At 44.3% G+C, this 140036-nt stretch overlaps 1 protein-coding gene across 3 annotated transcripts; it reads right to left on the reverse strand.

The window, feature by feature from the left end:
- Positions 1-60727: 60727 nt before the first annotated feature.
- tradd (tnfrsf1a-associated via death domain) lies at positions 60728-120406 on the reverse strand. 3 transcript variants are annotated; one of them, XM_072279402.1, is made up of 5 exons: positions 120369-120406; positions 93486-93630; positions 87464-87732; positions 77024-77267; positions 60728-68153 (listed from the first exon to the last, which is right to left on the reverse strand). In XM_072279402.1, the coding sequence occupies exons 2-5, from the start codon at positions 93619-93621 to the stop codon at positions 67864-67866; spliced, it is 939 nt and encodes a 312-aa protein (XP_072135503.1). In that variant the 5' UTR covers positions 93622-93630; positions 120369-120406; the 3' UTR covers positions 60728-67863. The 3 variants fall into 3 exon arrangements, with proteins under 3 accessions (XP_072135503.1, XP_072135504.1, XP_072135505.1); XM_072279403.1 differs by lacking the exon at positions 120369-120406 and adding an exon at positions 105968-106078; XM_072279404.1 differs by lacking the exon at positions 120369-120406 and adding an exon at positions 98860-98920.
- Between the last annotated feature and the right edge of the window lie 19630 nt (positions 120407-140036).

The following is a 140036-nucleotide window of genomic DNA, read 5'->3' on the forward strand; positions in this document are numbered from 1 at the left end:
TAACCTATTCAACCTTTCTCTGTAACTGAGTTCCTCAAGTCCCGGCAACATCCTTGTAAACCTTCTCTGCACTCTTTCAACCTTATTTATATCCTTCCTGTAATTTGGTGACCAAAACTGAACACAATACTCCAGATTCAGCCTCACCAATGCCTTATACAACTTCATCATAACATTCTAGCTCTTATACTCAATACTTTGATTAATAAAGGCCAATGTACCAAAAGCTCTCTTTACGACCCTGTCTACCTGTGATGCCACTTTTAGGGAATTTTGTATCTGTATTCCCAGCTCCCTCTGTTCTACTGCACTCCTCAGTGCCTTACCATTAACCCTGTATGTTCTACCTTAGTTTGTCCTTCCAACGTGCAATACCTCACACTTGTCTGTATTAAACTTCATCTGCCATTTTTCAGCCCATTTTTCCAGCTGGTCCAAGTCCCTCTGCAGGCTCTGAAAAACCTTCCTCACTGTCTACTACACCTCCAATCTTTGTATCGTCAGCAAATTTGCTGATCCAATTTACCACATTATCATCTAGATCATTGATATAGATGACAAATAACAATGGACCCAGCACTGATCCCTGTGGCACACCACTAGTCACAGGCCTCCACTTGGAGAAGCAATTCTCTACTACCGCTCTTTGGCTTCTTCCATTGAGCCAATGTCTAATCCAATTTACCACCTCTCCATGTACACCTAGCGACTGAATTTTCCTAACTAACCTCCCATGCGGGACCTTGTCAAAGGCCTTACTGAAGTCCATGTAGACAATATCCACTACCTTCCCTTCATCCATTTTCCTGGTAACCTCCTCGAAAAACTCCAATAGATTGGTCAAACATGACCTAGCACACACAAAGCCATGTTGACTCTCCCTAATAAGTCCCTGTCTATCCAAATGCTTGTAGATTCTGTCTCTTAGTACTCCCTCCAATAACTTACCTACTACCGACATTAAATTTACTGGCCTATAATTTCCCGGATTACTTTTTGATCCTTTTTTAAACAATGGAACAACATGAGCCACTTTCCAATCCTCCGGCACCTCACCTGTAGACAGTGACATTTTAAATATTTCTGCCAGAGCCCCTGCAATTTCAACACTAGTCTCCTTCAAGGTCCGAGGGAATGCTCTGTCAGATCCCGGGGATTTATCCACTTTAATTTTCCTCAAAACAGCAAGCACCTCCTCCTTTTCAATCTGTACAGTTTCCATGATCTCACTATTTGTTTCCTTTAATTCCATAGACTTTATGCCAGTTTCCTTAGTAAATACAGATGCAAAAAACCTATTTAAGATCTCCTCCATTTCCTTCGGTTCCGCACATAGCCGACCACTCTGATCTTCAAGAGGACCAATATTATCCCTTACAATCCTTTTGCTCTTAATATACCAGTAAAAGCTCTTTGGATTATCCTTCACTTTGACTGCCAAGGCAACCTCATGTCTTCTTTTAGCCCTCCTGATTACTTTCTTAAGTATTTTCTTGCACTTCTTATACTCCTCAAGCACCTTATTTACTCCTCTCTCACTGCTCTGCATCTGTGATCTCTACTGCATTCCAACTCTTCGACCATGTGTACCAGCTAACTGGTATTCCTTCTTATACTGGCTCCCCCACTCCATTTCTTTCCAGTCCTGATGAAGGGTCTCAGCCCAAACAGTCGACTGCTTATTCCACTCCACACCTGATGAGTTCCTTCAGCATTTTGATTATTTTGCTGTGGTATCAGGATACCCAGAAGATTATAATAGGATTGGGCAGAATCAACATGAATTCCTGAAAGGAAAGTGAGACTTGACAAGTTTTTTTGGAGCTTTTGGAACTTGTATCCAGTAGGAAGAAGGTCTATTTGGGCTTGCAGATGGCCTTTGATAAAGTGACACAAAAGAGACTCATGGGACACACTAATTTCTTAATAGGCATAATAGAATTTCCTTCTTGAAAATAAGAGGCTGGTCTTTCAGGACAGGGATGGGGGAACATTTGAGGGGAGTGAATTTATGTAATTTTCAACCCAGTGCCCCATGGAGGTTCAGCCGCTGAGAACAATCAAGGCAAAGATCGAACAGCTTTTAAATACCAAGGTCAACGCAGAACCAGAATTCGGTTTATTATTGTTGACATATATTGTTTTGTGGCAGCAGTACAGAGCAATATGTTACATGTTGTTCCTTTCCGCGCTTTGTGGTGCATCGGGTGGCAGCCGTGCCATTTCTTTAACAGTTCTGTCTGCTTTTGTGATGCCGAGTCGCTAGCTCGACGCTCAACCCAGCACAGATGGAAAGCGTGCAAGGAACCAGCCGGATTTGAACCAGGGATCACTTGCCACGAAGTCCGGTGCAGATGCCACTACACCATGGGCCAGCTACAATACATTTTATAAATATATAAAGTAGTGCAAAAAGTAAGAGCAAAAATAGTGAGTAGTGCTTTTACTGGAGAGCAGAGCAGATACAAGAAGTGAAAGGGCCTACTCCTTCTATTTCTATTTAAGTAAGGTAAGAGATCGGCTATGACATTTGAACCACCTTCTGGATCACTTCAGCTGTGTCAGGCTGACACCTATGAGATAACTGAAGCCCAGTAATCCAGTGGAAGGTGCTGCTTCATGTGGAAAGCACTAAATTCATCCCTAGGATTTTAGCCGCAGAGGTTGTGGACAAGGGAGAACACTCCAATCATCTCTCCTGTTGGCTTCGCTCTCTGCCTTCCTTGCCAACCTGCAATGTGCCACTGCAATAGCATTGATTTCTCTTGTCATCTCTGCTGAAGCAGTTTCTCATTTCCTTGCAAACAAGTGGCCCGATTTTTGATCACCTGCCACCCTGCAAGTTTCTATCCATTCAATGTTCTATTCTTCCAGCATCAGTAACCAAGAGCAGAAACACAGATCTGTGGCTGATTATTCCTCCAGGTCTTACATCACTGCCAACTTTGAACTGTTATGTGTGGGAGATTACCGTGCAGCCCATTATATTGAAAATAAAGTGTCTTCCCAGGACCATATGCACCACAGACCATGATTGTTGATACATTATTGTATCTGGCATCTCCACTAGTCAGGAGTTAACTGCCTTCAATATTGTGCATTTTGTAGTGGCTCTGTGTTTGTTATTTGTCAGATAGAGGAGCACGATGAAACAAACTGCAGATACTGTACGGTTCCAGCATCCAGTTATGTGCAATAGTTAAAAATATAGCTGGGACACATATAGTAAAAGCTTGTGAATCTTCACACTCCGGAAGCTGTTGCTCCAGTGGGAGTACTTGGGCTGACATTAGGACAGGGTGAAAAGGAGTGCCCAGACCAACACTGAATGAGCCTTTTTGCTGACATTGGAACAACACTGAGGAAATGCTCAAACCAACAATAATGGAGTAACTGGCCAAAACTGGAACAGCCCCAACGGAGGGTCAAGATCATATCTGGGCCAACACTGGGACAGCCCCAACGGAGGGTCAAGATCATATCTGGGCCAAAACTGGGACAGCCCCAATGGAGGGTCAAGATCATATCTGGGCCAATACTGGGACAGCCCCAACGGAGGGTCAAGATCATATCTGGGTCAATACTGGGACAGCCCCAACGGAGGGTCAAGATCATATCTGGGCCAATACTGGGACAGCCCCAACGGAGGGTCAAGATCATATCTGGGCCAATACTGGGACAGCCCCAACGGAGGGTCAAGATCATATCTGGGAAAACACTGGGACAGCCCCAATGGAGGGTCAAGGTCATATCTGGGCCAACACTGGGACAGTTTTGAGGGAATATCTGAACCAGTCAGATTGGAACAATGCTGTGGGAGTAGCTGGAATGATATCGCTTTAACCTGCCAGATTTGATTAATTGGCACCCATTAAGGCTGGAATGCTGGACAGCAGAGCTTTTATAGCAAACTACTTTGTATATTTTCACAGAATCACAGAAAGGAGGTTATTCAGACAGTTCAGGCTATACCAATTCAGTATAAACACTATCCATCTGGTCACAGTGCACCGCCCCCTTCTCATAGCTAACTTCTTTGAGATACGCATCAACTTTCCTTCTGAATGCCACAGTTGGATCTGCCTCCATGACAACCCCTGGCATTGCATTCCAGACGACCACGTTAAAATTGCTTCTCCATCATTGTGTTTAGTTCATTTCTCAATCACCTTGGGGCACAGTAGCGTAGTGGTTAGCACGACGCTTTACAGCCCCAGTGATCATTAATTGGGGTCCTATTCCCACCGCTGACTGGAAGGAGTTTGTATGTTCTCCCCGTGACTGCATGTGTTTCCTCCAGATGCTCCAGTGTCCTCCCACATTCCAAAGACGTGTGGGATAAGGTTAGTTATTTGTGGACATGCTTTGTTGGTGCTACATGCAGGGTGACACTTGCAGGCTGCTCCCAGCACATCCTCGGACTTTGGTGGTCGTTGACGCAAACAACTCATTTCACTGAATGTTTCCATATGACAAAGAAAGCTCATCTTTACCTTCATTTTAAGTTCTCTAATTTTTCATATTTCCACTGATGTCTATCCACTTTCCTATATCTTTCACGATTTTAAATGCCTCCTTAAGATCTCTTTGCAACCTCTACTGTTCCAAGGAGAATAACCCAATTCCCCAGTCAACGTACATTACTAAAGTCCCTTATCCCTAGAACCCTTCTCCTCCACATTATTGCCAATACAATGTGTATATTTAAATCTTTCACTGTGCACATTTCAAGAGGTGGCCTTTTTGTAACTGTGGAGATATTTAGAATTTTATAGAATTTTGATACCGGTCTTGGTTTTACTATTTATATTGCAGTTTCACGTTTATGATAGTGCAGGTTGACCACCAATTTTCCCGAAACTCAAGGTTTGGCCCTTCTTTTAATTCGGATGAAATTAGGAGTATTCTGAATTTCATAGAAACATTGCAAGTGATGAAGATGGCAGCGATGATGATGAAACCAATGAAATGGAAAGATTTACTATTGATAAGTTAATTGAGTTGTTGGGTGATTTAATCAAAGGGTTAGAGGCACGTACCTTTGTGATGGAACAAGAGCTAATCAATTTTTACTTGATGCAAGAAAAATTGCACATGAAACAACTTCACCTGGATGAAATGTTTAAAAAGATAACCGAGAAGAAACACTCTTTGTAAGCACAGTAATTAATAAATTTAAATTTAAATTTTTGTTTAATTAATAATCATTTTTAAGCTTCTACAATTTATTTTTGCCATTATTATTGCGTGACCTCTTTTAACCCGGCAAAAACATTAATCTGGCAAGACTCAGGAACCAAGGGTGCCGGAAAATCAGTCGTCAACCTGTAGATTTATTAATATCGCTCAAAGGGTGTCATCAAGTTTGCCGATGACGCAACAGTGGTTGGCCTCATCGAGAATGATGACGAGACAGAGTACAGAGAGGAAGTGGAGCAGCAGGTGGATTGACGTGAGACCAACCTAAACCTGAATGGGGAGAAGACAGAGGAAATCATCGTGGACTTCGGGAAGGTGCAGACAAACCATCCCCTCTGCCAATACATGGCTCCTCCGTAGAGAGAGTTAAGTGCACCACATTCCAGGGAGTTCACAACACGATGACCTCACCTGGTCCCTTCATATCATCTCCTCAAACAAGAAGGCACAGAAACGTCTCCACTTCCTAAAAGGATTGAGGCAAGCAAGGCTCCTTGACCCCCCACCACCACCGCCCCCACAATTTTAGCTGCGTTTTACACAAGCACCATTGGGAGCATTCTGACAAGTTGCATCTCCATCTGGTATGGGTGCAGTCAAGCATTGGACCAGAAGTCCCTACAAAGCGCTGTGAGAACAGCTGAGAGGAGACATTTATCAGGAGCACTGCATACCCAGGGCCCTTAGTATAATTAAGGATCCCACCCATCCATCCAGCATCCTCTTTGACTTTCTACCATCAGGCAGGAGACTACGATGCATAAAAACAAGAACGGTCAGGATGAGAAACAGTTTCTTCCCCCAGGCCATTAGGCTTCTGAACTTCCTATCACATTGTATTCGAAATGTCACTGGTTAATCTGTTCCGTACCTTACGATATTTAATATTAACGCACTTTAGTTTGTTATTTATGTGTGATTCATCTGTAGATTTTATCCTTACCCTCATAAGTAGTTATCATGTGTATGCGTACTACTGTGCTTTACACCCTGGTTCAGAGAAGCATGTCTCGTTTCTATATACATTATATATGTTATATACGTGTATGTAGTTAAATGACAATAAACTTCTCTTAAGCAACAGACACAAAATGCTGGTGGAACGCAACAGGCCAGGCAGCATCTATAGGAGGAGGTACAGTCGACTTTTCAGGCCGAGACCCTTCCTGACGAATTTCCAGCATCTGCAGATTTCCTCGTGTTTGCATTTTTAAACTTCTCTTAACTTGACATTTGTTTTCTTCTGCATTGTCTTAAAACTGTTAACCTATAAACCTACTTAGCTTATTGTCTCTTAGCTCTAAACAGATAAATTCTGTCCTTGATCATTCTAGGACATCCTTTCTCTTTTGCACTGCATCATTTAATCAAAACCCCCATTGCCCCGCCTTCCCTCCCTTCCCTATAATTCATAAACATCTTTTCTACAGGAATGTTTGGAATCCATTCTAGCCCTTTCATCGTCGGGTCTTTCATTGTAATCTTACATAGTTTATTGTGTCTGCAAATCTCCGACCTTTTTGGTAGTGTAATTTCATCTCTGTAAGCCTTAGGCTTTCTTTACGTTCTGTCTGAAATCTTCCTTTTTTGTGTTCTGGTGCTATTTATTTCTTCCACTGCTTTTGGCACTATTTTCTGACTATTTTTCCTTGCCCAGTCCGTCGGACTCCTCCCACACTAATATCAAGCCTTTCTGCTCTGGAATCTATCCAGACTATACAGATCCCACCTCCCCTAGAACCTGTCCCAGTATCCCAAGGGATTAAATCCTTCCCATGCATTAATCTGTGTGAACTTCCCATTTCTGTTCTTTTAATCTACTTTCCACCTGCCTTTGTGGGTGGGTCCATTTATCATTGCTGGGCACAATCAGCCGGCAAGCAGGATGGAAGAAAATGAAGATTACTTCTCTGTGCATTTTTAATCTTGAAGGATTGAAATATGAGCAAATGTCGCTGCTCACAGGGACCAGTGTTTTCACTGGCAATCACAACAGCAAGTTACAGAGGCCTGTAGACTGCTGTACACCCTGAGCAGAAATGTGACGAGACTGATCTTCCCCACACAGATTTTTGTGCAGGTATATTGAATTGATGGACATGTAGAAATCCAGGTCACTCCACTCTTTGAAGAGAATATAGGACTTTCAATTGTTGAGAAAATTAACTCAAAGGAAATTGATTCCATCCTACTTTGGTGGAGATTTTTGAAGTTCCTAGTAAGTGATTTCTTTGTGCTTGCAATTCATGCTATTCTGGGTATGTTGCCCTCTCGGTCTATTTTGAGAATTCCTTTGAATGGTTTGGTGCTGTGGCTATTGTACACACATTCTCGCAAGCATGTTGCACTGTTACTGTAAGGAATTGGTAATTAATACCAAGCACACTGTGACTTTGTTCACTTATGTGTGTACTCTATGTATTCTATTTACATCCCTTCCAGACAGATTAACTATGATTAACAATCAGAATCAGGTTTAATATCTCTGGCATATGCCGAGAAATTTTGCTGTTTTGTGACAGCAGTACACTGTAATAAATAATAATAAAAAACCATAAATTATGATAAGTATATATAGAAACATAGAAAAACCTACAACACAATACAGACCCTTCGGCCCACAATGCTGTGCTGATCATGTACTTATTTTAGAAATTACCTATGGTTATCCATAGCCCTCTATTTTTCTAAGCTCCATGTACCTATCTAGGAGTCTCTTAAAAGACTCTATCGTATCCTCCTCCACCACCGTCGCCGGCAGCCCATTCCATGCACTCACCACTCTCTGTGTAAAAAAACTTACCCCTAACATCTCCTCTATACCTACTTCCCAGCACCTTAAAACTGTGTCTCATGTTAGTCATTTCAGTCCTGGGAAAAAGCCTCTGACTATCCACATGATCAATGCCTCTCATCATCTTATACACCTCTATCAGGTCACCTCTCATCCTCTGTTGCTCCAAGGAGAAAAGGCCAAGTTCACTCAACCTATATTATATTCTGCAATCATATTTGACCAACCAAAGTGAACCACCTCACACTTATCTGGGTTGAACTCCATCTGCCACTTCTCAGCCCAGTTTTGCATCCTATCAATGTCCCACTGTAAACTCTGACAGCCCTCCACACTATCCACAACACCCCCAACCTTTGTGTCATCAGCAAATTTACTAACCCATCCCTCCACCTCCTCATCCAGGTCATTTATAAAAATCACAAAGAACAGGGGTCCCAGAACAGCTCCCTGAGGCACACCACTGGTCACCAACCTTCATGCAGAACATGACCCATCTACAACCACTCTTTGCCTTCTGTTTGGTCACATCCTCACAAAATTCAATCAGACTCGTAAGGCATGACCTGCCTTTGAGAAAGCCATGCTGACTATTCCTAATCATATTATCCTTCTCCAAATGTTCATAAAACATGCCTCTCAGGATCTTCTCCATCAACTTAACAACTACTGAAGTAAGACTCACTGGTCTATAATTTCCTGGGCTATCTCTACTCCCTTTCTTGAATAAGGGAACAACATCTGCAACCCTCCAATCTTCCGGAACCTCTCCCATCCCCATTGATGCTGCAAAGATCATTGCCAGAGGCTCAGCAATCTCCTCCCTCGCCTCCCACAGTAGCCTGGGGTATATCTCATCTGGTCCCAGTGACTTATCCAACTTGTTGCTTTCCAAAAGCTCCAGCAAATCCTCTTTCTTAATGTCTATATGCTCAAGTTTTTCAGTCCGCTGTAAGTCAACCCTACAATCGCCAAGGTCCTTTTCTGTAGTGAATACTGAAGCAAAGTATTCATTAAGTACCTCTGCTACCTCCTTCAGTTCCATACACACTTTTCCACTGTCACACTTGATTGGTCCTATTCTCTCATGCCTCATCCTCTCTGCTCTTCACATACTTGTAGACTACCTTGGGGTTTTCCTTAATTCTGCTTGCCAAAGCCTTCTCATGACCCCTTCTGGCTCTTCTAAGTTCATTCTTAAGCTCTTTCCCGCTAGCCTTATAATTTTCTAGATCTCTATCATTACCTAATTTTTTGAACCTTTCGTAAGCTTTTCTTCTTGACTAGATTTTCAACTGCCTTTGTACACCACAGTTCCTGTACCCTACCATCCTTTCCCTGTCTCACTGCAGAACGCCACACAAGTATCCCCTGAACATTTGTCGCATTTCTGCCATATATTTCCCTGAGATCATCTGTTCCCATTTATGCTTCCAAGTTCCTGCCTGATAGCTTTATATTTCCCCTTACTCCAATTAAATGCTTTCCTAACTTGTCTGTTCCTATCCCTCTCTAATGCTATGGTAAAGGAGATAGAATTGTGATCACTATCTCCAAAATGCTCTCCCACTGAGAGACCTGATACCTGACCAGGTTCATTTCCCAATACCAGATCAAGTACAGCCTCTCCTCCTGTAGGCTTATCTACATACTGTACCAGGAAACCTTCCTGAACACACTTAACAATCTCCACCGCATCTAAACCCCTTGCTCTAGGGAGATGCCAATTAATATTGGGGAAATTAAAATCTCCCATCATGACAACCTTGTTATTACTGCAGCTTTCCAGAACCTGTCTCCCTATCCGCTCCTCGATGTCCCTGTTACTATTGGGTGGTCCATAAAAACACCCAGTACAGTTATTGACCCTTTCCTGTTTCTAATTTCCACCCACAGAGACTCTGTAGACAATCCCTCCATGACTTCCTCCTTTTCTGCAGCCCTGACACTATCTCTGATCAGCAGTGCCACACCCCACCTCTTTTGCTTCCCTCCCTGTTCTTTCCGAAACATCGAAAGCCTGGCACTCAAAGTAGCCATTCCTGCCCCTGAGCCATCCATGTCTCTGTAATGGCCACAACATCATAGCTCCAAGTACTGATCCACGCTCTAAGCTCATCTGCTTTGTTCATGATGCTTCTTGCATTAAAATAGACACATCTCAAACCATCAGTCTGAGCACATCCCTTCTCTATCACCTGCCTATCCTCCTCCTCGCACTGTCTCCAGCCTTTCTCTATTTGTGAGCCAACAGCCTCTTCCTCCATCTCTTCAGTTCAGTTCCCAACCCCCAGCAATTCTAGTTTAAACTCTCCTCAATAGCCTTAGCAAACCTCCCTGCCAGGATATTGGTCCCCCTCGGATTCAAGTGCAACCCATCCTTTTCGTACAGGTCATGCCTGCCTAAAAGAGGTCCCAATGATCCAGAAATCTGAATCCCTGCTCCAATCCCTCAGCCACACATTTATCTTCCACCTCACTCTATTCCTATACTCCCTGTCACGTGGCACAGACAGTAATCCCAAGATTATTACCTTTGAGGTCTTGCTTCTCAGCTTCTTTCTTAACTCCCTGTAGTTTGCTTTCAGGACCTCCTCCCTTTTCCTACCTATGTCATTGGTACCAATATGTTCTATGGCCTCTGGCTGTTCACCATCCCACTTCAGGATATTGTGGACGTGATCAGAAACATCCTGGACCCTGGCACCTGGGAGGCAAACTACCATCTGTGTTTCTTTTCTGCATCCACAGAATTGCCTGTCTGACCCCCTAACTATAGAGTCCCCTATCACTGCTGCCATCCTCTTCCTTTCCCTACCCTTCTGAGCCGCAGGGCCAGACTCTGTTGCTTCCCCCATGTAGGCTGTCCCCCCAACAGTACTCAAACAGGAGTACTTATTGTTAAGGGGGACAGCCACAGGGGTACTCTCTAGTATCTGACTCCTGCCCTTCCACCTCCTGACTGTTACCTACTTATCCATCTCCCGAGGCCCCAGTATGACTACCTGCCTATAGCTCCTCTCTGTCACCTCCTCACTCTCCCTGACCAGACGAAGGTCATCAAGTTACATCTCCATTTCCCTAACCCGGTCCCTAAGGAGCTGCAGCTCGACGCACCTGGCGCAGATGTGGCCGTCCGGGAGGCTGGGAGTTTCCCGGACATCCCACATCTGACACCCAGTACGGACCACTGGTCTCACTTCCTATTCCTATTCTTCACAAGTAACTTAACTCGCCTCGACCTGTTATTGCAGAAGCCCCGTTGAGCTAAGTCTCCCTCTGACTCCCTCTACTCTATCACCCACTCTATAAAACTGTCTTCTTTTTAAATTCCTCCCACCGGTCTAACTCGCTGACGTCCATGCATCTGTACAGTTATGCCTCGATCAATATATATTATAATTTGAAGTATATAAATTAAATTAAATAAGTATTGCAAAAGGAGAAGAAAGCAAAAAAAATACTGAAGCAGTTTTCATGGGTTCATTGTCCATTCAGAATTCTAATGACGGAGGGGAAGGAGTTGTTCTTAAAACAGTGAATGTGTTTCTTCAGGCTCTTAAACTTCCTCCTTGATGGTAGCAATGAGAAGAGGATATGTCCTGGGTGATGGGGGTCCTTAATGATGGATGCCACCTTTCTGAGGCACTGTTTTTTGAAGGTGTCCTAGATGCTGTGGAGGCCAGTGCCCATGATGGACCAGACTGAGTTTACAATTTTCTGCAGCTTTTTCCGATCCTGTGCAGTGGTCCCTCCATTCCAGATGGTGATGCAACCAGTTAGAACGCTCTCCACAGTACATCTGTAGAAATTTGCATGTGTCTTTGGTGACCTTCTAGGCCCATGACCACTACCATCTAGAAGGATGAGAACAGCAGATAGCCAGGAGCACCACCACTTGGAATCCGCCCTCCAAGTCACTCACCATCCTGACTTGGAAACATACCGCCGTTCCTTCATTGTCGCTGGGTCAAAATCTTGGAATTCCCTCCCTAACAACACTGTGGGTGTACCTACACCTCAGGGACTGCAGCGGTTCAAGAAGGCAGCTCATCACCACCTTCTCAAGGGCAACTAGGGATGGGCAATAAATGCCGGCTCAGCTGGCGTCGCCCACATCCCGTAAATAAATAAAAACATACTAATTCTCCTTAAACTCCTAATGAAGTATATATGCTATTGTGCCTTCTTTGTAGTTGCACCAATTTGCTGGGCCCAGGGTAGGTCCTCAGAGATAGTGACACCCAGAAAGTTGAAGTGCACACCCTTTCCACATCTGATCCCTCGATGACGACTGGTGTGTGTTTCCGTGACTTCCTCTTCCTGAAGTCCACAGTCATTTCTTTGGTCTTGCTGACGTTGAGGGCGACACCTCTCAACCAGCTGACCTATCTCGCTCCTGTAGACCTCTGCATCACCATCTGAAATTCTGCCAACAATAGTTGTGTCATGGCAAATTTATAGATTCTGCTTAAGCTGTGCCTAATCATGCAGTTGTGGGTGTAGAGAGAGTAGAGCAGTGGGCTAAACACACTAGGCACACCAGGAAGAGATGTTATTTCCGATCTGCACTGTGGACTCCCGGTGAGGAAGTCAAGGATCCAGTTACAGAGGGAGGTACAGGGGCTCACGTTTTGTACCTTTTAAATTAGAACTGGGGGTCTAGTTGTGTTAAATGCTGAGCTATAGTCGATAAATGGCAGCCTGATTTAAGTATTACTACTGTCCAGGTGACCAAGGCCGAGTGGAGAGCCAGCGAGATTGCATCCATTGTAGACCTATTGTGCCGATAGGCAAATTGCAATGGGTCCTTCTTTAGTCAGGAGCTGATTCTAGCACTTTGTTAAAGCACTTCATCACAGCAGATGTGAGTGCCACTGGGATATAGTCGTCATACAGCTCACCCTGCTATTCTTGAGCACTGGTATGCTTGAGGCCGTTTTGAAGCAGGTGGGAACTTCCGACTGCAGAATTTAAAGATGTCCTTGAACTCTCCTGCTAGTTAGTTGGCACAGGTCTTCAGAGTCTTGTCCGGTACACCATTAGGGCTTGACGCCTTGCAAGGGCTCACCCGCTTGACAGATGTTCTGACATTGGCCTCTGAGACGGAAATCACAGGATTGCCAGATGCTGCAGGGATTCACACAGGTGTAGTTCTATTCTCCTTTTCAAAGCGTGCATAAAACGCATTCAGCTCATTCTGTTTTGATGTTGGTCTCTAAGACAGAGATAACAGGGTGACCAGACACTGCCTTTCACTGCATGCACAAGAGGTGTTGGGCTCCTCTGGGAGTGAAACATCACAGCCATTCATGATGCTGGGTTTCGTTTTGTAAGAAGTAATGGCCTGCAAACCCTGTCAGAGCTGATGTGCATCCGATTCCATCTCTAATCTCAATTGGAATTGTTTTCTCACCCTTAAAATAGCCTTCCATAGGTCATACCTGGACTTCTTGTACAGTTCTGGATCACTGGTCTTGAATTCAGCAGATCTAGCCCTCAGCAGACAATGAACCTCTTTGTTCATCCATGGCTTTTGGTCTGGGCATGTCCGGTGGGTTCTCAGAAGCACACACTCATCCTCACAGATCTTGATGAAGTCAGTGACAACTGTGGCATATTCATTCATTTAGACTTGAATATGAATCTCTGAATATTGTCTAGTCCACTGATTCAAGCAGTCCTGTAAGTGCTCCTCCACCTAACTTACCAAACCTCCTTGGTGCTCACCACTGGTGCCGCAGTGTTTAGACTCTGCCCATACGCTGGGAGGAGAGGTACAGCCAGGTGATCGGACTTTCCAAAGTGCGTGTGTGAGATGACAAGGTAAGCGTTCTTGATGGTGGTATAACAGTGATCAAGTGTGTTGGCTCCTCTTGGTGATATGTTGGTCGTAACTGTTCAGAGACTTCTTCAAGCTGGTCTGATTGGAATCTTCTGCAATGACAGGGAAGGCATCAGGGTTTGCTGTTCTGTGCCTGCTAATCACAGTGCTCAGTTCCTCCAGTGCCTGCCGATGTTGACCGGAGGTGGAATGTGCACAGCTACTGGATGATGGCGGAAAAATCCCTCAAGAGATAGAATGCATGGTATTTGACCACCAGATGTTCTAGGTCGGGTGAACAGGACCGAGAAAGATCCACCAGGTTTGTGCACCACAATGAGTTAATCATAAAGCAAACTCCACCTCCTCTGCCTTTAAAAGACTGAGCTGTCCTGTTTTTGCAGAGAATGGTAAAGCTGTCTGGCTTCGGTGCCGTGTCTGAAATTGCCGGTGTGAGCCTTGTTTCTGTAAAGCAGATGAAATAGCAATCCCAATGTCTCTCTGGTACAGCAATCTTGCTCAAAAGTGTTCAATTTTATTTTCCAGAGACTGTACATTCGCCAGCAGGATAGTCCATATGACCATAAAATACAGGAGCAGAAATGGGCGACCCATCAAGTCTGCTCTGCCATTCCATCATGTCTGGTTTATTAACCCTCTCAACCCCATTCTCCTGCCTTCTCCCCGTATATGGGAGTGGAAGTCTAAGGCCTCTGCATTTCAATCATACCTGTAGACTGGCATGGCATCCCCACTTCTGTTCTCTAAGTCTTCCATCCAAGCTTCGTCAAGTTTGGGTATCAATAGATTTTTTAAACATCTTAAATTGATGTTGCTTACTGACGTACCCATGCCCATGACTCTGGATTTCAGCTCTAGTAGTCATGAACGGGAATATTTGATGATCCCCATCGGAGCTGCATGCAAAGAGTTGCCTCTTAATGGCATCATCTTACCAGCCGCCACCATGTTGCAAATGGCTGCATTTATGTCCCAGGACCCTCACCACGAGATTCAGTAAAAGTTCTTATCCTTCATCCGTCAAGCTTCCGATCCAATATGGATAACCTCACTCAAATACAGAACTGATTCTGTAACCTATGGACTCACTTTCAAGGACTCCAAACTCCTGTTCTCAGCAATATTTATTTTACTTGTTTGTTTTGTATTTGCTCTGTTGGTCCTACTTTTGGGTTGTTTTTCATTGATTTGATTGTATTTTTTGTTCTACTGTGAATGCCTGAAAGGAAGCAATCTCAGGGTTGGATATGGTGATGTATATATATACTTTGATAATAAATTTACTTTGAACTTTGAATTCTCATGGTCTCCACGCTATTACAAACTTTCCCAATATTCTCTCCATTCCTCCCCTTCTTCTCAGGTTCTGGTGGTCTTTCCACAGATGCTGCCTGACCTGCTGTGTGTTTCCAGCATTTTCAGATTTTGTTTGAGTCCAGGGAAGTTGGTTCAGAGGTAAAGGGTTGACTGAGGACAAACAACATTGGTCCTCTTTCACCCTTGGCTAGATGTTCTGCCAGCTATCGGGTTGGGATGCTTCCAAAGCGTCCCTGTGAACACTGAAGACCCACTCAGATGTGCGCTGACCCTATTTTCCTAAAGATCATCGACCTAAGCACTGCCTCCAAGCCATCTGACATGCTGAGTACTTGCAGTATCGTTTGTTTCTATTTCACAATCAAACATCTTCAAAACTTGTCTTCTTAATGAGCAACCTGGACTCCACAATTGGCCAGAAAATTAACGGATCAGGTTTACAAATTTTGTGGCTACCAGATCAAGTCAGGGGTTGAGGAAGTCTTTCTATCAACCTCACCAACCTCACAAGTTGAGGGCATGATGGAATACTCTACTGGAAGAACACAGCAACACTCTAAAAGCTCAACAACATAACATATGGTGAGTATTTGATAGCTCTGGGCCTGTACATGCTAGAGTTTAGATGAATGAGGAGGATCTTACCAAAACCTAATGAACATTGAAAGGCATAGATAGAGTGGACGTGGAGAGGATTTGTTCAATAGTGGGAGAATCCAGGATCAGAGAACACAGCCTCAGAGTAGAAGGACGTCTCTTTAGAACAGAGATGAGGAAGAATTTTTTTTTTAGTCAGAGTGTGGTGAATCTGTGGAATTCATTGTCACAGATGGCCTTGAAGGCCAGGTCATTGAGAATATTTCAAGAGGCGGTTGATACTTTCTTGATTAGTAAGGACATCAAAGGTTACGGGAAGAAGGCAGGAAAACAGAGTTCAGGGTGAAAATAATCAGCCATGACATTTGAAGTGCCAAATGACCCAATTGCACTCCTAGGTCTTAACATCTAAGACAAGCAACCCACACTTGACCTGCACCCCAGTCATTGTCCTAAACATACATTCCTTCCACCACTGGCATTCTGTAGCTGCACTCTGTTCCACTTACAAAATGTATGGCACTCAGCTGCCAGGGCTTCTTTAACAGCTCTTCCCAAATCCATAATCCCTACCACCAAGAAAAATCAAGGCTTCAGGCAGATGAAAACACCTGCAGTTTTGGGCCAATTTGCTCAGGATCCTGACATAGAATTACTGTATATCTCCATTCTTTATCATTGCCAAGTCTAAATCCTGGGCCACCTTATGGAAGTACTTTCACCAGAAGAGCTGTAACAGTTCAAGGAGCAGATTCACAACTACCTTCTCAAGGAAATTGAGAGCCAGTACCTTCTCAGTCCTGATGAAGGTTCTCAGCCCAAAACATCGACTCCTTACTCCTTTCCATAGATGCTACCTGACCTGCTGCGTTCTTCCTGCATTTTGCGTGCATTGCTTTGGATTTCCAACAGCTGCAGATTTTCTTGTGTTTGTACTTTCTCAACGGCAGTTATGGATGGGCAACCAATGCAGGACTTGCCACACCAGTATCAGGTTTATTATTACTGACGTATGTCAGGAAAATTGTTGCTTTATGCCAATGTTGGCACCCAAATATGTGGTGACAATTGCACATTTCACTGTATGCTTTGATGTGCATGTGATAAATAAATCTGAACTGGAACCTGAAATACAGTGTAAGACATAAAAATCACTATTGGTTACGAAAATATATGATAAGTAAATAGTGGCGAGGACAAAAGATGAGGTAGTATTTATGGGCTCAGGAGCTGTTCAGAAATCTGATGGTGGATGGGATGGGAACACTAAAACGTTGAGTGTGGGTCTTCAAGCTTGTAACAATGGGAGTGTCAGCAGAGGCCGGCACTGCTCTCTGCCTGGAAAGGACATGGTCCTTGTTCTGAAACAGATTCAAGGGGGAAAAGCAGTTTAGAAAGGTTTGTCCATGCTTCTCCACATCTCTTGCAAGCAGTCAGGCAAGATGGTCAACATGGGTGCCCTTTATCATCATCCTCATGTGAACTGTATACGTGTGCTTTTACCATCTATGGCACGACTGCCCCTTGTTTCTCTCGTGAACATGACAAAAGGCATGCCTCTATTCTATCCTGTTCAGTCTTGGCAGCTCCAGTATCTAAACGGGTGCTAGGTGGTAGTTTCTGGAATTGACACTTCTTGATAAGTGTCTTTGCCCCACTTTCTGGGAGAGCCAATAGCTTCTATCTGCCATCTCGTCCAGGAACACAAAACTGGTGGTTTCTGCCAGCTCGGTGTCAATCATGCAGACTGTGTAGACATGTCTGTACCAGACGAGCTAGTGCATAGTGCAAGGTCACTGCCATTGTTTACATGCCAATTAATTTCTCAGCTGAGTCCTGATCTCAGCTCAAAACATCAACTCTCTATTCCTCTCCATAGATGCTGAGTCCTTCCAGCACTTTGTGCGTGTTTCAAAAGAGTTCTGGCATCTGCAGAATCTCCTGTGTTGATGAGTTTCTTAGCTGACGCACCTCTTGAATCACCAACAGAGCCACAAAATGTACACATGTAAATATCTGTGAACAGACGCTTATTTACAACTTGATCGTCTGTGCATCTGGGAGCCTTTCGCTGAGCTGCGGATGAAAGTTGCTAATGAAATATCACTGACGGGGAAAATCGAGCTGCATAAAATGGGTCAAAATGCAAAGTGCTGTAATGACTGAGACCAGCTGATGATTGTCACTTGCCAGAGGCTTTTATGCATATTAATGGACAAATGATCACCATCTGACATTCGCATCAACAGAAGTGCAGACTAATTCCAGGCCTGGGAGTGACAAGTTTGCCCGTAGCACCCTGGAGAAAGGCAACTGTTGGAGCATGGAGATAAGTACCTGGGTATACCCTCCCATCTGATCTCCTACCTAGCCTGGGCAAAGCGTGAATCCCTGCTCTATTCAAGTCACAACCTGAGGCTCTTTCCGAGTAGCAGGGGTGGGAGATAATTAAACAGTGCCATTTTTTCATTAGAATACTATTGCTGCTTCACTAGGTGGCCTGGACCATGTGCTTGAGCTATTTGGCCTTCTGTTGCTTCACTTTCAGAACTTTTTATCATCCTTGCTGATTGCCCTTACACCCTCATTAAGTCCTCTTTAGAGCTTGTTAGATCTTTATTACTTAGGCGGTGCTCGTTAGTAGTGACGAAGCTGACATTTTCTGGCTCTGGCTGTACTACGTGCAAAGCTCCCACACTGGCAAAGTAGCTGCAATTATATCTGTAGCTGTGTTCCATTTTGTTGAAATTAGAGCTAATATGCACCAGTGTTGACTCTTCAATGTTTTGTACTTGCAGACATCTCAATCAGATAGGGAGTCTGTGCTTTCATCCTACATTAGAAAACATAATTCAATCATTGATCAGTGCCACTGCTATCAAATGCTACAGTACAAACTGTGTTGTTCCATTTATAATTTCCACAAGCAATTGCATAATGCTTGCAAAGCTGATGTCAAGTCTGTTGATGTTAAGGGAGTAGAAATATACGGCTGCAATGAGCTATTGGACGTTTTTGTGTGGGGTAGGTTTTGACATAATGAAACACAATTAATTACCCCTTTCAGAGAACATGCAGTGGTGATGTTTATCATGAGTGCCAGCCCAACTCCAGCTGTTAATGGGCAAGGATGCAAAGTCAAAGTTACACGAGATTTCAGTGTATAAATGGGTAGCTTTTTGCAATCCTTCCATTATCTTTGTCAGGCAGTTCCACACAATGCAAGATGACTTGCTTCCACTCTAGTTCTGAGGTTTAACAGAGTTGCAGACCAATAGCAAGGAGGCCCAAGATGATTGGCAACTGGGAACTCAAACTGCACACATACACTGTAGGCATACTGTAGATGAACTCTGACTGAATACTCACACAAACACAAATATGAACATATGGACAGAGACTGCTTGTAGCCATACTCCTCCTCATTTGCCCCTCATACCAACCCCATTGATCCTTTCCCTTTGGATATTCTCTGTTTCAGCAGTCCCCTTTTTCTCTCAATTCCACTGTGCTCTCTTCTCCCTTGTCCCCTGTCTATCCCTCTCTTCAGCTGTGTGTTCCCTCTGAGAGTAAGGCCATAAAACTGACTGCAGATGGCCTTTTGGGGAGTGTCAGGTAATTGACAATCACCCACCCCACTGCCAGCTTCAACCTCCTGTTCCTGAACTTCCCCTAGGATACCGGAGAGTCATAGGTGTTCTTGGGGCAGGTTGCTGGGTCCTAACCAATGGAGATGGATTAATCATGTGTGAATGGGAGAATCTCTCATGGCCCCTGGTGAGGGGTAGCAGGCTTTTGATCCTAAAGAGGTAAGGACGGAGGCATCATCAGTGCTCTTCCCTATGCTAGTACACACATGACACACTGGCATAAAAAACCTACCTCCCCCAGTCAGTACCACTGTAGTAATATGTATTGCCACTGTCAGCTAACAATACAAACAGAAATTAATTCAGGACCTATCCAGACTTGTTTCATTTAGTTTTAAGATTTGGTTAAGGACATCATTTAGCTGTCAGTAAATGTAGAGGAGGCTTGAGCCAAACACAGACGAGCAGAGATGATAGCTTTAATAATAAACCGCAAAATAACAAGCTATGAGGTGCCACGAAACAAAAGGGAACAGATACTGAACACAACTGGGCAACAAGGTACCCGAGGGCTAGGAGCAACTGGTTGATGCTGGCTGGTGATAGGTGAACAAGGACTGTGGCTGAGAGCTGGGTTGAAATAGGCCGCAGGTGATGAGTTGGAAGCACGTGGTAGGTGACTCCTGTCAGCTGGCTAGAGACTGGGAGGTGCATGCCCATACAGGCCTGACAAGACACCATTTTCTACAGCTGGCACTTTGACGCCCAAGGATGATCCAGATGGGTAGAGTGGAACTCCTCAATGAACCATGGATACAAAGTGAAACTAGACAACACCCAAGACCTTTCCTCTGGGCAATCCCCTTACCAATTGACCGGGTACTGCACACCCTGTCCATCAATCGGCAAACCATGTATAGTGGACCACCTTCCACCAGCTGAGGTTCCAGAGGTGCAGGCTGCCGGAGCCCAGAGGGTATTGGTTGGAGGAACTGGACTGGGCAGGCACCACAACGTACATCTACAATCACAGTGGGCCAGCAGACTATAGTGGATGAGCAGACAGCCCATTGTTTGTTGTGCAGCTGAATGGCTGCAGAAGGGTGAGCAGTGGGCCCACTGCAGCGCCTCACAGCACACGACCACTGGCACATACCCGTGGTTGTCAGGTCTGTCAGCCCGCACTGTAGGGCCTGCCGGATCGGGTTCTCAAGATCCCAGACGATTGGGGTGAGGATCTGCGAGGTTGGAACAATGGGCTGAGGGTCAATCTCCATTTCAGCTGGGTCAAACTGCCATAACAGGGCGTCCGCCTTAGTGTTCTTGCAGCCAGGTCAGTAGGAGATGGCGAAGTTGAATTGCTCAAAGAAGAGGGCCCAGCAAGCCTGACGTGGTTTGAGTTGGTGGGTCTATTGTATGGATATGAGGTTCTGGTGGTTAGTCTAGATTAGGAAAGGCTTAGTGTTTCCCATCGGACAATGTCTCCCTTCCTTCAAGGTCCATTTAATGGTGAGCAGCTCCCTGTCTCCTAATCCATAATGGCGCCGTGTAGAGTTGAAATTGCGTGAGAAGGCGGCTCAAGGGTGTCTCTTCCTGTCTGGTCCTTGCTGGGAGAGGGTGGCCCAGGTGCCCACATTAGATGAGTCCAGCTCTACCACAAAAGGTCCGGAGGGGTTTGGATGGGAAAGAATGGGAGCGGTGGTCAAGGGTTTCTTGAACTCCTTGGAAGTGTGGTCCATGGCAGCAGGCCAGGTTATCTGTGAGGGAGGTGAGAGGTGTGGTGATTTGGTTGTAGTTTCTGATGACATGGCGGTAACCATTGGAGGAGCCCAAGAAGCACTATAGCCGTTTGAGGGTGCAACTTTGGGGCCATTCAACGACAGCACGATCTTTCTCTGGGTCCATAGTTATGCATTGAGGTGAAACCCAGAAAGGAGATGACGGGAGTGTGGAACTGGCACTTTTCTAACTTGCAGCACAGTTGTTTATGAGGAAATGCTGACAGATTGAGCGAACCTGACAAGCTTGGTCTTGGGGATTCTTGAAGAAGATGAGGATGTCGTTGAACACATAATTGTGTAGCATATCTCAGAGGATCTTGTTAATGAAGGCTTGGAACATGGCTGAACCAAAATGTATCACCCTGTATTCATAGTGGCCAGTGGGTATCATGAACACTGTCTTCAACTCATCACCTGGTAGATATGGATGAGATTGTAAGCACTCTATAGATCTTGTTTGGTGAAGATTTAGGGTGCTCAGAGTGTTTAGAATGTGCTAACTGTCAAGGGGAGAGGGTAGCGGTTCCTAATGGTGATTTTGCTGAGTCCACGGTAGTCAATGCAGGGGTAAAGACCACTTTCTTACAAAGAAAAATCCTGCATGGTTCAACCACGATGGTTGAATGAAACCATGCGGTAGCTCTTTGTTGGGGTAGTCATTCATGGTTTGGGTCTCAGGAGGGGAGTTAGAGAGCAGATGACCTCGGGGAGGAGATCAATCATGCAGTCAACCACACCTTGAGGGGTGGAGCAGGGCAGAGGGAGTGCATCAGATTATGGTGCTGAAATGAGGGTAGGGGGAGCTCAGAAGATCGAAGGCCCCCAATCCCTACCTGGTTGTGCTGGTTCCCAAGTGCAATGGGCATCTGATACACTGCTGATTGTGAAAACCATTGAAAGGCATTTGTTAGTCTTGCAAGACCATGGATCTTTGCCTGGAAAGTCCTCACTCTCCAGGGCACAGGCCTGGGCAAGGTTGTATGGAAGACAAGCAGTTGCCTATGCTGCAAGTCTCCAATGTTGTCCAAGAGAAGGCCATTAGGACCCATACAGCTTGGCACCAGTGTCGTCGCAGAGCAATGTGTGATTAAGTGCCTTGCTCAAGGACACAACACATTCCCTCGGCTGGGGCTCGAACTCACAACCTTCAGGTCTCTAGTCCAATGCCTTAACCACTTGGCCACGTGCCCACACCATTATGAGAATCATATACAAGTCTCCAAATAGTAGCCAAGATATGGGGCTGAGATTGCAAAGGAAGCTGGAAAGAACATGTAATAAGGGTAATATCTCAATTGTAATGGAGACTTCAGTATGCAAAGGGATTGGGAAAATCAGGTTGGGGCTGGATCGCAAGAGAGAGAATTTATTGAATGTCTATGAGATTGCTTTTTGGAGCAGCTTGTGCTTGAGCCTGCTCGGGAAAAGGTTATGTTAGTTTGGATGTTGTGTAATAACCCACATCTTATTCGGGAGTTTAATGTAAAGGAACCCTTGGGAGACAGTGATCATAATATGATTGAATTCATACTGCAATTTGAGAGGGAGAAGCTTACATCACTGTATCAGCACTGCAATGGAATAAAGGGAATTACTGAGGCATGAGAGAGGAGCTTTCCCAGGTGGATTGGAGGAAGATACTGACAGCGCAGATATGGCAAAGTTTCTGAGAATAGTTCACAAGGCGCAGGATAGATACCTGTATGTGTCACAGAGGAAGAAGTTCTCAAATGGCAGGGGTAGGCAACCGTGGCTGACAAGGGAAGTTAAGAACTGCATAAAAACCAATGAAAGGGCAGAAAAGGTAGCAAAAGTTGGATGATTGGGAAGTTTTTAAAATCCAGCAAAGAGCAACTAAAAACACGATGAGAAGGGAAAAGATGAAATATGAGAGCAAAGTAGCTAATAATATAAAGTAAGGTATTAAAAGTTTTAGCAGTTATATAAAGAGTAAATGGCAGGTGATAGCTGATATTAAACCACTGGAAAATGATGCTGGCGAGGTAGTAACGGGGGGCAAAGAAATGGCAGATGAATTTAATGGGTACTTTTCATCGGTCTTCACCGTGGAAGACACTAACCGTGTGCCAGTGGTCAGTGAGTGTCAGAGAGCAGGAGTGAGTGCTATTGCGATTACAAAGGCAAAAGTGCAGGCAAACTCAAAGGTCTTAAGGTGATAAGTTACTTGGACCAGATAGACTACATCCCAGAGTCCTGAGGACAGTTGCCAAAGAGATTAGGGATGCATTGGCCATGACCTTTCACAAATCACTTGATCCTAGCATGGTCCCAGAGGACTGGAAGATTGCAAATGTCACTCCACTCTTTAAGAAGGGAGGAAGGCAAAAGAAAGGTGTTAGTCTAACCTCGGTGGTTGTGAAATGTTGGAGTATATTATTGAGGATGAGGTTTCAGGTACTTGGAGACTAATGATAAAATAAGTCAAAGTCAGCATGGTTTCTATAAGGGAAATTTTGCCTGGCAAATCTGTTAGACTTCTTCGATGAAGTAACAAGCAGGGTGGACGAAGGAGAGGCAGTGGATGTCATTTACTTGGATTTTCAGAAGGCATTGATAAGGTGCCACACATGTGTCACAGAGAGGGTTGGTAACGGACCCAAATGCAAGGCACAGACACTGAAGTACAAGGAACAGAACTTGACTAGAGTAGGGGCGTGACAGGATTCAGACCAGGAGCAGGGACGAGAACGCAGACTTGGGCTAGGGAAAGCTGGAAACCATGGACTAGGAGACAAGGCTTTGACTCCGAGCCCGAGACTGGACAAGGACCCAGAACTTGGGTCTTGCCTCGGGCTCAGACCCCAAAACCAGGCAAGGACATGTCATGGCTTCAGGACAGGACATGGCTGGTGTCTGGAGGCCTGAGCTTGGAGACAGGCTGGGGTCTTTGCTCTTGAGGCTTAAGACTGGTCTTGAGCTTGGCTGCAGGCTTGGGATCCTCTAGGCTTGGGTTCTTGGAGCTTGGCTTGGGATCCTCGAGGCTTGGGTTCTTGGAGCTTGGCTTGGGATCCTCAAGGCTTGGGTTCTTGGAACATCTCCTGGGCAGGACGCGGATCTCCTGGGCAGGACCCAACCGCAGGGTAACAGCAAATGGCCTGCTTACCCGACAGAGGCAAGAGACAGGAAGGGACAGAACCAACCGCAGGGTAACGGCAATCGGCCTGGCTTACCTGACGGAGGCAAGGGACAGGAAGGGACAGAACCAAATGCAGGGTAACAGCAATTACAGTCTGGCTTACCCAACAGAGGCAAGGACAGGAAAGGGACTCAATCCGGGGTGGCTCTGAGTCTCGGGGCAGCTAGCAACCTTGGCTGGCTACAGAAACAGCCAAATCCATACCATGATGACTGCTCCAACAAGTGGCAACAAGGCTCCATGAAGCAGTGGTCCTCCAACCAGGCCTAGAGATCAGAAATGGTTTCACTAGCCTTCTATCAGCAGGTTGCTCCAAGGGGGACTGACAAGACAAACCAGCAACCCACACTCAACCCCAAGGCTACTTATATTCCAAGCCCAAAGATGGGAATCAGGTGCCTAAGATTAACTCAACCAAATGAGGGACAGCTGGAAGACCCAGAGTCCTGCGTCCACGGACCAGACTGTGAATCGGAATGCAGACTTCACGGACTGGACCATGACAACATGAGGCTAATTAACAAGACAAAACTCTATGGCGTTACAGGAAAGATACTGGCATGGATAGATGAATAGCTGACAGGCAAGAGACAGCAAGTGAGAATAAAGGGGGCTTTTTCTGGTTGGCTGCCCATAACTAGTGGTGTTCCTCAGGGATCAGTATTGGAACCGCTACTTTTCACATTGTTTGTCAATAATTTGGATAATGGAATTGATGGCTTTGTGGTGAAGTTTGCGGATGATACGAAGATAGGTGGAGGGGTAGGTAGTGCTGAGGAAGTAATGAGATTGCAGCAGGACTTGGACAAATCGGAAGAATGGGCAAAAATGTGGCAGATGGAATACAGTGTTGGGAAATGTACAATAATGCATTTTGGTAAAAGGAACAATAGTGCAGACTATTATCTAAATGGGGAGAAGGTTCAAACATCAGAGGTGCAGGGGGATTTAGGAGTCCTCATGCAAGACTCCCAGAAGATTAATTTACAGGTTGAGTCTGTGGTAAAAAGCAAGCAAGGGCAAATATAAAAGCAAGGAGATAACGCTGAGCCTTTATAAAACACTAGTCAGGCTGCACTTGGAGTATTGGCAACAACTTTGGACCCCATATCTCAGAAAGGATGTGTTGTCATTGGAGAGAGTCCAGAGGAGATTCATGAGGATGATTCTGGAAACAAAAGGGTTAACATATAAGGAGCATTTGCCAGCTTTAGGCCTGTACCCACTGGAATTTAGAGGAATACAGGAGGGGTCTCATTGAAACCTACTGAATTTTGGAAGAACTAGATAGAGTGCCCATTTGTGCAGGCCTGACATTAGCTGCCCCTTCTCAATATTTTACAAAGATGGTTTTTGAGAAGTTTCTGTCTTATGGAGGACAGTAAAGCAAAAATATATCCTGCAATCTTCTCGTCCGTGGCTTGTTAGACAACCAAAGGATTGAGTTAAAGCCGGGAAGGGCTCTGTCAAATGGACTACTATTCTATAATTTTGCGATTCTGTGGTAACTCTACAATAATTTGTAAGCAAGTATTTTCCCTTTTAACATTTTAAAATTTACTATTAAATGTGTTTCCACCATCTTTTCAAACCATCCATTCCAGATCATTATTAAAAGCATAAAATTATTTCTCTCTCCTATTCTAGCTAGGTGACAATTCCTTATGGTGTTTGATATCTGTACAAAGTTCCTGTGTAACTTAATTCTCTTTTAAATGGAAGTACCAGGCAGCTTTCAAAACCCAATTCTCTAATCATTAGAAAGTGTAAAAACGGAAGATGGTCTGTGGAAATGCAATTTCTTGTGTGAGGTTAAACATTGTAAAAGTTAAAGTACTTCATGAGAAATACACTTATCAAAAGTGAAGAATTCAGGTACCAGGAGATGGAACCATGTCAGGACCAAGCACACCTTAGCATGGTTGAATTCAATGTTAGTTTCCTCTCCTGGACCACATCCCAAGTATTGGACCTGCGGTCATACTACCATAAGATTCCCAAAGCAGACACTTTATGCTAAGACCTGTTAAGGGAAGAGATTACCAGGTGGACTGTAGAAAATATTCAAAGATGTGCTCAAAGCCTCTCTGAAAGATAAATTATTCCACAGAATTGTAGCTGCTAATCACTCAAAGTGGAGATGGAGCATCTGGGAAAGTATTGAGAACCAGGAGTTCATGTACTGGGAACACACAGAAGCAGAAGGAACACAAACACATGTCACCCAGCCTGCCAGCCCCATCCTGCCCCCATTTGTGGTAGATCCTACAGTAACCATTTCAGAACCCGCAAAACCAGACAGGAAGCAAGTCATCCTTGGTCCTAACTTAGAAAAAGGCTGCGTTGAATGAAGAAAGCTCCGTACCGAAGTTCACCTGCATTGTTCAGTCAAAAACATACCTACCTTCAAACCCAACTACATTTAGAAAGAAGGTAACCAATGAGATTTGTGCCATGGATTTAAATCATTTATTTAAATCTCTGTTCTAGGAGTGAAAAGAAAGCATCAAACCCAGAAGGCAACCCTTCCTCTTCTGGGGTATACGGTTTCGTACACAAAAAAATAATGAAATAATTAACACAAGAAATTCATTAGGCACTGGAAATCCAGAGCAACAGCCAAAACTAAAATAGATAGGACACACACAAAATTCAGGAGGACTCTACGGGTCATAGAGCATCCATGGAAGGAATCAGTTGATGTTTTAGACCGTGGCACTTTATAGGGTCTGGAAAGGAAGGGAGAGAAAGCCAGAATAGAAAGACAGGGAAGTGGTAAGGAGTACATGCTGGCAGAGGATTGGTAAAATAAGCTGAGTGATAAGTTAGGTGGGTGGGAAAGGGGGGGAGATGCAGTGAGAAGCTGGGAGTATGTAGGTGGCAGTGAAGGGCTAAAGAGGAACGAATCTGGCAGTAGAGGAAAGTGGACCATGGAAGACAAGGAAGGAGGAGGGGCACCACAGGGAGGTGATGGGCAGGTAAGGAGAATGGAAGAGGTAAGAAGGGGACCAGAATGGGGAATTGAAAAAGAGAGAAGGGGTGGAAGAGAAATAATCAGTAGTTAGAGAAATCGATGTTCATGCTGCCTAGACAGAATAGGAGGTGTTGCTCCTCCATCTTGAGAGTGGCATCATTGTGACAGTAGAGGACATCATGGACCAACATGTTGGATTGGGAATAGGATGGAGGGGCTAATGCACAGGATAGGAAAAGCTGCAAAAAGTCGTAAACTCAGCCAGCTCCATCAGCATTAGCCTCCCCAGCATTGAGGACAACTTCAGAAGGCGATGGCTCAAAAGGGCTGAATCCATGATTAATGACCACCATCACCATGGACATGCCTTCTTCTCGTTGCTACCATCAAGAAGGAGGTACAGAAGCCTAAAGCACACACTCAGCATTTCAAGAACAGCTTCTTTCCCTCCACCATCAAATGTCTTAATAGACAGTAAATCTATGAACACTAATTCACTACTTTTTCCTCGATTTCTGCACTAATTAAATTAACTTTTTATTTATACACTTCTTATTGTAACATATAGTTTTTTATTATTATGCATTGCACATAAAAATAAATTTCACAACATATGCCAGTGATATTACTTTATACTTTATTGTCGCCAAACAATTGATCCTAGAACGTACAATCATCACAGCGATATTTGATTCTGCGCTTCCCACTCCCTGGATTACAAATATTAAATATTAAAAATAGTAAAAATTAGTAAATATTAAAAATTTAAATTATAAATCATAAATAGAAAATAAAAAAATGGAAAGTAAGGTAGTGCAAAAAAACCGAGAGGCAGGTCCGGATATTTGGAGGGTACGGCCCAGATCCGAGTCGGATCTGATCAGGAGTAAATCTGATTCTGATTCTGAAGTAGAATTAAAACAAGTGGCCAATGGGAAATCCCACCTAGCAACACACACAAAATGCTGGAGGAACTCAGCAGGCCCCGCAGCATCTAGGAAAAGACTACAGTCGACATTTTGGTCTGAGACCCTTCAGCAGGACCTGTTGTGGCAGACGGAGTAAATTTCCTCTGCACCCTCTCTAAAGCTTCCATATCCTGTCTATAATGAGGCAACCAGTACTGAACACAATGTTCCAAGTCTGGTCTAACCAGGGTTTTATAGAACTGCAACATTACCACATGTCTCTTGAACTCAGTCCCCTGACTAATGAAAGCCAACACACCATTATGCTTCTTAACAACCTTATCAACTTTCACGACAACTTTAAGAGATCCCAAGATCCCTTTGTTTATCCACACTGCTAAGAATCCTGATATTAACCGTGTATTCCGTCTTCAAATTTAACCTTCTAAAATGAGTTTCTTCACACTTTTCTGGGCTGAACTACATCTGCCACTTTTCAGCCCAGCTTTGTATCCTATCAATATCCAATTGCAACTAACAATAACCTTCCACACTATCCACAACTCCTACAACCTTCAGATCATCTGCAAACTTACTAACCCGCCCTTCCACTTCATCATCTAAATCATTCATTAAAATCACAAAAGAGCAGGGGTCCCAGAACAGATCCCGGTGGAACACCACTGGTCACCAACCTCCAGGCAGCGCACTCTCCATTTACTACCACCCTAAGCCTTCTAGAGGCAAGCCAATTTTTCCTGGATCCCATGCCTCCCAGATGAGCCTATCATGGGGAATTTCATCAAATGCCCTCCTAAAATCAATATACACCACATCCACTGCTCTACCTTCATCAATATGCTTTGTCACATCCTCAAATAATTAAATCCGGCCTGTGAGGCATGACCTGCCCATCAGAAAGCCATGTTGAGAATCAACATACTCCCTCTTGTAATGAAACACAAGAATTTAGCAAGCAGCTGCAGCAAGTGCAAGTGTATACAATATTTCTTGTTACAACTGTAGCAGGCATTGGTGAGCCCACCCCTGGAATACTGCGTCCTTATTTAAGACAAGAGGCACCAGCAATGGAGGTAGTCCAGAAGAGATCCACCAGTCTAATTCTTAGGATGAAAAGATTGTCCTAAAAGGAAGGCTAATATGGTTAGATTTGTTTTCTTTAGAGTTTAGAAGATGAGGGGTGATCTTATTGAAACATATAAGATCCTTTGAAGGGCATAAAAAAGTAGATGTTGGAATGTTTCTGCTGGTGGGAAAGGCTCGAATAAAGGGACATTGGGCGTCATTTGAAAGTGAGGTATGTAGGTAGTGTATTGTGGAGGCTGTGTCAGAGGAAGCAGGGACTCGGCGGGGGAGGAGAACAGTACTGGGTTCTTTCACTGCTGGACAGGGAGGGGCTGTGTTCAGAGAGGAAACCCCTCAGTTGTTGTAGTAGTGTACCACTCCAGGAGGCCACATGTATGGCGACAGTCTCATTGGCTTCAAGGAATGTCATAGAACACTGCATAATGCATTGATGATGAATGTAAGAATGAATGGCACTACATGGGTTATACTTATTGCGAATAAAGTTTATTTTGATATGTTAAAAATCTAAACACTTGGACAAAAGATCATGGAATTGAGGGTGTCTGGGACTGGCACAGGAACTGAGGTTGGACTTACTCCGAACACGCCAGATCATCAGTAAGACCCAAAGGCTTCTTGTTGCATAGGATGGACCGAACTGCTGATTCGGAGAAGACTAAAGTTGGGGGTCTGTGTTTCATGATGAACTCTTTGTAGTTCTCGGTGTGACAAGAATACACATAGATTAAGATGTAGCTGGCCTGGGCTGGCACCAGTGGAATCAGCAGTTGGTCTGCCACCTGTCTTCAGGAGAGAGAGAGATAAGGAAAAATTTGGAGATGTTAATGAAGGAAGGAGAGCTGTCAAGATCGGCTCCCCCTTTGAACCCTGAACTGTTTGAAGTGATGGACAGGCGATACCCCAGCAGGGGGATAAAAAAGGGACAGGTTCGCTAAGGCAGGACACACACGACACCCGAGATAACAAGACCCTGGAAGCGGTGCATCTCTCACAAGTCGGTGGGAAGTACTGGGCCATAGACGCACAGGGTGGAAAGGCACGATCGGCGGGAACCTGGTGTGTGTCCACCCTTGCCTGGGTGCCAGGTTCACCGCAGGGAATCGATCGTATCTGGAAACGGAGGGGTCACGGTCGGTGACCTCAGTTGACATCACAAAGGACTCGCCCGAAAGCTGACTGCGAAGGTCTGTGTGGAAGCCTTGAATATTCATTCGTTTTGCTCTCTCTCTCCTTCCCCCCCACCGTCCATCGCCACGGCAGCAATTACTGCGAACTGAACTGAACTAAATTGAACTGAACTTTGCGTCACTTTGAAACTGGTCATTTACCCCTAGACAATGATAGAGCTTGATTGATCCTGTTATCTTAATTCTGTGTACATGTATGTTTATCATTGTTGAACTTTGCATTCATTATCCTTTTGATTAGAGTAGTGTGGTGCTTGTTTCTTTAATAAAACTTTCTTAGTTCTAGTAATCCAGACTCCAACTGAGTGATCCATTTCTGCTGGTTTGGCAACCCAGTTACAGGGTAAGTAACATAAGTGAGGTTCTCGTCTGCGATTTTGAACGCTAAATTTGGGACGGAGTAAATTGATTGGGTCAAAATTCCCGAAAGAAAGAAAAGAGAAACAGCAGAAATGGAGGCTGAGGAAATTATAAAGGCGCCGACCTTGGAGACATTAGAGGATGCTAGGAAAACGGAATTGGTAGCTGTGGCCAAACGGTTGAATCTTGCTAAGGGGAAGTCGACAATGAGGAGAGAGGAGATACACAGAGCTATCGTAGAGCACTATGTATCTAAAGGTGTGTTTCCCCAAGGCGAGCTGGAGGTGGTGTCTATTGAAAAACCTGCTGGAGACGCGGTACAGGTGCAGCTTGAAAAACTGAGACTCGAGCACGAGTTCCGGGTAAGGCAGTTCGAGCAAGAAGAGAAAGAGAGGGACAGACAGTTGGAGCGAGAAGAGAAGGAGAGAGAGTTAGAAAGGCAGGAGAGAGAGAGGCAGTTGGAGCGAGAAGAGAGGCAGTTGGAGAAACAGAGGGAAAGGGAATTCGAGCTGGAGAAGTTAAGAATAAGGGCAGAGCAGGGGCCTGTGCCGAACCAAGGTGGAGGGTTCCGGGCAACCCAAGAGGTTAGGCTGGTTCCCCCATTTGACGATACCGACGTGGATCGGTACTTTCTCCATTTCGAAAAAGTTGCTACAAGTCAGGACTGGCCGAGGAATAAGTGGGCTGTTTTGCTTCAGAGTGTACTGAAAGGGAAAGCCCAACAAGCTTACTCAGCTTTGTCTGCGGAAGATGCCCAGAGGTATGAGGTGGTGAAAGAGGCCATCCTCAGGATTTATGAGTTGGTCCCGGCGGCATACCGGCAGAGTTCCGGAATGCGAGGAAGCAGTGGGACCGCACGTATTTAGAGTTTGCCCGTGAGATGCAGACATATTGTGAGCGTTGGGTCACCTTGAAGGGGGTAGAGGGGGATTATGACAGACTGCTACAGCTGATCCTGATTGAGCAGTTTAAAGGTTGTGTCCCTGAGGGTATGAGACCCTACCTAGATGAGAAAGAGGCAGCCACGTTAGCCGCAACTGCTAAGTTAGCGGATGAGTATGCGTTGACGCATAAAATGAAGTTTGCGCCAGGTAAAGGCTACCAGAAGGGTAGTCAGGACGGCGGGGAGAGTCCGCCAGAAAAGTCAGAAAGTAAGCCGGGGACTAGTGAGAAGGATAAGGTAGACTGGGAGCAGTCTGGTAGGAAGTCTCCTGGGGTTGTCTGTTATAATTGCGGGAAAGTTGGACACTTTGCGTCCAGGTGCTTTGCCCCAAAGAAGGAGACGGGAAAAGGAAAAACGGCGATTTTGACTGGCTGTATCGAGCTGGTAAACGAACCACTAGGAGAGGACAGGTCTGCCAAAGTTCAGGAAGGGCGCGAGAGGTTTATCTCGGCCGGATTGGTGTCGGTGAAGGAGGGGTTAAAACCAGTTCCAGTGCGGATCTGGAGAGACATGGGAGCGTGTCAGTCACTGATACTGAAGAGTGTATTAGAGTTTAGCTCAGAGACCCAGACTGGGGAGGTCAAGGTCAAAGGTATTGGGGAAGGGACAGAGTCAGTCCCTTTGCACCAGATACACTTACAAAGCAACCTGGTCTCTGGACTAGTCACGATGGGGGTGAGGTCCGAATTACCGATGAAAGGCGTGGAAGTCTTGCTCGGTAATGACCTCGCCGGGGGAATCGTGTTCCCAGCCGTGAGATTGACAGGTCAGCCTGCCAGCATTGAGGCCCCGCCCATGGACTCACAGGTTCATCACGGGACTGCAGTAGTAAATTTAGCTGAGAAGTTTCTGCCAGCCTTGTACGAGAAAGGGGTAGAAAGTGAAAAGAAGGAGTGTAGTGAGACAAGAGGTAGTGAGGGAGCTGAGACAGACTTAGCATTAGCCAGGAAAGAATTTGTGCAGGTGCAGGAGCAAGACGAGGGGCTGATGGTTTTGGCAGAGACAGCTCTCTCTGACACAGAATTAACAAGGGAACTAGTAGGCTATTGTGTGGAGGAGGAAGTGCTAAGGAAGGATGTTATTGATTATGGCCGACGCGAACTGAGACGGTCACAGGCTTTTGATATGCTAATAAACCTAGTCGGTGTTAGCGCGGAAATCAATGAAGCTAGGGTCCCCCTGATAAGAGAAAAAAAACATTTTGAAAAGATGAGTATGGTATCGACCAGATGGGAGAAGGCTATTGTTTTGGCCAGGTCTGCTGATAAGGTCTCTCCCTTAATCCCCGAACAAGCGACTCTTTAGGAGAAGTAATTAAACGACTCACACACGTGTGTTTGATTGTCCTGAGGCGATGCAAAGAACTGGGATGTTGGGTGGTGCTTGTTATACTAGGTCAAACTAGCGAGCATCAATCCTATAGAATGAGTAATTCAGTGACTAAAGGGCTGACGAACACAGAGGTGTGTATTGGCGATGTAATACGGCTGTCTGAAGCCAGTTTGATAGTGAACCTTGAAAAAAATGAGTTCGGCCACACGAAGGTCACTTACCTGGGAATTGTGGTGACACAGGGGCAGCTGGCAGCGATGCAAGCTACAGTGCAGGCTATCGCTGACATCCCAACCCCGACAGACAAGAGGGCCCTCAGAAGGCTCTTGGAGATGGTGGGGTACCGTAGGAAGTTTTGCAATAACTCTGCGGTTACTACCCCTCCCCCTCCTACTAAGCCCTTGCGAGAGAAAACTAAGTCGGAATGGGACAACCCTTGTTATTGTGGTCCGGGACGAAACCCAATGAGAGGTTACATTGATCGCAATTCATCAGTGTTTTTGGCCACTATGAAGTTTGCTAAGTTGGAGCCTGGTCTAAGGGATTATTAATAACATATAAAAGGAACAGAAAATGTGATGGCTGACTGTCTGCCAGGTGTTGACAACTTCAAATTCTATGTATTAGCCAAATAGCTGATAAAGATGTATATTTGTGTGTATCAAATAATGTATTCATGTTTGTAATTTTTACCCCCGGTAAAAATCCTTAAAGGGGGGAAGTGTGACAAGAATACACATAGATTAAGATGTAGCTGGCCTGGGCTGGCACCAGTGGAATCAGCAGTTGGTCCGCCACCTGTCTTCAGGAGAGAGAGATAAGGAAAACAATGGAGCAGCATTTGGAGATGTTAATGAAGGGAAAGGAGAGCTGTCAAGATTGGCTCCCCCTTTGAACCCTGAACTGTTTGAAGTGATGGACAGGCGATACCCCAGCAGGGGGATAAAAAGGGACCGGTTTGCTAAGGCAGGACACACACGACACCCGAGATAACAAGACCCTGGAAGCGGTGCGTCTCTCACAAGTTGGTGGGAAGTACCGGGCCATAGACGCACAGGGTGGAAAGGCACGATTGGCGGGAACCTGGTGTGTGTCCACCCTTGCCTGGGTGCCAGGTTCACCGCAGAGAAACGATCGTATCTGGAAACGGAGGGGTCACGGTCGGTGACCTCAGATGACATCACAAAGGACTCGCCCGAAAGCTGACTGCGAAGGTCTGTGTGGAAGCCTTGAATATTCATTCGTTTTGCTCTCTCTCTCCTTCCCCCCCACTGTCCATCGCCACGGCGGCGATTACTGCGAACTGAACTGAACTAAATTGAACTGAACTTTGCGTCACTTTGAAGCTGGTCATTTACCCCTAGACAATGATAGAGCTTGATTGATCCTGTTATCTTAATTCTGTGTACATGTGTGTTTATCATTGCTGAACTGTTGGATTCATTATCCTTTTGATTAGAGTACTGTGTTGCTTGTTTCTTTAATAAAACTTTCTTAGTTCTAGTAATCCAGACTCCAATTGAGTGATCCATTTCTGCTGGTTTGGCAACCAATTTACGGGGTACGTAACATCGGGCATGATGGTTTCGTCACACTTGTTCCACCGACCTGGAACATATAATGATTCCAACTCTTCTACTTACCAAAAGATTTCTCCTCCATAATTCGAACTGCAGTTTACATACAGCAAAAAGCTGGCATTAATTAGTCACCTGAGATATTGAATACTGTTACAACCAAATAAGAAACAGACCTCCCCGATGTATTTCAAATCATAGTCAGGGACTTTAATCAGCCTTGTTTGAAGAAATCTCTGCCCAGTTATCATCAGCATATAACCTGCAGCACCAGTGGTCCCAACACACTTGATCCACTGCTACACTCCTTAAGGAATGCATACCGTTCCATGCCTGGAGTGCATTTCAGGAAATTTGATCACTTAGCTGTCCTACCTGCACACAGGCAGAGGCTAAAGAGCAAGGCTCCAGAAATAAGGACAACAAAGAGATGGTTGTGGGAAGCAGAGACTTTGCTGATCAGCTGGCTGGGGTGTCCACCAATATCTTTAACCACTGCCTTTGGCAATCTGAGGTACACACTTGCTCTAACAGGCTTCAATTATACTGGTGCGTGAGAAGAATGTGGTATCCTGCCTCAACGGCTATCATCCTGTGATGACGTGCTTCGAGAGGTTGATGATGAAACATACCAATTCCTGCCTGAGAAGCAACTTGGATCCTCTCCAGTTTGCCTACCATTACAACAGGTCCACAGAAGATGCCAATTTGTTAGCTCTTCATTTAACCCTGGGACATCTGGACAGCAAAGATGTATACATCAGGATGCTCTTTATCGACTACAGCTTGGCATTCAATATCATGATCCCCTCAAAACTAATCAATAAGCTTCGAGACCTTGATCTCAATACTTCCTTGTGCAACCGGAGTTTTTCACTTACAGACCCCAGTCAGTTTGGATTGGTAACAACATCTTCTCCACAGTCTCTTTCAAAACTGGTGCACCATAAGGCTGTGCTCTATTTGCTTTATACTTCTGACTGTGAGGCTAAGTGCAGTTCCAATGCCACACTCAATTTTGCTGACCACACTACTGTCATTGGGTGAATCAAAGGTAGTGATGAGTCAGCATATAGGAGGGAGCTTGAAAATCTGGCTCAGTAGTGCCACAACGATGGCCTGTCACTCAATGTCAGCAAGACCATGGAGCTGATAATTGACCTCAGGGGGAGGAAACTGGAGCTCCGTGACCTAGTCCTCTTTGGGGTATCAGAAGTGGAGAGGGTCAACAATGCCATATTCAATTTCAAGAACTCTGCTTCTCGTGCTTTCAATATGTATTGCTTATTTATTTACTTATTTGTTTGTTTTTCTTTGTATTTGCATAGTTAGTGTCTTTTGCACATTGGTTGTTTGTCCGTCCTGTTGGGTGCGGTCTGTGTATGCCTTCAAGCAAACATATATGACATACGGTGATATATGTGTACCTTGATAATAAAGTTACGTAAAACTTTGAACTTTGGAGGTAGATCAGCTATGATTGAATAGTGGGGCTGGTTTGATCAGCCAGCTGGTCCATCAAATCCTCTATTATTTGGGCATTCCACAAAATGAATTTCAATGAATTAAGATTTAAAAATTGCTTACAATATTTCCCCAATCACCTCAGAACAGGGTGGGCTCTTCCAACATGTCCAGTCCACCCACTGTTGTTGCTGATAGAATCTGAAGCTAAGCGCAATACTGAGCGGAGTGCACAAGGAATGGCCTGACAACCTCACTAAGTAGACATAGTGCTAGATGGCTGTCTGGCATGCAGAGTTTGCAACTTTGCCTGCAGTTTCAGGTTGCGCCTTACAACCTCTCTGATTGAGAGGAAGGTTCCAGGAAGGTGAGATGGCTACCCAACACAGAACCAGTGAGTATTCTGTTTCTGCCTGGCGATCAAGGTGAAACCTGGGGTTAAATGACAAACGGAGAGGTGCAGTGGCAGCATTTTTCACGGCCCTGTAAAGAATGGAGTTACAGAGACCATCCGGCTCAGGTTGCCGGGTGAACTTGGTTTGAGGTGACAACCAGCCTGCTGTGCAAAGCTGAGTATCAGCTGGCTTTATCTGATCTGATTCGTTGAGTGCTTGGCCACATTTCATTGAATGAGCTCCCCCTGTTGGTTTTTCAGGAAGGACATATTCTCTCAAATCAGAAAGGTATCTGCTATTCAAGTGTAAAATCTTTTGCCAAATGGATTGAGGCAAAATAGCAGAACATACAGCAAAATTAATATCTAAGGTACAAAATTCTGTTAATTGATGATGTAATAAACACTTAGACATTTCTTTATATCAGAAGATGCTAAAGGAAATGGGCAATGTATTTTAGATAGCAGTTTGTTTTCCATGACTGCCAATGATCAGAGCTTTCTTTGGAATGTTTGGGAAACAAGCAGGTCTTGAACACACAACTTGAAATTACCTTAATTTTTCCAAGTGCACTGTAGTCATTAAGCTAAAACAAAAACTGCTGGAAACGCTAAGCAGGACTGGCTGCAGCGGTGGAGATAAGGTTTCAGGTTGATGGCCCATCATCTTAACTCAGAAAAATCAAGAGGAAAACATACTTTAAATTGCAGAAAAGGGGAGGGTGGGGAGGAAAAAGGGAATGTCTGTGATAGAGGGCTGACCAAGACTGAATGACTCCAACAGTGGTTTTGAATAGTGAATTCTTGCTGAACGCATTGATATGAATTAAGATGTAATGAGAACTAGATGAAAGATATCAGAGAGGAGAGAAAGAGAGAGAAAAAAAAGCTGGAACTGTGGGGTACCAAGCCATGCAGTTGACAAACATCCGAGACAAAGTAGTGTTAGATTGATAGGTAATGTTAGCTCAGTGTTAATGAGCTGAGTTAATGGTCAGTTCCGTTCTATCAAAACTGACCAGTTCTGACACAGACTGAGATGGCTGGTGATCTTAAATGATTGACTATAGCGTTCAATGCCGAGGGCTGTAACGTGGATACACAGAAGATCAGATACAGTTGCTCAGGCATTGGAACAGTGTAAGAACCAAAGGACGGGAGCAGATGGAAAATTAAAGTGAAACACAACTGAAAAATAAGTCTGCTATTAAATTTTACTCTTCTTTTTGCTTGGATAGTCCATGGTGGCAGGGTGGAGATATGCCTCTACTAAAGGAGGTTTAAGGTGCACCTTCCCTCTTCTAGCCTGCAGGTCACCCTTGGGCAAGGTGTGGCACCTGCGTAGTGCCCAGATCTGGGTCATGTGAGGCCATGGGAGCAGTGGTGGATGGTTGTAGGAATAGTTGCATATCACATCTCCTGATTATGTGATCACTGATGCCAGGCAGACAATCTCTGAAGGGTATTGGTAATGACTGGGGTCACCCATCTTGTTAAGACACTGGTCAAAAGAAGGCAATGGCAAACCAAGAACGATCATGGTCATAATCCATGATCGCCTACATCATACTACACGGCACATGGTGATGGTGATGATGATTATGGTATTGATGGTGATGAAGATGATGATGATAATTATGGTGACGATGATACTGATGATGATGGTGATGAGAGCATAGTGTTTGTCCATGACTATTGGATCTAGTGGCCATTTAAAGCATGTGAAAAGCAAAGGTGGAAATTCTCTTGAGAAACTTGGTTGTATTGCCCAACACTCTGAAGCTCTTGAAGGGACAACAAGTGTAAGTGAAAACACCAGAAATATTTTGTCCGCATCAATCAACCCAAGGACCCACTTTCAAATCTATTATATCCATCATGATGTATCAGAGGAGAACTGCCTTTGTTTCTTCTGCTTGACAAAAGATAAAACAGAATGGTATCATCTGATCCCTTTCACCGAAGTTTAAGTTTATCAGTATTAATTTAGGAATTATTAACTTAATGTCTTATTTGTATTATTCTTTTCCAGCATTTATTTTAATGATCACACAGGGTTGATAACTGCCATCAACATAAAAGACTGGAGATATTGTAAGAAAATATGGAAAATATCAAAACAAACCTTTACCTATCTTAGTAGAAGTTACATGGTATCAAATGGGGGAAAGAAGGAGAAGAAAATGGCTTTTAAGGAAGTATTCAATATTTGAGTTCCTACAAAATCACTTTCTTTCATGCAAAATATTGGCAATTAATATTATCTTGATGAGGAAGCATTAGTTCCATCTTGGGTTTTTTTGCCTGATTAACAGGCCCCACAAGATATTCAGCTGATTAACTACAAGGTTCCTCATCTACAGCATGCATGGTGATGTTCAGAACATTAGCAAACCCTCTTCATAACTGCAATACCCAGAGGGCAAGGATCAGTCCCTATTGGATGCCCGGCTTCAAACAAGTTTCAGGGAGCAGAACTTCCGGCTCTTTGGTAGCACACGAGTGGAGCTGGAATACACACTTCTTCCAGTCATGTCACATTTCCCTCTAATGGGTTCCCACAACGTTTCTGGATCTGCTGATTCTCCAGGTTATGTGTACTGCAGCTTACGTGCCAGAACCTGATGAAGTTGGCAGAGGGGACTGGGGACTGAACCATCAATGTGGGGGCAAGGTTCCTCGTTCAACCCATTGTTGCCACTTGTAGAAGAAGCTGGTATATATTTTACAAAAGCCTATGCAGTCTATTCGTAGAGAACAGAAGGAACACAATATTCTAACCAACTAGCCTTAAGAACACGTGTTGTGACCGTGGATCAAATGCTCCAATTAACACTCGAGCTCTATGGCCTATTACAAGATGATAAAGGGCAAAGATTGACTGGACAGCCCGAAACTTCTTCCCAGGGCGGAAATAGCCAATACAAGGGGGCATAACTTTAAGGTGATTGGAGGAAAGTAAAGGTGGGATGTCAGAGGTAAATTCTTTAGACAGAGAGTATTGGGCGCACGCAGAGAGTCAGGGGTGGTGGTAGACGCAGAAATATTAGGACGTTTTTTTTAGAAACACTGAGGTAGGCACATGGAGAATAGAAAAATGGAGGGCTTTTTAGGAGGGAAAGGTTAGACCAAAGGTTCCCATAGAACATAGAAACATAGAAAACCTACAGCACAATACAGGCCCTTCAGCCCACAAAGTTGTGCTGAACATGTGCCTACCTTAGAAATTACTAGGGTTACCCATAGCCCTTTATTTTTCTAAGCTCCATGTACCTATCTTAAAAGATCCTATCTCTAAGAGATCCTATCCTAAGTCTCTTAAAAGACCCTACCGTATCCGCCTCCACCACCATTGCCGGCAGCCCATTCCACTCTCTGCATAAAAAACTTACCCCTGATATTTCCTCTGCACCTACTCCCCAGCACCTTAAAATGGTACCCTCTTGTGGCAGCCATTTCAGCCCTGGGAAAAAGCCTCTGACTATCCACACGATCAATGCCTCTCATCATCATATACACCTCTACCAGGTCACCTCTCATCCTCTGTTGCTCCAAGGAGAAAAGGCCGATTTCACTCAACCTTTTTTATATCGTGGAACTGTGGACCCCTGGGCTAGACTGATCCTAGAGTAGGTTAAAAGGTCAGCACAGCAGCATGGGCCACGGGGCTTGTATTGTGTTGTAATGTTCCATGTTCTATTTGGAGTATGAGTTTACCCTCCTGAAGAGAGAGTAGAGACAAAGAAAAGAAAGTGAACATATAAGAGAGAAGTTAAATGCAAACAACAGGAATTCTGCAGATGCTGGAAATTCAAGCAACACACATCAAAGTTGCTGGTGAATGCAGCAGGCCAGGCAGCATCTGTAGGAAGAGGTACAGTCGACGTTTCAGGCCGAGACCCTTCGTCAGGACTAACTGAAGGAAGAGTGAGTAAGGGATTTGAAAGTTGGAGGGGGAGGGGCAGATCCAAAATGATAGGAGAAGACAGGAGGGGGAGGGATAGAGCCAAGAGCTGGACAGGTGATAGGCAAAAGGGGATACGAGAGGATCATGGGACAGGAGGTCCGGGAAGAAAGACAAGGGGGGGCGGGACCCAGAGGATGGGCAAGAGGTATATTCAGAGGGACAGAGGGAGAAAAAGGAGAGTGAGAGAAAGAATATGTGCATAAAAATAAGTAACAGATGGGGTACGAGGGGGAGGTGGAGCCTAGCGGAAGTTAGAGAAGTCGATGTTCATGCCATCAGGTTGGAGGCTACCCAGACGGAATATAAGGTGTTGTTCCTCCAACCTGAGTGTGGCTTCATCTTTACAGTAGAGGAGGCCGTGGATAGACATATCAGAATGGGAATGGGATGTGGAATTAAAATGTGTGGCCACTGAGAGATCCTGCTTTCTCTGGCGGACAGAGCGTAGATGTTCAGCAAAGCGGTCTCCCAGTCTGCGTCGGATCTCGCCAATATATAGAAGGCCACATCGGGAGCACTGGACGCAGTATATCACCCCAGTCGGCTCACAGGTGAAGTGTCGCCTCACCTGGAAGAACTGTCTGGGGCCCTGAATGGTGGTAAGGGAGGAAGTGTAAGGGCATGTGTAGCACTTGTTCCGCTTACACGGATAAGTGCCAGGAGGGAGATCAGTGGGGAGGGATGGGGGGGGACGAATGGACAAGGGAGTTGTGTAGGGAGCGATCCCTGCGGAATTCGGGGGGGGGAGGGAAAGATGTGCTTAGTGGTGGGATCCTGTTGGAGGTGGCGGAATATAAGAAAGAAGAGTAATTTAATGCAACTTTTACAGTGCACTCAGAATGTAGTATGAGCTCTTTGTTCAGAGGATGAAAGTAGTGTTTGGTAACCAGTTTATTATTTTCACTTGTACTGAGGTGCAGTGAAAAACTTCTGTTCTGCATGCCATCCACACGCGATTATTTCGTTACATCAGCACATCGAGGTAGTACAAGATAACAGCAGTAACACTGCGGGATGAAGCATTACAGTTACAGAGAAAGTGCAATGTAGGCACAAGGTAGATTGTGAAGTTGAAAATCCACCTTACCGTAAAAGAGGTCTGTCCAATGGTCTTATAACAGTGAGATAGATGCTGTCCTTGAAATTGCTGCTACATGCTTTCAGTCTTTTTCATCTCTGTCTGATGGGAAGAGGGAGAAAAGAGGACGTCTGGAGTGAGAACGATCTTTGATGATACCAGGTTCTTCACTGAGGCAGCAAGAAGAGTCCATGGAGGGGAAGCTGGATTTCATGATAAGCTGAGCTGTGTCCACAACTCCGGTAGTTTCCGCAGTTTAAACTGCCTGATCATAGAAACATATAATTGTTGGAACCCAGGCTATTTTGAGAAATATTATTCAACCACCACTTTGTGTAGTGTTACTCAATGTTCACCTTCTCATATTCAGTTTTAATTAATGTTCACCATCTTGTGCTGAGAATTATCCATTGCCGGCCCTCTTGCATGGAGCTTTAGTCAGTCCCCACTCTCGTGTAAAACGTTTGTTACTCGTCACCCACCCAGAGGCGTTGTGACAGCACACCTTCAATCCGGTTTAGGAAGTCACATTGCAAATTGGTGACCTTTAAACTCAAAACCTCTTCAGAATTCCACAAACCTTCTGATGAGTGCGCATTACGATGGTGAGTACAACTATGGACATCTGCCTGGATCTCCAGTGAATGCACGTGTCAAAAACCTGGATTCACTGACATCTTTAATGACCTTTGAAATTAAAGTCTGGTTTTTGTTGGCTGTAAGCATAAGTGTGAATGGCATGCAGACAAGTCTTTCACTGTATCTTGGTACATGTGACAGTCATAAACCAATTTCTGATTATAACTAATCTTATTTATCCCCTAATAGCACCAAAGTTTTGTACCCATCTGTAATAAAAAGCAGCATTAAAATTAGGAACATAGGAACAGCAGTAGAACATCTTGACCCTTGAGACGTAGTTCCATACAATTAGATCAATTCTATTTAACTGCTTTTACTCCCTATCCCCTGATGCTCTTGCATATATAAAAAATCTAAGTATTTGTCTAACTATCTCAGTCTTGAACATTTCAATTGACCCAGTATCTACAGCCTTTTGGGGGAAGAGTTCCATATTTCCATTATTCTTTGTGAGGAAGAATCTTTTCATTTCACTGTAGAGAAATCTAGCTCTCATTTTCAGATTTGTGAACTTTTTTCTCTTCCAGGACCTTAAAAAATGTAGCAGTTTTTTAATCTCTGCAAATGCTAACACTGTCCTTGTCCACTCAGTGGCCACTTTATTAGGTACCCCTTGTACCTGATTAGGCCTGTATTATATTTTGTAATTCCAGAACATAAAAGTAATTCAAAGGAAAACAAGAGAGCCAAAGGATAAGAGTCTTAGTTAGTTTTTTACTTTAAGCGAGTTGCACACTTACCACATGGTAGTGTCATGACGTATGCAATTCACATATTTTGATATATACGTAACTTGTAATAAATTATTTAAACAATAAGGAATGCTTAATCAACAACATATTTAAAATATTACACAAATACTACTGAAATATTAAATACACAACAGCCTGGAGGACTGTCCGTGTGGTTGGGTGGGTGGGTGAGGGGAGTGAGGGAGGGAGGAATAGGCTGGTTTACAGTTGTTATTTCATTGCTTGTTGCATTCTGCATTGTGGGCACCCTATGCCGGTGCCAGAATGTGTGGCAACATTTGCAGGCTGCCCCTAGCACATCTCTAGATGTGTTGGTTGTTAAACCAAATGACACATTTCACTGTATGTTTCAATGTTCATGTGATAAATAAATCTGAATCTGAATCTGTGCTGAAAAATTAATAAATAATCAAAACACTTGGAGAGGCTAAAGGAAATAACATTACTGCCTCTGCTTTCAGACAAAGCAGAAAATATTGAATAAATTATTCTTTCTCTTAACAACTTATTTTTAGTTTGTAATTTCTTCTTTCTCCTATTTTGTTTTGTATTTGTAAGTGGTCATCAGAGTGTCTTCTATAGAAATCTTTAATTTTTGCTTGTTAGAAGATTCTTGGTCTCATGTCTGTTAGTATTTATAAATAAATCACATCCTTCGTTTTCTCAAACTGTCAGTGTCAGAAGCAGCCATTAACCACACCTGACCTGGTTTAGCACAATGGAGTTTCACCCAGTTCCAGCCTGACTTCATTCTCCATTGAGAATGTTCCCATTTGTAACAATACTGAAGCTGCCTGGTTGCTGCTCTCTTTGTACAGATATTAGCGGAATAGCCTTTATTTTCCTAGGGCTTCACCCACATTGCCCCTCCCCGTACAACCCTGTTAATCAGAAAGAGAGACTGCCTCACAGTGCCAGCTGTCCAGCCTCGGGTCCTGTCTGTGCAGAGTTTGAATATTCTCCCACGGTGACTGTACGGCATTTTTCCCGGGGCTCTGCTTTACTCCCACATTCCAAGGAAGTGCTGGTTGGTAGATTGTGTGGCCACTGTAAATTACGCCTTGAGTAGCAGATGAGAAGAGAATCAGGGAGTGGTTGAAGGGCATCGAGAGAGAAATAGGTTACCAATAAATACAGGAGGGAATGGGATTCCTTTGAAAGCTGACAGAGTCAATGGGACGAATGGCTTTCTTCAAATGGAAGAAAACACGAGAAACAAATATTTCTGGATCTTCTCATCATGCAATAATATGCCATCCATTTTCATTAATTTCCACCTACCTATAAATTACAAATACCTGCAAATGCTTTATAACAAGTACTTTCACTTTTCCCTTATTGACTGACTCCTCTGAATAGGACATACCATTGCATACAGTGTATTGGCATTTCTCTTTACAGCCCCAGAAGCTTACTAACACCTTTGGAAAGATTTATCATTGTTCACTGTGATAATTCCTACCAATGAAAAGAAAAATCTGCCCACCTAGCAGAACAACTTCTGCTCTTATGAGCCAAATTTAGAGTTTTGCCTATCATAGGCCTTCAGTCTGTCAGAAAACAGACCATCAAGTCCCTAAATAGTCACCACTTTATAAAGTTCCAACTTTGATTACAAACTGACCCAGATCTTGTTCAATGACAATTGTTCTGAGATCTGACATCTCCCTGTTTAAATGGAAGGTGGTCCAGGTCTAATGAAATGACTGAAATATGTGGGTTGCTCGATATTCTAATGTCGGGGCAAAACTCCTGCAGGCAAGGTAAGTTCGTTCTCTTCTAGATACTTCAGTTTATTTTAAAGTTCTTAATTATTTGTGCTTTTAGAATCTTTGTAAGGATTTTACATTTTTCTACATTTTGTCTTTCTGAAATTATTTATTATTTTACTAGTTTTTTGATGTCTATGAGAGTTAGGTATTTAAAATTATCAGTTTTGAAAGCCAGCAAAGCTGGGGTTGGGGGTTTCCTAGCTGTCAAAAGTTGTAGTATCAACTTGAGAATGGGGCACCCTGAGAGCACCATTGGAGCCAGCTGCTGCTCAGACCACACACTGAAGTGTGGGACCCTTCAGCTTATTAGGGCAGGACCTCTGCATCTGAATGGGAAAGGTATGGACACAGAGGAAGAGTAGGCTGTGGTTTCAAGTCGTGGGTCCTGGCTAACTTTCCATTGACGTGTATCCAAACCTAGAGGTGCTGGATATGGATAGGGGTAATTTATGCAAGAAATAGGAAAAATCCATTAAGCTTAGGCCCCTGTTTTCAGCTGTATATGGTTGACATCCATTTCACATTTAAGCATAAAAGATACAATGTGGAAAACTGTAAGGAAATACTGTCAGTGATTGGCTTGAATAGCGAGTAAACGCAAAATGGTGGGTTCTGAAGATTAGGGACTGGGGCTGTGATGAGAAGATAGAGACCCAATGGCTGAGAGATCAGAGGCATTAGAAGTGTTTGGGACAACAAAGTGAGACAGATGTTGGAATGTTCAGCAAGAAGGAGGAATTCAGCAGGTTAGTCAGCATCTGCAGAGGGAAGTGGTCAGTCTGTGCTAGTGGAGAAGTTGAAAGTGGGAATTGGATTGGGGTGCATAGACCACAAACTGTATGTGAGGGGATGTTCACAATGTACTGTCACTCTGTGCTGGAAAAGCTCAGAAGAATGCTGTTGTGACGGACAAATTTTTCGGAACTGCTGCTTTGTACGAAAACTCTCACAAGGTAATTAAGAACATCATGGTGATTGGAGAGATGTTTTAAGAATTGCCAATGTTTTAGTAAATGATTGGCAAGATAACAAAAAATAAAATGTAATCAAGGACTTAAACCTAAAAATCTTAGCTAAGCAGCCAAAATTAGCCAATACACCTTTGCGATATAGGTGCCCAAACAACTTCATTACCTTTGTAATATGTTTATGTCTCTCCTTGGCCATTTGAACTCCACGTGCACTAGTTCATGCTATTGGAGAAACACTGTAGCTATTATGGAGATAAATAGAATGGGCTGACCAAGTGATAGGAGAAAAGTTTTATGTTTTCCATACTCTAAGAGCAAAGCTAAAATTCCCAACAAAATCTATGGTAAACTATCCCCTTCAAAGAACAAGCCAACTGTGGCTAATATCCTTCATGTTGCTGGGGAAGAATAAACAGACTGCAGATTCTCTAAATGCTTTATTTATTGCTTTATTTAACACATTTCAAGAAAAATTGGGTGGAAGCGTTTTCCAATTTTCCATGTATTGGTTCAAATCCACTAATTCTGCCTTGGTCAATGGAAGTTTCCCTTCCCAATTTGCTTGAAGGATTCTACATGAAATGCATTCAGATAGTATGCATATGCACAGTTTCACCGAACAGGATTTACTCACAGTTCATACCAGTAGATGCACTGTGCCAAACCCTAGTGATAACACACCTGAAGTAGACAAGCAGTCTGCTCCACTGGTACGCTCACCCAATACCCTACACATTAACACCCTTCACCACTGGTGCAGTGGTTGCAGCACAGAATCTCTGCAAATTACACTACAAACTCTTTCTAAGGCTACTCCAACAACATCTCCCAAACCAGTGACCTCTAGCACCAACACCTAGTTGGTCAGCACATTCTTGATGGGCTGAATAGCCTGTTTCTGTGCTTTTATCCCTCTATGACTCTATAAGAAGGTCAAGGGAAACAGTTGCATGGGAACACACCACCACCTGCAGGTCCCCCTCCAAGCTGAACACATCTGATTTGTGGTGATGACTTGGTGAAAGATCTCAGCCCGAAACATTGACTGTTAATTCCCTTCCATCGATGCTGCCTGACCTGCTGAGTTCCTCTAGCATTGTATGTGTGTGTGTGTGTGTGTGTGTGTGTCTGTGTGTGTGTGTTACTCTGGATTTCCAGTATCTGCAAAATCTCTTATGCTTATAACTTGGAAAGGTATCACCATTCCTTTAACACTGGGTCAAAGGCCTGCAACTTCTGAACCAGCACTGGTTTCATCAAAAGGATGGCAGTCCTTTACGAAAACAGCTCACAGATGCACAGAAGGTCATGCCCTCTTCCCAATACTACAATTAAGCAAGAGGTACAGGAGCCTTAAGTCCCACATCACCAGGTTCAGGAAGGGTTACCACACTACAATACAGAAGATCACGAGGGAATTTTAAAGAGTTATACAAAATTATGAGAAGTATAGATAGGGTAAATACAAGCAGGCTTTTTCCACTGAGGTTGGGTGGGATTACAACTAGAGGTCATGGGTTAAGGGTGAAAGGTGAAATATTTAAGGGGTGCCTAAGGAGGAACTTCTTCACTTGGACAGTGGCGAGAGTGTGGCATGAGCTGCCAGCACAGGTGGTGCATGGGGGCTCAATTTCAACATTTGAGAGAAATTTAGATAGGTACGTGGATGGGAGGGATATGGAGGGCGATAGTCCAGGTGCAGTTGTTGGGATTAGGCAATTTAAATAGTTCGGCACAGAGTAGATTGGTCAAATAGCCAGATGCTGTGCTGTACTTTTCTATGATTCTATGACTACAACCATCAGGCTCCTGAACCAGCATGAATAACTTCACTCACATCAACTCTGAACTGATTCCAGAACATACAGTCTCACTTTCAAGGACTCTACAACTTACATTCTCAGTATTTCTTTAACTTGCACAACTTGTCAGCTTTTGCACCTTAGTTGTTTGTCACTCTTTGTTTATGTGCAGATTTTCATAGGTTGTACTGTATTTCTTAATTTTCCTGCAAAATGCCTCTGTGGAAGTTGCAGCAAGGCAAGGGTTAACACAATGTCCAGGCAAGGACAGATTGCAGTTATAGTCCAGGATATCTTCAAGCATCATTAAGGACCCCCATCACCCAGGTCATGCCCTGTTCTCATTGCTACCATCAGGGAGGAGGTACAGAAGCCTGTTGGAGATCGGGATCAGCCTGCAGGAGACAGCTGTCAGAGCAATAAGTTCACATGAGCAGGGGGTGAAAGCCAAAAGGGAGTTGGCAAGGGGATGCTGACAGAGGAAAGAGCCGAGGGAGGTTGGAGAGAATGAGGACGAGCAAAGGCAGGGATCACTGGAGGCAACCCACACAAAATGCTGGAAGAACTCAGCAGGTCAGGTGGCATCTAAGGAAATGAATAAACAGTCGATGTTTTGGGCTAGGACCCTACTTCAGGACAGAGAAGGAAGGGGGAAGATGCCAGAATAAAAAGGTGGGGCGAGGGGAAGGAGACTAGCTGGAAGATAACCGGTGAAGCCAGGTGGGTGGGAAAGGTCAAAAGCCAGAGAAGAAGGAATCTGATCGTGAGGAGAGTGTGCCATAGGAGAAAGGGAAGGAGGAGATGACCCAGTGGAAAGTAATAGACAGGTGAGGTGTGAGAGTGAAAGTGAGGAACAGAGGAAGGAGGGGAGGGGTTGGGAAAATTGCTTATCAGAACGGGAAACTGATGTTCATGCCATCAGGTTGGAGGCTACCCAGACAGAATTTAAGGTGTTGCTCCTCCACCCTGAGGGTGGCCTCATCTTGGCACAAGAGGAGGCCATGGATGGACATGTTGGAACAGGAATGGGGGTGGGAATTAAAATGTTTGGCCACCGCTTGTGGCAGAGGGAGTGGAGGTGCTTGACAAAGCGGTCCCCAGATTTACGACAGGTCTCACGGATGTAGCAGAGGCTGCATCAGGAGCACCGGACACGATAGGCATCCCCAGCAGATTTGCGGTGAAGTGTTGCCTCAGCTGGAAAGATTGTCCGGGGCCCTGAATGGAGATCACTGGGGGTGCCGAGCAACAGCGGCGGTGATCGTCCTGTGGCTCTACTTCAGATATTGCCAGCTGCATCCAGCTAAACAGGGATTTCGATTGTTCCTTTGAATGTAATCAAGTGTTTGCTGACATCCAGCATTGCCAAGTCAATCCTTCAGGGAGAGCCACCTGGGACTTATTATAATGATATGAGGAGTGAAATACAGATGCAAAACATGACAATATCCTTCAAGTTAAAACAGTGCCAAAAAAAGTTTACATTCAATAAGCAAGTGCAAGCGTGCATATGTGCCCATTACTGGTTATATATAAGACTATAAGACATAGGGATAGTATTCGGCCATTCAGCCCATTGAGTCTGCTGCTCCTTTCCATTTGGCTGATTTATTACCCCTCTTAATAATCTAGTACCTATCAAATTCTGCTTTAAAAATACCCAACGATTATATATACACCCATATAAAGCCGTGTCTGCTTTGGTTTTTGAAAATCAAAAAAAAAAGTGCTTAAATTCAGAAAGAGAAACAGGAGATGCTGGAAATACTCAGCAGGTCAGGCAGCATCTGTGGAAGGAGAAACCATTAATGTTTCAGAGATTGCTGGGCAGAGTTCTGATGGACTGAAACATTAACTCTGTTTGTCTTTCCACAATGCCTCCTGATGCATTGAGTGTTCCCAGTATTTTCTGTGTTTTAATATTATTATTAATAATAATATATTTATAGAACATTTTTCATACAAATGATGTAGTTGAAAGTGCTTTACAATAGGATAAAATACGAACATCAAAATGAAAGCAAAATGATGTTAGTTAAAAGCAAGGTTAAATAAATAGGTTTGGAGCTGGCACATAAAAGTGACAACTCAGTCTGCATCATTTATAGTTTTACGTTTTGAGTTCCACAGTTTAGGAGTGTAGGAGATGCTGACCTTCTAACCTTCCTTTGAGAGAGATTGTTTAAATTTAAGAAACTGAGACCTCAAGCAGGATCATAAAATGAAAGTGATTCTGTGATGTACTCCGGTCCCAGAATATTACCCTTCTGCTTTCTTGTGCGACTATGTGCTTGTAAGTGTTTGTAACAAACATGTTTTCTGTAGCCAAAAGGAAGATCCTTGTTGTGTCATATACACAAGAGATTCTGCAGATGCTGGAAATCCAGAGAAACACATACAATATGCCAGAGAAACTCAGCAGGTCAGGCTGCATCTATGAAGCGGAATAAACAACTGACGTTTCTGACCGAGGCCCTTCATCGGGACTGTGCCATGCTATGAGGACCTTCAAATCCTTCTTTGTAGGGCCATACAATGAAAGGATAACAGACGGCAGCCCCTCCAGAAATAGCTACATCAAAAAATGTAGATAATATCATAGAACTTAGAACGTAGTACAATGTAGTACGTCAATTGAGAAGGTTTGCACCTTTTCAAGTACTTTTTCTCAACATGATCATACCCTTGATCTTTATTTCTGATTCTGGAGATTCAGACACTCTGAAATGAGATATTTTTGCTATTTTAAGTACAGCAAATTAGAATCAGAATCAGGTTTATTATCACCGGCATGTGTCGTGAAATTTGTTAACTTAGAAGCAGCAGTTCAATGCAACACATATTAATATAGAAAGAAAAAAATAAATAAACAAATCAATTACAGTATATGTATATTAAATAGATAAAAAATAGTACAAACACAGAAATAATATATATCAAAAAAGTGAGGTAGTGTTCATGGGTTCAATGTCCACTTAGGAATCGGATGGCAGAGGGGAAGAAGCTATTCCTGAATCGCTGAGTGTGTGTCTTCAGGCTTCTGTACCTCTTTCCTGATGGTAACAGTGAGAAAAGGGCATGCCCAGGGTGTTGAGTTCCTTAATAATGGATGCCGCCTTTCGAAAGCTCCACCCCTTGAAGATGTCTTGGATACTACAAAGGCTAGTACCCAAGATGGAGCTGTCTAATTTTACAACTTTCTGCAGCTTCTTTCGATCCTGTGCAGTAGCAACTACCGCCCCCCCACCCCCACCCCCATACCAGACAGTGATGCCACCTGTCAGAATGCTATCCACGGTATATCTATAGAAGTTTTTGAGTGTTTTAGGTGATAAACCAAATCTCCTCTAACTCCTAATGAAATGTAGCTGCTGTCTTGCCTTTGTAGCTGCATCAATATGTTGGGACTGGGTTAGATCCTCTGAGATATTGACAACCAAGAATGTTACGTGCCCTGAAGCACAAAATATTTCCAGATAATCAGTTACATTCCAAATATCGTTGATGGTTGGAAATTACTGTGCAGATTAGCTTCACTTTCTCAGTCAGTGGATCACAGCTAGGACTGGGCAATATGCTCCTCTTATACAGAATACAAGTATAGGCAGGGTTAAACTGGAGGAGGACAGAGAGCAGCTCAGCTTCATTGACCTCTCAACTGCTCACACTTTCATGCACAGACATTGCCAACTTAGGGGAGGAACTGGACAGTCGTTCGCTGTTATGAAATTATATCCCAAGCATTCAAATCTTTCAGAAAGGTTGATGAAACATTTCAAAGGTTGGCCGGTGGCAGTCGTCAAGCAGAGTTCTTTCATTTAACCTGATTAGTATTAGAAGGTGGTGAATCCGTGGAATTCATTGCCATGGGAAGCTTTGGAGTCCAAGCTATTTTTGCGTATATTTAAAGCTGAGGATGATGGGTTCTTGAATAGTAAAGGAGTCAAAGGTTGTGGGGAGAAGGCAGGAGAGTGATAATAAATCAGGTTCGGTCAAATAGTGGACCAGAATCGATGGGCTGATTGGCATAATTCTCCTTCTGTGTCTTATAGGGCAGTTGTAATTCCACACTTAACCACAACATTACACGGGTTATGTATCTTTTCAATACCAATTTAGATTTAAAGTTTCACCCCTACAGGCTCAGTTTAAATAATCAAGTGACTTCATGGACCAAGACTTGTTGCAAAACACTGCTTTATTTTTCTTGAATAAACTTGTAAAGCACTCTGACATTTTCTTCACCCCGCTTGCCACAACCAATCACTCACACAATCATTGCCGCACAAGGCATTTGTTCCAGCACGATTCAAAAACACAACTCCTATTTCAAACTATTTCCATTACTCAATAACTAGAAGTTGCAAAGATAGATTTACAGTCTTTCCTTTTTTAACAAGCTTCCTTTGTATTATTCATTCTTTTTCCTGCCTAGTGCTGGGCCCTAGACTAGCCGTATGCACACAGACTCCACTTTGGCTTCCGTTGTGATCCTTTCCTTCTTGCTACTTCCCTCTAGCTGTTCCTCAACCCTGGTCAGATCACATGATCTTGATTTCTCTCATTCTCTTTGCATTGAGGTCACCAGATGCATTTCCGTCTTGATCATTCCCTCCTTTGTCTTGCTCTCCTGACCCTTGTGTGCTACTCTTTAATCTTTCTACTTCTATTAATTTATTTTGGGTCTCAACTTAAGCATTCCCTGACCCAACACCTTCACCATAAGGACTACCTACAGTGGATCAAAATGGCAACTCAGCCTATAGAACAACTAGGGGAGGGGTTGAACACACTTCCCTCCTTTCCATTTCTGACGAAGGATACTCCACCTGGCTCTGTTTCAAGGAGAAGACCCTTCATCGAAATTGGGAAGGAGATGCAGCCTGACCTGTTGACTGCTTCCAGCATTTTTTTGTGTTTATTTTAGATTTTCTTAGCATCTGCAGTTATTTACTGAAGTTTGGTACTTAGAGATGGACAGACATTGTGAAAGGAACCCACACGCTATAAAGGGTGAATGAAGCATTGATCCTTCGACTCAACGTTATGGCTTTTGCTTCAACCATGTATTCCTGGATGCAAATGTTTATTTTGAAAATGAAGAACCTAAGTAAAATTTTTACGAACTTTCCATGCCTCCCATGCAGTCTCCTCTACTGCGGAGGAGCACAACAGGGGTGAAGGTGAAACAAAAGAATTGGTGGAAACACTCAGTGGTCAGTCAGCATCTGTGGAGAGAGAAAAACAGCTAATACTCTCCCACCACAACTCCTAAGTATGCGACAGGGAAAGAGAAATAAAACATGTGAAATTCAGTGAGTAGAGAAGCTGGGGGGAGTGGAAGGGAAAATTCTGATGGGGTGAAACGTTTTTGCCATCCCTAGGATGTTAGATGAACAGCTTCCTGGACATATCAGTTCAGTCCACAGGGGCATACACAAGGTTCCATATTAATCCTCAATCCGACATCAAATACACAGGGCGGAACAAGTATAGCGCTTTGTACCAGGGATAGAAGAAAGCTGCTCCATAGCTCAGATCAGCCCTTCCGCACACTAGCCATTGATCCTTGTGGCCTGTCTACGTTTCCTCTGTGTTGCTTTGTGTTGCTACGAGTTCCTGCTGCTTCATTTGCTTGTGTACAGCAATGAATGATCAACCAGAGAATGAGGAGCATGGACCCAAACGGCCTGCCTCACTGGTGGCTTACGTATTCTGTGAACCTTTCAGTTCTTCTGTGCCATGTCTATTTGGAAATAGGATCAATGACTCTGAATGGTGGGAGCTGCTGCGAGGAGCAGGACAAGGTCAGGTAGGGAGCAGCAGAGGGACAGAACAGGTGACAATGGCAGATCCAGGACAACAAGGAATGTAACAAGGTTGTTCAACAGAAACAGCAGAGCTAGGAATTCCAGGAGGAGGTGGCTCAATTGTTTCCTAAGGACAGAGTTTAAAACAACTTCTTGTAAGACATGGGAGACATGTTGCAGCAGATGATGGAGCTGCTATCTAACAGGACCTATAAGAACATAACAACAAATGAAATAGGAGCAGGAGTAGGCCATCTGGCCCATCGAGCCTGCCCCGCAATTCAATAAGATCATGGCAGATCTGTCCATGAGCTCAGCTCCATCTACCTGCCTTTTCCCCATAACCCTTAATTCCCCTACTATGTAAAAATCTATCTAAACACAAAATATTCTGCAGGTGCTCCTTCCTACCATCCCCCCACCTTCTTTATGGGGCCTTTGCCCCTTCCCTCTTCAGTCCTGATGAAGGGTTCCGGCCCGAAACGTTGACTGATCGTTTCCACAGATGCTGCCTGACCTGCTGAGTTCCTCCAGCTTGTTGTGAGTGTTGCTATAAATCTATCTAACTGTATCTTAAATATACTTAGTGAAGAATCCTCAACTGCTTTCCTGGGCAGAGAATTCCACAGATTCACCACTCTCTGGGAAAAACAGTTTCTCTTCATCTCCATCCTAAATCTTCTCCCCTGAATCTTGAGACAATGTTCCCTAGTTCTAGGCTCACCTACCGATGGAAACAACTTTCCTACTTCTATCTTATCTATCCCTTTCAAAATTTTGTATGTTTCTATAAGATCCCCTCTCATTCTATATTCCAGAGAGTATAGTCTCAGGCGACTCAATCTCTCCTCATAGGTTAACACCTTCATCTCTAGAATCAACCTGGTGAACCTCATCTGCACCGCCTCTAAAGCCAGAATATCCTTCCTCAAGTAAGGAGACCAGAACTGCACACAGTATTCCAGGTGTGGCCTCACCAGTACCCTGTACAGTTGCAGCACGACCTCCCCACTCTTCAATTCAATCTCTCTAGCAATGAAGGCCAACATTCTGTTTGCCTTCTTAATAACCTGTTGTACCTGCAAGCCAACTTTTTGTGATTCATGAACAAGCACTCCTAGGTCCCTCTGCACAACAGCATGCTGCAATCTTTCACGATTTAAATAATAATCTGCTCTTCTATTATTCCTTCCAAAGTGAATGATCTCGCATTTACCAATGTTGTACTCCATCTGCCAGACCTTGGCCCACTCACTTAACCTATCTATATCCTTCTGCAGACTCTCCACATCCTCTGTACAATTTGCTTTTCCACTCAGTTTAGCTCAGTCCCCTCTTCTAAATCATCAATGTAAAAGGTAAACAGCTGTGGGCCCAGCACCAACCCCTGCGGCACCCTACTCACCACCGACTGCCAACCGGAAAAACACAAAACACTCATTTATACCAACTCTCTGCCTCCTACTGGTTAGCCAATCCACTATCCATGCCAATACACTTCCTCCAACTTCATGCATCCGTATCTTATTTCTAAGTCTCTTGTGTGGCACCTCATTGAACGCCTTCTGGAGATCCAAGTATATGACATCCACCTGTTCCCCTCTATCCACTGCACTCATTACATCCTCAAAGAACTCCAGTAAGTTTACCTAACAGGACCCTGCCCTTTCTGAATCCATGCTGAGTCTGTCTAATGGAACCACTCCTTTCTAAGTGTTTCGCTATTTCTTCCTTAATGACAGCTTCAAGCATTTTCCCGACTGCAGATGTTAAGCTAGTTGGCCTATAGTTGCCCGTCTTTTGCCTACATCCTTTTTGAGACCTGAGAGATCAGGACTCAATTCTGACAGTCCATACAAAATTGCACATTTCCCACGTTGTCCGTGGGTTTCCACGGGCTGCTTCCATTTTCTCCCACATTCTAAAGGCTATTGTGAATTGTCCCTAGTGTTGAATCAGAGGGGAGTTAACAGGAATGTGGGGAGAGTAAAATTGTGATTAACATCATTTTAATGCATGTGGGGTGCGCAATGGTTGGCATAGGGCCTGTTCCTGTGCTACAAGACTCTAAATTGTAGTTTGAGGCAGTGTAATTCTATTGTACGAGACTAAGAAACTACAGCATATCTTCAATGGCCCTCACCAACTTTTACAGATGCATCCTATGCAGGTGTACGACAATTTGATGTGCCACGTGCTCTGCCCAAGACCAAAAGAAATTGCAGAGTTGTAAACACAATCCGAACTATCTTGAAAACAGCTTCTCCTCCACTGACTCCGTCTACTCTTGCCACGGGCTTGAGAAAGCAGTCAATACAATCAAGGACTTTTCACACCCCCATTATTCCCTATTCCATCTGATATAAAAGCTTAAGAACACATACCACTAAGCTAAGGTCAACTTCTGTCGCACTGTTATAGGATTCAGGAGCAGAGCTCATCAGGGCTCTTGCACTGCACTCACTTTGTAACTGTAACACTATATTCTGAATTTTCCCCCTTTGGCACTCCCTCGGTGTACTTCGATATGGAGTGATCTCTCTGAATGGCAAGCAAACAAAAGCCTTTCACCGTATCCCAATACATGTGACAATAACAGATGAATTATGAATCACTCCATTCATTCTCAATGGGTCTTATTTTCTTAAAGTAAAGACAAAATATTGGATACTCAACAGATCAGGCAGCAGAGAAAAAAAATTGCCATTATCATTGATCACTTTCATCATTTTCATTAGAACTGACCGGCACTGTCACGAACTGAAAATGCTGGCTATCTGAAATCGTGAATGCAAAATTGTGTCCCGAAGGTACTGATGTGCCCAAGCCGAAAATGAGATGCTGGCCTTCAAACTTACATTAGGCTTTCCTGGAACACTAATGGAAGCGAAAGTCAGAGACAGAGAATTAAGATAACAGGCAAGTAAGAGCTCAGCTCACCCTTGTGGACTAAAGAAATGTTTTGCAAAGTGGTTATTCAATTTACAAAAGCTTTCTCTAAAGTATAGGAAACCACAGTATGAAGAGCTAATCGTGAAAGAATTGCTTGTTCATTCTTTCCAGATGTCAGACTGACTGTAATTCCTAAGAGACACAAGACACTTCATTCAGTCTTGGTCAAAATGAAGGGTCAAAATGAATGAAGGGTCTTGGTCAAAACGTTGTCTGTTTATTCCCCTCCTCAGATGCTCCCTGACCTGCAGAGTTCCTCCAGAATATTGTGTGTGTTGTTTAAACCCTATGAGATTTGATTCTGATTTAATCTCTGAATGACAGAAAGAGTCAGGGGAATAAAACGGAAAGTGAGAGGTGAGGGTTGCAAGCCTCAGAATAACAGCACATTGACTGAATGAAGGTCATGGTCTAAAACAATAGTGCAGCTAACCTCAATGAACACAGGATAAAATACTGATCTCATGCTGAATATCTGAGAAGCTGAATCAAAATAGGTTTACTACTTCTCCCACTTCCACATTTCCCACTTGAAATTTGTTTCCATCTCTAGCTTTTCATACTGCCACCATGTTCATGTATATGTGCTAAATTTATTATTGCTAATAAAGGAAGGATCTAGTGCTTTCCCAGAGCACATGACAAATAAACTCTGCTCGGGCTTCCGGCTGGGTTATTTTTTACTGCTATTTAGTTTCTCCAGTCTCTCTTTCTTGCTCCTGCTCCTTCCCTATGCCATTGTTATTTTCTTATCAATAAATACGTGACATTTCAAATGAGATTTAACCTTTATTTTGCGACAGATGACACAATAGCCATTGCTCTACATACTGTCCTTACATATCTGGAGAAGAGGGATGCTTATGTGAGAATGCTGTTCTTGGACTACAGTTCATCATTCAACACCATAATTCCATCCAGGCTTGACAGGAAGCTCAGAGACCTTGGCCTTCACCCTGCCTTGTGCAGCTGGATCCTGGACCGATCACCAGCAGGTTGAAAGAGTGTGCTCCCTCACCTCCACCCCTCTGACTCTGAACACAGGAGCCTTCAGGGCTGTGTACTAAGCCCCCTCCTTTACTCCCTGTATACCCATGACTGTATCGCCACCCACAGCTCCAATCTGTTAATTAAATTTGCCGATGACGCTACATTGATTGGCTTAATCTTAAACAATAACAAATTATCCTACAGTGAAGAAGTCAGCTCTCTGACACAGTGGTGTCAAGAAAACAACCTCTCCCTCAATGTTGCAAAAACAAAGGAGCTGGTTGTGGACTACAGGAGGAATGGAGACAGGCTAACACAACAGCGCCTCTTTCACTTCAGACAGTTGAGGAAGTTTGGTATGGGCCCACAAATCCCAAGAACCTTCTACAGGGGCACAATTGAGAGCATCCTGACAGGCTGCATCATTGCCTGGTATGGGAACTGTACCTCCTGTAATCGCAGGACTCTGCAGAGAGTGGTGTGGACAGGCCAGCGCATCTGTAGTTGTAAACTTCCCATGATTCAGGACATCTACAAAGACAGGTGTCAGAAAAAGGCCCGAAGAATCACTGGGGACCTGAGTCACCCCAACCACAATCTATTCCAGCAGCTACCATCTGGGAAATGGTACTGCAGCATAAAAGCCAGAACTAACAGGCTCTGGGACAGCTTCTTCCACCAGGCCATCAGACTGATTAACTCAGGCTGACTTGAGTGTATTTCTATGTTACATTGACTGTTCTATTTATTATAAATTACTATGATTGCACATTGCACATTTAGATGGAGGCATAACGTAAAGATTTTTATTCCTCCTGTATGTGAAGGATGTAAGAAATAAAGTCAATTCAGTTCAAGTCAATTTATCCATGGATTCTCATCCACAATGAGATTACTTCTGGATCCTCACAATCCTCACTGCATCTTTTATCTAATTGTTTTATTGGTCATTTTTTCCTTCCATGAAACCAAACTGGTTATTTTGATCTGACTAAAATTTGCTTTTATCATTAGGTATCTTTGTTCTTGAGTTTTCACTTTATGTGTAAGAACTCTGTTTAATTATATATTGTGGTCACCATTTCCAAAATATTCTCCAAGTTTTTTTTGTGCCTGTTTCACTTTATTACCCAGAAACAGGCTAAACATTTGTGTGGCTGGATTGGGATAAACAAGGTGGTGCCATCATTTCCGCTCAACAGAAAGACAGAGGCATGCTAAAGGGCCATTTCTGAAGGTCTATCCTGGGCCCAACATATTGATGCAATTACAATGAAGCTATGCCAGCAGCTATATTTCACCAAGAGTCTGGGGAGATCTGTTAGGTCACCAAAAACTCCAACAAATTTCTACAGATATACCTTGGAGAGCATTTTAACTAGCCGCATCACTGTATGGTATGGAAGGGTCAATGCACAGGATCAGAAAAAGCTGTAGAGCATTATAAACACAGCCAGATCCATCATGAACACCAGCCTCCCCAGCATGGAGGACATCTTCAAAAGGCAATGCCTCAAAAAGGCAGCATCCATCATTAAGAACCTGCACCACCCAGGACATGCCCTCTTCTCATCGCTACCATCAGGAGGAGCCTGAAGACAAATACTCAATGTTTTAGGAACTGCTCCTATCCGTCCACCAGGAGATTTTTGAATGGACTATGAACACTACCTCACTATTTTTGTCTTATTTGCACTACACACACACACACACACACACAGAGTATAAATATCAATATTTATTTATTTATTGATCGATTGCCATACAGTGTGAAGTAGGTCCTTCCGGCATTTCGAGCCATGCCTAATCACTGTGGGAGGAAACTGGAGCATCCGGGAGAAACCCATGCAGTCGCGGGGAGAATGTACAAATTCCTCACAGGCAGCAACAGGAATTGAACTCAGATTGCTGGCACTGTAAACCACTATGCCTAGTGGATTCTGGTTAATTGGGGCACATCGGGACAACTACATTTTGGCCCATGAAGGGGCTTCTCCAATTAGCCGGTTTCACTGAAATAGTTTAAAAGGTAAAAAAAAGATAAACCACTGTTTAACTAAGTAACAAAGTATTTAAATGAAATACAGAACAAATTAAAACACAGTCAATACTACTACAGTACTATAAAACTGTTTAGTTACTAATTGTTATCGACGGAGGAATTTATCCAGTGTACCTGCCCACTGCTGTGTTCTTTTGATTGACTGTAAATGAACAAAATCAGTGCAGACACCTAGTGTAGGTAATGGACTGCCTTCATACAATGCTATTGACGAATGCATCCTCCAAATCTTCATTTTTCATTGTAACATTCAAGACACTTGTCAATACCTTCAGATTCTTCATAGTTTTTAACTTGTTGAAGTTGTGAAATTTTTTAAATTTTCACTCCTGGCGTCTGAACGCTTGAAACTGCAGTGAGCACAACAATTCCGAAAGGCCTTACTGCTTATTTCTCGCCAACTATCAGTGAGAAAACTCACTGCTTTTCAACAAACGCACACACAACTGGTGCTATTTAAAAACTCTTCAATCTAAGCACGGCTTACAGTGAATTTTGATTAACTGAATCTGAATTGTTGCACTGCCAATTTCTTAGCAACTATCAGTGATAAAAATCACTGCTTTTTGAACACAAGTACATTTAACTGGCACTATTTAAAAACTGTTCACTCGATGCCACGTGCTGTGTCTAATGACTACATAAGTGCACATGAATGATGCAAGTTAGAAACTGTTCAGCAACAGCCTCCTTTCCCAACTAAGAGGTACAGTGTCCTAAATAAAGAAAGGGAATCTCGGATATTTTCTCCATTAGTCTTTGTTCTTCAAGAGTTGTCCCAAGTAAGTAGCTGTCTTGATTAACCAGAATCCACTATGTGTGTGAGTATATTATATGTGTCATGACACGTCAGTGATAATAACCTGCTTTGGACTCTGAGATTAGTTGACCAACTTCCTAAAATATTCTATAGACTGAGATGGTTTAACATATGGTGCAAAAGAACTCAAAATCCTTAGTGGTTTTTTTGTGTGCCTTATCCAAGTGTACAAATTTAATATTGTTTTTACAAATCAGGGATAAATGAACACTTTATTTCTGTACGGAAAATGTGCAAAGATCAACATTTATTCTGTATCTATAATTGTTTCTGAACTTAGGTGGCTTCTGTAGGTCTGGAGCAACATAAAAACCTGACTGGGTAAGGATAATAGATTTCATGAGGCTCATAAATTGCAATGATCTAGTAACCTCAGTCGTTAGTATTAGTGTGTTATTCCAGAATTATTTGAATTTAAATTTACCAGTGTGCTAGTGGGATTTGAACTTCAGTTTAACAAACTGGGTCTCCGGCTGTGAAAGGCTGCAATTATACCTTCTTATTAGATGGGAGAAATGGAGCTGCAGATTGAGCAAAGTCCAGGCGCCATACAATACCAATAAGACGATGTGTACCACAGTTCAATTTAATAAAACAAATTTTATTTCCTTGTGTGAACTCTTGCATCACAGATAAAGCATTCATCTTCCCCCTTTTAGGTAGGGTTTACAAATAGATGAGCCTGTTTATTACATTCCCTCAATGCTGTCTCACAGTTTCTCCAGGTAAAAGTATTTTGTGCAATCTCTACTTTTCAGTTGTAGTTTTGGTGGCATTGCAGTGGTCATGCTGCGGCAGCCGAAGGCTCAGTGGCTGCACGCCTGCATCCAAGGCCAAGTCGAAATCTGGGTCTGCGGAGACAGGAGGCTGAAGAATACGGGCTCTCTTGGGGTTAGAAGGCAGTGTATGTGCTCAAGTGGGCAGGAGGAACAGGGGCTTGCTTTGCTATTGTTGTTTTCTGTGTTGTTCTGTTGAGAATTGTGGCCACGCTCTGTTGGTGTCAGACTATGTGACGATACTTGTGGCTGCCCCCAGCACAGGGCGTGTTTGTTGTTAATGCAAACAGCACATTTCACTTTTGGTCTAATTTACACGTGAACTTGAATCTTAAAATGACCATGATGAACCTAGAGCCCAATAGTGTCCAAACACTTTTTGGTAGACAATTACAATTATTACAAAGAGATAAGAAACATAAAACACATAGGTGGAAACAAGTCAGTTCACAGGTTGATCACAACAGACAAGTGGGATTTCACATCAACTCTGGCAGACCATGTTTTAACTGTATAACACAGTTTCTACCAGCACCTTGTGTGTTGCTCCAGATTCTGGCATCTGCAGCCTTGAGTCTCCAAACTGGGCATTGATCTTGTATTTACAGCATCCAGATTTAAAAACAGCTCATATAAGTAAGACCTCACCTACACAAGCCTCTTGTGAAATGAGTACTGGCAGCAACAGTTAAGCTCCCTGTATAAAGTCACCTACCTAGCACCAGGTGGACAAGCAGAGACAGAAAACTCTGCAGGAATAAGTCACATTTGTTTTAATTTAATTTAGGGATATACAGCATGGTAACAGAGCATCACGGCCCAACGAGCCCTCACCACCCAATTGCACCCATGGACCGATTAACCTACTGACCCCTATGTCTTTGGAAAGCGCAGCACCCAGAGGAAACCCAAGTGTTAATGGGGAGAACATAAAAACTCCTTACAGTCATGGGAGTTGAACCCCGGCCTTTGGCGCTGTGAAGCGACGTGCTAACCTCCACGCTATCGTGCCACTTGTTGTCAAGGGCGTAGCTTTAGTCAATGTCATGGCACTGCAATTGCAAAGCTTATGTTTTTTACTTTTAGTGAATGCCTGGAGTGTAAGTCATTGGGTATATTTAAAGCAGAGGTTGATAGGCTTTTGACTAGTAATGTGTCAAAGGCTACGGGGAGAACAGGATGTGGAGCAGACTTGATGGGCTAATTCTGCTCCTATGTCTCATGGTCTTTCACTGTAAAGACAGAAAGGTTCTTGCAACCGCTGCACTCACAATCCCCAGCTCTAGCAGAATCCCCATGTAGCTCTGACTTGGCCTTTGCGGGGAAATAACAAGGCTGGAAACTGAAAGCTGATGCTGTAGCCAAAGGATGTTTGAGAAGGACTGGAGGATACCAGTAATCTGTTGGACGCACCAGGGTTGTCCGACTGCCCTCTCAGGGAGGTCCAGCCGTGCTTTCAGCCAAACTGGACACCTCTGACAAGGTGACACTAAGGGAATAGAAGGAGAGGGCAAGAGCACCTGCCAAAGCTTAGAGACACCAGGAGCTTTCAACAAAGGAAACTGTCTTGATGGCTACCAATGGCTACCCAATGGCTCTAGGTGGATGCCATTCCAGAAGCTCGCAAACCAAGCTGGATTGTCCTAATCCACAAAGCAGAGAGTCATGAGCTACTGCATTGTATGAGCACCTGGTAACCAACCCGCTTCAGCCCCAGGCTCAAAATACTCTTCACCACATTCGTGGTGAGGACCCCAAGGAATCAGTGTTCACTAGAATATACTGCAATCCTGCAGCAGAACATCACAAGGGGCCCAAAAGAACCTTCAGCATCTCTACTTTTTATAAGTTCATGTAGATTTAGCATGTGGCCTAAAACTTTGACAAACTTCTGAAGATGAACAGTGGAGAGTATCCTATCTGGTTGCATCACGGCCTGGTATGGAAACACCAAGGTGTTTGGAAAAGGAATGGAAAAGTCTCCCCGAAAATGGTGGATACAGCCCAGTCCATCATAGGAAAAGCCTTCCCTTCCATTGAGTGCATTTACAAGGAGCACTGCCACAAGAAAGCAGCATCCAGCATCAAGGACCCCAACCATTCAGGTCTTATTCTCTTCTCACTACTACAATCAGGCAGGAGGTACAGGAGCCTTAGGTCCCATACCACCAGGTTCAGGAAACAGTTATTACCCTACAACCATGAGGCTTCTGAACTTACAGAATGCTGGAGGAACTCAGCAGGCCAGGCAGCATCTACGGAAAAGAGTAAACCGTCGACGTTTAGGGCCAAGACCCTTCATCAGGATGGATCCCGGCCCGTAACATCGACTGTTTACTCTTTTCCATAGATGCTGCCTGGCCTGCTGAGTTTCTCCAGCATTTAGTGTGCATTGCTTGGATTTCCAGTATCTGCAGTTTCCTTAATACATATTTAATTGCACAATTTGTCTTTTGCCAGTCCTTAATTATGTATAATTTTTCACAAATTCTATTGCATTTCTTTATTTTCTTGTAAATACCAACAAGAAAATTAATCTCAAGGTAGAATATGGTGATGTATACATGCTTTGATAATAAATTTACTTTGACGTTGACTTTGAAAACGGGCAAGCAATTGTGTTTGCAGGTCTGCCTGTGAATTTAATTTGGGGAGAGAGACAAATTGCTCTTATACGCACTGATAAGAAGGGAGTGTTTCCCAGATTTACCTTCTGGTAAAAGACTTACACATGAGCCGAAGTACAGTGGTCAAGGTAGGGAAGGATACGCTCTGTCTAAATAAATAAGCCTCCAAAATAAGGGGCTCCCCTGACGCCAATCCTCAGTCAACAGCACTTGCACTTGAGAGCTAGGAGGAGAGTTTGGTGAACATCAGTGATGAAGTTCTAGCTTTGGTAGACAATACAGCTACCCCAAGTGAGTTTTACTCCAGGATGGCCAAGAATATCCCATTTGCACTGGCTTCAGTGAATGCAAAGACTAAGGGTTCCACTTGGTCAGTAAGGTAAAGACATTTATCTTCAACAATTGAGAAAACTGAAACAGATCAGTAAATTGATTGCATTAAGTTGAACAAGTGGTGTGGAAAACTGGCGTAAGAGGTAAACTGAAACTTCTATGAAAGACTGAGCTGCTCAACACTCACATGATGCCCAGAATGTGCTGCCACATCCTTACAGAAACCTCAAAAAACTGTCTTAGAGAACTGAGACTTATCAAGAAAACAAAGGAAATCATTGGTAAACAGCACAAAACAACAATGGAATCCTGCAGACTGGGAACCTGGATGGAGGGCTGGTCTTCCTAGCTGGAAGTTCAACATTGTTCTGCTGCAAATCAGGAGAAGAATTGCCTACAGCAATCCAAGGGCCAGGTCCCTTTGAGGTGGCAGACAAGGTCTGGTGCAGAATCCGAGGAATCGAGGCCATTTCAGCAGGATGAAGAGACTCCGGTACACAAGAGGCTGACACCACCCTTGCCGAGCGATGGAGGCCGCCTGGTAAATCGGAGTGGGGGGGGGGGGTTGTAGAAATGGGTGGACTTATCGAGTCCAGTATCAGTGTTCAGAGAAGACACACTATCTAACTCATAGGTCACTTGCAAAAACCAGAAGACGCACAAATCCAATGCCCTCCTGCTTAGGTATGACCAGGTGCACCACAGGCTATGGCAGAGCACAACAAACCCAGGCCTGCAGCTGATGAAAGAGCCACTATGGAAGATTAGCATAGACTTCAGCCCAGTGCCTAGCATTAAAAAACATGACTTTAGAGATTCACAAAGGCCAAGGGCTCAGAGGAAGGAATCTGGTGGGAGAGAAGAGTGGAAAAAGAGAAGGGGGAGATCCAGGAGGTGGTGATAGGCAGGTGAGAAAAGGTAAGGGGTCAGTGTGGGGGATAGAAGGAGAAGGGAGGGGGAGGGAAATTATTTTTAACTGGAAGGAGAAATCAATATTCGTACTATCAGATTGGAGACTACCCAGACGGAATATAATGTGTTGCTCCTCCACCCAGCATCTTCTCTCTTCTTTTCCAGCCTTGAAGAAGGACCTCAGCCTGAAAGGTCGACTGTTTATTCATTACCATAGATGCTACCTGACCTGCTGAGCCCCTTCAGCACTTTGTGCGTGTTCCTTTGGATTTCCAGCCTCTGCAGACGAGCTCGTATTTAGGATTAACAGGAGAGTTACTGCAAGTTTTTGTGGATAAGTGGCAGTGCCAGCACCTTCCGCTGCTCGATCTTCATTACAGTTCACCGCAATCACTTGTCCACCTGTAATATTATTGGTCAACTTGCTCCTTCCACAACTCAGTAACTTTTCTCTCTTCCCTTCGCTTTAGGATGCGGGCTCCTGCATTTGGAAGCCTTTCCATTTCAGTGGGATATAGTACCACTCTGTAGAAGGCAACAGCAGCCAAGGTGAGCATGGCAAGATCCCGCAGAACAAAAATGTGACAACTGTTGGGTTCATCTGTTTTCGGAAAAGGCAGCCACTGGTAGGTATTGCCGAGACACCAGAAGGACTCCACTCCACTTTAGGGAGCGCTGTGGGCTCTTTTGCGTTTAGCCGAGGCCCAACAGCGCTACCACAAACACAGCACTTGCGACAGATGAATGCTGAGTGCTCTGTTGTGACACTGGCGAGCTGTCCCCAGCTTGCCCCTGGGTGTGTTGGTTGTTAACGGGAACAACATATTTCACTCTGGTCTGTGTAAAGGGCTCTGCCTCTGTACACTTTTCCTGCAGTGCCACTGTGTTGCAACTAAGCCACCAAAGTTTCAGTGTTTGAGCTAACCTCTGCAGTAAAGGGTGAAAGGAAATTAAAACAGCTACCTTCAGGAAATTAAAACAGCTATCATGCAATGCAACAGCAGACTGCCTTGGCACCTAGGGATTACAGTAGGGATAGCATCAGCACATTCTCTAGGATTCGCTTTCCTCTGTACAGCTGCATTCGCTCTCCCAGCAAGCCATTAAAGTCTGTCACGAGCCTTGTGGCCCATCAGGGCCGGTACTTATGCCGGTTTCCATGGCGTGAAGCAACTGAGAGTACGAGACTGGGTTTTACTGGAGCATTGTGTGGTTAAGTGCCTTGCTCAAGGACACACACGCTGCCCCACCCAAGGCTTGAACCCACAACCTTCGGGTGGCTAGTCCAACACCCTAACCACTTGGCCAAGCGCCATACCCAGCAAACCATATCACTCATTAAAAGAGCTGTAACCCCTGGGGTTCTCACACAACAGCACACGGCAGCTGCAACTGCTGTCAGGGTCACTAACACCAATTACAGGGTGCTCGTCACCGTGCTTCACTGAAGGCCAAGAGTTCTTCGAGATTCACTAGGTCCTTATTTTCCAGAAATTCTCCATCACTGCCTCTATGACAAGGTCATTTAGGAATTCTTTCACCATGCCGATGAACTATGGTGCTTGTTACATCAAATTCCATTCTTACTCCAGGTATTTTATTCATCGAGTCATAGAGCACTACAGCACAGAAACAGGCCCTTTGGCCCATCTAGTCTGTGCTAAACGACCTGCACTGGGACCATAGCCATCCTTACCCCTCCCATCCAAACTTCTCTTCAATGTTGAAATCAAACTCACATCCACCACTTCCGCTGGCAGATTGCTCCACACTCACCGTCCTCTGAGTGAAGATCCCCCTGAAGTTTCCCTTAAACATTTCACCTTTCACCCTCAAACTATGACCTCCAGTTCTAGTCTCACCCAAATTTAGTGGAAAAAGCCGGCTTGCATGTCCCTATGCCCCTCATAATTTTGTACACCTCTATCAAATCTCCTCTTATTCTCCTGCACTCCAGGGAATATACAGGAAAACATAAATATCGAGCCCATCATTTTTTAAATGTTTTTAGGCAAGTTCTAAACTTCAAGGATGCAGCCAGGTCACAGTAGCAGAAGGAATGACATTTTTCAGCACGTTTAGATTTTTATTTTTATTATATTAATTCCCAACTCTCCCATTTCACCGGTAACCCTGGGCAACCTTGAGCCTGTTTAAGGGCAAGAAAGTGGGATAACTGTGATCAACCAAGATTTAAGATTTTTCCAACATGGATTCTACCTTTCACGGATCACTCAGTCGTTCATGTCTCTGCGTTCTGATGCCAGGGATTGCAAGAACTGTGGAATGGAATTCGTTTCACTTCAGGCCTACAGCATTGGTATCTGTCATTCCCAGGAAAGCCCCGAGCAGATGGATGCAAGGGATGCCTGCCAGTGCTGCCCCACCTTCCCAAAACACCCCCTCCCAACATGCCAGCCCTCGACTACAAAATCTGATCCATTTACTGTATATTTTGTGCTGTCCAAGTGCCATCAGTCTAATTAGGCTAATTAATGCTGTATGTAGGGCAGCATTGTGCTGTAGGCCAAGGTCTACCAGGAATTAGATTGGGACTGCTCCTGTTGGTGGCTCACGGCCGGGCAACAGAAGAGATCTTCCCTTCACGATGAGCAACTTTAAAAAAATCAAATGCAGATCAGAATTTGTTCACAGGGAAACAAAAAGCACAAAAATATACACTGCAAGATTGCAGCCTTTCTCTGTAACTGGCATAAAAGATATATTTAGAAACATCTACCTAATTGAAATATATTTGCTCCTCCCCCTAAATTCAGCAACACATGCATACCTTGGCTTGCAAAATCAATGAAGAAAATACTGTAATAGTAATTAAAATACCTCACATTTTTGAAAGTGAGAACTAGATTCAGTGATTGTTCTAAAACTTTGAACATGAAAGGAAGCAGGCTGCTTCCAATACAACACACCTCGGTTATAGATGACATTAGAACAGACGTTACACAGAATGATTAACTTTGATGCAAGGAATAAAACCTTCTGCAGAGCCACAGCCAAGTTTCAGTTTTATGCCTCAGCATTGAAAATTGTATCGTGCACACTTCCAATTAATTATTGTTCAACAACTGATCAGCAATCCCAACCAGTTCACTTTCCTCCAAAGCTCTGATCAGTCGACTCATTGTCGCCTTCTTCCCTTCGCACTGAATGAACTTGAGCAGCATTTGGTACGCCTGTTCATATAATCCTTCCCGCTCGTACTCAAAGGCAATGTTGTCGATGGTGGGATCCCGAAGACCTCGGCAAGTTTTCTGTAAGACGCGCCCAACCTGCTTCCAGTTCCTGCCCACCGACTTGGCAAAGTTACCGTGATCCTGCCCGCTCAATACACGATCACCTGGCATGAAAAGATTCAAAAAAAATTTCCTTAAAAGCCATACTGCTGAACAAAACAGAAAAGAAAGTTTATCAGCAAGGATCCTGTGTGGGCAAAGCTTGCCAGAAGCAAGGGGAGTTACCCTGGCTGATCCCACTTCCCCACTCTCTATGCACTGCTTGTGAGTTGCAGTCCACAATAAAAACTCCATTTCAGGCCCCACCATCTTCTGGCAAATTTCTCCCTGCCTGCCCAATTTCATATAATCTTCGTACCAACTATGTTAAATGGAAGGTGAAGGCCAAAAAGTCACACAGTACAGAAAGAATCCATTCAGTTCACCAACTCCATGAAGCACTCATTTCAAAGTTCAAAGTAAATTTATTATCAAAGTACATATATGTCACCATATACAACCCTAAGATTCATTTCCTTGTGGACATACTCAATAAATCCAAAATGGAATAATAACCACAATAGAATCAATGAAAGACTGCACCTATTTGGGCATTCAACCAGTGTGCAAAAGTCAACAAACTGTAAATACAAAAAGAATGAAATAACAATAAATAAATAAATAAGCAATAAATATTGCGAACGTGAGATGCTGAGCCCTCGAACGTGAATCCATGGGTTACTGCTCCCTGCATGCTAGGAGAAATTTACAGTGGCCAAGGGTGGAATGGTAGAGTAACAGCTGGTGCAACTGCTTTACTGCGCCACCGATCACCGATTGGGGTTCGATTCCTGCCGAGGTTGAGAAGAATTTTGTAAGTTCTTCCCATGAAAGTGAACAGAATTCCTAATTGATGCTAAAATGGTGGGTTTGAAGGAAATACCGTTTCCACTGGAGGGAAAGTAAACTACACATCTGTCTGGGAACCTGGGGCAAGATGCTTTTAGTGGGTGTTAATTTAAAATATGCGCAGAGGGAGGGAGGGAAAAGATGTTGCTGATGATTTTGGAGGTGGTGCTGGTGGCGGGGTGGGAGTGAACTACAGCGGTTTGGTCTGGTTGGATCACATGCACGCTGAATGCTGCTAATCCAAGTAATTCTATTTGAAGAACAGACTAAGAAACTAATTCACTAGGCTGTGATTTTGAGAACTCTGGTTTCAATCTCAACCACAACCCAAAAATGAGAAGTGCATTTCAAAAGATCTCAGCTTCTGAGCTTTGCTGTAATTATATTTGCTGAGGATGTTCTATGAGTCTGTGGTGGCCAGTGCTATCATGTTTGCTGTTGTGTGCTGGGGCAGCAGGCTGAGGGTGGCAGACACCAACAGAATCAACAAAATCATTCGTAAGGCCAGTGATGTTGTGGGGATGGATCTGGACTCTCTCACAGTGGTGTCTGAAAAGAGGATGCTGTCCAAGTTGCCTGCCATCTTGGTCAATGTCTCCCATCCACTACATAATGTACTGGGTGGGCACAGGAGTACATTCAGCCAGAGACTCATTCCACCGAGATGCAGCACAGAGTGTCATAGGAAGTCATTCCTACGGTTGGGCACAGGAGTACATTCAGCCAGAGACTCATTCCACCGAGATGTAACACAGAGCGTCATAGGAAGTCATTCCTGCCTGTGGCCATCAAACTTCACAACTCCTCCCTTGGAGGGTCAGACACCCTGAGCCAATAGGCTGGTCCTGGACTTATTTCATAATTTTACTGGCATAAATTACATATTACTATTTAACTATTTATGGTTTTATTACTATTTATTATTTATGGTGCAACTGTAATAAAAAAACAATTTCCCCCAGGATCAATAAAGTATGACTATGACTATGACTATTTTTGATGGGAGGCATGGGGAAGGGCAGGAGGGAGATTGAAAATTTAGCTGAGTTGTGGAATAACTACAACCTCTCACTCCATGTCAGTAAGACCAAAGATCTGAAAGTAGACTTCAGGAGAGGGAAGCCAGAGGTCTATGAGCCAGCAATCATCGGAGGAAATGAGGTGGAGAGGGTCAGTAACTTTAAATTCCTGGGTTTTATTATCTGAGGACCTATCCTGGATCCAACATATAAATATTATTGCAAAGAAAACACGACGGTGCCCCTCCTTCCTCAGGAATCTGCGGAGATTCTGCACACCATCAAAAACCTTGGCAAACTTCTATAGATGTGTGGGGAAAGTGTGCTGACTGGTTTCATTATGACCTGGTATGGGGACAGCAATGCCTTTGAGTGGAGTCGACCCAGTACATCAGGGGTAAAACCCTCCCAATCACTGAGCACACGTACATGAAACGCTGCTGAAGAAAAACAGCATCCATCATCAAAGACCCTCACCATCAGGCCGTGCTCTTTTCTCGCTCCTGTCATCAGGTAGAAGGTACAGGTGCCTCAAGACTCACACCACCAGGTTCAAGAGCAGTCACTACCCCTCAGCCATCAGGCTCTTGAATAAAAGGACTCTGTTATATTCAGACATCCCACCCTGCAAAAACTCATTTCAGGGAGGTAGCACCATCAATTTGCGGGAGACTTCCGGGAGAGGTGGGATGTCTACAATAGAGTAGCTCCTTAGCAGCCAGCCAGCTAGTTTAAATAACGTTAGCTATGCTAATGAACAAATGACACCTGTTAAACTCAATCACCTCAACATGTCTTTTACAGACTTAACCCACCATGGGCAATAGAAAAGTCACTGTTGCAACCAGTGCAGCGAGCAACACTGTCATTACTTTGACCCCTATCAGGCAGGAGTACGCATTAGTGTAGTCTGGGGTGACGTACGTTTTATATTTTTTTTGGAACACTCTGCCACGGCACGCTCTGGCTCGCGCTCTCTCTCTCGTGGTCACTTGCGCGCTCTCAAGCGCTCTCGCTTGCTTTCTCTCTCGCTCGCTTGCTTGCTCTCGCTCTCTCTCGCGCACTCTCTGTCTCATGGCCGCTCTCGCGCTCTCTCTTGCTTTCTCTCACTCGCTCTCAAAAAAATTGATTTCCGTGATATTGTATATAATTTGCGGGTGTCAGGGAGCCACTATTAATATGCGGGAGACTCCCGGAACTTCCGGGAGAGGTGGGATGTCTGTATATTGTTGTTTCATGCTCATTATTTATTGCTATTTATTTATTATCTGCATTTGTACAGTTTACGGATCCTGCTTACAGTTACTGTTACATAGATTTGCTAAGTATGCCCACAAAAAAAGAATCTCAGGGTTGATTGTCTATTGTGACATGTATGTACTCTGATAATAAATTTTACTTCGACTTTGGAAGAAAGGGGAAAGAGAAAGAACACAATAATTACATCCACAAGCATACCATACTATTTGCTTATTACATACAGATATGTACGCAAAAAGTATTTTAACTCTCCCTTATTTCATGATTTTGCTCTCATCTCTGATTCTCTTTTAACCGATTACTGTAGTATATACCCAGACCCAAAAACAACCAGTAATGACCACCTTAATGGCAACATTAGCCAGAGATCTGGTAAGTCAGTTATCTGGGGCACAGTGTTGTTTCCGTGGGGCAATTTAAAAGAATTTGACCTCAGTGGCCCACCAGACATTCAGTCTGGCTTCAAGCACCAACATAGCTAGAGAACAGGAGAAAGTTCTACGGAGTGAATATAGGGAGTTAGGTAGAAGGTTATAGGAACGATGTCAAGGGCTGTAATCTCTGGATTCTTCATGGTGCCACATGCTAGTCAGGGTAGGATAGAAGGTCAGTGTAGATGACTGCTTGTTTGAGAAGGTGGTGCAGGGATTCAGACTCTGGGGCCATGGGGATCTCTTCGGGGGCAGAGGAGGAAGGGAATGATATCCTGGCGGGGAGATTTCTTCGAGCAACTCGGAAGGATTTCAGTTATCTGACAGCAGGGATGGGATTCAAAACATTCGTGTGGCAGACAGGAAAGGCAAAAGATAGTAGTTAAAGCAAGCAAGTTCAGTAGGTAGGGCAGGCAGGGCAAGATGGGGAATGAAAGTCTGATAAACTAACCTTGTTTATTCTACTGCAAGAAGCCTGGCAGGCGGAGCAGGCGAATGCGGGGCACGTAAAGTTGCATGGGGCTGGGACATTACACAAACGTGGTTCAGGGACCGGCAGAGTTCAAGGACAGCCTGGTCATGTTGAAGTGAGGAGCAAGGCTGAAAAGAATGGAAAAGGTTACTGAGGGTTTTGGTCAGGAACAGGAGGAGGCACAGGAAAAGGTCAGTCCTCTTTCTGTTTACGCTGTCAATTCTCTTTAACACCATAAAAACTTCATTCAAATCCTCTTCATTTCAGGAAAATGAGCCTGATTATTGTTATCTCTAACCATTCATAGTTTAATTTTGGTAGATCTGCAGAGTCGTAGAGTACTGCAATACAGGGCAAGCCTTTCGGTCCATCTAGTCCCTGATCTTCCGTCTAGTCCCTGTACCCGGACCACATCACTTCAAACCCCTCCCTTCCATGTGCCCTCTAAACTTCCTTTAAATTAAATTAAATCCACAGCGCAGAATTAAGAAGTTTTTCTATAGATTTCCTACAAATATTTCACCTTACACCCTAAACATATGACTTCTGGTCTAGTCTCACCCAACCCGTAGGGAAAAAAATCTGTACAAAATCACGCCATCTATACCCCTCATAATTTTGTATACCTTTATAAGATCTCCCCTTATTCTTGTACGCTCCAGGGAATAAAGTCCTAACCAATCCAACCTTTTCCTATAACCCAGTCCAAGCAACATCCTTAAAATTTTATGGACAACTGTGATGAAACAAACACCGATATAAGGGATATAGGAGCACATTTACGAGAGAACTCAGGACGACAAAAAGAGGACATAAAATAGGTCTGGCAAATAAGGTAAAGGGGAATCCCAAGAGTCTGCATAATATTTCATGGCATCCGGGGACAAGGACCGAAGGCCCGAGGGTGGCCTGTCCTGGTTTTGGAGGCCTGTACGTAAGACACACGGGCAGAATTAGGCCTTTCAGACCATCCAGTCTTCTCTGCCATTCCATCATGGCTGATCCTGGATCCTATTCAACCCCATACACCGGCCTTCTCACCATATCCTTTGATGCCCTGACTGATCAGGAAACGATCGATTTTCACTTTAAATATACCCACGGACTTGGCCTCCACCGCAGCCTGTGGCAGAGCATTCCACAGATTCACTACTCTCTGGCTAAAAATATCCTCCTTACCCCTGTTCTAAAGGGTCGCCAATCAATTTTGAGGTCCGTGCCCTCTAGTTCTGGATACCCCTACCATGTGGAAACATCCTCTCCACATCCACCTTATCTAGTTCTTACAACATTTGATAGGTTTCAGTGAGATCCCCCCGCATTCTTCTAAATTCCAGTGAGTACAGGCCCAAAGCTGCTAAACGCTCCTCATATGTTAACCTCTTCATTCCCGGAATCATCCTTGTGAACCTCCTCTGGACTCTCTCCAGTGACAACACATACTTTCTGAGATATGGGGCCGAAATCTGTTGCAATACTCCAAGTGCAGCCTGACCAGTGTCTTTTAAAGCCTCACCATTAACTTTTTGCTTTTATATTCTAGTCCCCTTGAAATAAATGCCAACATTGCATTTGTCTTCTTTACCACAGACTCAACCTGTAAATCAACCGTCTAGGAGTCTTGCACGAGGACTCCCAAGTCCCTCTGCACCCTTGATGTTTGAACTTTCTCCCCATTTAGATAATACTCCGCAATATTGTTCCTTTTACCAAAGTGCATTTTCATACATTGCCCAACACTGTTTTTCATCTGCCACTTCTTTGCCCATTCTTCCAATTTGTCTAAGTTTTGCTGCAATTGCATTGCCTGCTCAGCACTACCTACCACTCCACTGCAAACTTGCCACAAAGCCATCAATTCCACAATGGGTGGTGACGAGGGTGGGTAAGGGTGTTGTTTTGCAGTTGTTGTCTTGCTTTCTTTTGTGTCGTTGTTACTGCTTGTGTTGTTCTGCAGAACATCGTGGGCATCCTATAGTGTCGCCAGAATGTGTGGAGACACTTGCGGCAGCCTCCAGCACATTGTCGGTTGTCAACACAAAGGACAGATTTCACTGTATTTCTCTATGTACACCCATGTGGTAAATCAACCCCAATCTGAAGTACATAAAGAGCAAAAGGGTAACTTGGAAGAGCGTAGATCCACTTCATGTGGTTGTCTGTGCTTGGAGCCACAAGAGGCGGGAGAGATATTAAATGAATATATCTAGTCTGTGTTTACTGTGACGATCACGGAAGGTGGCAAGTTCAGGAAAGAGAACTGTGATGCCTTGAAATATAGCCACATTATAAAAGAGAAGGTGCTGGCTATCTTAAAGTTCATAAAAGTAGATTAAAAATCCAGACCATGTGTATCATAGTCATTATAAGAGGGAAGTGAAGAAAATACTGGGGCCACAGCAGTGATTATTGGATCTTCTTTGCCAAGGCTGAGGTACTGGAAGACTACAGAGTGGCTAATGTTATTTAAAGAAGGCTGCAGAGGGCAACTTAGGGAACATATGGTCAGTGGGAGATTTACTGGACAGACAGGGCATACTTGTGTTTGGAAAGGTAAGGTCTGATTAGGGATCGTAAGCATGGGTGGTACCTCGCTGAATTGGATTGTTTGTTTTGAGAAGGTGACTTAGAGGATCGATGAGGACATGGACTTTGACAAGGTCCTGCACGGTCAGCTGATCCAGGAGGATCGAGCACACGGGATCCACAACAAATTAGTCAACCAGATACAAAATTGAGGGTCGGAGGGTGGTAGTGGAGGGCTCTTTATCATTTTGAGAGCCTGTGACCAGCAGTGTATCACAGGGATAGGTGTTAGGTCCTCTGCTGTTTGTCATCTATATTAATGATTTCAATGAGAATATAGTTGGCATGGTCGGTAAGTTTGCAGGGGACACCAAAATAGGTGACAGAGTGGACAATGAAGTTAACTACAATTACAACAACATCCAGACCAGGGGCTCCCAACCTTTTTTGTGCCATGGACCCCCTACCATTAACTGAGAGGTCTGTAGTCTCCAGGTTGGGAACTCCTGATCTAGACTAACTTGGGAAGTGGGCCAAAGAAGGCAGATGGAACTTAACGCTGTCAAATTGGAAGTGCTTTATTTTGGGAAGTTGAACCAGGACAAGTCTTACACAGTAAATGGCAAGGTGCTGAAGAATATTGCAGAACAGAGAGACCCAGAGGTACAAGTACATACTTCCCTGAAGGTGGTGATATAGGTAGGCAGGGTCATGTAGAAGCACACAAAGGAAACCCATGAGGTCAGAGGGAGAGTGTACAGACAGCAGCAGGAACTGAACGTGGGTTACTGGCACTGCAGAGAATTAGAATCAGAATCAGGTTTATCATCTCCAGCATGTGACGTGAAATTTGTTAATTTAGCAGCAGCAGTTCAATACAATACATAATCTAGCAGAGAGAGAAAATAATAATAATAATAAATAAAATAAAGCATAATAATAAACAAGTAAGTAAATCAAATACGTATATTGAATATTTTTTAAAATGTGCAAAAACAGAAATACTGTGCATTAAAAAAAGTGAGGGAGTGTCCAAAGCTTCAATGTCCATTTAGGAATCAGATGGCAGAGGGAAAGAAGCTGGTCCTGTGCTAATTGCTACACTACCTTGTCACCCTCCCACCTCCCCAGATGAAGAAAGTGGTTTGAAGGAAACTTGGATAGGGACATGGTGGAAAAGGTTTAGAGGAATATAGCCCAAACTCAGGCACATGGGACTAGCTCAGGTAGGCAACTTGGTCAGCATGGACAAGATGGGCCGAAGAACCCGTCTTTGCTTTCTATAACTCTTTGATCTCACGCTACACGTGAACCGTCTCTAGCAAGCACAATAACATCAGCATCAATTCAGAAAGAAGACCACATCCTGTTGATACAGCACCTACCAGGTCACTGACAAAACTGCTGAGATGTGAGAAACAGGCATACCAGATCACCTCAAGATCTGACGATAGCATTCTTCGAAATTAATTTAGCTGTTAATTAAATTGTGGTAGCAACAGTCAGAGACACTATATTGAAATGTGGTAATTACATAGCAAGGCACTTAAAAATAAAAGATGCAATTAAATACCCAAAGCTCATCAGCAGCTCCTTCTAAATTTGCTTTTTGTCCACAAAATGTGGTGGAAAGAGCCCAGTCCGTCGCAGACAGAGCCCAGTCCGTCACAAACAAAAGCTTCCCTACCACTGAGCACACCTACAGACAGAATCAGCAGCCACAAGAAAGCAGCGTCCAATCTCAAAGATCCCTTCCAACCAGGCAATGCTCTCTTCTCGCTGCTGCCATCAGCCAGGAGTACAGGAGCCTTAGGTCCCACACCAAGTTGAGGACCAGGTATTACTTTTAACCATCAGGCTCCCGATCCAGCATGGGTAACTTCACTTACCTCAGCACCGAACTGATTCCATAACCTATGGACTCAATTTCAAGGACTCTACAACTCATGTTCTCAGCATTTATTTGTTTATTTTGCACAGTTTGTCTTTTGCACTTCAGGTGTTTATGCACAGTTTCTTCATTGATTCTGTGGAATGTCTTTGCTTTACTGAGAATGCCGACTAGAAAATAAATCTCAAGGTAGTATATGGTGACATATATGTACTTTGATAATAAATCTACTCTGAACTTTGATTTACTTTCCACAGGGACCGCAGTTACGACATGATAACTGAAGATGCCAATGCCCTCCAAAATACATCAGATCAGTTCAGGGCGATAAAAGGATCCACGGCACTTCAAACTGAACAAGAGTCCTGACACAGTGGGATGGGGAGAGCAACCAGCCAAACCAAAACACCTCAAAAATCACAAGGAGGCCAACAAAATTGTAACAATGGAAACTCGGTACCCACCAATAACTGGAGCCAATACTCACCAAAGAAAACCCCTTGGAATTCAAACATGTTTGCTGAGGGCAATGAGTTCCCATTTATCTGGTTGGCTGTCGGAGATGAAACTGAAGGCGGAGAGGATGGAGACAGAGATTCGGGTACTGAGTATATTCCCGAAGCTTTCTCATGCTGTACATTCGAATCTTGACAGATGGGTCCACATTCAAGCACCATCTGCCTGATGTCTGCTTCCAGTCTGCTAACATCATCATCTCGGAGATGGTTGGGCTGAAATAGGGAAAGAAACCTTAATCATTTGAAAAGCCAGGTCAGTTACACAGAGAAGATTGAGAAATCAGGCTAAAAGGCTTAATGACAGAGACCTGAATGGTGGTAAGGGAGGAAGTGTAAGGGCATGTGTAGCACTTGTTCCGCTTACAAGGATAAGTGCCAGGAGGGAGATCGGTGGGGAGGGATGGGGGGACGAATGGACAAGGGAGTCGCGTAGGGAGCGACCTGAATGGTGGTAAGAGAGGAAGTCCTGTGCTCCCGATGTGGCCTTCTATATATTGGCGAGACCCAACGCAGACTGGGAGATCGTTTTGCTGAACACCTACGCTCTGTCTGCCACAGAAAGCAGGATCTCCCAGTGGCCACACATTTTAATTCCACATCCCATTCCGATATGTCTATCCACGGCCTCCTCTACTGTAAAGATGAAGCCACACTCAGGCTGGAGGAACAATACCTCATATTCCGTCTGGGTAGCCTCCAACCTGATGGCATGAACATTGAGTTCTCAAACTTCCCCTAATGCCCAACCTCCCCCTCGTACCCCATCCGTTATTTATTTATATACACACATTCTTTCTCTCTCTCTCCTTTTTCTCCCTCTGTCCCTCTGACTATACCCCTTGCCCATCCTCTGGGTTTTTCCCCCCTCTCCCTTTTCCTTCTCCCTAGGCCTCCTGTCCCATGATCCTCTCATATCCCCTTTGCCAATCACCTGTCCAGCTCTTGGCTCCATCCCTCCCTCTCCTGTCTTCTCCTATCATTTTGGATCTCCCCTCCCCCTCCCACTCCCACTTTCAAATCTCTTACTAGCTCTTCCTTCAGTTAGTCCTGACGAAGGGTCTCGGCCCGAAACGTCAATTGTACCTCTAGAGATGCTGCCTGGCCTGCTGTGTTCACCAGCAACATGTGTGTTGCTAAAAGGCTTAATGTTACCTTGCAACAGCCCAAGGAGAAGAATACTGTTCGTCAGTGTTATAGGCACAGAACATAGCTCACAAGTAACATCAAAAAGGAAGTTTTCTTTATTTACAACTACAGGTTTCTCTCGCCATCCGAAGGTAGAGCATTCCATGAAACGGTTCGTAAGCCGGAATGTCGTAAAGCGAAGAAGCAATTGCCATTTATTTATATGGGAAAGTTTTGTGAGCTTTCGCAGACCCAAAAATAACCTACCAAATCATGCCAAATAACACATAAAACCTAAATTAACAGTAACATATAGTAAAAGCACGAATGATATGATAAATACACAGCCTATATAAAGTAGAAATACTTTTCCACAACCATTGCCTGCACTGTTCCCATAGCGAAAATCTCACGCAAATACTTTAAGCTATGAAGCTGCCAAATCATACCAAATAACACGTAAAAATACACAGCCTATATAAAGTAGAAATAATGTATGTACAGTGTAGTATCACTTACGGGAATCGGGAGGACAGTGTAGAGCACACTGATGATGGTGTGTTAGACTGAGTCGTCAGAGTTTGGGTGGTGCAGTGGTCCCCACCCTCTGGGCAGTGAACTGATACCGATCCACGAAGCATGCAGGGGTACAGCGGTAGGCGGGAGGCACACAGCACATCTTTAAGAAAAAAGCCGAAATAAACATGCTAATTAATTAGGTGCCATCCGGCACGTAATTGTCGGCCCAGATCAGAGGTGATTGCCGATTGCGTTGCCCCTGATCTGGGCCGACAATTACGTGTCGGGCGGCACCTAATTAATTAGCATGTTTATTTTGGCTTTTTTCTTAAAGATGTGCTGTGTGCCTCCCGGCTACCGCTGCATTCTCCGCAAATCAGTATCTGTCCGCGGCCTGGGGTTGGGGTGGTGGGACACTGGGGTGTCATCTCGTCGTCTGTTTCCATTAGAGCAGGCAGCTCATCTTCTCCTATGACTGCCCGCCTCGATGTCGAAGGTCGAGGTTCGCCGTCTGCTGTGGCTGATGTGGAAAGCTTGCTTGACTGCTGAGCCTCGCGCATTTGTCTATCATACAGTTCTTTGTAAGGACTCAAACCATCCTGCAAATTTCCCCTAAACCTACGTACCCTTTCAAAATTAAAGTCGTACTTTATCATTGCAGTGAAACTCTCACGCAGTTGCTTCACGTTCAGTTCGCTACTGCATTCGGTTTTGATTGTTATCCTTTCCTCTTCCCATTGCATTAGCTCTTCATCTATCAGTTCTTGGTCATGGGATGCCAAAACCTCTTCAACATGATCTTCGTCAGCTTCCACAAGCCAAACTCACATTGTCCTCACTTCGTTCACCACGATCGAAACGCTTAATTATGTCTAGTTTTACGCTAAGTGTAACACCCTTACGAGCTCTTTCAGGCTTTTCCAATACCTTAGAACTCATCTTGCTAACGGCTGCTCACAGGCACGTGTTTAAGCAATGCCGGCTAGAATGTCGTTCTGAATCCGGGGGAGAGCGGCTGCTCGGGGCGCACGCTGCCTTTTATCGCGCACTGCTTTTCTCGCATGCTGTTTTTTTTCCTAACAGTGAAAACACCTTCTGTTAGCGAAAACAGGGAACTAATGTAGGTCTTTCGTAACAGTGAGGTTTCGTAAAGCGAATGTTCGAAAAGCGGGCGACACCTGTATATGAATTATACTCTGCACAATTTCTGATGAAATGAAATAGAAAAGGAATTTACTGTTCTTTTCACATCTTTAGACAAACTCCAAGCCCTTTTTTGTTTTAATTTTATTTATAGGATTTCGACATTGAAACCAGTATTTATTGTCCATCCCTCATTGTGCTCTACGAAGTCATGGTGAGCTTTTTCAAACCACCAGTAATCCTACAGTGCCAGCTGGAGGAGCCAGCAGAGGTGAGGTGGCATCCACACCAGACTTCGAGGTGTGGGTTCGAATACACGCTTGCTATGTGTGCTGGGTTGAGCGTCGAGCTAGCAACTTGGCCCTGTAAAACACAGATAAATTCTGAAGAAACAGCAAGGTTGCCGCCTGATGCGCCACAAGGCGCGGAGAGGAACAACAGTGCAGATGAGCAACGAGCTTGCCTGATCTAGAACTCCGACATTTTAAACCTTCCTTTGGCCTCCTTTGTTATGAAGGAAACAACCCAGACCTCTTCCCAACCAAAGTGCTCCAGACCCGGCAATCCTCTATGGTTGCATTCCACTGGATGGCGCAGCACCATCGTGGTTAGCCTAAAGCACCAGTAAACCAGGTTCAATTCCCGCCGCCGTCTGTAAGAGGTTTATACATTCTTCCCGTGACCGTGTGGATTTCCTGCAGGTGCTCCGACACCTCCCACATCCCAAAGACGCACAGGTCAGCAGGTTAATGGGTCACATGGGTGTAAGTGGGCAGTCAGGGCTCGTTGGGTGAGAAGGGCCTGTTACCGAGCCGTATCTCTCTAAATTAAATCCACATCCTACCTGCAATGTGCTGATCGGAACAGCCCGTGGCACATTAAAGGAGGGCTAACTAGTTTTTTGCTTAAAGGAAAAGTTCAAGCAGAACCTCAAACATTCTGCTCTGGCTAGTTAGCATCAGAGAGTCGTAGAAAAGTACAGCACAGAACCAGGCCCTTCGGCTGAAGGTTTTCCCACCGCCAATACCCATGCACAAGTTCGTGATATAAAACATGTCCTCATTTTCCACAAAGGAGAGAAGCACGGACTTCCCGTGGATAAACAAAAAAATGCTGTTATCAGTCAGAGCCCTCTCCTATGAGCCCAATGTACCCCGAACACAAATATGCCCTAAAAGCATCAACATGCATTAATGAGCAGGTTAAACATTTATATACCTAAAAAGGAAATAAAAAATGTTAAAAAACTACTTCCACTGAAATTTGCAAGCTCTGATAGAGACGAACAGCACAATGTGGGGCTGGGTAAAGGACGCCCATTCGATTAATAAAGTGCAGGGAAGAAGCTACCTGCTACCAGGGGTTTGCAAATTGATCAGCATATTTATGCAGACAATGATTGTCTCCTCCATGTTTACACGTACAGGATGAGGCACAGGACCAACTTCACAGGCATGTGCATCCGAGGACAGCCAAAATCAGCAGATATCAAGGGCTAAATACACTTCAAAAAGGGAGCAAGGACAAAGACCCTTGAAAGCTTGCTGACGGTAGTCTCCCAGCCACAGCACCCTGCTTGGACAATTTAACAGAATACTGGAAAGACATGGTGCCGGGATCGGAGGCGAGAGCTAATTTTGCTCACTCTCCTGTGATATTCACTCCCCTCTCCATGGCGCAAAAAAAATCTCAAGGTTATATAATTTATACATACTTTGATAATAAAAGTACTCTGAAATCTCAGCTGTCAATTTGGCACCCACTCTCGAATCACACGTGGATTTTGCTTTTCTGATTTGTCTGAAAATGTATCAAACACTGTTCCTTTATCAATTACCTTCCGTACATTTTCTTTGGTTATGAGCCCTTCTGCCACACTCAGAACATCTTCTCTATTTCTCCTTCAGTCATGAGGTAAGGTGACTATTCAATCACCTCTTGATCCTATTTGGTCCAAGAGGCACCAGCACAACCTCTCCAGTCTGGTTACTTTGGTATCATTCTAGAAAATCCCTATCACACCTTCTCCAAGCTTGGGCAATTCTGCCTAGAAGCCTAATATTCAAAAATCATCCTCTGCCCAGCTGATAACTAGCTAACGTTTATCGTGGTTTAGCATTAGACTTTGTCATTTATTCCCTGGAGGGAGGAGCCCACCAGCCTTTTCCACGGACATCACAATTTCTTGTGCACCTGACTGTTATTGCATTTCTGATTTTTTGGCTCATTGGCACTATGTAATATCACACCCTGTATGCACAAGTTTTTTTTTAACACAAGTCAAAAACTGATCCTAATACCAGCTCTTGAAGATCAACAGAATATATCCCTGCAGTCTGGAAGTTGTATCACATCCCTTCATGACCAACTTCCTTTCCATGGTGCCAAGGAATGAGAAGACCATGGAACAATAAATTCTGGCGTAACACAGGGAACATAGCCCATTTGCACAAGACCAGGATCTACAAACACCAATGCAATGGTGACCAGCCTCCTTCCCCTTCCCTTCCCTTCATACCATGGTCCACTGTCCTCTCCTATCAGATTCCTTCTTCTTCAGCTCAGTACCTCTTCTACCTATCACCTCCTAGCTTCTCACCTCATCCCCACTCCCCCATGCATAAGGCCATAAGACACAAGAGGAGAATTAGTCCATTCAGCCCATTGAATATGTTCCACCATTCAATCATGGCAGATTTATTATCCACCCCAATCCCATTCTCCAGCCTGCTCCATGTAACCTTTGACACCCTCACTAATCAAAAACTTATCAAACTGTTTTAAATATACCCAGTGACCTGGTCTCCACACAGCTGACTGTGGCAAAGAATTTCATAGATTCACCACCCTCTTGCTAAAGAAATTCCTCCTTTTCACTGTTCTAAAGGAATGTCCTTCTGTTCGGAAGCTGTGCTCTCTAGTGCTGGACTTGCCCACTGTAGGAAGCATCCTCTCTACATCCACACTATCAGGGCCTTTCAGTATTCGTTAAGCTTCAGTGAGATCTCCCCTCATTCTTCTCAACTCCAGGTACATAGCCATCAAATGGTCCTCACGTGTTAACCCTTTCATTCTCAGAATAATTCTCATGAACCTCCTCTGGACCCGAATAATCTCTTCTCGGCTTCCAGCCAGGTACAGGTATCGATTTTAACCAACGTTTTGCAATAAACCACCATCTTCATCAGGGATGATGCCCGGGCATGTCTAGTCTGGTGGTATTTATACCCCTGTAGTCTGTCCCTCCTGATGGGTTAGTCTTTGTCCAATCAGGTTTCCGCTCTCCCACCTTGTTTAAAGTCAAATTCCAGTTCTTACTTAGAAAGGGACCTTAATCTTGGTTGAAATTCTTTTCCTCGAGTCTTCTTTCAATGGTTTCCTTTACCAGGCGGTCCCAAAGCCACTGGCACAGCACCGTCGTTTTGTGCCATCAAAGTCAATCCTACGGCCATTGCAAATGCAGTATTCTGCTACCATCGATTTCTCCGGATAACCCAAATGGATACATCTCCTGTGCTCTTTGATATGGGTTTCCACTGTGTGTCCCGTCTGGCTGATATACGCTGCTCCGCATTCATAGAAACATAGAAAATAGGTGCAGGAGTAGGCCATTCGGCCCTTCGAGCCTGCACCGCCATTCAGTATGATCATGGCTGATCATCCAACTCAGAATCCTGCACCAGCCTTCCCTCCATACCCCCTGATCCCTTTAGCCACATGGGCCATAACTAACTCCCTCTTAAGTATAGCCAATGAACTGGCCTCAACTGTTTCCTGTGGCAGAGAATTCCACAGATTCACCACTCTCTGTGTGAAGAAGTTTTTCCTAATCTCGGTCCTAAAAGGCTTCCCCTTTATCCTCAAACTGTGACCCCTCGTTCTGGACTTCCCCAACATCGGGAACAATCTTCCTGCATCTAGCCTGTCCAATCCCTGTAGAATTATATACGTTTCAATCAGATCCCCCCTCAATCTTCTAAATTCCAACGAGTATAAGCCTAGTTCATCCAGTCTTTCATCATATGAAAGTCCTGCCATCCCAGGAATCAATCTGGTGAACCTTCTTTGTACTCCCTCTATGGCAAGGATATCTTTCCTCAGATTAGGGGACCAAAACTGCACACAATACTCCAGGTGTGGTCTCACCAAGGCCTTGTACAACTGCAGTAGTACCTCCCTGCTCCTGTACTCGAATCCTCTTGCTATGACTGCCAGCATACCATTCACCTTTTTCACCGCCTGCTGTACCTGCATGCCCACTTTCAATGACTGGTGTATAATGACACCCAGGTCTCGTTGCACCTCCCCTTTTTCTAATCGGCCACCATTCAGATAATAATCTGTTTTCCTATTTTTGCAACCAAAGTGGATAACTTCACATTTATCCACATTAAATTGCATCTGCCATGAATTTGCCCACTCACCTAACCTATTCAAGTCACCCTGCATCCTCTTAGCATCCTCCTCACAGCTAACACTGCCGCCCAGCTTCGTGTCATCCGCAAACTTGGAGATGCTGCATTTAATTCCCTCATCCAAGTCATTAATATATATTGTAAACAACTGGGGTCCCAGCACTGAGCCTTGCGGTACCCCACTAGTCACTGCCTGCCATTCTGAAAAGGTCCCGTTTATTCCCACTTTTTGCTTCCTGTCTGCCAACCAACTCTCTATCCACATCAATACCTTACCCCCAATACCGTGTGCTTTAAGTTTGCACACTAATCTTCTGTGTGGGACCTTGTCAAAAGTCTTTTGAAAATTCAAATATACCACATCCACTGGTTCTCCCCTATTCACTCTACTAGTTACATCCTCAAAAAATTCTATGAGATTCGTCAGACATGATTTTCCTTTCACAAATCTATGCTGACTTTGTCTGATGATATCACCGCTTTCCAAATGTGCTGTTATCACATCTTTGATAACTGACTCTAGCAGTTTCCCCACCACCGATGTTAGGCTAACCAGTCTATAATTCCCTGGTTTCTCTCTCCCTCCTTTTTTAAAAAGCGGGGTTACATTGGCCACCCTCCAATCCTCAGGAACTAGACCAGAATCTAACGAGTTTTGAAAAATTATCACTAATGCATCCACTATTTCTTGGGCTACTTACTTAAGCACTCTGGGATGCAGACCATCTGGCCCTAGGGATTTATCCGCCTTTAATCCCTTCAATTTACCTAACACCACTTCCCTACTAACATGTATTTCCCTCAGTTCCTCCATCTCACTAGACCCTCTGTCCCCTACTATTTCTGGAAGATTATTTATGTCCTCCTTAGTGAAGACAGAACCAAAGTAATTATTCAATTGGTCTGCCATGTCCTTGCTCCCCATAATCAATTCACCCGTTTCTGTCTGTAGGGGACCTACATTTGTCTTAACCAATCTTTTTCTTTTCACATATCTATAAAAGCTTTTACAGTCAGTTTTTATGTTCCCTGCCAGTTTTCTCTCATAATCTTTTTCCCCCTTCCTAATTAAGCCCTTTGTCCTCCTCTGCTGAACTCTGAATTTCTCCCAGTACTCAGGTGAGCCACTTTTTCTGTCTAATTTGTATTCTTCTTCTTTGGAATTGATATTATCCCTAATTTCCCTTGTCAGCCACGGGTCATTGTTGTCATTCACAGGGAATCCTGTAAACACCAGCCGACCTGAGTCCCAGGTCATCTTTGACCCTCATGAGCTGTGATTCCTCTGTGCCCTCTCCAATACCAGCCCAGCCTTTCTCAGATAATGGGCCAAAAATTGCTCGTGATACTCCGTGTGGTCTAACCAATACCTTATGAAGCCTCAGCATTACATCCTTGCATTTATATTCTAGTCCTCTCAAATTGAATGCTAACATTGCATTTGCCTTCCTTACCACTGACTCAACCCGCTAGTTGACCTTTAGGGAATCCTGCATGAGGACTCCCAAGATCCTTTGCACCTCAGATTTCTGAACTTTCTCCCCATTTAGGAAGTAGTCTATGCCTTTATTCCATTTACCAAAGTACACTATATTCCATCTGCCACTTCTTAGCCCATTCTCCTATTTATCTAAATCCTTCTGCAGCCGCCCCGTTTCCTCCCTGCCCCTCCACTTATCGTCATATCGTCCAGAAACCGGGCCACAAAACCATCCAAATCATCGACATATAATGTGAAAAGAAGCAGTCCCAACACCAACACCTGCGGAGCACCACTATTCGTCAGCAGCCAACCAGAAAAGGCCCCCTTTATTCCCACTCTTTGCCTCCTGCCAGTCGGACAATCTTTTATCCATGCTAGTATCTTTCCTGTAATCCCATGGGCTCTTATCTTGTTTAGCATCCTCAGTTGTGCTACTTTGTCAAAGGACTTCTGAAAATCCAGATGAACAACGTCTACGGGCTCTCCTTTGTCTATTCTGCCTGTTATTTCCTCAAATAACTCCAACAGATTTTTCAGTTAAGGAAACTATGCTGACTATGGCCTATTTTATCATGTGCCTCCAAGTACCATAAAACTGAATAATGGACTCACCTACCCACCTTGCCCCTCATCTGGTTTCACCTATCACCTGCAAGCTTGTACTCCTTCCCCTCTCCCATTTTCTTATTCTGGCTTCTTCCCCCTTCCTTTCCAATCCTGATGAAGGGTTTTGGCCCAAAATGTTGACTGTTTATTCCTTTCCATAGACGCTAACTGATCTGCTGAATTCCTCCAGCACTTTGTGGGTGTAATTTTGCAAAATTATTTAAGATCTGGTCGCAAAGTGACACTGCTTGTACTCCATTCCCTCCCCCATCTTGTTATTCTGCCTTCTTCCTCCTTCCGGCCATCATTTATTCCTCTCCCTAGATGCTGTCTGATCTGCCGAGTTCCTCCAGTATGTAACAACGTTTGTAACAATGACCAATTTTTCCTCAGTAATTATCGTTGAGGCAAACAGGTGAAGACGGATCTCTGAAGTGGTGCCCTGGGATCTGCTCCTTCCTGCCGGGGTGATTTAATATCTCAACTAAAACAAAAAGTCTCTCCAGCCGTGTCACCTTCCAACCAGATTTTGAATCACTTGCAGAATTAGAGAGAAGAAGAAAATTTTTCTGAGGGTTAATAAAGATCCGGCTTTTAAAGATCTAGGTTGAAGATCTGGGTTTTAAGGAGATGTTGGCGAGTCAAACAAGATTCCACAGATACATCATGGAAACAAAGTGGTTAACGCATCGCTTTCCAGCAGGCAGCTGTACGGTTAGGGTTTCATTACCACTGCGGTCTATCAGGAATTTGTACGTTCTTCCCCTGACCGGGTGCGTTTTCTCCGGTTTCTTCACGTGCACGGTTAAGGGTGCTGAGTTGTAGATATGCTCTGCTGCCACCAGAAGCAAGCCAACACTTGCAGGCTGCCTTGCACAATCCCCACTGATTTCATTTGATGCAAACCAACGCATCCCACTCCATATTTGATACACATGCGACGACTAAAAGCTAATTGTTAATCTTTCAAAAGACAGACCTGTTCAGAAAGGACGAGCTTACACACAATTAGGATAAAGCTAGGGCGTGGGGCTAACTTGAACAGCTTTCTCAAAGAGCCTGCAGAGAATCAAATGAACCTCCTCGGGTGCTGTAAAGTGCTATGATTCTCTACCTACCTCATTTGCCTTGATGTGTTTTATGCAGGAATCTGGCTTATTCAGGATATCATCTAATGTCACCGGACCGGCCTTCAGCTCCATTGTGAAGGCCGTGCTGGGGATAGACTGCGTTTGAAAATGATGCACTAGAGCGTTTTTGAGACTGCCTCTTTCGTAACTGTGCAGAAACTTCCTGCATTTTACTTCCTCTGTGAATTTCAGCTGAAGTCCAAAAGCACTTCTGTAAACTTTCAGGATTTCATAACCTCCACTACCGCCAGTGGCATCTGCAAAGAGAATTGCAAAAGATAACTCTTTACACAAACTGCACATAGATTTGGTTTGCCTCCTAAAGTTGCATGCAAAGGGCTTGGAATTTGTAGCTGGACACACGATAAACTACAACTTCCAAGCTCTTTGAAATGAACAGATGCAATCCCATTTGCCATTTCTCAGTCAGTTCCCTCCATTTTGTTCTCCTTTGGGCTTCTAAAGGAAGTATTAATTTTTATTAGGTGAAACATTAATTGTAAGTCTCAACACCCTCTTGACCAAATCTAAAGTTTCTTTCCTTCACATTCTAAAAAAATTGGCACTAAGGTTTGTACCCGAGTAATTTTTGATTAGAAACTTAATTCCTGTACCTTAATTTTTTAAAATCTCCCATGCGGTATCTTATCCAAAGTATGTATATGTCATCTTATACTACATTGAGATTTATTTTCTTGCTGGTATTTACAGGAAAATTAATTACAGTAGAATTTATGAATAACTATTCATAAATAGTCTGACACACAACCAAATAAATAAATAAATAAATAATACCAAGATGATGAATGTTGAGTCCTTCAATGTGAGTCTGTAGGTTGTGGAAGAGTTCCAATTTCAAAGTAAACTTTATTATCAGAGTACATACATGTCACTACGTACAACCCTGAGATTCTTTTTCTTTGCAAATGGATTTATGCATGAACTGTAAACTGTAAACAAACTCTGTAAATGCAGATATAAATAAATAGCAATAAATAACAATACATTTTTTCTGGCAGACAGAGTGAAGGTGCTCGGCGAAGTGGTCTTCCAATCTACGTCTGGTCTCACCGATATACAGAAGGCCACACCGGGAACACCGGACACAGTAAACTGACCCCAACAGACTCACAGGTGAAGTGTCGCCTCACCTGAAAGGACTGTTTGGGGCCCTGAATGGTTGTGAGGGAGGAGGTGTAGGGGCAGGTGTAGCACTTGTTACACCTGCAAGAACTGCCAGGAGGGAGATCAGTGGGGAGGGACGAATGGACAAGGAAGTCGTGTAGGGAGTGATCCCTGCACTAAACAGAATGTGGGCGGAGAGGGAACGATGTGCTTGGTGGTGGGATCCCGATGGAGATGGTGGAGGTCTCAGAGAATTAGGTGCTGGGCGCGGAACTGGTGGGGTGGTAGGTGAGGACAAGAGGAACCCTATCCTTGATAGGGTGGTGGGAGGATGGGGTGAGAGCAGACGTGCGTGACATGGAAGAGATGTGGTTGAGAGCAGCATTGATGGTGGAGGACGGGAAGCCCCTTTCTTTGAAGAAGGAGGATATCTCCTTTGTTCTAGAATGAAAAGCCTCAGCCTGAGAGCAGATGCAGGGGAGATGGAGGAATTGAGAGAAGAGGACGGTTATTTTACAAGTAACAGGGTGGGAAGAGGTATAGTCCAGGTAGCTGTGGGTTTATTCCTTCAGCATTTTGTGTGTGTTGCTTAGATTTCCAGCATCTGCAGATTTTCTCTTGTTTGATCTCTGGAGCTTTGCTTTTTAGGCTGTGTCTGTATGCAGGTAGTAGGAGTACAGCCAAGTGATCTGACATGCTAAGATGCGGTCTTGGGAAGGAACGATACACACTCCTTATCGTACTGTAGCAGCGGTCTAGTGTGATGGGACCTCTGGTGCATGGTTACATGCAGGTGATTATCTTCAAACAGACCTGGTTAAAGTCGTCGACTATAATTTGAAATGAGTTGGGATGGGCTGTTTCTTGTTTACAGACAACATCATGCAGTTTCACGAGTGCTTGCTTATAATCACCCGCTGGTTCAGTGTTGCGGTGAGCGAAGTTATCCACGCCATCTCAGAAGCCTGATGGTTATAGGGTAATAACTGTTCCTGAACATGGTGACATGGGACTTGCGGCCCCTGTTCCTCCTATCCGATGGTAACAGCGAGAAGAGAACATGGCCGGGATGGTGGGGTCCTTGATGACGGGTGCTGCTCTCCTGTGGCAGTGCTCCTTGTAAATGTGCTCAGTGATGGGCAAGGGCTTTGCCTGTGACAGACTGGGCTCTATCCACTTCCTGCAGACTTTTCCATTCCTGGGCGAGGGCCTTCTAAATTATATCATTGCTGCTACTTTTTAATAGCACACCACAAGAAACAGGATTAGACCATCTGCCTTCTCATGCCTGCTCCACCACGTAACTAAACTTTTACCTCATCCCCATCGATGCACTGAGCCCTTATTCCTTAAATATCCAACCATGCATCATCTGACCTGAACACACTCAGTGACTGAGCCTCCATCAGTTGTTCTTTCTCCACTGATGCTGTCTGACCTTCTGACTATCTGCAGCAATTTGGTTTTGTTTTCCTCAACAAAAACAAAGGCATTTTCCTGCAATTCTTCCAGCTTGTCTCCCACCAATTGCAGTCAGCAGCTCCCTACCTGTATTCATTTCCTGTTTGGTCACATCCATTTCTGCAGAAAACTTTAAGAATCTCTCTTCCTCCCCAAATTTCTCCAGTCAAGATGGCGCCTGCATACAATGCTCCTTCGGTCGACATCTTCTGGATAAACCACAAAACTACTTATTTTGCTTCTTTTACATCTGCTTTTCATCCTCAATGTGTTTCTGGAACTGCTGAGGCCTGCGATTTCCAGTTAGGAGACCAACTGAGCATCCAGCGCTTTGCTGTCTCCGAGAAGATTCCAGGAAGCAGCGAGTGCAAACTCTGAGGCATAGAAGCTGCGAGATGGAGCATGAGCTGTTGTTTGACTCCATTTCGCCAACTGAACCTTCCACTGTTCATCGATTAAAACAACGAGGATGAGTGAAGCCTCGAGGCGAATGCGGAGGGGGAAATGTTGATGACCTTCTGATCACTGTGGGAAGGGGATGTCTGTGTTGCCTAATGCTGTGCCCAAAGTCTCTCTCTATTGATAATGCTGGTGAATGTTACCGAGGTTTCTGTGTATGAAGTTTGGACTATGGACTTTTTTTCAGTCTCATGGTTTATATAGTCTGTGTTTTCATCATTCTTTCTCATTGTTTGTTTGTGCAGGGGAGAGGAATTTGGGGATTGAGGATCTTGTGGCATTTTGTGGGGGGAGGGGGGATCTGAGAGTCGATGTTCTTGCATTCTTGTTAACATTTTGTGTGGGGGAGGGGGATTTGGAGATGAATGAATGAATGAATGAAATTTAATTTGGTCAGTACAAACATAACAAAAAGCATCATTTTCAACGATGATTTCATAGGACAAAATTACAACAAAAATGTTTTTGATATTTTGTTGCATTTCTTGTGGGGGGGGATACGAGTTTAGAGGCCAATGTCCTTGTTGCGTTTTGTTCGGGGGGGGTTGTTGATTGTTTTAGCATTTTTTTTATGTGGGGTTGGTGGGTTTGCTATTTCTCTTTGAACTGACTTCCACAGTGCTTCTTTGTTTCGTGGCCATCTGGAGAAGACGAATCTCAGAGTTGTATACTGCATAATAAATGAACCTTTGAACTATACTTCCTCTCCCTGCTATTCTTACAAGTGATGACATTGAGGTAGTTGACAGGGATAAATGCGATTGACTGTAAAATAAAAAATCTTCCAATAAGGTTGTCACGTTGTGAACATGAGGCTATAGCCAGAGCGAATGGATGGCCAATATGGAAGCCACTGACCATGTGCACAATTCGATACAGACTAGCTCAGTGACAACATGATGCTTAAAAGGTTCTTCACATGATTAGAGAGAGCAGAAATTTTTAAAGATTAATAAAGAATCTTGGTCACTGGACAAAGTATTTTACAACTTGCAAAGAGTAATCTGACCAAGAGCTCATAAGAGGTACTAGATTGTGTGATTATAGCTTGCTTCCCCTGAAGAGGGAGGGCTGATCAAGATTCACACTTTCAATTTATGCAAAACCAAACTCGAAATCCGGTGTGGTTTTTATCCTGGGAGAACAGTGAACTGCTGGTACAAGTTGCCTGTACGTGCTGAACCCAGGTGCCGATTTACTCCAACAGAGGCCAGGCCAGCATCTATTTCCAGCTAGAATCAAGATCAGCTTGTATAGAAGATGCACAATGTCATCTACGACAGGAACCATCTCTTACAGAAGGCCTGATTGCCTGAAGTAACTTTCCAGGCTTTATCTCCACATGGACAGTTTTTTTTACGTCATTTCTCCCAAAGGCCAACAAGCCGTTTTGGTGGTGTGGGAGTCTGCACAGTGAAGCACAGGATGCTTTTAATGGGGCAGGCTGGACCTTCTCCTCAATACAATTACTCACATCTTGTCAATCGCTAACACGTGTGATTTTGAAGAAAATTCCCGCTGCAATGAATATATCCACCTTTTAAAGAAAGTAAGACCTGTAAACTATCTCCCAACAACCTCTTTTCTCAAAATCTAAAAGCTGATTTGGAACACCAAACTTTAGACCACAGATCCTAAGACCATAAGACATAGAAGCAGAAATAGGCCATTTGGCCCATCAAGTATGTTCCACCATCCAATCATGGCTGACTGATTGTCCATCTTGACCTCACTCTCTGGCCTTCTTCCCATAACCTTTGACACCCTGACTATTCAAGAACCTATCAGCCTCTGCTTTAAATATACCCAACAACTTAGCCTCCACAGCCTTCTGTGGCAATAAATTCCACAAATTCACCATCCTCTGGCTAAAGAAATTCCTCCTTATCTCTGTTCTAAAGGGAAGTCCTTCTATTCTGAGGCTGTGCCCTCTCATTCTAGACTCACCCGCAGTAGGAAATATCCTCTCCACATCCACTTTATCTAGGTCTTTTAATATTTGACAGGTTTCAATGAGATCCCCACATCATTATTCTAAACTCCAGCGACTAGAGGCCCAGAGACAGCCGTCCAATGCTAAAACCTATTAACTGTAATATTCATTCACCTCCCCCCTCACCTCCATTCAGGCCCCAAACAGTCCATCCAGGTGAGGCAACACTTCACCTGTTGCTGACATCTACTGTTCTGCCAAGCACCTCAGCTCCAGCTGAAAAAAATGGAATTTCCCAGTGGTCAAAGATCTTAATTCCTATCCTCATTCCTGTTCTGACATGTCGGGCCATGGCCTCCTCTTCTGCCAAGATGAGGCCACACTCAGGTAGGAGGAGCAACATCTCAAATTCCATCTAGGGAGCCTCCAACCTGATGGCATGATTTTTCCTTCCAGTAATTTCTTTCCCTTCCCCATTCCCTCTTCTTCTACTCCCCAGTCTGGCCTCTTATCTCTTCCCCTCACCTGCCTTTCACATCCCACTGGTGCCCTTTCTTCCATGGTCCACTGTCATCTCCTATCAAATTCCTTCTTCTCCCGCCCTTTGGCTTTTCCAATTGTCATCTCCTAGCTTCTCCCTACATTCTTCCCCTCCCCTCCCCTTCTTATTCTGGCATCTTCTCCCATTCCTTTCCAGTCCTGATGAAGGGCATTGGCCTGAAATGTCGACTATTGATTCATTTCCATACATGCTGCCTGACCTGCTAAGTTCAGCCAGTACTTTTTGAGTTGAACTGTAATATTCTGATACTTTGTCTGCTTTAATAAATTACAATCAAAATGTTCCTTCGAGATGTATTAAAAACATGGACTGAAATAACTCTTGCTCTGTTTATTTCAGATATACAATTGGCTCTCAATAGCAAACACCTCACTACTGGAAAAAAAACTTAGATCACCTTGCAATGCATTTACATTAATCGGTATAAAAATCAAGGGTTCGAGTACAGGCACAAGAAAGCTGTAAATTACCTGCAAGAGATAGCTTCAGCGCTTTATAAATCTTTAGCTGCATCTGTGGATCTTGGTAGAGGTTTGACAGATCAACCTTGTCTGAATAGATGAAAAGAAACACACTGCCCACCCAGCATGGTGCCACGTGCTCCATCGTCGGTCACTGAAACAGTAAAAGTTCAGCAGTTATCCACATTGATGAGGCTGCCCTTGTGTAGGGATCACACAAAGACTGGGCCCGGCTGGGACCAGCGACATGGTAGGCAGACTAAATCAGCAACGGCTTGATTACAGTCATCACTATAGAAGCAGATAGCATCAAGCATCGTCACTACAAGTGCTGTTACGATACTCAGGCATGACTCTGAGGTTTGCCTACAATTAGTTATTTTTTTAAATTTAAAGATACAGCGAGCACGGAACTTGGCCTTCCAGCCCAACGAGCCCTACCCCCCCAGCGAGCCACCTATCTAACCCTAGGCAGTTTACAATGACCAATTAACCTAATAACCGGTACACCTTTGGACTGTGAGGGGAAACAGGAGCACCTGGAGAAAACCCACACGATCACAGCCGAACACACAAGCTGCTTACGGATGGCCCCAGAATTGAACTCTGAACTCTGCCACCCCAAACTGTAACAGCGTGGCGCTAACCACGACAGTACAGTGGCGCCAAAGGCGATGCCGTCAGCAATAGGCGCCTTGACAAAGTTCTTTCAAATCAACGAGCTATCTTAATGCAATGCTTGAAGGCTTGTCCCACCATCAAGGACAGATCCTATCCACTTAGAGATACAGCGTGGAATAACCCTTTCCAGCCCTTTGAGCCGCGCCACCCGACAGCCCACCAATTTAACCCTAGCCTAATTACGGGACAATCTACAATGACCAATTAACCTAATAACCAGTACGTCCTTGGATTGTGGGAGGAAACAGGAGCACCTGGAGAATTCCCCTGCACCCCCCCCCCAATCCCCCCACGCGCACGCGCACCAACTTTCTTACAGAGTACACCGGAATTGAACTCTGAACTCCAGCGCTCTGAGCTGTAATAGTGTAGCGCGAGCCGCTATGCTACCGTGGCACCCTACATTCCACTGTTATAAGACTACAGAATATGGACTTCTTGTACGATAAGATGGACTCAACCTCACAGGCTATACAGGCTATCTTTTCATGGCCTTGTCTGCCTGTACTTTTCTAGACAAGTAGAACACTATTTTCGCCATTTTCTTTCATGCTGCCACAATGCATGGAAGTGATGAAAAACATCTGTATGGATGGCAGGCCTAGCAAAGTTGTTCCATAGTACAGGCCCCTTGGCCCAAGATGTTGTGGCAACCTCTTAACCCTCTCTAATATGAATCTAACCCTCCCCTCCTACAAAATCCACCATTTTCCCATCATTCATGTGCCTATCTAGGAATTCCTAAATATTCCTAATGTATCTGCCTCTACCAACACCCTTGGCAGGCATTGCATGCACCCACTACTCTCTGTCTAAGTAATCTACCTCTGACATAACTTCCTCCAATTACCTTGAAGTTATGATACAATAATAATCCAATTCAATGTTCACTCAACCCTTCATTTCCTCCCCAAACACACCTGTGATATTCTCCATGTGAATCAGCAAAATGGCTGAGATTTCAGCATGCCAACAGCGCACAAGGGCAGGTTCAGGCATGTGCCTGGCTGCCTCCACATTAAATGGTTAAATGTAAAACAGAACTTGTGAATACTGGGCCACACAGGAAATGTAAATGATCAGTCTGAAAGATTGCTACTGCAATATCGCAGCTTGGTTAAACCCAGCCATGTATTTCTGTGACACAGTAAACAACCAAGTCTATGACCAAACCGTCAGGCAATTACATAAACACCAGACCAAGAACCTCAACAGAGTGCAAACCCCGCAGCTTATTGGAAGAATGATATTATCTGGTAAAAATCTGTGCACTTTAAATGCAATTAACTTTCAAGAGACAATAAAGCTACAGAATTAATTTTAATTTGAAACAAGAACCTTAACTACAGTGTGCACCATGAACTCTGTACTCAGCCTAAATCATATGGAACTATTGAACTACTGACCAAACAAGAGAGAATCTGCAGATGCTGCAAATCCAGAGCAACACACACAAACTGCTGGAGGAACGCAGCAGGCCAGGCAGCATCTATGGGAAAGTGTACAATCGACATTTCGGGCCAACACCCTGCTGTAGGACTGGAGAAATAAAGCGTAGGAGTAGATTTTAAAGGTGGGGGAAGGGGAGAGAGAAAAACACAAGATGATAGGTGAAACCTTAAGGGGAAGGGATGAAGTAAAGAGCTGGGAAGTTGATTGGTGACAGAGATACAGGGCTGGAGAAGGGGGAGTCTGATATAAGAGGACAGAAGGTCATGCAAGAAAGAAAAGAGGGGAAGAGCACCAGAGGGAGGCGATGGGCAGGCAAGGAGATACGGTGAGAGAGGGAAAAGGGGATGCGGAATGGTGAAGAAGAGGGCGGGGGGCATTACTGTAAGTTCGAGAAATCAATGTTCATGCCATCAGGTTGGAGGCTACCCAGATGGAATATAACATGTTGTTCCTCCAACCTAAGCATGGCCCCATCATGACAGTGAAGGAGGCCATGGAGAGACATATCAGAATGGGAATGGGAAGTGGAATTAAAATAGGTGGCCACTGGGAGATCCCGCTTTTTCTGGCGGATGGAGCATAGATGCTCGGCAAAGTGGTCTCCCAATCCATGTCATGTCTCACCAATGTACAGGAGGCCACACCGGGAGCACTGGACACAGTAGTTGACCCCAACAGACTCACAGGTGATGTGCCACCTCATCTGGAAGCACTGTTTGGGGCCCTGAATGGTAGTAAGGGAGGAGGTGTAGGGGCAGGTGTAGCACTTGTTCTGCTTGCAAGGATAAGTGCCAGGAGGGAGATCGGGGGAGGGACGAATGGACAAGGGAACAATCCCTGCAGAAAGCAAAAAGTCAGGTGGCGGAAGGGAAAGATGTGCTTGGTGGTGGGATCCTGTTGGAGATGGCAGACGTTTTCGAGAATTATGTACAGGGCATGAAGGCTGGTGGAGTGGTAGGTGAGGGCAAGAGGAACCCTATCTCTGGTAGGGTGGTGGGAGGATGGGGTAAGAGCAGATTCATGTAAAATGGAAGAGATGCAGTCGAGGGCAGCGTTGATGGTGGAGGAAGGGAAGCCCCTTTCTTTGAAGAAAGAGGCCATCTCCTTCATTCTGGAATGAAAAGCCTCATCCTGAGAGCAGATGCAGCAGAAACGGAGGAATTGAGAGAAGGGGACGGTGTTTTTACCAGTAACAGGGTGGGAAGAGGTATAGTCCAGGTAGCTGTGAGAGTCCGTGGGTTTGTAATAGATATCAGCAGATAAGCTGTCTCCAGAGATAAAAGACAGTACAGAGAGATCGAGAAAGGGAAGGGAGGTGTCAGGAATGGACCAGGTGAATGTGAGGGCAGGGTGGAAGTCTGAAGCAAAGTGAGAGAAGTCGAGGAGTTCAGCATGGGTTCAGGAAGCAGCACCAATGCAGTCATCGATGTAGCGTAGGAAAAGTGGGGGACGGACATCAGTGTAAGCTTGGAACATGGACTGTTCCACGTAGCTGACAAAAAGGCAGGCATAGCTGGGACCCATGCGAGTGCCCATGGCTACCCCTTTTGTTTGAAGGAAGTGGGAGGAGACAAAGGATAAATTATTTACAGTGAGGACAAGTTCCGCTAGGCGGAGGAGAGTGTTGGTGGAGAGGAACTAGTTGGGTCTGGTGTCCAGAAAGAAAAGGAGAGCTTTGAGGCCTTCCTAGTGGGGGATGGAGGTGTATAGGGACTGGACATCCATAGTAAAAATGAGATGATGGGGGCCAGGGAACCTGAAATCATTGAAAAGAGAGTGTGAAGGGTCATGGATGTAGCTAGGAAGGGACTGAACTGGGGAGATAAACAATTGGGGTAAGCCGATATGAGTTCAGTGGGGCAGGAACAAGCTGAAACAATGGGTCTCCCTGGACAAGTGGATTTGTGGATCTTGGGTAGGAGGTAGAAACGGGATGTGGGGGGTATGGGAACTATGAGGTTGGTGGCGGTGGATGGGAGATCCCCAGAGTCCATAAGGTTGGTGATGGTGTGGGAGACGATGGCCTGGTGTTCCTTAATGGGGTCCTGTTCGAGGGGTAAGTAAGATGAGATGTCTGAGAGTTGTCACTGGACCTCAGTCCGCCAGACTACTACAACACTCACTTTATCTGTGGGTTTGATGGTGAGGTAAGGATTAATGCGGAGGGAGTGGAGAACCACAGCCTTCGGAAGGAATTATTGTTCAATCAGATCATGGCTGATCTGCCACCCAACTCCACATACCCACTATACGCCCTTATTTCTCAGTCATTTTGATAGTCTTGCTCACTGAACCTAGGTTTCAAATTAACGACTGACCCAGCATCATTTATGTTCCAAATTTCTACTGTTCTTTGAGTGCTGCCCTCTGGGTTTGACCTGGAGGCTCCTCCGACTATGAAATTGAATGGGTTAGGAGAGCACAGAGGGAGGCTACAGGAGGCACAATGTCCATGCTGGCTCGTTTCATCTTCTCCTTCTGCAGGTCTGGACATTACTTGCCCTCAGGAATCTATGAAATCCCTTTTCAAAGCCTTGGTAGTTTTGTTTCCGGCATTTCCATAACTGCATAAAAAGTTCTGCCCTTACATTCCCCTTCCAAAGCTCTGGTGCTCTTCACTCTACTTGAGGGAAGTGAGGATGGAGAACAAGAAATACTTGCTAGAACCTTCTAAACCTCTTGACCTGCACCATCTGAGCCAGTCACGACTTTGTAGGCCTCTCCAACCTTCAGTTTTCTCTGTTCCGGGAACAACCTCGGCCTCACCACGCAGCTGAAATCTTTCTTCCCTCTCCAGGATCCAAGAGCGGCCACAAGAATCCAATGCAATTCTCCAGTTGTGGTCTAAGCAGCGTTTTATAAATATTCAACTTCACCAGCCTGCTTTCGGATACCCAGCAGCCAATGTATTTTTACCAATCAATCATAACATGAACAGTTCTTTCAGAGTAACAGAAGTTAAACAATCAGTTCCTGTTTAATAGTGTGGCAACCAGCCCACGTTTCTCCTTTGGTCACTGTCACACTCAACAGAGTTGTACAGCATAGAACAGGCCCTACAGACCACTCCCTCAATGTTGGCAATCATGCCTGCTCTCACCTCATCCCATCTGCCTACATTAATTCTTCTTCCCTCTTTCCTTCCTTCTACAAAACCTCCTCTGATGGCTCACTCCAGGTACCAACTACACTGTGTGTGAGAAATTTACTCTGTTAACTTCTCCGTATTAAAATTTCAGCTGTCTCTTACCTGCCCAGTATGCTGTTTCTCCACATCCTCTTGCAGCAGAGTACTAACCTCAATGTGATGCTGTCTGCAGATTTTGATATTTCACTTCACACGCCAAACTTCAAGTCATGAATGCGGATCAAAGAAAGGAAATGGCCCTGACGCACACCCCTGGGGAACCCGCAGACGACCATCCTCCATTCCGAAAAACAACTGTTTACCAGAGTACTCTGCTTTCTGCCTTCGAACCGATTTTTACTCAAGCTACAGCCAACCTCCCTATTTCATGGCTTCAGCTTTGCCAATTGGGCTGTAGGACTTTAGAAAAATGCCTTCTGAAAACCCATACATGTAGATATTAGCTAACTTAACCTTCCCCAAATGCCTAGTAATTCTTTCCCCCCACATAATTTGTGAAAGCTTCCCCAGCACAGAGGGTAAACTGGCTGGCTTATGGCTGTTAGACAAGTCCTTGCACTCCATTTTGAACATAATCCTCGAGTACAAGGGTTTTTATATCATGGACCAACACCATTAAGGAAAAGGCCTATGTCCCAGGTGGGGAACTCCTACTCCAGTACCTCCCTGACAACTGGAAGATGAAGGCAAATTCTCTTGCATTCAGTACCCACACTTCCCTCAGCAACCTGGGATGCATCAGCTCCAATCAGGTAACTAATTAAACCGACCTATAATATCCTCCTCATCAATTTTCACTTCATCTAGCATTTCTCCTTCCAAGATAATAGCAGCCATTTCCGGGTGAAGCCCAGCACAAAGCTATTTAAATGTAAGCTCTCTGGCAAAGAGCACGGTGAGCCAGGCAATCCGGAGTGGAGATCGGATACAGAATGCTGTTGGCACACACGAAGCAGCCGTGCACACAGATGAAGCACAGCCATCTGTAAGCATTGTGCCCTTACACAGGTTTGGTCTCATCTCTCACCCCAGCCCTTTTACCAGATGCCACTTCAATGCATGTCGGGCACTCTTTGGAATCAGCTTTATTATCACTGACATGTCATGAAATCTGTTGTTTAGTGGCAGCGGTGCAGTGCAAGACATTAATGATAAGTTATGGTGATGACATCGACTCAGGCCTGAGAGGCCAGCGCTGGGCATTTTCATGCCTTTCAATGTGCCGATCGGAAGGCTGTGTGGGGCGCCACTCCTCGCACAGACATTTCACAGTATTATTTTACGAGGCCGAGTTGCGGGCTCAACATCAACCCGGCACGGATGGAAAGCGCGCTCTGGGGAGGTCTGTCACTGGATCGAACTCGGGAATCTCTGTTCTCGAGCACGGCGCTGATCTCACTGCGCCACCAGCCGACCAAATGAATAGTGCAAAAGACAAGTTTGTGGTGCTCATGGACCGCTCAGATATCCGATGGTGGAAGGGAAGAATCTGTTCTTAAATCATTGAGTATGGGTCTCCTCCCCGGTGGCAGTATCATGAAGAGTGCATGTCCCGGATGGTGAATCTTCAATGATGGATGGCACCTTCTTGAGACACGGCCACTTGAAGCTGTCCTCAGTGTCGGTGAGGGCTGGGCTGATAGAACCGGCCGAGTCTACAATACTCTGTCCTCAGTGGCGGTGAGGGCTGGGCTGATAGAACCGGCCGAGTCTACAATACTCTGTCCTCAGTGGCGGTGAGGGCTGGGCTGATAGAACCGGCCGAGTCTACAATACTCTGTCCTCAGTGGCGGTGAGGGCTGGGCTGATAGAACCGGCCGAGTCTACAATACTCCGTCCTCAGTGGCGGTGAGGGCTGGACTGATAGAACCGGCCGAGTCCACAATACTCTGTCCTCAGTGGCGGTAAGGGCTGGGCTGATAGAACCGGCCGAGTCTACAATACTCTGTCCTCAGTGGCGGTGAGGGCTGGGCTGATAGAACCGGCCGAGTCTACAATACTCTGCAACCACCTTGCTATCATGTGCACTGGCGGCAGAGATGCAACCAGTCGGAATGCTCTCCACCGTACATAAGACACAGGAGCAGAATTAGTCCATTCGGCCCATCGAGTCTGCTCCGCCATTTAATCATGGCTGATCCTTTTTTCCCTCCCCAACCCCAATCCTCAGCCGTCCCCCTGTAACTTTTGATGCCGTGTCAAATCAAGAACCTAACAGTCTCTGCCTTAAATACACCCAACGACCCAGCCTCCACAGCTGTCTGTGGAAACAAATTCACCACCCTCTGGCTAAAGAAATTTCTCCACATCTTTGTTTTAAACAGACGCCCCTATATCCTGAGGTTGTGCCCTCTTGTCCTCGACCCCCTTTCCACATCTACTCTGTCTAGGCCTTTCAGCATTCGAAAAGTTTCAATGAGATTTCCCCTCATCCTTCTGAACTCCAGTGCATACAGACCCAGAGCAATCAAATGTTCCTCATATGATAACCCTTTCATTCCCGGAATCATTCTTGTGAACCTCCTCTGAACCCTCTCCAAAGCCAGCACATCATTTCGTAGATGAAAAGCCCAAAACTGTTCACATACTCAAGGTGAGGCCTCACCAGTGCCTTATAAAGCCTTAGCATCTGGGGAAGGTGGGACCTGTATAGATTGGATGGGTTGCACCTGAACTCGAGGAGGAGCAATATCCTTGCAGCTAGGTTTGCTAGCATGGTTCGGGAGGGTTTAAACTAATTTGCGAGGGGGATGGGACCCAGAGCGATAGAGCAGTGAAAGAAATGCATGGAGTAAAGCCAGATCTAACATACAGAGAGGCTTTGAGGAAAGAGAAGCAGAATAAACAGTGTAAAGACAGTAAGGTAGAAGGGCTGAAATGTGTGTACTTCACTGCAAGAAGCATCAGGAACAAAGGTGATGAACTGAGAGCTTGGATACATACATGGAATTATGATGTAGTGGCCATTACAGAGATTTGGCAGGCCCCAGGGCAGGAATGGATTCTCAATATTCCTGGGTTTCAGTGCTTTAAAAAGGATAGAGAGGGTGGAAAAAGGGGAGGAAGGGTGGCATTACTGGTCAGGGATACTATTACAGCTACAGAAAGGGTGGGTAATGTAGTAGGATCCTCTTTTGAGTCAGTACGGGTGGAAGTCAGGAACAGGAAGGGAGCAGGTACTCTATTGGGGGTATTCTATAGGCCCCCTGGTAGCAGCAGAGATACAGAGGAGCAGATTGGGAAGCAGATTTTGGAAAGGTGCAAAAATAACAGGGTTGTTATCATAGGTGACTTTAACTTCCCTAATATTGATTGGCACCTGATTAGTTCCAAGGGTTTAGATGGGGCAGAGTTTGTTAAGTGTGTCCAGGACGGATACCTGTCACAGCACGTGGACAGGCCGACAAGAGGGAATGCCATATCACCGCTCCCTGGACTTCAGCATTATCAGGGTAAAGGATAGAATCAGAGAGGATAGGAAAATTTTTAATTGGGGAAGGGCAAATTATGAGGCTATAAGGCTAGAACTTGCAGGTGTGAATTGGGATGATGTTTTTGCAGGGAAATGTATTATGGGTATGTGGTCGATGTTTAAAGATCTCTTGCAGGATGTTAGGGATAAATTTGTCCCGGTGAGGAAGATAAAGAATGGTAGGGTAAAGGAACCATGGGTGACAAATGAGGTGGGAAATCTAGTCAGGTGGAAGAAGGCAGCATACATGAGGTTTAGGAAGCATGGATCAGATGGGTCTATTGAGGAATATAGGGAAGCAAGAAAGGAGCTTAAGAAGGGGCTGAGAAAGCCTTGGCGAGTAGGGTAAAGGAAAACCCCAAGGCATTCTTCAATTATGTGAAGAAAAAAAGGATGACAGGAGTGAAGGTAGGACCGATTGGAGATAAAGGTGGGAAGATGTGCCTGGAGGCAGTGGAAGTGAGTGAGGTCCTCAATGAATACTTCTCTTCGGTATTCACCAATGAGGGGGAACTTGATGACGGTGAGGACAATACGAGTGAGGTTGATGTTCTGGAGCATGTTGATATTAAGGGAGAGGAGGTGTTGGAGTTGTTAAAATACATTAGGATGGATAAGTCCCCAGAGCCTGATGGAATATTCCCCAGGCTGCTCCACGAGGCGAGGGAGGAGATTGCTGAGCCTCTGGCTAGGATCTTTATGTCCTCGTTGTCCACGGGAATGGTACCGGAGGATTGGAGGGAGGTGAATGTTGTCCCCTTGTTCAAAAAAGGTAGTAGGGATAGTCCGGGTAATTATAGACCAGTGAGCCCTACGTCTGTGGTGGGAAAGATGTTGGAAAAGATTCTTAGAGATAGGATCTCTGGGCATTTAGAGAATCATGGTCTGATCAGGGACAGTCAGCATGGCTTTGTGAAGGGCAGATCGTGTCTAACAAGCCTGATAGAGTTCTTTGAGGAGGTGACCAGGCATATAGATGAGGGTAGTGCAGTGGATGTGATCTATATGGATTTTAGTAAGGCATTTGACAAGGCTCCACACAGTAGGCTTATTCAGAAAGTCAGAAGGCATGGGATCCAGGGAAGTTTGGCCAGGTAGATTCAGAATTGGCTTGCCTGCAGAAGGCAGAGGGTCATGGTGGAGGGAGTACATTCAGATTGGAGGATTGTGACTAGTGGTGTCCCACAAGGATCTGTCTGGGACCTCTACTTTTCGTGATTTTTATTAACGACCTGGATGTAGGGGTAGAAGGGTAGGTTGGCAAGTTTGCAGACGACACAAAGGTTGGTGGTGTTGTAGATAGTGTAGATTGTCTAAGATTGCAGAGAGACATTGATAGGATGCAAAAGTGGGCTGAGAAGTGGCAGATGGAGTTCAACTCAGAGAAGTGTGAATGGGACACTTTGGAAGGACAAACTCCAAGGCAGAGTACAAAATAAATGGCAGGATACTTGGTAGTGTGGAGGAGCAGAGGGATCTGGGGGTACATGTCCACAGATCCCTGAAAGTTGCCTCACAGGTGAATAGGGTGGTTAAGAAAGCTTATGGGGTGTTAGCTTTCATACATCGAGGGATAGAGTTTAAGAGTCGCGATGTAATGATGCAGCTCTATAAAACTCTGGTTAGGCCATACTTGGAGTACTGTCTCCAGTTCTAGTCGCCTCAATATAGGAAGGATGTGGAAGCATTGGAAAGGGCACAGAGGAGATTTACCAGGATGCTGCCTGGTTTAGAGAGTATGCATTATGATCAGAGATTAAGGGAGCTAGGGCTTTACTCTTTGGAGAGAAGGAGGATGAGAGGAGACATGATAGAGGTGTACAAGATAATAAGAGGAATAGATAGAGTGGATAGCCAGCGCCTCTTCCCCAGGGCACCACTGCTCAATACAAGAGGACATGGCTTTAAGGTAAGGGGTGGGAAGTTCAAGGGTGATATTAGAGGAAGGTTCTTTACTCGGAGAGTGGTTGGTGGGTGCATGGAATGCACTGACTGAGTCAGTGGTGGAGGAGACACACTAGTGAAGTTTAAGAGACTACTAGACAGGTATATGGAAGAATTTAAGGTGGGGGCTTATAAGGGAGGCAGGGTTTGAGGGTCGGCACAACATTGTGGGCCGAAGGGCCTGTACTGTGCTGTACTATTCTATGTTCTATGTTCTATCACATCCCTGCTCTTGTATTCAAGACCTCTTGAAATGAATGGTAACATCTGTAGAAATTTGACAGGGTTTATATTAACTGCACTCCTTTCACCTTCTCTTCTTACCCATCTCATCTACCTTCTCAAATTATTACATTTAGCCTTCTCGAGTGAAGCATTCACCATTTGAGTTCTCTTTCCTGTGTCAACCACACAGCTCTGGCTACAGTACCCTTACGTTGTGTTTGAAATATCCCCTGAAACAGTTTAATTGTTCCCTCATGGAGTTACCTGTCAATTTTTACTGCCGCTCTACCTGGAACAGATCTTCCCTCTTCCCATTGCAAGTTCTTCTTCAGCTTATACCTTGCACTTCTCCATAACCACAATCGAATGCCCCCTACACCTGGGTCTCAGGGGATCTTTACACTCGCTCTGGATCACCCAGCCTTACAGCTGGACAGGCATCAATAGCAGCCCACTGCACAACACAGCTAACTAGAAAAGCTCCCTGACACCTTCCCGAGAGACACAGCTCCAGTACTTGCATTATACCCTCTTATCGTTAACTCACTATTCAGCCAAATATACTTCTATCTACTCTCTCAATTCCCTTCAATACCATGAAAACTTCAATTAAATCCTCCTCATTTAGGGAAAAGAAGACTGCTATCTCTAACCAAAATTAGATTCTTAGCTTCATTCTGGCAAATCTATAGAGTCATAGAACAATACAGCCCAGAAACAGGCCCTTTGGCCCATCTAGTGAATGGTGACCTGATATTCTGCCTAGTCACATCGACCAGCACCCAACCATATCCCTGGAAACACTTCCCCTCCAAACTTCTCTTAGTTACAATTGAACCATCATCTACCATTTCGGCCAGCAGCTTGTTCCACAGTAGCACCACACTCCGAGTGAAGAAGTTTCTTCCCAGATTCCCCTTAAATGCTGCGACCTTTAGTTACAGTATCACCCAACCTGAGACAAAACAGCCTGCATGCATTCGCCTTATCTGTACCCCTCATACTAAGAACTAAGTCATAGGCTATTCAGCCCATGGTGTCTGTCCCGTCATTTGATCATGTCTGATTTAATTTCCCTTTCAACTCATTCTCCTGCTTTCTACCCTTGACCTTTGACACCCTAATTAAGAACCTATCAACATACCCAATGACTAAGCCTCCATAGCCGTCTCTGGTAATTAATTCCACAGATTCATCACCCTCTGACTAAAGAAATTCCTAAAAGTGCGTCTGTCTATTCTGAGGCTGTGCCCTCTGGTCCTAGACTCCCACATCCTCTGCAGGTCCACTCTATCTCGGCCTTTCGATATTTCAATGAGATCTAATATAGTTCGAACGAACGGCCCTGCATTCCAAGTAACCCTACACTAAGCCTTTCGACATGATGGCTTATGTTAGGTCAGGCCTGCCACTGCTGCTCGTTATCAGGAAACCATATGGTGTGTGGAAAGTGAAGTTGCTATCCATGTGGAATTAGTGCCCTGAAGTGAAAGGCTTGCTAAAACAAACACTCAACACTTGCAACAGGATAACAACGAGCAGCAAAGAGTTCAACAAATTAAAACCCACCTGCATTGTCTCACCAAACCCTGTGTCAGTCACACAGTGCAGTTTTCACAAATACGCAAGTGCCGGCAGTTTCCAGCGGCAGTCTCAAATCTCCCGTCAGTGTGCAATGTTTGCACAGGCCCTTCCTGCTCTGGGTATATCCGGTAACGGAATGGAGCAAACTTCCTGCAGACAATGTTCTTTCCACCTTTTCAACAATTCCCAGTTACAGCGAGCACGCCAACTATAATTCCCACTCCCTCTTCAAACACTAGGGCACATTCATTACATTTAAGACACAAGGCTCCCTTATTCTTGGCCTTTTCTCAGTGGTGTATAATTAATTTCCAGCTTCCTCAGTTTGGAGCGTAATGCTGACAGGCCAGCTGAGGTCAAGAACATGTAAACGGCACTAGACAAACCGCTCGGTTTAACTTTATTTGCCATGTGCTGTACATTTATGTGTACTGGGTATTTGCTGCAGTGTGTTGGTCAGGACGCAACATGCAACAAAAACAACAGTCAGCAATTATAAAGAATAAGTTTGAAACTAAAGGACAGGTATGGAATAATATGTGCATAAAATTACAAACAGCATTACAAAAAGTCGTTTAAAATGTTTACAGTGCAGGATAGTGACAGGGGTCATAGATAGAGGGGGGTGGGGGGCTAACTAGAATGATTGATCAGATTAACTGGCTGGGGAAGAAACTTTTACGATAGTGTGATGTTTTTGTTTTAATAGCGCTATTGTGCTTTCCAGAAGGAGCGACTAGGAAAGACTGTTTGCAGGGTGGGTACTATCCACAATAACTTTTCCTGTCCACCTCTTTGTCCTGGACACAGACAAGTCCAGCAGTGGTGGTAGACGCAGCTAATGACCTTTTCAGCTGACCTGACAGTTCATTGTAGTTTTCGTACATTGTGAGTGGATGGTGCACCAAACCAGACAACACTGGCTGATGTGAGGATGCTCTCTATGATGGCAGTGTAGAATTGCACCAGTGTGTTCTGACGAGGATAGAGTTTTACCAACTGCCACAAGTAACACATCCTCTGCCAGGCTGTTTGGTTAATGAAGGAGATACGTTTCTCTCACATGCAGTCCTGTGAAATAATGATGCCCAGGAAGCTGAAAGTTGAAATGATGCTAACTGCAGAGTTATTGACGATGAGTGGGTGGAGAGGAGACACATTTCTCCTTAAGTCGATATGCTTCTCCACTGTGTTGAGGGCACTGAGCTCCAAGTTGCTGTGACTGCACCAGGACAAGAGCTTTCCTACTTCCTGGTGGTACTTGGATTCGTCACCTCTGGTGATTAGCCAAATGGCAGCGGTGTTGTTCGCAAACTTTGTCCGGTTTAACAGCTAGATCACTGGAGACACAGTCACTGGTGTATAGAGAAAATAGGAGAGAGGAGGAAACACACCACTGCAGACTGCGCAGGGCAGGATGTGGAGATGTGCTTGCCTGGTCTCACATACCGTCCCCTACCAGATCATGATCCACCTGCCGATCAGACCTTGTACATTAGGGTTGGAGAGTGTCTCTTGCAGAAACTCAGGGATGATGGCATTGAAGGCTGAAATGAAGTTAACAAAGAGAATCCTTACATATATGCCAGGGGAGCTGAGGTGCTGCACTGTGAAGACTAGATCAATGTCTATTGCATCATCTACAGATCTGTCAGCTCTGTAGGCTAACTGCAGTGCACCTAGAAAATTTTGAGTTATGGATTTGAGAAATGACATGAACAGCCTTTCAAAAGTCTTCATTATGTCTGATGTGCGTACATCTGGCCTGTAGCCATTGAATCAAGTGATCTTTGATTGTTTTTGAGAGGGCTGGAATAACAGCAGATTTCCTGAAACATGCTTTAAGGGTTGAGCTCAGCTCGACTGGGGAAACATCGAGTTTGAGTAAGTTTGTCCAGGCTGACTTCAGGCAGCATGTCAGTCAGCAACTTCCCTGACTCATAAGAACATAAGAAATAGGAGCAGGAGTCGGCCATCTGGTCCATTGAGTCTGCTCCACTATTCAATAGGATCATTGCTGATCTGACCATGGACTCATCTCCACCTACCTGCTTTTTCCACATAACACTTAATTCCCCTACTATGTAAAAATCTATCCAAGCTTGTCTTAAATATATTTACTGAGTGCTTCATTGGGCAGAGAATTCCACAGATTCACCGCCCTCTGGGAAAAGCAGTTCCTCCTCATCTCCGTCCTAAGGTAGAACGGTAATACAGTACTTAAGGCGTGGGGGAATTCAAATCAACATTCATCAAAATCACCAGAGCTGCTTCTGGAGGCTGACAGCAGGATTGCTTTTCCCACCCACAATACACTTCGATCTGGTTCCTTTCAGAATATCACAACTACGTAGTGTAGCAACTGGCCTGGTGCTGTTAAAGAGCCAGCGACCCAGGTTCATGTGCTGCCACTGTCTGTAAGGAGCTTGCACGCTCTCCCCGTGACCACGTGGGTTTCCTCCGGGTGCTCTGGTTTCCTCCCACATTACAAAGGTGTGTAGGTCAGTGGGTCAATTGGCCACATGGGTCCAACTGGGCGGTGTGGTTCATTGGCCGGAAGGGCCGGTTACTGTGCTGTATCACAAATTTTAAAAAACTGGGTGCCTGCAGTTGTCAGCTTTGCAAAGGAAACTGTGTATGTACGTGAACTCCAACTGGGTAACACTGCGGAAAGTGTAACTTATAAGCAACCTGCCATGGGACTGTATATTTTCTTCCTAATCCTAAGTTCTTCTGTGCTCTTGGCCCTTAACTGCTCAATCCTCAAAGATGTTGCTCTCAGTCACTTATGTTTAAGTTTCCTTCACATCACTTTTGGCTACCAAGCCATCAGCATGTCTCTTCTCCTTTATGATATTCCTTAATGAAACGGAGGACAAGGGTTTAGGCTTCTGGTTTTCCGGTTCTTAAACAACAGTCAGACTTTGTTAGACACAGCCTCACAAACATACAAATTAAGAGCAGGAGCAGGCCGCTCAGCCCGTCAATCCTGCTGTACTCTCCAATAGGACCATGGCTGAACTGATTGCAGTTTCAACTCAACGTTCTCACCCTTCGTTATCGTGTATCTATCTATCCATCCATCCATTTACTTAATTAGAGATACAGCACGGTAACAGACCCCTCTGGCACAGCAAGGCCTCGCTACCCAATTACACCCATGTGAACACTAACCTGCTGACCCTGACACCATTGGAATGCGGCAGGAAACTGGAGTGTCTGGAGAAGAGCCACAGGGTTATAGAAGAATGTACTATCTCCTTACAGAGAATGGTGTGGCTGGAGATGTAGCGGTATTACATTAACTGTTGCACTACCTTGCTGCCCCATTTCTGCCATACTCCTTCGAGGAAGAGAGGGTTCTAAAGACTCAAGGTGACAGAAAAAAATTCACCTCATCTATCTCGAATGGGCAGCCTCTGGTCCTGCATTCTTCCAGAGGAAACAGCCCTGTCAAATCCACTGTGAGGTCTCCTCAGGATCTTCTACGTCCCAATAAAGCTCTTCTATACAACAGTCTTACAAGCCTAGCTGAGCCAAGCTTTCTGCCTAAGGCAGCTTACCCGTTCCAGCTATCTAGCTTCCTTTCAACTGCATCCAACACATTAGCACCCTTCCACAGATAAGCAGACCGACAATGTGCACAGACTGAAGTCTATATTACACAAGAATTTAAAAAATGTTATTATCTTTAAGATACTATGTAAATACATGGTATACATGGTAAGTTCTCCGTTTTGGCATGCATAGAGGCTTCTTTCTATACAGCAGTCTCCCTAATTAACACAGTTAGGCGTTCTGCAGTACAATCTCTGCTGTTCAGCTGAACACCACCCTAAAATTTGGTTGAGGGAAAATTCCTATCCCTGCTAAATAGCTACAATTCCTGGGAGGGGCAAGTCAGGAGCTGCAGAAAGATTCTTTTTAAAAAAAAACAAGCTATTAATAGCTCACTTCTCCAGACTCCACGCCAGATTTACAGCAGACCAACAGTGCCATCTGCCAGGAGGGCGACAGAGTTACAGCCCCATCCCAAGATGCGATGACATTCTTGCAGGAATTATGTACTTCAAAGTAAATTTATTATCAGAGTACGTATATGTGACCATATACAACCCTGAGATTCATTTGCATGTGGGCATTCATAGTAAACAAAAGAAACGCAATAGAATCAGTGAAAGACCCCATCCAACAGGACAAACAACCAATGTGCAAAAGACAACAAACTGTGTAAAAACAAAAAGGAAGAAAAAATAAACAAACAATAAATATCCAGAACATAAGATGAAGAGTCCTTGAGAGAGAGTCCATAGGTTGTGGGGTGAATGAAGTTACCTCCTCTGGTTCAAGAGCCTGAAGGTTGAGGGGTGGTTACTTCCTGAACCTGGTGGTGCAGGTCCTGAGGCTCCTGTACCTTCATCCCGATGGCAGCAGCGAGAAGAGAGCAAGTCCAGGTTGGTGTGGGTCCTTGACGATGGATACTGCTTTCCTGCAACAGTGTTCCATGGAATTGGACTTAATGATCGGCAGGGCTTTACCTGTGATGGGCTGGCCAATATCTACTACATTGTGTAGGCCTTTCTGTTCAAAGGCATTGGCGTTTCCATACCAGGCTGTGATGCAACCAGTCAATACACTCCCCACTACACATCAAGTTTTAAACGACATGCCGAATCTTCGCAAACCTCTAAGGAAGTAGAAGCACTGCCATGCTTTCCTCATTATTGCACTTACATTCTGGACCCAGGACAGATCCTCTGAGGACACTCTGCCTGGTATGGGAACTACACTTCCCCCAATCGCAGGACCCTGCAGACAGCCCAGCGTGTCTGTGGATGTGAACTTCCCACTATTCAGGGCATTTACGACAGGTGCGTAAAAAGGGCCTGAAGAATCATTGGGGACCCGAGTCACCCCAACCCTGAACTGTTCCAGCTAATACCATCCAGGAAACAGTACAGCAGCATAAAAGCCAGGACCAACAGGCTCCGGGATAGCTTCTTCCACCAGGCCATCAGACTGATGAACTCATGCTGATACAACTATATTTCTAAGCTATATTGACTGTTCAGTTGTATACCTTACTGTACATACTGTTTATTACAAAGTACTATAAATTGCACATTGCACATTCAGATGGAGACATAACATAAAGATTTTTACTCCTCATATGTGCAGGATAGAAGAAATACAGTCAATTCAATTCAATTCTGAAATGTTAACATTGAGGAATTGAAAGTTGCTGACTTTCTCCACCTCAGATCCCCCGATGAGGACTGGCTCATGGACCCCCAGTTTCCTCCTCCTGAAATCAATAACCTGCTCCTTGGTCTTGCTGACGTTGAGTGAGAGGTTGTTGTTGTGGCACCACTCAGACAGATTCTCAATCTCCCTCCAATATGCTGATTCATCACCACCTTTGGTTCGGTAATGACGAACTTAAACTTAAATACTGTATGGCATTAGAGCTGTGCTTAGCCTCTCAGTCATAAGTGTAAAGCAAGCTGAGCAGGGGTTAAGCACACGGCTGTGCTGATAGAGATTGTGGAAGAGATGTTGTTACCAATCCAGACTAACTGAAGTCTGCAAGTGAGAAAAATTGAGGATCCAGTTGCACACGGAGGCATTGAGGCCAAGGTCTTGTAGTTAGCTGATTAGTTTTGAAGGGATGACAGTATTGAATGCCGAGCTGTAATCAAGGAAGAGTGTCTTGATGTAGGCATCTTCACTGCCCAGATGTTCCAGGGTTGAGTGAAGGACCAATGAGATGGCATCTGCTGTTGACCTGCTGCTCTGGTAGGCAATTTGGAGCGGATCCAGGTTATTCCTCAGGCAGGAGATAATACGCCTCGAAACCAAACTTTCAAAGTACTTCCTCGCGGTGGATGTAGGTGTTTCTGGATGATAGTCATTAAGGCAGGTCACCACGTTCCTCTTAGTCAGAAGGGACGGCATTCAAGCTCTGCTGCAGCTGTCCAGCATCCTCAAGTTCAGTCTGGAGTTTCCATACCGCACATGAGGTGGCTTTCTGGAGACCGTACCTGCATCTATGGTACTTTACTTGGTCGCTAGACTTGAAAGCCACTGATCTGGCCCTCAGCAGATTGTGGATCTCATGGTTCACCCAGGGCTTCTGGTTGGAGAAGATTCTGAATGATTTTGAGGGGACACACTCGCCTACGACTGTTTTTATAAAGTCCATTACAACCATGATGTTTTCATTCAGATCCTCTGTAGTGCTTGAACATGGGCCAGTCTACCAACTTGAAGCAATCTCACAGCCACTCTCCTGCCTCCTGCGACTACCTCTTCATTGTCCTTACTTCTGGATTCTTGCACTTTAGCCTCGGCCTGTATGCAGGTGGGAGGAGGACAGTCAGATATCAAATTTCCCAAAATGCAGGCTCGGGATTGGACAGGAGGCATTCCTTATCTTCGTACAGCAGTGGTCAAGTGTGTTGGGACCCCTGGTGCTGCAGGTGATATATTGATGAGATTTATTCAAACAAGCCGGACTGAAATCCCTGACAACGATTTGAAAGGCATCGGGGTAGGCTGATTTTTTTGTTTGATGATGGCGGCACTCAATACCCTGAGTGCCTGCTTAACACTGGCCTTTGTCAGTATGTAGACTGCAGTCAGGATCACAGAATGAACTCTCTTGATAAGTAGCACAGTTGGCACTTAATCATTAGATGTTCCATGTCAGGGGAACGAGAGTGTGTTAAAACCGCTGGATCCAAGCACCACAAGGAGTTTATTATGAATCACAGATCTTTTGCCTTCTCTAAATCAGCAGTCTGATCCATCCTGTGTATCGAGAAATCTCACATCTGACCACTGAATCTAGCAAGTCTGGAGTGAGCCATGTCTCCATGAAACACTTAATACAGCAATTCCTCATTTCCCTCTAATACAGCCAACCTGCCCTTACATCCTCAGTCTTGTTCTCCAGCATCTATACATTTGCCAACAAGATTCTGGAAAAAGGAAATTTCAAACCCCCGTGATTTAGTCTGGCTTGGAGTCCTCCTCTCCTCCCTTATAGCCATGGTGGTGTACCTTCGCCTGCCTAAAGGTGTCATACCTACTCTCCTTAGAGTTAAGTCCACCAAGTCCTTTGGAAGATTATAAAATCACCAGTTTGTTAAGATGGTTCAAAACTATGTTACTTAAATGGAAATTACAGACTGCACTGAGAGCATTTCAGAAGTATATTTAGAAGTTTTATAAGCTGCCTGCAAAGCATCACGATTTTCAACTGCACCATCTTGTGTAACAGTTTACATTACAACTTCAAAGGGAAAGATTTCCTCGATGTGCAAAACAAAATAGCAGACATCTCACCTCTCCCGGAAGTTCCAGGAGTCTCCCGCATATTGGTAGCAGCTCCTGATGCCCGCAAATTATATACAATATCCTGGAAATCGATTTCTTTGAGAGCAAGTGAGAGAGTGCGTGAGAGCGAGAGAGAGAGAGAGAGAGCACGCCATGGCAGAGTTTTCCAAAAAAAGAAAATATAAAACGTTCTTCACCCCAGACTTCACTAAAGTATACCCCTGCCTAATAGGGGTCAAAAATAATGACAGTATTGCTCACTGCTTTGCAACAGTGACCTTCTATTGCCCATGATGAGTTAAATGACCGTAAAAGAAATGTTGAGGTGAGTTTACCCAGTGTCATTCGTTCATTTGCATAGCTAACGTTACTTAAACTAGCTGGCTAGCTGCTAAGGAGCTACTCTATTGCAGACATCCCACCTCTCCAGGAAGTTCCCATAGTCTCCCGCAAATTGATGGTGCAACCTCCCTGAAATGAGTTTTTGCAGGGTGGGATATCTGAAATAGCTTAATCAATCCCTTAATATAGTTAAGTGACTTGCAAATAAAATTTCTGGGTTAAAAAGAACTTAATAAAAAAAATCTTTAAAATCCATTAAAAATCTTAACTAGCATAAACAAGGGGGCTGCCAAATATCTGACTAACAGATAGCCGGAAATTAAAACAAAGATCAACAAATGGCTTAGTAGTAAACAGTACTGATGACTAAAAGGACACAAGCTAACTGTGGCCTCATCAAGACAGGAGAGGCGGCCTTGGACAGGTATGTCAGAAAGAAAATGGGAAGTCATATTTAAATAGTGGCTACTGAATCTTCTCTTTATGTACCCAGTAGGAATTTGTCTACAACTAAAACAGCTGAATGTTTCTAGTTCTGTTGCTTTCTCAAGCCAACAGAGGACAGTTATGTAAGAGTGTGCAGGCCATTGGGATCCTCTCAGCTGCCTCCTCATGATGGGATACAGATGATGGAGACAATAGTGCCATAGATTTCTGGAAGTATCCTGACTGACTACATTATGGTCTGCCTGAGTGCAAGACGGTGTGGAAAGTAGTGGACTCTGATCAGTAGATCGCAGGCACGTCCCTCCTCACCATTGGGAGTATCTACAGGAACCACTGCCTCCAAAAGGCAACAGCAATCATCAAAGATTCCCACCATCTCAATCACGCCATCTGTTCACAGCTCCAATCAGGCAAGAGATACAGAAGCCTTCAGTCCCACACCTGCTTCTCTTCAGCCACTTTCTACTTGCAAATATTGTTTAAGTGTGTGTTTAATTTTTGCTTTTCTTGTGAACGCTGCTTGTATGATGCTATCTGCTGTGATACTACTTCAAGTGAGGTTCTTCTTTGCACCTGTGGATATGTGTACTGGTACATATAACAATAACTCAATTTTGAAAATTCATTTTTTTAAATACATGTAAACTATGCAAGCACTTACATGAAGATTCTAGCCTGTAGCTCATTTCAAGATTTTTCACAACTTCATTTATAAACAAATTTCCAAGTCAACACATACAAAATGCTGGAGGTAATGCACAAAATCAAGCAGAATCTATGAAGGGGAACAAAAAGTTGACATTTCTGGCCAATACCCCTCATCACGACTGGAAAGGAAGGGGGACGAAGACAAAATAAGAAGGTGGGGGGGAGGAGTACCAGTTGGCAGGTGATAAGTGAGGCCAGGTGAAAGAGAAGGTAGGTATGAAGTAAGAAGCTAAGAGATGATAGGTGAATGAGGTAAAGGGCTGAAGAAGAAGGAATCTGATAGGACAGGACAGAGGAACATGAAAGAAAGGGAAGGAGAAGGGGTACCAAAGGAAGGTGATGGGCAAGTGAGGAGAAGAGAAGGGATGAGAGGGAAATCAGAATAGGGAATGATAAAAAAAGAGAAGTGGAGGGGAGAAATTACCAGAAGTTAATGTTCATGCCATCAGACTACCCAGACAGAATATGAGATGTTGTTACCCCAACTGTGGCCTCATCATGACAGGAGAGGCGGCGTTGGATAGACATGACAGAAGGAAAATGGGAAGTCGTATTTAAATAGTGGCTACTGGGAAATCCTGCTCTTCACAGCAGATGGAGTGAAGGTGCTTGACAAAGTGATTATCCCATCTCTATCAGGTCACACCGGCGTAGAGGAGGCCACACTGAGAGCACTGGATACAGTAGATGATCCTGACAGGATCGCAGGTGGAGTGTCGCCTCACCTGGAAGGATGTCTGAAGCCCTGAATGGTGGTGAGGGATGAAGCGTAGGGGCAGGTGTAGCACTCGTCCCGTTTGCATTGATCAGTGGGGATGGAGAATCACCGAGAAGGTGATCCCTGTGCAAAGACGTGCTTAGTGGTAGAGTCCCGTTGCAGATGACCTAAGTTACAGAGAATGATGTGCTGGATACAGAAGCTCATGATAAGGGCCAGGGAACCCTATCTCTGTTATTGAGTTGGGAAGATGGGGAGAGGGTGGATGTGTAGAAATGGAAGAGATGTCGCTGAGGGCAGCATTGATGGTGACGAAGGAAAAACCTGTTCTTTGAAATAGTTGGATATGTAAGATGGCGGTGGAAGGGAAACCCTCTGCCCTCACCCTATCACTCAGCTGCCATAACGTCTGCCCCTGCCTATCACCTAGCTTGTACTCCTTCTTCTCCCCGCACCTCCTCGTTCTGACTCAGCCCATTTCCTTCCCAGTTCTGATGAAGAGCCCCAGCCTGAAACACAACTGTTTATTCCCCTCCAGAGATCCTGCCTGACTTGCTGAGTTCCTCCAGCATTTTGTCTGTGACACTCAAGATCTCCAGCATCTGCAGAATCTCTTTTGTTTAAAACTTCTAGTCAGCAGTTTTGCAAAGTTGAGATGCAGGTATCAAACTGTCATTCACCAAATTAAACCACTACCAAAATATTATCAATTTCCAACGCATTAGTATACAAAACTACACTTCATAGGAGTACTGTCACAAAAAAAAACAGCTAATGCAGAGCTAATTTAGGGTGGAAAAGCAAGTACACAGGTGTACATAAAAGCGGCACTTTAAAGGATAGGAAGAAAGATGCAGAAGTTCTGGAAAGGAATTGCAGGCCTTCAAAGCTGAAGATATAGTTAAAAAGGGTCTCAGTCCAAAACATCAACTGACCTCCAGCATTTTGTTTGTGTTACAGTCAAATTTGGGGATACTTAAAGAAAGTGGATAGACTTTGACTCATTGTGCTGCAGTAAGCTGAAGAAGTGAGGGCAGAGGCAAAGTGAAACAGGGGACGATTATTTAGTAAGCAAGGCATCTTTTGATCAAGTATAAGGTACTGTGTAATTTATCATGCAGCAGCAGCATTTAAGCTGACTTCATGTACATCATAAATCAACAAGTTGTTTGTTATGTCTCCCCTCTCGCTGTGAAATGGGGACACCCCTTTGTCCCCTATTAGGGAGAGAGAGAGACTGTGGTGTGTCCAATCACCAGGTGAATGAGTAGTTTTGGGGTACTGCAAGTCTGTGTCTTTATTGATGCTTTGCTGTACACTTGAGTGCTCGGTGGAGGGTGCTGATGCTATTTGCTGGTGGGGGTGGGGGGGGAGTTTGTTGCCTTGCTGCTGTGGGAGGGGGTGTTGGGGGGGAGGGGTAGCTGGGGGAGGGGGAGGGGGAGCTGGGGTTCTAACATTTAATGTCATTCATTCTTTGGGAAAACTCCTCTGTTTTTGTGGACGTTTGCGAAGAAAAAGAACTCAGGTATATTGTATACATTTCTCTAACGTTAAATGTACCTATTGAACCTATTGAAGTATACAGTGACTAGGCAACTAGGCTCAACTCAGCTATTCTGATGCAACACCATGGGCAAACAGTTTCAGTGAGAGAAGAGATCAAGTAACAATTTATTAGCCGTAAGCATTTATATACATTAGGAATTTGCTGTGATGTGTTGTTCAAGGTGCAGCATGCAACAAAAAACTACATTTAACAAGAACAAAGAATTATATAAAAATATAGAATTATATATAAATAAGTTTAAAAAGTGGTTAAGGAACAGATATTAAATAAAATGTGCATATATAAATAAACACCAGCATGTATTTATAATGTAAACAGTTTCATAAAAAGTGGTTTAAAATGTTTACAGTGCAATGTTTAAGGTACGGGGATAATAGATAGAGGGGGTGGTGAGTGCTAACTAGAATGGTTGTTCAGATTAACTGCCTGGGGAGAAAACTTTAAAAATGGCATGAAGTTTTTGTTTCAATAGCCCTATAGAGCTTTCTAGAAAGGACCTTTCGAGAAAGGCAGTTTGCTGGTTGAGTAATTATGTGTTTGGTAAGAACTGAGGCAGGGGCACAAGGATGTTAGGGAAATGGAAAAAGAGAATCTAAACAACAGAGATAAATGCTGCTGCCAGGGTCGAATATGCAACCTAGATTGCAGGCCAATTCAGTTCCAAGTGACTTCCAGAAAGCAGGATGAAGTAGGCGGCCAGGGAGCTCTTCGAAGAAGCAAACAATCTACTGGAAGAACTCAGCAAGTCAAGCAGTACGTGTGGGAGAAAGGCACTATTGAGCCATGGAGTTCTTGCAAACTTATTGCTCCAGATTCTAATATCTGTAGCCTCTTCACACCGGCTTCAGTCATTCTGATACACAGTTAGAGGGTCTCCTGTCCATACAGTGCCATCTGTTAAAGCAGGTTGACGTTGGAGAGATCAAGTGAAGTGCTGGAGAAGGCATGTTAGACATGATCACCTCTCAAATTGGAATTGGCACCACACTCCTGACAGGCAGCATGCAGATGGGAAGTAGGAAAGAGCTAAGGATTGATACCGGGGTTGCAGAATTCAATATTGAGCCCTTGAATACTGAGAACTCGCTGTGAAACAGAGACACCCCTTTCTTCCTTATTAGGGAGGGAGAGAGAGCCTGCGGTGTGTCGAATACCGGGTGAACGAGTAGTCTTTGGGGTACTGCAAATCTGTGTCTTTGCTGTTGCTCAGCGGTGGGTGCCGATGCTTTTTTTTGCTGGTGGGGGGGGAGGGAGAATCATCGCTTGCTGCCACTTATGCGCAGGAGGGAGGGGAGCTGGGGGGGGGACTTTGGGGTTCTAACATTTAACTGTCATTCATTCTTTGGGGGCACTCTTCTGTTTTCGTGGATGGTTGCGAAGGAAAAACATTTCAGGAAGTATATTGTATACGTTTCTCTGACATTAAATGTACCTTTGAACCTCAGCTGACTTCATTTCTCTGTATCAATTGTCCAACTACGATATAGGTTCTGTTCACTTTTGTTTTTTCTTCCCTTTCCCCTCTGGGAGTATAGAACATGCCTAGCCTGACCTGCTCTACATTTCACAACTCCTACATTAATTTGATTTACTATGTTCTCCCAATCCAACTGCTTCCATTCACTCAATACTTACGAAGCTGGAAAAAATCCAGACCTCAGGCAGCATCCTTTCCCCATCCTTCCTGCAGCTCAACAAGCTTCACTTGTCTGACAAAGGTCTTCAATCTGAAACATTAACTCTACTGCTCCTCTCACAGATGCAGTTTGGCCTGCTGAGTATTTTCAGCACTTACTGTTTTAATAATAAAGTTACAGAAACTTGCAAAACAGTTGAAGCTAAGACTTGTGAGTTGAGTTGGTCCATTTAAATAAGAAACTTAAATAAGGATTAGTTAGAAACATAGAAAACTTACAGCACAATACAAGCCCTTTGGCCCACAGTCGTGTCGAACATGTCCCTACCTTAGAAATTACTAGGCTTACCCATGGCCTTCTATTTTTCTAAGCTCCATGTACCTATCCAAAAGTCTCTTAAAAGACCCTATCGTATCCACCTCCACCACCGTTGCCGGCAGCCCATTCCACGCACTCACCAATTTCTGCGTAAAAAACTTACCCCTGACATCTCCTCTGCACCTACTCCCAAGCACCGTAAACCTGTGTCCTCTTGTGGCGACCATTTCTGCCCTGGGAAAAAGCCTGTGACTATCCACACGATCAATGCCTCTTATCATCTTATACACCTCTATCAGGTCACCTCTCATCCTCCGTCACTCCAAGGAGAAAAGGCCGAGTTCACTCAACCTGTTTTCATAAGGCATGCTTCCCAATCCAGACAACATCCTTGTAAATCTCCTCTGCACCCTTTCTATGGTTTCCATATCCTTCCTGTAGTGAGGCAAACAGAACTGAGCACTTCTCAGTCGCGTCCAAAAAAAATCACAGCAATCCTTGGTATGCCTCTTTAATGATTCATACCAAATCTATTTCAATTTCATTCTTCAGCTAAGATATTTGCTTTGTAATTTAGAAACTGTAGGTTGAGTATTCCATAATTAGCTTGACATTTCATTGCAGCGTTATCCCAGGGATAGGAACATGAAACTAACTGACGTACAGGGATTTTATCTGCCCCAGGGTTTCAGCCCGAAACGTCGACTACTTTTTTTCTATGGATGCTGCCTGGCCTGCTGATTTCCTCCAGCATTTCGTGGGTGTTGCTCGGAATTCCAGCATCTGCAGATGTTCTCTTGTTAGCGATTTATCCTCCTAACGTTCTCCCCTTCACTAAAAACGCTGACATTTCTTAGAAAATCATAAACTGTTACACAAACGTAAATTTGATTAAAAAAATCCAATCCCAATTTTTCCAAAAACAATTTACAAATTTTGAGATTATAAAATTGGAAATCGTATGAAAACATTTTTTCGTTAAAAACTATCGAATTCAGACAAAAAAAGACTAAATAGTTTTTTTATTAGAGTAGACGCTTTAAACCAGCATGATGAACCAAAAAAAATAAACGCTGATAACTGATAAAGCAATCCCCTACCCGTTCATTCTCCTATCACAATAATCGGCCTCCAAGAGGCTTTCCCCTGGGAATCCGGAACAATGTGCGGTTTTTGTTCTAGAAACCACAGATACTTCTTTTTCTTCTGTCTTTTTATGGCGGTTGGCAGTCCAATTTAAAGATGAACCGCAGTTTCGCCTGGCCTCTAGTGGTTAAATTAACCCGGGTGCTTATAACCCCATTTACTCACCGTACTCTCTCCACCGCCCTCTTAGCTTCACGTCCGCATGGGTCATTTCCGTAGCTGCGTAGTTAGACACCGCTGACAATCTTTACTTGGTTTCAAATTGCTGTGAGTTATTTGATTGAAAATTTCTTTAGAGCTGCGAGCCCTTTACAAATTTCAAAATAGTAATTTGCAATATTGTATGCAGGTTGTCAAAATCCTGATCAAAAGCAGTTTGAAGTCTAGCCTACTACCTTATAGAAATATACCAATGGTGGACTGTAAACCCATAATGCAAAACGACTTTGCAGCCACTCTATAACAACGTACCGATCTTGGACTGATGTGTTGCGCATGGGCAGCTCAGGGTCGACTGGATCGCCGACCGCAAACGGGTACGAGCTGTCATCTGCCTTAGGCTGAACCAAACAAATCTTCATCATAAGACAGTGGGACAGTAGCCCATTCAGCCCATCAAGTCTGTTCGGACTGTAGAGAAACTCGTTTGTTAACAATGCATTATGTTGTGATACAGTGGTCCGGTAAAGAACACTGGCAAATATAAGCCATCGATGCAAAAACTATTATGAGGTACCTAGAGTTGTATAAAGTGGATAGATCTCTTCAAAACTTCTACTACTCCTCAGTCCTCCCTGCATCTTTCCTAACTCTTAATATGGTTTTATCATAAACAAGAGAAAATCTTCTGATGCTGGAAGTCCAAGCAACGCACACAAAATGTTGGAAACGTCGACAGTACTTTTTTCCAAAGATGCTGCCTGGCCTGCTGAGTCCCTCTAGCGTTTTGAGTGTGTTGCTATGATTTTATCATGTTTGGGTGTGTAACCAGATGACCCTTGAATATCTTTTTTTATTGTTAAAGTACCCTTATGTATTTACCTTGGTAATGCTCAAATTGACTTTATTACTATAAAGCAAAGATTTAGAACTTCAGTGACTCAATGCAAAACATATCCAGGTGCAGACTGTAACAGTGACCATAATCCCAGTAGTATGTCATGTAAAAGTAAAACTTAAAAAACTACAGAAGCGAAAACCTGAACAATCCCTTGACTACTCGCAATTAATTAAAGAAGAAAACTTAAGACAAAAATTTACAATTGAAGTAAGGAATAGATTTCAAAGTCTAGAAATAGAATCTGTTGAAGATGATAGCAATCACGTAGAAGTGAAATTTAATTCTCTAAAGTCTAAAGGATGCCTTGGTAGAATCAGCAAAGTCAGTGATTCCTAAAAAAGAAAAAAACACAAAGAATAAATGGATGACAGATGAAATCAAAAATCTAATGGAAGAAAGGAGACAGAAGAAAGCAACTCCTATAGAATATAAGTCCTTAGATAAAAAAGTTAAAAGCTTATGTCAAAAAGCCAAAGAAGAACGCTTAAACCAGGAAAGTGAGCAACTAGAAAGAATCCCTATTACTGATCCAAAAGGGTTACATCAACAAATGAAGAATATCACTGGTAAAAAGCTCCTCTGTTCTTCAGGTGGATGTTTGAAACCAAAGAAACCATGGAAAAAGATGAGATTATGAACAGATGGACTGAGTATAGTCAGGAATTGTTTGAAGACCAGAAATTAGGAAGAACATTGAAGGTCCAAGTATTTTAAAATCTGAAGTTCATGATGCAATAAATAAGATGAAGAAAGGAAAGGCAGCAGGTCCTGATGAATTAGTAATAGAACAAATTATCGCCCTTGAAGATTATGAAATTGAAAACCTTACTGATTTAATCAATGACATTTATGAGACTGGAATAATACCAGAAGAGATGAAAAAAATCAGTATTTATCACTTTTCCTAAGAAACCTGGAGCAATATAATGTGAATTACATAGGACCATAAGTTTAATGAGTCATATCACGAAGATACTTATAAGAATTTTGATGACCAAAGCTAAAAGTAAGATCCAAGCTGAAATAGCTAAAGAATAATGTGGTTTTGTGAAAGACAAAGGTACAAGAAACACAATATTGATGTTAAGGATACTATCAGAATGAGCTATTCAAGTGCAAAAAGATTTGTTTGTTTTATCAACTACACAAAAGCATTTGATAAAGTGAAGCACAATAAGTTATTCGAAATATTACAGGAAACTCCAGATCTAGATTCAAAAGCCTAATCAGGAATCTGTACTGGGAACAAACTGCCACTGTAAGAATAGATGGAGAAGAGAGTCAGTTTACGAAAATCAAGAGAGGCGTTAGACAAGGGTGTGTTTTCTCCCCTGATTTGTTTAATGTGTACAGTGAAACAATATTACAAAAAATAAGAGACATCCTGGGCATCAAAGTTGGCAGTGAAAACATTAATAATTTCAGATATGCCGATGACACTATGTTAATTGCAAGTACAGAGGAAGAACTACAAAGCTTAATTGATATAGTTGTTGAAGAAAGTGCAAAAGTGGGTCTATATATCAATTGCAAAAATACAATATATAGTGACATCCAAAAAGAAGGAGAATCCTATCTGCAGGCTGAGAATAAACGGGAAAGACATAAAACAAGTACAGAACTTTTGCTACTTAGGAAGCTGGGTGACATCAGATGGCAGGTGCGACTTGGACATCAAAAGAAGAATAGGGATGGCAAAAGACACCTTTACGAGAATGAAGAGTATACTGACCAACACTAAACTAAGCATGACAACCCGCCTCAGAGTACTGAAATGTTATGTTTATCCAGTTATGTTATATGGCTCAGAATGTTGGACAATATGTAGTAACATGAGGAAATGAATTGAAGCAGAAGAAATGTGGTTTTTGAGGAGGATGCAAAGAATATCCTGGATGAAACGAATATCTAACGAGCATGTCATGAACAGAGCAAGCAGAAAAAGAGAAATAACGTATGAGATCATGAAAAGTCGACGTAACTTAGACCATAAGACCATAAGACAAAGGAGCAGAAGTAGGCCATTCGGCCCATCGAGTCTGCTCCACCATTTTATCATGAGCTGATCCATTTTATCCTATTTAGTCCCACTGCCCCGCCTTCTCACCATAACCTTTGATGCCCTGGCTACTCAGATACCTATCAATCTCTGCCTTAAATACACCCAATGACTTGGCCTCCACTGCTGCCCATGGCAACAAATCCCATAGATTCACCACCTTCTGACTAAAAAAATTTCTTCGCATTTCTGTTCTGAAAGGGCGCCCTTCAATCCTGAAGTCATGCCCTCTCGTACTAGACTCCCCCATCATGGGAAAAAACTTTGCCACATCCACTCTGTCCATGCCTTTTAACATTCGAAATGTTTCTATGAGGTCTCCCCTCATTCTTCTAAACCCCAAGGAAAACAGTCCAAGAGCGGACAAACGTTCCTCATATGTTAACCCTCTCATTCCCGGAATCATTCTAGTGAATCTTCTCTGTACCCTCTCCAATGTCAGCACATCCTTTCTTAAATAAGGAGACCAAAACTGCCCACAGTACTCCAAGTGAGGTCTCACCAGCGCCTTATAGAGCCTCAACATCACATCCCTGCTCCTATACTCTATTCCTCTAGAAATGAATGCCAACATTGCATTCGCCTTCTTCACTACTAACTCAACCTGGAGGTTAACTTTAAGGGAATCCTGTACGAGGACTCCCAAGTCCCGTTGCATCTCAGAACTTTGAATTCTTTCCCCATTTAAATAATAGTCTGCCCGTTTATTTTTTCTGCCAAAGTGCGTAACCATACACTTTCCAACATTGTACTTCATTTGCCACTTCTCTGCCCATTCTTCCAATCTATCCAAGTCTCTCTGCAGACTCTCCATTTCCTCAGCACTACCGGCCCCTCCACCTATCTTCGTATCATTACACATGTGATTAGGAAAGAGGAGTTAGAATGTACGGTAATTATGGGAAAGATTGAAGGGAATAAATCAAGAGGAAGGCAAAGACAAATGATAATGGAGACAGCAGCCTGAGAACTGGAAACAGGTACCAATGCTTGACCCAAAACAGGAGTGTGTGGGCCATGGCAGTCAAAGCTCAAACTGGGCATGGCACATGATGATGATGATGAGGAATGCTAAAATAGTTGCCTGTGCCTTTAAGAAAATGGTGATGTCATTATGCATGTATGGAATAGAAGCATTGCCATGTTTGAGGGAGAACGATGTTCGAGTGCTTTTACCAGGTTTGGTGAGGAAAGGTGAATAATATTTGATAATATCCATGCAGATTTGTTTATACTTGTTTGTAAATCTAGAATATGATAATTTGACATGTTTTACATGTGGATACTTCAGATTTTCGCGAGTAAATTTATCCGCGCTGGAATAGCGTGGTTGTGCGAAGTTCCTTCTCGGCCTAGCAGGTTAGTCCTTTTAGTTATTCAACTACAAGGCAATATATTGTAAAGGTTTATTTTTGTCTTTCTTTATTGTTTCATGACCGAATGTGAATGTAACAGAGTATTGTGAATGTCTTAATCTCTGTTCACGTAGCATGAGCGAGGAGCACTCGTTTCAGGGTCTAGCCTGTATGTGTTTGGATGTTAAGCATGTCTGTGCCAAATAATTCGCACTACCATATTGGTTTTGTATATTTTTTATTTATTTTCGTACTGCATACGTTACAAGGGTGTGGTCGGAAATTAAGTTGAGATTGTAACAGCAGGAACCGTTTTTAATTCATTCTGTCGTTTTTATTTGATACCCTCTTTCTGCATGAAAACGCCTAAACAGATAAACATAGAAACATAGAAAATAGGTGCAGGAGTAGGCCATTCGGCCTTTCGAGCCTGCACCACCATTCAGTATGATCATGGCTGATCATCCAACTCAGAACCCTGTACCTGCTTTCTCACCATACCCCCAATCCTTTTAGCCACAAGGGCCATATCTAACTCCCTCTTAAATATAGCCAATGAACCGGCCTCAATTGTTTCCTGTGGCAGAGAATTCCACAGATTCACCACTCTCTGTGTGAAGAAGTTTTTCCTAATCTCGGTCCTAAAAGGCTTCCACTTTATCCTCAAACTGTGACTCCTCATTCTGGACTTCACCAACATCGGGAACAATCTTCCTGCATCTAGCCTGTCCAATCCCTTTAGGATTTTATACAATTCAATCAGATCCCCCCTCAATCTTCTAAATTCCAGAGAGTACAAGCCTAGTCGATCCAGTCTTTCATCATATGAAAATCCTGCCATCCCAGGAATCAATCTGGCGAACCTTATTTGTACTCCCTCTATGGCAAGGATGTCTTTTCTCAGATTAGGGGACCAAAACTGCACGCAATACTCCAGGTGTGGTCTTACCAAGGCCTTGTACAACTGCAGTAGTACCTCCCTGCTCCTGTACTCGAATCCTCTTGCTATAAATGCCAGCATACCATTCGCCTTTTTCACCACCTGCTGTACCTGCATGCCCACTTTCAATGACTGGTGTACAATGACACCCAGGTCTCGTTGCACCTCCCCTTTTCCTAATCAGCCACTATTCAGATAATAATCTGTTTTCCTGTTCTTGCCACCAAAGTGGATAACCTCACATTTATCCACATTAAATTGCATCTGCCATGAATTTGCCCACTCAGCCCACCTATCCAAGTCACCCTGCATCCTCTTAGCATCCTTCTCACAGCTAACACTGCCACCCAGCTTCGTGTCATCTGCAAACTTGGAGATGCTGCAATTAATTCCCTTCTCTAAGTCATTAATATATATTGTAAACAACTGGGGTTCCAGCACTGAGCCTTGCGGTACCCCACTAGTCACCGCCTGCCATTCTGAAAAGGTCCTGTTTATTCCCACTCTTTGCTTCCTGTCTGCCAACCAATTCTCTATCCACATCAATACCATACCCCCAATACCGTGTGCTTTAAGTTTGCACACTAATCTTCTGTGTGGGACCTTTTCAAAAGTCTTTTGAAAATCCAAATATACCACATCCACTGGTTCTCCCCTATCCACTCTACTAGTTACATCCTCAAAAAATTCTATGAGATTCGTCAGACATGATTTTCATTTCACAAATCCATGCTGACTTTGTCCGATGATTTCACCGCTTTCCAAATGTGCTGTTATCACATCTTTGATAACTGACTCTAGCATTTTCCCCACCACCGATGTCAGGCTTACCGGTCTATAATTCCCCGGTTTCTCTCTCCCTCCTTTTTTAAAAAGTGGAGTTACGTTAGCCACCCTCCAATCCTCAGGAACTAGTCCAGAATCTAAAGAGTTTTGAAAAATTATCACTAATGCATCCGCTATTTCTTGGGCACTCTGGGATGCAGACCATCTGGCCCTGGGGATTTATCTGCCTTTAATCCCTTCAATTTACCTAACATCACTTCCCTACTAACATGTATTCCCTCAGTTCCTCCATCTCACTAGACCCTCGGTCCCCTACTATTTCTGGAAGATTATTTATGTCCTCCTTAGTGAAGACAGAACCAAAGTAGTTATTCAATTGGTCTGCCATGTCCTTGTTCCCCATGATCAATTCACCTGTTTCTGACTGTAAGGGACCTACATTTGTCTTAACCAATCTTTTTCTTTTCACATATCTATAAAAGCTTTTACAGTCAGTTTTTATGTTCCCTGCCAGCTTTCTCTCATAATCTTTTTCCCCTTTCCTAATTAAACCCTGTGTCCTCCTCTGCTGAACTCTGAATTTCTCCCAGTCCTCAGATGTGCGCTTTTTCTGGCTAATTTGTATGTTTCTTCTTTGGAATTGATACTATTCCTAATTTCCCTTGTCAGCCACAGGTGCACTACCTTCCTTGACTTATTCTTTTGCCAAACTGGGATGAACAATTGTTGTAGTTCATCCATGCGATCTTTAAATGCTTGCCATTGCATATCCACCGTCAATCCTTTAATTACCGTTTGCCAGTCTATCTTAGCTAATTCACGTCTCATACGTTCAAAGTTACCCTTCTTTAAGTTCAGAACCTTTGTTTCTGAATTAACTATGTCACTCTCCATCTTAATGAAGAATTCCACCATATTATGGTCACTCTTACCCAAGGGGCCTCGCACAACAAGATTGCTAATTAACCCTTCCTCATTGCTCAATACCCAGTCTAGAATAGCCTGCTCTCTAGTTGGTTCCTCGACATGTTGGTTCAAAAAACCATCCCGCATACATTCCAAGAAATCCTCTTCCTCAGCACCCTTACCAATTTGGTTTACCCAATCTATATGTAGATTGAAGTCACCTATTATAATTGCTGTTCCTTTATTGCACGCATTTCTAATTTCCTGTTTAATGCCATCCCCAACCTCACTACTACTGTTAGGTGGCCTGTACACAACTCCCACCAGAATTTTCTGCCCCTTAGTGTTATGCAGCTCTACCCATATCGATTCCACATCCACCCAGCTAATGTCCTTCCTTTCTATTGCGTTAATCTCCTCTCTAACCAGCAATGCCACCCCACCTCCTTTTCTTTCATGTCTATCCCTCCTGAATATTGAATATCCCTGAATGTTGAGCTCCCATCCTTGGTCACCCTGGAGCCATGTCTCTGTGATCCCAATTATATCATATTCATTAACAAAAATCTGCACTTTTAATTCATCCACCTTGTTACGAATGCTCCTTGCATTGACACACAAAGCCTTCAGGCTTGCTTATACAACACTCCTAGCCCTTATACAATTATGTTGAAAAGTGGTCCTTTTTGATTTTTGCCCTGGATTTGCCGGCCTGCCACTTTTACTTTTCACCTTACTACTTCTTGCTTCTACCCTCTTTTTACGCCCCTCTGTCTCTCTGCACTTGTTCCCATCCCCCTGCCACATTAGTTTAAATCCTCCTGAACAACAGTAGCAAACGCTCCCCCTAGGACATTGGTTCCAGTCCAGCCCAGGTGCAGACCGTCCTGTTTGTACCGGTCCCACCTCTTCCAGAACTGGTTCCAATGCCCCAGAAATTTGAATCCCTCCCCCTTGCACCATTTTTCAAGCCACGTATTCATCTGAAATATCCTCCTATTTCTACTCTGACTAGCACGTGGCACTGGTAGTAATCCAGAGATTATTACCTTTGTGGTCCTACTTTTTAGTTTATCTCCTAACTCCCCAAATCCAACTTGTAGGACCTCATCCTGTTTTTTACCTATATCGTTGGTACCTATGTGCACCACGACCACTGGCTGTTCACCCTCCCACTCCAGAATGTCCTGCAGCTGCTCAGAGACATCCTTGACCCTTGCACCAGGGAGGCAACATACCCTCCTGGAGTCTCGTTTGCGGCCGCAGAAACGCCTATCTATTCCCCTTACAATCGAATCCCCTATCACTATAGCTCTCCCACTCCTTTTCCTTCCCTCCTGTGCTGCAGAGCCACCCATGGTGCCATGAACTCAGCTGCTGCTGCCTTCCCCTGATGAGACCTCTTCCCCAACAGTATCCAAAACAGTATATCTGCTTAGGAGGGAGATGACCTCAGGAGACTCTTGCACTACCTGCCTACTGCTACGCTGTTTAGTGGCCACCCATTCCCTTTCTGCCTGTGTAGCCTTTACCTGCGGTGCGGCCAACTCACTGAATGTGCTAGTCACGACTTTCTCAGCATCGCGGATGCTCCAGTGTGAATCCAGTCACAGCTCCAGCCACTCAGTGCGGTCTGCCAGAAGCTGCAACTGGACATATTTCCTGCACCCCTAGTCGTCAGGGACACTGGGAGTATCCCTGATTTCCCACATGCTGCAGGATCAACAAACCACGGGGCCGATCTCAACTGTCATGACCTGCCTAGTATGCTACAGCCTCGCCGCCTTCCTTGCTTCAAATAAAATACTGCTGCAGACCGTTTTCCTTTTAAAGGAACTTACCCGACCTCACCTCACTTGGGGTGAAGCCCGTCCTCAGCCTCTGCTCGCCGAAGCCTCTTGAGACAAAGCCTTCCTACTCTGTCTCCCTCTACTCCGTCACCCGCTCCGTCAAACTGCTCTCTTTTAAATACTCCTGCTGCCTCACAAACTGATTTGCACACGCTTGCGCAGTCCTGTCCCGATCAACCGCCAAGAAAAAAGGAATTAAAGACCTGAAAAAGTAGTTGTTCTGCATGTGTATTTTTCCCCCGGCTACAAAATTTGGTACCAGTTTAGAGGGTTTTTGATTTTTGTATGCAGTACAATATACAGTACATTATACGGTAGTGGGGAAAGATGGGTCAGCCGTTCCTACGGGACGAAAGGAGAGCCTGTTACCATGCGGGGACCGTGGTAGGGCCCTGAGACCGGGCTGGGACAGCAGGAATGACGACAGGACGTCGAACTGTGACGGTGATCCAGAGCAACTGTGGCCGTGAAGTCGTCGTGTTTTCTGCCAGAGACGTCAGCAACCACTTTCCCGGGCTCGTTGTAGAGACTTTAAAGACTTGAGTTCTCATATTGTTACATCCAGATGGTGGACAAACTGAACCTGATGTGAATGAACAAATTAGAGTTGTGTAGTAGGCAGGAGGAAGCCATGGCAACTATAGAAAAATCAGGCAAAAGCTCCTATGTATATGTCCTAAGGGAAAGATGCGTTGCTCCATTTACAGGGAATTTTGATAAAGATGGGAGGTCTGTTGATGACTTTATTGAAGAAGTCGAACGGGTGCTTCGTGCTAGAAATCAGTCTGACCAGGATCAGTATGATTTTGTTATGTCCCTGCTCAGGGGTGCAGCTCTAGAAGAAGCACGCATGCGCAGAGATGCTGAGGAAGAGCAGGCTTGTTCACCTATCTCCGGGAAGCTTTTAATGACAACAGTAGTATACCCCAGCTGTCGCATAGCTTCTATAGTCGCAAACATAATGAGGGTGAAGTCACGTGCCCTAGCCCGAGCTTTTTGCCTGCTACTGAAGCGATTCCCTGATGCTGTGGCCAATAAGAAGGTGGCGCTCAGAGATCCTTCCCTTAGAAGGGAGCTCCACAGGTTCCTGCGGAATAACCCTGAGTCCTCAGTGATAAAAGTGCGAAAGGAGGCTCGTCTGTGGTATTCAGGAAATACAAAGACTGTAAAGTGAAAGTGTAGCAGTAACCAGGCACAGTGCTCAACTCTCAGAGCTCAGGAATCTAAGTCTGTCACTCTAGACGATGTCCTTAAAGTAGTTGCAGAGCGGGGCAAAGTCATTAGTGAGTTGATTCAACCATTGAAAGATCTTGCCATACAAGGAGATGTTGCACGTGCTACTAGCAGTAGACCTAAGTTACAGCATAAGTTCACAAAGGATGGGCAACCAATATGATTCAACTGTCAGGTGGGAGGGCATATGGCCAGGAATTGCCCACAGAAGTAGTGCAAGGGAAGTAGAGCCTGAATCCTCCAGCCCTCACATTGAGAGTCGGGCAATTCAGGGGAACCTCATAGACTCAGATAATGTACAGCCTTCCCGTGCCCAGCTGCTGTGACATGCCGTGTCCTGTTGTTGAGCTTAAGACATCAGGTGTCGCTGTCCATCGTCTGTTAGACACAGGTAGTCAAGTGACTGAGCAGTTCTTTCCACAACACTTGAATGGAGAGGATGATATGTTGTCCACTGCTGGCTGGCTTAAGTTAACAGCCTCTAATGGTCTTGATATTCCTTATCTTGGGTATCTAGCTCGAGGTTCAAGCGATGGGCATGAAGATATCAAATTGTGGCTTTCTAGTAGTCAGAGATCCTGTCGGCACTGAACCCATCCCATGCGTTGTAGGCATGAACGTTATAAGCCAATGTAGATAATTTGTCTACACCGAATTTGACCCGACCTTAGAGGAAAGTTGGATTCTGATTGGGGATGTTTTCTAGAAAGTGCAGATGTGTACTACTGAATAGAAAGCTGTAGTCCGAGTATAGAGAAACAATACCGAGCACATGTCTGCTGTATCTGTAGTTGCTATTGTGGCTAGGAAGGCCACTGGAGATGCTGGGACTGACCATAAGATGTTGTCTGAGCCACTTAACACCTCTCTACCGGGTGGTCTTGTAGTTATTCCTATGCTTGTTGACTCTCATTGTCGTACACTGCCACTACAGGTTTTAAACCTCTCTCGAGGGGGTGTATGGCTCTCACCCAGGACCCGGCTGCATATACTGTCAAAGGTAGAATGCGTAGATAGTGATCAGCAATGTGCGGTAAGATTTCAGCAGGTTTCAGCTGGCATTGAACAAGTGACAGTTGGTGTAAGAGAGGAGGGTAGTAACCCCAAGTTAAAGTCAATTCTAAGTAAACTCAATGTTGGGGGTAGCGAAGAGCAACAAGCTCAGCTAAGAGCTTTACTGGCTAAGTACCTGGATATCTTTGCAGTCGAAGATGAAGACCTTGGATACACTGACAAGGTCAAGCATGAAATTCAGCTAATGGATGATGAGCCCATTTCTTAGCCGTACCGTCGCGTTCCGCCGAATCAGTACAGTGAAGTGAAAGAGCACATCTCAAAGTTGTTGAGGAAGGGCGTGATTCAGGAGAGCGATAGTGCGTCTGCCTCGCCTGGGGTGTTGGTCCGGAAGGCGGATGGTAGCATAAGGCTGTGTGTAGATTATCGGAGATTGAATCCTAAGACCAGAAAGGACGAGTTCCCGCTCCTGCGTGTTGATGAGGGTTTTGATGCTCTGCAGGGAGTGCAGTTTTTCCTACGATAGACCTTGCAAGTGGTTACCACCAAGTGGCGGTAGAGGAGCGTGATAGGCATAAGACTGCTTTTTTGACCCCGTTTAGTCTGTATGAATATCTTCGTATGCCATTTGGGGTCTGCACAGGGCTGGTGACTTTTCAAAGGCTCATGCAGGCAACCATGAATGATTTAGTCTTCCAAGTTATGCTTGTGTAACTGGATGATATTCTGGTGTATTCACAGACTTTCCAGGAACACTGTGGTTCAGTACCGCAAGGAGACTGATCTGAAGATGAAATTGGAAAATGTCATTTTCTGCAGTCAGAGGTCAAGTTCATAGGACACCAGGGTTGTTCAGCAATGGCCAGTACCATCTACAGTCAAAGACTTTAGATCATTTCTTGGCTTTTGTAGTTGTTATAGACTGTTCATTCAAGGATTCTCAAAGATTGCAGGTCCGCTGCATGATGTACTGAATTTGTGTCTTGGTGCAGGGAGTCCTAGTAAAACAAATTAGCTGTTAAAACAGTCTTGGATGGAAGACTTTGACTTGCTCAAAGAGAAACTGACCAGTTCACCTATCCTTGGCTTTGCCGATTTCATGCAGCCTTTCATAGTGGATACCGATGCAAGCAGTCACAGACCAGGAGTTTTATACCAGCAACAGGGAGAGACAGAGGGTTATTGCATATGCAAGCTGACGATTGAGAGATGCTGAAAAGAATGGTAGGAGTTACAGCAACGTGAAATTAGAGCTGCTTGAAGTGGGCTATAGTAGAGAAGTTTCATGCTTACTTATCGGGTTCCAAGTGCACCGTGGTAACTGATAATAATCCGTTGTCCCACTTGAAAACTGCCAAGTTGGGAGCAATTGAGCAGAGATGGATCTCACAGCTGTCAGTGTTTGACTTTGGTGAGCAGTATTGTCCGGGTCAGAGGAATGCTGTGGCTGGTGCTCTCTGTAGGGGAGCCTGAGCCTGTCTCAGAGATGCTGAGTTTGACGGGTCTGTGGCGATCTGTTGTGCCTGTATCATTCTGTAGTCTGGTCAATCACGGCACTGCTCTTGACCCGGCACTGGTAACAACTGGTCTTAAAAGCTGTAGGGTTAAGCGAATTCGAGCTGTTGAAGCTGGTACTAGCAATGTAAGTGGTCTGATGCAAGGAAACACTCCAACCCTCCCAGGTTATTCTGCTGGGGACTTGCACACTTTTCAGCAGCAAGACCCTGTGTAAGTGTCTTCAGAAACTTGTGGGACAGAAAAAGAAAGCCAAATGGCAGGGAACGTGGAGCTCTGCCTGAACTGGTTTTGTCTCTGTTAAAACACTGGGATGGTATCAGAGACTGCAAGGGGTTACGGGTATCGTGTAGTTGTGGATGAGGACCATGGGGAGTGTGATCAGCTTGTGGAGTAAGGTGTTAGGGTGTGTACATGACTCAGTGGGCCTTCAAGTGTACTTTGCACTTGTTGAAAAGCAGATGTTTTTGGGTGGGCATGCACGAGGATGTGGCGCAGTGGATCAAAAATTGTCCACGTTGTGTGTTAACTAAAAAGCCACACCCTAAGATCTGTCCCCCCATGAAATGATGTCTTGCTTCTAGGCTGCTCGAAGTTGCTGCTGTAGATTTCACTGTGCTTGAGCCAGCAGCTGATGGACATGATCACATCTTGGTAGTCACAGACGTCTTGACAAAGTTCCCCCAAGCATTCCCAGCTCGGGATCAAAAGGCGGATACCACAGCAAAGGTGCTCTTAATGGTTTATGAAGTACGGTGTTCCTGAAAGGTTGCATTCTGACCAGGGCCGTAACTTCGAAAGTGAGGTCATCACTGAGCTTTGCAAGCTGTACGGGGTAAAGAAAAGCCGTACCACACCTCATCATCCTACTGGAAACGCGCAGTGCGAGCGTTTCAACAGGACGGTGCATGATTTGTTGCGTACGTTGCCTCCAGAAAAGAAACTCAAGTGGCCAGAGCATCTACCCGAGTTAGTGTATGTGTATAAAGTGACGCCTCACGCCACCACCAGATATTCCCCATTACCAACTGTCTGGTGTTGATCTCCACTTGCTAGTGGATGCTCTGCTGAGGTGAGAACGGTCTGTAGATAGGAAATATGATGGGTTAGCCACACGCCAGAAACAACTGAGTGATGCTCATGCCAGAGCAAAAGAATACTCTGAACAGAAGGCTGCAGAATGCATTGCCATACAGGAGGATAAAATTCCTTGTCCTAAGACTGATGTAAATGCACTGGTTTACCTCAAGAACAGACCATTAGGGTGTAATAAGATCCAGGATGTTTGGAAATCAATTGTCTACAGGGTGGTAAGGTACTACACAACACATACGCTGTGAAACCTTTGGGAGGGGGGCCTATCAAGAGGGTGAACAGGGTAGTCATCAGGCCCCATGAGAAGGTTCCCACCCCAGATCCTCAAAGGAGACTGCAAGTTCCTGTTGCATTGCCCCACAGGGGTAAAAGAGTAAATGTTGCACAGCACTCTAACCCACATCACGAACCAAGGTCAGCGCTAGATGTTCCTCCATATGCAGGGGAGAATGTAACTAGGTGACCATTGAATATCACTTTTATTGTTAAAGTACCCTCATGTATTTACCTTGGTAATGCTAAAATAGCTGCCTGTGCCTTTACGAGAACACGATGATGTCATTTTGCATGGGTGGAGTAGAACGAAGAGTTGCCATGTTCTAGGGAGAATGATGTTCGAGTGCTTTTCCCAGGTTTGGTGAGGAAAGGTGAATAATATTTGATAATATCCATGCAGATTTGTTTATACTTGTTTGTAAATGTAGAATATGATAATTTTACATGTTAGTAAATTTATGTAAATTTAGTAAATTGACATGCGAGTAAATTTATCCGCGTTGAATAGCATGGTTGTGCGAAGTTCCTTATCGGCCTAGTAGGATGGTCTTTTTAGTAATTCAACTACAAGGCAATATTATTGTAAAAGTTTGTTTTTGTCTTTCTTTGTAACAGAGATATGTGAACATGTTAATCTCTGTTCACGTAGCGTGAGCGAGGAGAACTCTTTTCAGGGTCTAGCCTATATGTGTCTGGATGTTAAGCATGTCTGTGCCAAATAATTCACACTACCATATTGGTTTTGTATATTTTTTATTTATTTTCGTACTGCATACGTTACAAGGGTGTGGTCCGAAATTAAGTTGAGATTGTAACAGCAGGAACTGTTTCTTTAATTTATTTTGTCATTTTTATTTTGATACCCTCTTTCTGCATGAACATGTCTAAAACAGATAAAGGAATTAAAGACCTGAAAAAGTATTTGTTGTCCTGCATGTGTATTTTTCCCCAGGCTACAAAAGGTGTTAATACCCCAAAGGCTTCTAAATATGTTAAAGCTTTGAAATTCATATTTTCCATTTTATTTCAGACTTCCAGCAGCTGCTGATATTTTGCTTTGTGTTTAATGTCTTCACCCTATCACAGACATTGTCTTGGCCATCTCTACCTGCGCCCACATACCAATGAATTTAAAACAGCCCATCCTCAAAGATTCAAAGATTCAAAAAACTTTATTGTCATTCTAACCGTACATCAGCTCTGCAGGGCAGAATGAGACAGCGGTTCTCAGGGGCAGTGCAATCATAACATAACAATGCAACACTAAATAATAAACATAACAATAAATAGTAAAACACAACAGCCACATGTCAGTTAAAATCAGTTATAAGTGTCCAGTGCAAGTTAAAAGTGTCCAAAGCAGAGTCAGGTAGAGCAGCTATTTAGCAGTCTGACTGCCTGTGGGAGGAAGCTGTTTAGTAGCCTTGTGGTTTTAGTTTTGATGCTCCTGTAATGTTTGCCTGATGGCAGAAGAACAAACAGTTCATGGAGAGGGTGTGAGGGCTCTTTAATGATGTACCGTGTCTTCTGGAGGCATCGACTCTGAAAGAGGTTTTGGACAGAAGGTGGGGAGACCCTAATAACCTTCTCTGCTCCCCTAATCACCCTCTGCAAGACTTTTTTGTCGACAGCACTGCAGCTGGAGTACCAGGTTGTGATGCAAAAGGTCAGCACACTCTTAACCACGCCTCTGTAGAATGTAGTTAAGATGTTAGTGGGGAGTGATGCTTGTTTAAGCTCCCTCAGAAAGTGCAATCTCTGCTGGGCCCGTTTCACAATCCCAGTGGTGTTCCTGGACCAGATGAGATTGTCCAAGATCTGCACCCCAAGGAACCTGATGTTTTCCACTCTCTCCACTGTGGAGCTGCTGATGCTGAGGGGTGTGTGCTCAGGCTGAGACTGTCTGAAATTGACGATCATCTCCTTGGTTTTGGTGACATTAAGCATCAATTTGTTATCCCTGCACCAGCTCTCTAGGTGTTTGACCTCCTCCCTGTACATAGATTCATCATTTTTGCTGATGAGCCCCACCACTGTGGTATTATCTGCAAATTTAATGATCAGGTTCTCCTTGAATCTGGCTGCACAGTCGTGTGTTAGCAGTGTAAACAACAATGGGCTAAGCACACGGCCTTGTGGGGATCCAGTGCTCAGTGTGATGGAGTCAGAGATGTTCCTGCCAACACGGACTGACTGTGGTCTCTCTGTCAAGAAATCCAGAATCTAGCGACACGTGGCAGTGTTAAGGCCAGGCAGCGACAGCTTCTCCACTAGTCTCTGTGGGATGATGGTATTGAACGCTGAACTGAAATCAATGTACAGGATTCTGGCATAAGTGTCTTTGTTGTCCAAGTGAGAGAGAACTGTGTGCAGTGTGGTGGATATTGCAACCTCCGTAGAGCGATTTGGACGATAAGCAAACTGTAGAGGATTCAGTGATGAGGGGAGGCTGGCTGTGATATGAGGCTTGACAAGCCGTTCAAAACATTTCATCACTATGGGGGTCAAGGCAACAGAACGGTAATCATTCAGACAGGCGACAACTGATTTCTTTGCTACAGGGATGATTGTGGAGGTTTTGAAGCATCTGGGGACAATAGCTTGACTAAGGGAGATGTTGAACATTCTCTGAATGTTCCCAGTTTAGGAGAAGGATCATCAGCCTGAACTGCTAACGCAGAGGTTCTGTCTGGCCTCAGTGATTCCAGTGTGCCATGCCACTGGAGAAGTAGCCTCCACTGGGAACAGATGGTATGGAGGGAGAGGCATGGGGTGCGTGTGGTTTTGTATCATAGAAAAGCACCAACTACTTGGATTGTCAGACAGACGTGCACAAAAACACTAAGTAGTTGTGAAAGCCATCATTATCACCAGAAAAAATATACTAATGAGGCTAAAGAGTGACACGTCCCTTAGACGATGGCCTGTGTCCAATGTCTTAACGAGGTGATTGCAGGGGTGGTGGCAGTAATGATTGTGGCTTCCAGAATGTCCTTATTTCGGGGGAAAAAGGACCAAACTAATGCCGTCCAAATAAGGAGAAAGTGAAAAGTTATAAACCAGGTTAGAATGGCGTGGGTTTTACAGGTGGATTATTCATTTAGAATATCATTAAAAACAATTGAACCGAATCAGCATGGCTGTAGAAAAAGAAAATACTGTTTGGTAGATCTATCAGTTCTTTTGAGGACGTAACTAACTAGGAGAATAAAAGTAGGTAGTGGATGAAGTATATCTGACTGTAATCAACAGGCAGGAAACCGTGCACCCTGACACCTTCACCTTCATTTTGGAGATTTTAACCAGACCAACTTGAAAAAGTCACTAAATAATTATCACTTGCTACCATACTGGACCATAGTTACACCACCTTCAAGAGTGCTTACCGTGCTATTCCATGCCCACATCAGGAAGTCTGATCACCTGGCTTGCTTCTACTCCCTGAGTATAGGCAGGGGCTGAAGACTGCAGCACCAATTGCAGATGCAATCTCAATGGCTTTTCTCAGGGCCCCGAACAATACAAACACCTATGTCAGGATGTGGTTTGTTAACTGTAGCTCAGCGTTTAACACCATCATTTCCACAGTCCTGATCGATAAGCTACAGAACTTGGGCCTCTGTGCTTCCCTCTGCAATTGAATCCTCAGCTTCCTAAGCAGAAGACCACAATCCGTGCGGATTGGTGTTAATATCTAGTCCTCGCCGATGATCGACACTGGTGCACCGCAGGGGTGTGTGCTTAGTCCACTGCTCTACTCTCTATATACCCATGACTGTGTGGCTAGGCATAGCTCAAATGCCATCTATAAATTTGCTGATGATACAACCATTGTTGCTAGAATCTCAGCTGGAGATGAGAGGGCGTACAGGAGTGAGATATACTAGGTAGTTGAGTGGTGTCACAGCAACAACCTGGCACTCAATGTCAGCAAGACCAGAGAGCTGGTTGTGGATTTCAGGAAGGGTAAGACAAGGGAACATAAACTAATCCTCATGGAGGGGTCAGATGTGGAGAGAGTGAGCAATTGAAAGTTTCTGGGTGTCAAGACCTCTGAGAATCTAACCTGGTCCCAATATATTGATGCAGCTAAAAAAAAAATGGCAAGACAGCGTCTATATTTCATTAGGAGTTTGAGGAGATTTGTTTTGTCACCTAAAACACTCAAAAACTTCTACAGATGTACCATGGAGAGCATTCTGACAGGCTACATCACCGTCTGGTATGGGGGTGGGGGGGGGGGGCTACTGCACAGGATCAAAAGCAGCTACAGAAAGTTGTAAAACTAGTCAGCTCCATCTTGGGCACTAGCCTCTGTAGTATCCAAGATGTCGTAAAGGAGTGGTGCCTCAGAAAAGCGACATCCATTATTAAGGAACTCCACACCCAGGACGTGCTCTTTTCTCATGGTTACTGTCAGGTAGGAGGTACAGAAGCCTGAAGGCACACACTCAGCGATTCAGGAACAGCTTCTTCCCCTCTGCCATCCGATTCCTAAATGGACATTGAACCCATGAACACTAAATCGCTTTTTAAATATTACTTCTGTTTTTCCACTATTTTATGTGTATGTTACTGTAATTGATTTACTTATTTGTTTTTTTCTGTATTATCATGTATTGCATTGTACTGCTGACACTAAGTTAACAAATTGCACAACATGTGCCAATGATATTAAACCTGATTCTGATATAGAAACATAGAAAACCTACAGCACAATGCAGGCCCTTCGGCCCACAATGCTATGCTGAACATGTACTTACTTTAGAAATTTCCTAGGGTTACCCATAGCCCTTAATTTTTCTGAGCTCCATGTACCTGTCCAGGAGCCTCTTAAAAGACCCAATCGTATCTGCCTCCACCACCGTCGCCAGCAGCCCATTCCCCACACTCACTACTCTCTGTGTAAAAAAACTTACCCCTGACATCTCCTCTGTGCCTACTTCCAAGCACCTTAAAACTGTTCCCTCTCAGGCTAGCCATTTTAGCCCTGGGAAAAAGCCTCTGACTATCCATATGATCATTGCCTCTCATCATCTTGTACACCTTTATCAAGTCATGTCTCATCCTCTGTCGCTCCAAGGAGAAAAGGCCAAGTTCCCTCAACCTATTCTCATAAGGCATGCTCCCCAATCCAGGCAACGTCCTTGTAAATCTCCTCTGAACTCTTTCTATGGTTTCCATCATAAAGAACATCCTGATTCTTGCATCTTCACTGTCCAGATGTTCAAGGATTGAGTGAAGAGCCAATGAAATGGCATCGGCTGTTGACTTGTTTTGACAGTGGGCATATTAGAAGGGATCCAAGTCACTTCTCAGACACGAGTTGATATGTTTTATCACCAACTTCTCAAAACACTTCATCGCTGTGGATGTAAGTGTTAATAGACAATGAGGCCGGTTGCCATATTCTTCTTAGTCAATGGTATAACTGAAGCCTGATTGAAGCAGGTGTGTACCTCAGATTTCTGAATCGAGAGGATACAGATACTGGTGAAGACTTCATCCAGTTGATCAGCACAGATCTTTAGTACTCGGCTATGTACCCCATCTGGGCCAGGTGCTTTTTGTGGGTTCACACTCTTGAAGGATGCTGTCACATCGACCTCAGTGACTGAAGTCATAGGATAATTGAGGGCTTTGGGAGTTTGCGAAGGTTCCTCCATGTTTTGGCAGTCCAAGCAAGCATGGAAGACATTGAGCTCATCTGGGACTTAAACCTGTTGTCACCAATATCACTTGGT

The sequence above is a fragment of the Mobula birostris genome, chromosome 15 (assembly GCF_030028105.1).
Source record: "Mobula birostris isolate sMobBir1 chromosome 15, sMobBir1.hap1, whole genome shotgun sequence".
Classification (NCBI taxonomy): domain Eukaryota; kingdom Metazoa; phylum Chordata; class Chondrichthyes; order Myliobatiformes; family Myliobatidae; genus Mobula; species Mobula birostris.

Bases quoted from the DNA above. Each gene is read 5' to 3' on its own strand.
- tradd (XM_072279402.1), bottom strand. From the start codon at position 93,621: ATGGAGCACGTGGCACCATGCTGGGTGGGCAGTGTGTTTCTTTTCATC. The intron at 87,733-93,485 runs GTAATTTACAGC...TTCTCTTTGCAG, and splicing joins GCTGAAGCTATCTCTTGCAG to ATGCCACTGGCGGTAGTGGA. The intron at 77,268-87,463 runs GTAGGTAGAGAA...TCCCTATTTCAG, and splicing joins AACACATCAAGGCAAATGAG to CCCAACCATCTCCGAGATGA.